General features: G+C 41.0%; 2 protein-coding genes across 6 annotated transcripts; both read left to right on the top strand.

Annotated features, from left to right (window-relative positions):
* Positions 1-58,842: 58,842 nt before the first annotated feature.
* On the top strand, positions 58,843-84,093 carry LOC309963639 (inactive Rho GTPase-activating protein 11B-like; the record flags this gene model as incomplete). Of its 2 annotated transcripts, XM_082842109.1 has the most annotated exons (12): positions 58,843-58,971; positions 62,692-62,762; positions 64,550-64,646; positions 65,179-65,432; positions 66,110-66,273; positions 66,440-66,586; positions 74,945-75,019; positions 75,817-75,981; positions 78,568-78,697; positions 79,173-79,281; positions 81,966-82,104; positions 82,508-84,093. In XM_082842109.1, the coding sequence occupies 12 exons, from the start codon at positions 58,843-58,845 to the stop codon at positions 84,091-84,093; spliced, it is 3,066 nt and encodes a 1,021-aa protein (XP_082698235.1). The 2 variants fall into 2 exon arrangements, with proteins under 2 accessions (XP_082698235.1, XP_082698236.1); XM_082842110.1 differs by lacking the exons at positions 74,945-75,019; positions 75,817-75,981; positions 78,568-78,697; ... (1 more) ...; positions 81,966-82,104; positions 82,508-84,093 and having other exon boundaries at positions 66,110-66,239; positions 66,464-66,517.
* Positions 84,094-89,290: 5,197 nt separating this feature from the next.
* LOC309963649 (neuroendocrine protein 7B2) lies at positions 89,291-141,405 on the top strand (the record flags this gene model as incomplete). Of its 4 annotated transcripts, none has more annotated exons than XM_082842139.1 (5): positions 89,291-89,516; positions 126,975-127,124; positions 130,817-130,926; positions 137,393-137,446; positions 141,310-141,405. In XM_082842139.1, the coding sequence occupies 5 exons, from the start codon at positions 89,291-89,293 to the stop codon at positions 141,403-141,405; spliced, it is 636 nt and encodes a 211-aa protein (XP_082698265.1). The 4 variants fall into 4 exon arrangements, with proteins under 4 accessions (XP_082698265.1, XP_082698264.1, XP_082698267.1 ...); XM_082842138.1 differs by having other exon boundaries at positions 130,814-130,926; XM_082842141.1 differs by lacking the exon at positions 137,393-137,446.
* Between the last annotated feature and the right edge of the window lie 2,774 nt (positions 141,406-144,179).

Below are 144,179 nucleotides of genomic sequence, written 5' to 3'. Positions count from 1 at the left end.
GATATTTAATGGAATGAGCCATAGCATGCATTAAAACAATATATATATAATATTTTAAAAAATTAATTTTTGTATATATACACTTTCCCCCTAGTATACAGCCCATAACTTCTGAGAATAGAGAGTATCTGAAAACTGAAAGGCCCTATAGGAATGCCGACAATGTCTCAGAACTCTTCAACCCAAATAAAAGATGAAAAAGTGAAGTTGATGATAAGTGTAAGTGGCTTCCCATACTCAGGGTCCCTACTGTTTAATTCATGATTCTCTCTGGGAAAGCTTCTGATTCTGACCTAATTACCTCCCCATGGAACTCACTGGCTCAGTGATAGGCTAAATCAGCAGCTTCAGTGGAGCCCTCAGCCCTCAAATTAGAAGGTGGGGTTGTACCCCTGGTTCATAAGAGGATTCTATAAGGTGTTTGCCCTGCTGAAGTAGAGAGAACTTTAATAGGCATCTTATCAAACTAAGCACAGAAGGTACTGGCTTAACTCTTCACAGCCTTTCAGCACTTTCCATCTCTCTAAGTAGGAAAATTCTGCACTTCTTGGTCTGGTGGGATTGCTGATTCTGTTTTAGTCCCCATATATTATACATGATAAATATAAAAGGAATTCATTTTTTTCTGATGAAAGAGGCTTTTATTCCTACATAAGAGAATCATAACTTTTAGTAAAAAATGGAAATTCACCCTGTTTTCATTAAATGTTTTGGATTTGTTTTGTTTAAGTGGAAGAAGCCATGAAGAAAAGTGGGCACAATTCTACCCTAGCACCTAGTGGTAACTGAACTGTGTGATTAGAAAAAGCATCCTCTTCAGACACACAAATTGTAGAAAGGCGCCTCCACCGGACATGGCAGTTAGACCAGAGCTTGTGGCCTTGCCCCAAGAGCAGAGGTGGAATTCAGCCCCCACTGCTTCCTTCTTACCTACTGGAAGGGGCCCAAACAGCACAATGTAGCCCTCTATGCTGAACAGTCTATTTCTTAACATTCAACCTTCTTAGAAAGTCAAGAATGGGAGAGGGAGGGCTGTATAACTAAAGCATATCTTTTCTTCCTATCTCAACGCTATGACTAGCACAACTGTAAATGCTGAATAATAATAACAAGGATGATGAGAGTGTACCCTGAAGAGGAGGGACAGGTGAGGGATGTGTCAGAGGGCTGGAGGATGAGTAAACCTCATGGGGACAGGGATGTGGGCTTTGAAATGAGTTCTAGTGAAGGGAGTCAGCAGGAAGAGAGAGGTTGTTCTATGAACAGTTTGGACAAACCTCAGAAGTTATGAAGAGAGGAAAGTCGGATTCACTGGGAAGGAGTAGAGTTGAAGCTAACAATGGAGAGGTGTAAGCTAGACAGTGAGTTCTTTGAAAAGATGGCTGGGTCGTCTTCAGTCTAATATCCGCATTGTTTAGCATGGAGCCTGGTTCAATTTATTTACTTAATAGATTGATTAATTAATAGATTTTAGGCAATGTCAGATTGACCTAGAGTCAGTCAGTGCAGCAGCAGGTGAAGTCATCCCCTACTCTTTGTTGATGACCCAGCCAGTCCCTTCTGCCTTCACACTGCAGCACTCACATCTGCCCGTGACAGCTGCACTTCCAGAACTCCCCGATTGGCTCAGTCATTTCAACCAGGGATTGCAAAAACTGAGTAACCACTGAAACACTCAGGGCACATTTAAACACAGCTCCTGGGTCCCCAGATGCTTCTGGTCATCAGCCAAGTGGAGCAACCATTCAGTTAACCAATAGCAGGAAAGAGGAGAAATTAGAGGCCTTAAGCTGAGGGAATGTGGGGAGTGGGAGCTTGCTGACTTCAGGCTCTGGGAGCATTCCCTTCTTATGCCCTCTCCCTGCACATCTCGGTTTCCTGTATCACCTAATGTTGACGCTACAGCAGCATCTGGGCTACTTCAGGTTCACAACCTTCGGGGCCACAGCATCATGTCAGCTGTCACTTTGAATTCAACCTAGGTCGTCAAAGTAATTGTGCAGAAAGGCAGCAGAATGCTCAGGACCCAGCCCCTCATATGGTTCCATCTTCCAACCTTTCCTATTCAAAATACACCTTCTGAGCTGAATCACTATTTTTTCCCAGCTCCCACCTCCATCCCCTGTCTTCAACCCCACTCTTCGAAAATCCTCCTTTCTAAACTACACAATTGTTATAGGATATTTCTAAGGTATAAGGGATTATACATATTCCAAAAATTTCTTTGTTGGAATTCCTTTGGAACTCAAAGCACATTTCCCAGAAAAATGATGTCAGACAGATTCTTAGGTCACCCATAAAGTTCTATTTAACATATGATTAAATTAATTCATGACATCTTACTCTCTCTAGTTGCTACTCATTTAACTGATGAGTAAACCAAGGCCCAGTGAAAGTGAGTTGCCCAACCCAAGGTTCTCAAGAAGGTTGGAGTGAGGACAGGGAATGCTTGGTGGTTGTGTGACAGGTGGCTTTGATGGGCTGGAGCTCAGGCAGTGGAGAACAGCTGGAGACAGGGTTATGTGGACACAGTTTGAAAGGCATCAGAGGAAAAGGGCTGGGTGGCCACCTGGATTCAATAACCAACAGAGTGCTACTTGCAGTGTGGGGACTACCCATCTTCCCCCATGGGCCCTCCGTGACTGAACATAACCCTCTTCTTTTAGGAAGGAGGTGGTGTCTCCCATTCTTACCCTGACTCATGCCTAGTGTGTAGGTGTCGAGAAAGCGGGGAGGCCCTTGAGTTTGTAGACACACCGTGGTTCTCAGGAGGACTTCAACACTGGAGAAGAGGGAGGCTGGGGAATGCCTTCACTTGCACCCAGGAAGAAGTGGTGTGGTGAACGCGGAGTGGGAGCTGCCACGGTGGTCCTTTCATTTAGGTGAATATTCAACACGTAATGAGCACCTACCATGGTGTGACGTATTTGCATATATTGTCCTTGAAGTTTGCTTTAAGTTGATTCTACCTATATAAAAGTAACTAAATGGGGGCAGGGGTGGTGCAGGAAGGCTACTCTCCCACTCCTGCTTTTATAAGTGGATATATATTTTACAGTTTTCGTGTCATAAGCATATGAAGAAGGCCTGCTTTGTGTAAAACCTTGTGATCAACTGTATGTTGTGGCAGGAAGCAGGAAAGTTTGCAAATATAAAAACAGTCCTTCAAAAGACTTTGCAATTTATATGGGGAAGCAAATGTGCCTCAGTTATATGGGAACGTCAGGGAGAGGAATGCTGACTGTGCCAGGGATGTACAGAGGGTCAGCCTTGATATCGCAAATTGGGATTCTGCTCCTAAGAATGCACTTTTTCATAGTTTATTTCTTATGTATAAGTAAAGCATGCACAGAACACGAACTCCAGTAGGGACAAAACGATATTCAATGAAAAGTCTATCTCTCCTTCATCCTAGTCTTCTTTCTGTCCCCAGATGCAACCATATTTACAGGTTCTTATACAGTCTTCCAGGGTATTCTCTGTATTTACATGCATCAGTTATGTTTTTCCTGTTTGGTTTACTTTACTTAACAACATATCTTAGAATTTTTTCCAGAGTAGTATATAGAGAGACTTCCCTCATTTCTTTAAATTTTCTTTAAACTACAGCCCACAGGTCAAATCTGGGCTCTATCTGTTTTTGTAAATATAATTTTATTGGAACAAAATCACCTCCATTCATTCACACATTGTCAGTGGCTGCTGTTGCACTACAATGGCAGGGCTGAGAAACTGCAACAGAGAATGTATGATCTGCAAAACCTAACATATTTTCTATATCCCCTTTGCAGAATAAGATTGTTGACCCCTGCTTTAAATGACTACATAATGTTCTGTGTATGAACTGTTATAATTTATTTTAAGAGTCCCCTATTAAAGGATACTTAAGTTATTTCTAATCCTTTGTTATAATTAACATAGCTGTAATGAACATATTAATATTTGTGTTATTCTCAAATATGTGAGTATATCTGTATAAGAACCCAGGAGTGGGATCACTGGGCAAAAAATATCATAGGTTTTTCATTAATTTATGCATTAATGATGTAAAGGAAGTCTAAGGCCAGAAGATGGACCAATAGCGAGAATGAATTGAGAACTCTGGGCTGCTAGGAGATGAAATGAAGAACACTATTGCAAAGGAGAGTAAAAGGTAGTTGCTTTCAGCCACATGCCTTGAATGGGACTGTAGGAATCTGATGAATGGAAAGTATGTATCTCCATTCAAATAAATCTACTGATGTATCAGGACTGTGGAAACCAATGCAAGAGCATTCACTCCTGTTAAGGTCACTCTTTTTTTTTTTTTTTTTTTTGACGTCTTTATTGGAGTATAATTGCTTTCCATTGTTGTGTTAGTTTCTGCTGTATAACAAAGTGAATCAGCTATATACATACCTATATCCCCATATCCTCTCCCTCTTGCATCTCCCTCCCACCCTCCCTATCCCACCTCTCTAGGTGGTCACAAAGCATGAGCTGATCTCCCTGTGCTATGCAGCTGCTTCCCACTAGCTATCTGTTTCACTCTTTGTCCTAATTGCAAACTCCTCTCCACATCCCTCCCTGTTCTCATTCCCCAAAAAGAGCTGCGTCAGAGCCTTGGAGGCAAACACATTTGACTGTCAGAGCTGCTGCTTTTGGGGACAGCTGCATAGATCACTGGGGTCAGGGAGTTTGACTTTGTGTGGACAGGTTTGCTTGACTTTGCCTTTGCTAGACTGAACAGGTCTTGGCGATGGGGCTGTGGGTTCCCCAGCCCTGGGAGACCAGTTTGAGCTCATTCTTAGAAAAGGGGATCTGGAATCAACAAGCTTTGGGAAGAAAATCACCCCAGGAGGCGCAGAAGAGTTCAGATCTTCTCTGTAGAGAACAAGAGGTGGGTCTGAGAACCAGGAGCAATTCAGGCCTCTCCTTTCACCCACTAATGCCCTGCTATGTGCCAGGCCATATGCTAAGGGGGAGTGTATAGGGATAAAGAAGACAAGTTGGCTGACTGTCAAAGGGCTCACAGCCTAGTGGAGGAAAATAGAGAGACCTGCAGTCCCCAAACTGTGTATACCTTATAAATTTTCAAGAAAAACACATCCATGCTTGACATCTGTCAGACCTGGCACAAACAGCTAACTCAAAGTAGTCCACAGCTTCAACATTAGGATGAAACACTCCTTTCAATGATGCCATGTCTTTGCAAAGCTAGGTTTTTGGAAGTTATTATGCTAAAAAAGAAGTAACACATAAAACTCAACATGGAAGAGAAAATGAGGGTGGTGGTATCCAGTTTGACACCAGGTTTGGGAAGCTATGCATGCCAAACATGTACACACATCCCATTAGTAAGTGAGTGTGGTTAAGAATTAAATAAAACATGGTATTTTTTTCTCCCAATTTATATGTATTGTTTTTTGAAATGACTACTAAGTTGTCAGGACAGAAATATTTATAAATAAATGGAACTGTTAGTTATTTCTTTTGGCCTTTGTGCACTGGAAAAAAATCAATGAAACACTAGGGCACAGAGAACTGAAAAAGTTTGGGAACTCTGAGATGGACGTGTAATGCTACTTCCAGCATTGTGGCCTTGAGAAAGTTAACACTCCAAGCTCAGCTACCAGTTCCTCAAATAGGGATAGGATAATAAGGAAAATAGGGATAATAAGACTAAATACTTTTGGGAGCTGTTGTAAAAGTTAAATGAGATAGTGCAAGTAAAGAATTTAGCACAGGGCTTGGCACATAGTAAATGACCAAAAAACACTGGCAAGTATAAATCCACAGAACCTTGGAAACTGTAAGTTTAGCCCTAACTACCCTAACAACGTCAGCTTCAAATTCATTTTCAAGCCTTCTGTTTCTCAAATCAAGTGCTGTTGCCATGGTAACTGTTATAATGTCCGTAATATCTGGTGTCAACCAATTCATTCTGAAACCAGGAAATTAACAATCCCCCAGGAAATTAACAATCCCCCTGAGATTTGTCATGGTACTATGTGAATGATTTCACTGTCAGTCTTCCATTAGGGCTTTCCTCCTTATATTAGTTCACAGATTGCTTATTCTGTTTGATAAATCTAAGGATCCTTTAAGAAGCAAATTTAAGATAAATTGCATCAAAATTACTTTCTGGTGTCTCTGAAATATTTCTGTTTCAAAAACTCAATAGGCTTGACTATGGTACGGTTTTATCATGGTTTATATTTTTTTAAAACTAATTTTGTATGTAAGATCTTATTTCCCTCCCAAAGACAAATTTATAGTAAGATCCATGAGTCCTCATTAAAAAAAAGAAATCCTGGGCTTCCCTGGTGGTGCAGTGGTTGAGAGTCCGCCTGCCGATGCAGGGGACACGGGTTCGTGCCCCGGTCCGGGAAGGTCCAGGAAGATCCCACATGCCGCGGAGCGGCTGGACCCATGAGCCATGGCTGCTGGGCCTGCGCGTCCGGAGCCTGTGCTCCGCAATGGGAGAGGCCACAACAGTGAGAGGCCCGCTTACAGCAAAAAAAAAAAAAGAAATCCTTCCATTTTGGACGCTACCTTAATTCCAAAACATCCATGAAGATGGCTACTTCTATTATCAAACAGAGCCTTCCAGGCCTTTCAGCAAAGCTGGTAACTTTTCTGCTAGTTCCAGATGGGTTTTAAGAATTTATTAGACATGTTAACTTTAGGACAGTTGATCATTAGATAAAAGAAGAGAGAAAACCCGCACTCTAATTGTCTAAATCATTGGTTCTCAAATGGGATCGGGGAGGGCGTTTACGCACCAGGAGACATTTGGCAATGGCTGGAGACATTTTTGGTTGTCAGAATTTGGTGGGGGGAGTGTAGGGAGGCGGCACTGCTACTGACGTAGAAACCAAGGATGCTGTTAAATTTCTTACAGTACACGCAGGGCAGCACCCACAACAATTATCTGACCCCAAATGTTAAGATTACTGAGGTTGAGAAACCCAGGCTGGTGTTGATATTATTCCTTTTCTTCATTGAATCACACTTTTTGGTTCTTCATTCTAATACCTCTTCTCCTGACCTTATGGATTCCTTTGAATAATTAGCTTCTGAAATTAGGTTACAGTAACTGCAGAAAAGTATCAGGCTTGTCTCCAAGTCAGTGGTCCTCAACATTTCTGCACATTAGTATCACCTGGGGAACTTTCAAACTGTGTCAGTGTCTGGACTGCATCCTTGACCAATTTAATCCAAATATCCAGAATTAGGACCTAATTGCAGTATGTTTCAGAATTTTCCCAAATCACCCTAATGGGCCACCAGGGTTGAGCACCATGATCTAAATAAATAGAAAGGTTATTTACTGTACTAATCATGCACACACAAAGAGAGAACTCAGTTGCAGGAGGGGGGGATAGTGATGTTTCTGTCAATGTAGAAATGCTTTTTTTTCCCCCTAAGCGTCAGGTTGACTATTTGAATCAAGGACTATTTGAGATTTTCACTCATGTGGCTTGATCACCTGCGATATTTCACTTTTGGTGGCTGATCTATGCATGACCCCAATTTTATATACCTATAAGTTCTCAAGGGTTTTCTTAATCTTTTTCAAAAAATTATAAGTTAAAGAGAATTATGTAGCGCTCCTCTGGTGCCCCAAAACTTGACTTTCACCTTTACTTGAGTCTAAAGAAGACAGGAATATTTCTTCTTTGGATCTCATGCACCAGTGGAACCCAGAGGCCTCTTAGCATCCTGAAAGGCCAAAGGACGGTTTTCCAATTCACCCTTTCTCTGTCCCTTTTGCCCTCACTCCCAATCGCCCTAGAAAATACCGCTTGAGCAGATGGTTTTGGTGTGATGCCCCAGAGGTTAACAGATGTGAATTCTGATGGAATAACAAGAGGACAGAACTTTTCCACTGCCATATTCAAACTAAACTCATGGTTTTCCCCCCAGCAAACAAAAGGTGCTTCAAACAAAAGGCTGACTTTAAACATCTAAGCCAGGGTCAAAGACTTCTCAGAACAAGGGGAGAAGTAGAAGCCAATAAGAGAGAGCTGATTTCATCATCACAAGAAATGAACACTTGTTAGTACGCAGCCTACTTCTCATTTTCCAAGGGTTGCCACCTTCTGGCCCTGCCCAGTGCCCTCCTTGAAGGACACCAGATGTTTAGGGAAATAGGCCTCTTTCTCTTGATGGACTGTGATAAACGAAAAGTGTTTTATCAAAATGGGGCACAGGACCATAGTTGTATCCTCAAGAGTCCAAGAGTTTTAATGAATATTTTTAATATTATGCTGTCATGTCATTCTAAACAGTATGTTAGCACAATTCTGATCATCTGAATAATTACCTTAAAATTAAGATGCCACTTGCTATAGGTACCTGAAATTGTGTTTATGTTCTAACCCTGCAAAGGGTCGGTGATGTTGCTGAGTGCTGCCCTAAAACTTTGGTAGTTGACTACAGAAAGATGGGACAATGGAGTCATCACATTTTCACAGCATAGCAGTCCTACAATATTTGCTTTGTGAATGGATACGCCACACGGATACCAGTCGTGAATATACCACCTTGAGACAACAGGTGATTGACAGTGAGCAGAGTGACAAATAGACAATAAAGCATTCTTTTATTCAATTCTATAAAAATATTTTTATTATTACTACTAATACCATTTTATAATAGCTACTTATGAAAACCAGCATTCACTGCTTTAATGCTTTTATTTTGAAATATAAAAATGACTAAATTTAGAATTGTACCAGAGGCTACTTCTTTCTAGCATTAAACCCAAAATCATGTTTTGCTTCTGCAAATCATTATTTATCATATTTAATTGGTATTTTAAATTTAATTTTCATTAGTCTTGTATTTTGTTTGTATTTAATATACAAATTTGGGTTTTGTATTTACATAAGAGCCATAAATATATGCATGTTTGTATTTAGGTAACATTAAACATGTTAGTTCATGCTGGGATTCTGTGCGCACTTATTTTTTCCTTTAAGAAAGATTCACACATTGGTCAATTTTGAGAAATTCAGGACTAAAAGATTTCTTTTGAAACCAAGGCTGGTTGAAACCTCAGATTTGGACTAGGTCTGAGCCTGGAGACTGACTGAGCCAACTTAGGATGTTAAGGCAGATTTGACCCAATTTCCCCTGCCTTCACCAGAAGGCGAATAGCCGTATTTTCTTCCTTCCTAGGTATACTTGCTGAATACTTGTTCAATGATAAAGAGAAGGAAGAAAGAAGTTTAAAAATAGACAAAAATAAGTAAATCTGAAAATAAGATTACAAACAGGAAGAATACAGATTGTGAACTTTACTTCCTATTGGTATAATTTCAAAACTAACACCCATAATCCTTTTATCTAAAGTCTACTGTAACCTATTTCACTGCATGATCTCAGCCCCCTGCAAAGTCCTTCTAACCAAATATTTCAGAGTGTTCTAGTCTCACAGATGCTCGTGAAGGCATCTAGTCAGATACCATGAGCTGTTCACTTCTTTCCCGACCCCTCCTGGTAGCCCTATAGCAACCGGTCCTCCTGTCACAGTTACCACTTTGCTGGACACTGCTCCTGGTGCCCCGTGCTCTTGAGTTCAAAGCATTGGGAATGGCCCCCATCTCTCTTTTTTTGGGGGGGGCACACCCCCTGGCACGTGGGATCTTAGTTTCCTGACCAGGGATCGAACCCACGTCCCTTGCAGTGGAAGAGTGGAATCTTAACCACTGAACCGCCAGGGAAGTCCCACCCCCTCACCTCTTTTTTATGTAACATTTTGTTACCAGGATACCAAAGGCTTTGTGCTTTAGTGTCTTACAGATTTTCTATTTAAAGGAAAAGAAAAAAACAGTTTTTACCTTCAACTCTCCTTCCCTAGGATCAAGAAGTAGAATTACTAGCACAGAGGTAGAAGGGAGAAGACAGTCATGTACAAGGCAAGGAGAGAGTTCTCAAAAGATGCTAACCCAACCCTGCTGACACCTTGGTCTTAGATTACTAGCCTCCAGAACTGTGAGAAATAGATTTCTGTTTAAGCTACCTTGTCTGTGGTACTTTGTTGTGGCAGCCCTAGCAAACTAGTTCAGGGAGAAAGAGCTCGGAACTTTCAGAAATCCACAAGTATTATGGAGGGGCCCATTATGTGGTGTCAGTCTTAACTTTTCTTCAAAATTCTCTGTGTAATTTAGTGACTTGTCAATAGATTTACTTAGTACATAGTGAAACATTAGTCTCACCATTTCCATCCCAAATTCTTAGTTGTACCTTTATTATAAAACTATATCCTGGGCTTCCCTGGTGGCGCAGTGGTTGAGAGTCCGCCTGCTGATGCAGGGGACATGGGTTCGTGCCCCAGTCCGGGAAGATCCCACATGCCACAGAGCAGCTAGGCCCGTGAACCATGGCCGCTGAGCCTGCACGTCCAGAGCCTGTGCTCCGCAACGGGAGAGGCCACAACAGTGAGAGGCCCGCGTACCGAAAAAAAAAAAACAAAAAAACTATATCCTATGTTTAAACTGTTTCAACCATTATCTGTTTCTCCACAAGACCATGAGCCCCTGAAAAACAGGGACTGTGGTTGTATTTCAGTCTTCTTTGTATGCCTGGTACCTAGTATATAGTAGGTGCTCTACAAATGTTTATGGAACAAATGAGTTAATAAATGAATACATTTAAAAAAAAGCCACCTTTATCCAAAAGATAACTTGAAGGAGTTTTTTTTTCTGGGAGATTTAGACACAAGCAGCTAAAATTATTTATGCAGCCCTTAAGTCAAAATTGTGGTGGCAGCTGGGCACCAGAGCAGTATCACTTTTTGGAAGCCACCCAAAAGCCACTGCACATTTGCCCAGCCATGGGTGAGATCATCTGCACCCTGTCTTAGCAAGTATTTTGGAGGGAAGATACCCCAAGGTACACTGCCCTGGGAAGTGTTCTATGGCCTCCTAACCCTGGGAGGAACCTATGTTATTGTTTTGTTTTGTCTTTCGTCTTTTCTGTTACATATTATTTTTATTTTTTTCTTAAACATCTTTATTGGAGTATAATTGTTTTACAATGGTATGTTAGTTTCTGCTTTATAACAAAGTGAATCAGCTATACATATATATATGTCCCCATATCTCCTCCCTCTTGCATCTCCCTCCCACCCTCCCTATCCCATCCCTCTAGGTGGTCACAAAGCACTGAGCTGATCTCCCTGTGCTATGCGGCTGCTTCCCACTAGCTATCTGTTTCACATTTGGTAGTGTATATACGTCCATGCCACTCTCTCACTTTGTCCCAGCTTACCCTTCTGCCTCCCCGTGTCCTCAAGTCCATTCTCTACGTCTGCATCTTTATTCCTGTCCTGCCCCTAGGTTCTTCATAACCTTTTTTTTTTTTTGATTCCGTATATATGTGTTAGCATATGGTATTTGTCTTTCTCTTTCTGACTTACTTCACTATGTATGACTCTAGGTCCATCCACCTCACTACAAATAACTCAATTTCGTTCCTTTTTATGGCTGAGTAATATTTCATTGTATATATGTGCCACATCTTCTTTATCCATTCATCTGTTGATGGACACTTAGGTTGCTTCCACGTCCTGGCTATTGTAAATAGAGCTGCAATGAACATTGTGGTACATGACTCTTTTTGAATTATGGTTTTCTCAGGGTATATGCCCAGTAGTGGGATTGCTGGGTTGTATGGTAGTTCTATTTTTAGTTTTTTAAGGAACCTCCATACTGTTCTCCATAGTGGCTGTACTAACTTACATTCCCACCAACAGTGCAAGAGGGTTCCCTTTTCTCCACACCCTCTCCAGCATTTGTTTGTATATTTTTTGAGGATGGCCATTCTGACTGGTGTGAGGTGATACCTCATTGTAGTTTTGATTTGCATTTCTCTAATGACTAGTGACGTTGAGCATCCTTTCATGTGTTTGTTGGCAATCTGTATATCTTCTTTGGAGAAATGTCTGTTCAGGTCTTCTGCCCATTTTTGGATTGGGTTGTTTGTTTTTTTGATATTGAGCTGCTTGTAAATCTTGGAGATTAATCCTTTGTCAGTTGCTTCATTTGCAAATATTTTCTCCCATTCTGAGGGTTGTCTTTTCGTCTTGCTTATGGTTTCCTTTGCTGTGCAAAAGCTTTTAAGTTTCATTAGGTCCCATTTGTTTATTTTTGTTTTTATTTCCATTTCTCTAGGAGGTGGGTCAAAAAGGATCTTGCTGTGATTTATGTCATAGAGTGGAACCTATGTTTAATGCTAGCAAGGGAGAAGCTAACTGAAGGAAAAGCTTTGCTCACTCAGACACAGTTGTTGAAAGCGTATATCGTTCCCCTTGCGAACTGCTTCCTTCTTGGGAACTGTTTGCTTGCCGCTCAGCGTCTACCTAGAGACGGCAGCAAACATTTTCTGTAAAGGGCCAGATAGTAAGTGCTTTAGGCTGTGTGGGCCATGCAAATATGCACATGTGAATATTTCTAGAAAGTCATGGACCCGCTCCTCAGTCATTTCCAGCTCCCTGGGAATGAGTAAATAGCCAAGGCCTTTCCTCAAAGGCTGGAAGAAAATGAAGGTCAAGGATACTTGAAAGAAAATAAGATAAAGCCAAATTTAACCCAGCAAAGCCTTGCCTGGCACCTGCAAAACAGCTTGCTTTGGTTACAGCTCAAGTCAGGTTGATTTTTCATTGAAAAAGAATGAGCTTATTTCTCTCATCAGAGGGAATGCTCTCATTTCAGATAAAGCAAGGAAACTGTTGACTCGCTGACCTCAAATTCAGTGAATGCCTGTGAGCGGTTGGTCTGGGCCTCGGTGTGAAGGAAGGAGGACTCACAGCTGATATGACTTGGTGTTGTGCCAGTCTGTGCAAAATTAGAAGATGGATTATTGTGGATTTGTTTTCCTTTAGGAATTAGGGCTGGCACTGGCTTAGCTTCAGTGCAGCCGAGCTATTAACTGAAATGCGTTTTTATCTTAACAGCCACTTCCCATTTAGCCATAGTGACTTTGGGGTGACTTCCAAAGCAGTCTCATCAGAATGAGTCGGCAGATTAAGGCTAACCTTCATGTCAGAACTGTAGGCAAGAAGAAATGAAATGCACTGCATTGATCCTACTCCCGCTGCAAAAAATGAAACTGAACTGTGTGAGGTGGGCTAATGAATATTGGTTGAACTTTCAAAGAGATCTCCTTTAGTCAGCTAGCTTCAGGAAGATTCAAAGCAGTATAAAGCACTCACGACAAGGTAAAAATGTGCTACTGTGTCTGGCCACGCACCATGCTGGAGGGCTCTTTTGATTCCGTGTCAGGTCTGATTTGAAGTCTTTCCCTTGTCTCCTTACCTGTTTGGTAAATTCACTCAGCTCAGTCGGAGCATGTATGTGCATGTGCACGGAGCATGACTCCCTCTAGATGGCCCTCCCCTTCGCTGAGAAGTCAGCTAACTCTGGGAGCCTCAGCTTTCTCATCTGCAAAATGGGGCTTAGCGTCTACATCTCAGGACTGATATAAGGATTACATGAGATAACACATGTGAGGATGGCTTATAAACTCTACAAATATTGGCTTTTGTTTTACCCTCTCTCCTTGCCTAGAGCCCAAACAGAATGTATTCTCTTCAGCTGCCTGCAAACTGGGGAATGGACAGCTGAGTCAGCAACCCAAAGAACTGTGCTCTTGTGGTCTTCTTGCCTTTTGCCTCCATCAATCAGCACTTATCAAAAGTATGTATGCATTAGAGCAGGAGACATTTGATTTACAGAAGCATGGATTTCTTCAAGGATGCAGTTCAATTTGTTGGTAGCCTCTAATTTTTACCTGCCCACCCCTGCCAAGCCAGTTCTGCACAGATCTATCCTTTAAACACACATAGAAAATTCCCAACACCGTACCATGCAAATAAGCACTACATACGTGCAGAATCAGTCTTACAAATAGACAGCTGGGTGATCACCCCTATTCTGTAGTATAGGAATGCCACTGTGGTTCCTCTGCTATAAAATACCTCCCTACTGACTTGGATTGTATATGCAAAATGCCACCATTATGGAGTTGTTCACTTAAGCTATAGAATTGCCCCTTTTCAAAAGCAAATATTTCTTAGAAAGGTAATATTTTGCTACCACCAGATATTAACAAATTCATGTAAATGTCTTTATTATATCTTCTCTAGAGTACGAAGCCAAGGGCTTCCTTTAATCTAGTAGAATGGGTAGGGAAACTGGGGGCACAGAGATGGAGGAAGGACATATCAAAGAAAGGAAAATTTCCATTCCATTCTGTTTGCTGTTCTGCAAAATTTTCCAGTGAATTCTTGGCTGTCTCTTCCGCTTTGTGTCAAAGGCACCCTGGGGAGCATTCCTTTGATTGGTCAACCCCAGGCCCCATGCCTATGCCCTATCTACAGAGCTGGGGATATAAAACTGCCAAGGTTTTCACTTCTTAGTGGGAGGTGTACTCTGTCTTAAACTGTTAAGAAACAAAATCCCATTGAGTAAATTTTAAAGATCTTACTGGCTCTATTCAGTAATTCCTGAATCAGGCAGCATCCAATCTAGCAGAGAGAAAGGAGCTCTGAAGACCTGAATAAGGCAAGAGAATTTTATAGGCCAAAGTGAGCAGGAACAAAGGAGATATGCTGGGCATTTGCTGATTGGTTAAAGCAGGGTTTGTTTCCTTATATGGAACAAAGGGAAGTCTTAGAGCCAGGTCAGGTAACTAAGCAAAAGCCGATTGGCTGACCTAGGACTGCCTTTTCTGGAAGAGTTAAGCGTAGAATCGTAATTAAATCTGGGCTTGCTGATGTGGGGCTTAGCATGAGTGACTCCATCTTGGGCCCAATCTGGTTACTTTAATAGCATCGAGACTCATAAAGTGAATAATTCCCTCAAATATAGAAAGGGAGCAAAATGGTGAGCAGTTCCCCAAATGATAAATACCTTTTACTGGCCTGTTATGTGTCAAGCACTGTGTTTGATTCCAAAAATAAGACACAGCCACTGTCCTCAAGTAACTGATAGTGAAATGGGAGAGACAGGCAGGTCAGGGGACAGTTACACTGCAGTGCCCATTGTAGCAGCATTTAATATAGTGCAGAAAGTGCTATTGGATCCCACTGCAGGGAGTGACTAAACCCCAGGAAATAAGAAAAGGCCACAGAGAGGAAATACCATTTGAAATGTGTCTTGAAGGATCAGTGGGAGTTGCGTCCTGGAGAAGAGAGGGAGGTAGCCACCTTTCTTGTGTGTGGGGAGGAAAGCTTATACAAAGGTATGTAATCATGAAAAGTGAACAACTGAGAATTCTTCGATATAATCAGCTTCCACTGATTCTGGCCAACTTAATTTGAAAAGGAATTCATGAGATGCATGGCTGATAGCTCAGAGTCAACAGAAAGGCTAGGAACTAGGGCTGGAAAACTGGCAGGAATCAAGGGATTGTTGCTAAAGGGCTGGATCTTAACCTAGGAGCAGCCTGTCAGGACCCCAGTCACTGCACGAGGACCCCACCACTGTCCTTGCACACAGAATGCTGCTGCCACTGCCACCAGCAGAATGGATTATCAATGGCCTTTGCATCTTTCAAAGTCCTGGGCCAGAACACTCAAGTGACCAAACCAGACGATACACCCATACTCTCAGTGCTCCCCGGTGAGAATACCCTTGGACTCCCACCCAAACTCACACCTTGAGATTCTCCCCAGATAGGAAAGGGGTTCATAAACTGAGTAGCCAGAAAATAAATAAAACTGACAGATGTCCTTGGCAAAGGGTATGGCCTAATCTAAGAATATTCAGAAACTCTGCTTGTTAGTTCCTAGAATGTGTGGAGCAAAGTAATGCTAGAGGAGGTTGAAGAGGGATGAAACCGAATTTTTGAAGACTTGCATGACCACCTCATTAATTTGAACTTACTCCTATAGGCAGTGAGAGTCAGCAGAGGTAGTAACAGCCAAATGACTGTGTGTGGGTTCTTCTTTTTCCAGAAAGATAACGTTGGTGGCAATGTGGACAGTGAACAAGAGTGGAGAGAGATTGGTATCTGGGTATCTGGAGAGTCAGTCAGGGCTTGTTGCTATATTACAAATGATAGACTTGGAGAGTTTGGGCTATGACGGTGCTCGGGCTGGAACTGAAATGCAGTCAATGGGATTTGATCAACTTGAGGTTGCACAGATTTTATCACCTTCACTTAACCTGCTCAGTGACTTCAGTGTGGAGAGAAGTGGAGGGCCAGGAAGCAGCTGGGGATAAAGAAGCCTTATGTTCCCCCCTTGTCTGTTCCAACCCCAGGAATGAGATCCTTTGTGTTTCCCTCATCAAGGCAGGAGCCTGTATGCTGAGGCTCCTTAAACAATCTCAGCTGCTGGCAAGAACTGAGGGTGTGGTGCTGCCCTGGTACCCTGCTGAGAACTACGTACCTGCTCCACAGCTAGCTCCTTTTAGACGAGTGAACCTTTGGTTCTTACCAATTTCCATCTGTCTCCAGCTTCCCATCATGGCGGAAGCTAAAAAGGTGAGGCAGATGGGTCTTATAAGCCCCCGGAAGCCAGGGGGTGGAGGAGGCTCTAGGACCTCAGGGTCCAGCTATTTCCCTTGTCCTTTATGCATTCATTTTCAAGGTTAATGAAGTTCCCACTACTAGCAGAGCCCTGCACTAGGTTCTATGGGGTGTCAGAAGCAATATAAGACACAAGCGTCACTCTAAAGGAAATTACAGTTGAATGGAGAAGACAAGGCATGAAGCCAAGTCAACAAGTGTCTATTAACGGTGTGTTGTGTTCCTGGCACACTAGAGAAAAATTACAAGGCTCCATATGTCATGCATGCTAGCAGTGCTTGGCTAAATGCTAAGGATGCAAAATATAAAGAAATGAAAAGTATTGGGCAAGATAAATTGGAGAAGACTCCTTGGAGAAACTGATTCTTACTCTGGGCCTCAAAAGAAATGCAGCATATAGGTTCCTCAGTAGAGAAGAAAGGAGGAGTATTCCAAGGTGGGGGACCCTCAGGAACAAAGGCACTGAGGAGAAGTGAACAGGCAGTGCACAAGGGACAGTTCAGAGGCCGGCATCACTCTAACCAGGTGGCTGTGCAATAGAGTAGAGAGAGATGAGGATGGAGAGTAAAGTGGACCCAGCCATGAAGAACTTCAAATATCTGGCTAGGCGATTTCTGATGCACTGCCACTGAGAGTTGCTGTGTGGGTGAACCACATGTCAGATGATATTCAAAGGGGGTTAATCATGGGGTTGGTCGGCATCATGGCCCAGGACAAGAAAAATTCAAGATCTAGCCCCTTGGGGAATAGTGTAGTAGTTTGGGTGTGGGTAACCAAGGGTCTGGAAAAGAGTATTGGGTATAGAATGAAGAGAAAAAAGTCAAATCTGGAAAACACATTGAAGCATTGAAGAAAGAGTGCATATTCCTGATAGGATCAGGATTTGGAGGTAGAATCAAAAAAATCCCAAGGCCTCCAGGAGCCTTGGAGAATGGTAGTATCAATAATAGAGAAAAACAAACATTGACCTGGGTGGGGAGGGAAGACTGGGCAGGTCAGATTTTGAAATGTCCTACATGGAAATAATAAATACCTCTTCTGTCTGACCTGGTCATATCACCTCTGAAGACTGTAAGTGGTTCTAGTCTAACTGTGGAGACAGAGAGGAAGTATTATGGAGAAAAAATAACATATCATTTTCAAGCTTACACATTCGAAGGTGAAACCCTGAAATATTTTGACTACATGCTTCAGACTGTATACTAACTCATCATTTCATATTAATCTCTTGCATTTGTGACCCACTTTATATTTTTTAAAAGATTCCCCCATATTTTTTCCTGTGAGTTCATAATAACTGTAAAATAAACAGGGCAGGAACCACTGTTGGGACTGAGGTACAGGAAAGTGAAGTGATTGGTCCAAAATCACATAGCTAAAAATCATTGGAATGTTGATTTCTGGTGTTGTGTTTTTACCATTAACCCAGGTTGCCTTCCTCATATGGCATGGTGACACTAACCATTATCTTTGATACAGTATTACTGAGTCTCGTATGGACTAGCTGCAATGCTAAGCCCTTTAAATACACTACCTCATTTCATTCTCCCACCATCTCTGCAAAGGTTTGATGATGGGCTAGCAGCACTGTGCTAGTTGTTTTAGATACATCATTCCATTTAATCTTTACAACAACCCTATGAGGAAGATACTGTTATACTCATTTTATAGGTGCGGAAAACAAGGCTCATAGGAATTCAATCACATGTACAATGTCATGAAGCTAAAAAGAGGCAGAGCTGGGATTTGAACTAGGACATTCTGGTTTCCAAGCTCATAGTTTTCCATTATTTTACACCACTTCTAAATTAGCAGCTAAGAGATGATTTTTTAAAATAGTCTGCATTACTTAGTGTTACATTGTCAAATGGAGCTGGATTCTGGAGGCTATGCTTAGTGTACTCTGTAACCAAAGTGCTCGTGATATTGGGGTTCTTTTTTTGTGATAGGGAGAATGATTTTAATTTTCCTCTTTCACTGCTGAAGCCTACAGATCAGTCCAGGATACTCCCTGTTGTTTTTTTTCATTCACTCTTTCCTTCTCTTTCTACTCCCTTTCCCAAGCTAAAGCAAAAATGCTCACCTGCAATGATTCTATCCTGTAAATTAAGAAAGGAATTAGAAATGTCATAGATGACGTCTTTGGTCACGTGTACCTGGCATCCGAGGTTCACGTTTCAAGAGATCATCCTGAAAGGATATGAAGGTCTTCATAAGCTTGGAGGCTTTTCAAATACTATAGATCTTATGGCAATAATTACACGCCTCCAGAATCTCCATTTCAAGAATCACAGTCCATCACCGTCACATCCTGTCCTTTGAGTGAGCGCCCTCACAGTGCCCACACCCTTTACTCTGTTGTCTCTGACACAAAAGCATAACTAGCCTATAGAACTGACTATGAGCCTTCCTGCCACAGTATGGTGGCCTCTCAGGTTCTGCTCCTTACTGGATAAATCGCCTGACCTCAATGAGCTTCCACATGGGTATCACAATAGAACCTACATCATAGGTCCATTGTGTGGGTTAAAGAAATGTTTAGCACAATGCCAACCACTAGAAAACACTCATTAAATGATTCTTATCATAAGAAAACTTCAAAAAAATTAGTCCCTGAGACATGGGACAACTGACTTTGGGGAATTATCTGGCCCAGTGCAGAGCCTGTTGCATGTAGGCTTCTAGGAGTCAGTACCAGCTAGATCTGCAGTGAACAGTCCCCACTTAAGTGCTGCTATCCTGGGGGGCTGAGTTCACATGCATACCCCAGCCTCACACCCTTTTCTTGAAGCACAGCACGTTGGGCACTTCCAGAGGAAGCCCAATGCTGGACCTGAGCACGAAGACCAAGGGTGCAGCAGCTCTGCAGCTCAGGAAGCTGGGGCTGCCTCAGTGTACACAGAGGCTGACCCCAAGCCTGCACGTCCATCCTGACATCTGCTGAAATGAATGGATTGAAGCCTAAGGGTGAATGGAGGCAGCAGGGAAGCATTTGATTTTTCAGTCAGGTTTAGAGAAACCCCAGAGCAGAAGTGGATTTTTTAAAAAGTAATTTTGAAATGTCTTGTGTCATGAATGAAATTAATAGGGCCTCCATCCCTGCCTCAAAGGGGGGAGTTTGACAGACAAACTGCCCCAGGAGGAGCTTGGTGCCTCTACATAAGGCCTGACTCAGCCCTGGGAAGCAATCCCAGTGCTTCCCTAGGCCTCATGAGGAGACACTGCAAGGCAGGGTGGAGTGGGGTGTGATAGCCATCCTCTAATGTTTGGAAGGCTGTCACATGAGAGACAGAGTAGACTATGTGGTTCCAACAGGCAAAACAAGGACCATTTGTTAAAATTACAGGACAGACGTTTTTCACTTAACCAAATAAAGATCTTTGTAAATCTACTACAGTCAAACAATTGACAGGCAGTATTGTGATAGAAAGAACACCTGTATAATGCTTTCCAGTTCTAGTCTTCCATAAGTCAATATGGACGTGGCTGTCTTGAAGGGATAAGAAGGATTCTGCACACCAAAGGATCAGAAGTCAAATGCATGTTTCATGCTTTTTAATGTCCAAAGTGTTCTGCTGTGAGAACAGGGCACACCTCAGGAAGCCAGGATAGCCATGGATGGAAGACCTAGGAAACACAGCCTCTGCTGGAGCCCCATATGCAGTGTCCCCTGATGCGTAACTGCCGTGGCTCAGGCATACTCACTAGCCCTTCTGGCTGTCACCTGTGTGAGCTGCCTATCTCTGCTACATCTGGAACTTATCTGGTGCCTGCCTAGCTCTGCGTTCTACAGTTTCTAACCTGACTCTTCAAATAGCCCCTTCCTAGTTCCCTAAGCTCCCAACCTAATCCAGAATAGTGGCTGGATCCGGTCTAAAATGAGTGGGGACGGGGGCGCGAGAAGGGATAGCCCGTGACGTTCAGAGGTGGCTGGTACTCACAGCTGAGCCGTGTGGCTCTCCTCTTAGATATGAAAATCTCACAGAACTCCAGCTTCAGACAAGGTCACTCTGAGATCATGATAAACAAGGCCATGTCATAGTTTTGCCTAAGCACAGACAAAAACAAGGTCACCATGCCAACTACAAAATACCAAATACCTTTCTCTCAGCCAAAATGAGCAACTGTTACCTCTTTACCAATTACAACTTTATACTTATTCTAGTCTTCCTTCTCTGAGATACCCAATTAAAGAATTGCCCCCACTGACAGCATCCAAGCTAGAGCAAATCTTTTACTGGCTTAGACCATCCCCTGAGTAACCCAACAAAAACCCAAATCTCATAACTGGTTCTTTCTGTACCCTCTTACTGAGATGCCCTAAGGCTCTCTGTGGTGTGTGTTGCCTCTCACTGCAATGAGTAATAAGCCCAACTTGTTCAACTGCAAGTGTTTTCCTGGTGTTCTCTGGCTGGAGTGTATTGACAGCCTACCCTTTGTCTAGAGAATGAGCACCAAACCTCCTAGCCACCACTACATTTTGCTTTAAATTTAGAGGTAACTTCATTGGACTGCCTCACCACCCAGTGGATTTAAAACCATCATATTCACACTCATGGGTCTCCTCCAGGTGCTCATTTCCACAGCTAGCCTTTCTCTAGTTACGATGCCTCCAAGCTACCCTACATACATTTGATGCACCAGATCCCCTCAAGTCCCTCTGCCATCAGGACTTGCAGTAGTTGATGACACTCTCACAGAGTTATCTTTTAGCCATGATGAAGAGGATCAGAACCAATATTTCCAAATTCTTGACTACTATCTCATTATCTACCACGCTTATCACTTCACCCCCATTGACTCTCCAAGTACTGATTTGGGGATTTTTTTCTGTTTCCTACAGCTGGTCGGCATGGCTTCTTAGGGTCCTGGGGTAACGTAAGGAAGACAAAAACATGTTAAGCTTCCAAATCTTAATCTTGCTGATTCCTGTTGGTATGGAAACAAAGCATGAATGTCTCCCTCCTTGCTCAAAGGTGACTATTTTGACTCAGGTTTATATAAATCACCAAAGCCCTTCTCTGATTGCAAATATTCCTAATTCCTTCCCAGTTTCAATGCTTTTTCATTACCCTAACTGCCTATTTACCAAGTAGAGCAGCAGGGGAAATAGCAAATGAAAATGAAAGAGTCAGCCTAGCAATACAATCTTTGCCACCAATTTGGAGATGTCTGTCTTCACAAATCCTTCTCCTTGGGAACCCTCAGCATCTTATGACATTGTTTTATGCATTTTTCAGCCTAACTCATCTTCTGGCATCAAGGTTATCTCTTCTGTCCTCCCCAGTGCCCAGCTCCAGCAGATCAGAGAAATGCAGACTTTACCTAAATGCTGAGTATTAACTAGACAATACCTAGCAAACTATTCTAAGGAAAAAGAGACAAAACCAGACAGTTTGCTTTGTTGAGCAGATAAGGAAATGCAGGATGATGTACAGATGTGCTTAATGCTGGAGAACAAAAGAGAAGAAACATTTAGGTTTTTTTTAGAACTTAGATTCTTTCTTAGTTTCTGCCATTTTAGTTCCAGTCTTGTCAGCTTAATTGAGTCCAGTGTAGACTCCCCACTTCTATTTGAAACACATTCAACATAAGCTAATGCCCACTGTTTGTTATAGATCAGCGGTTTGGCTCCAAATTCCTGCAAACTCATGAAGGCTCCTTTTGTCTAGAACAGAGGAAATTCAAGTGGCTTGTTCCTTGACTCCTTTCCTCTGAGTCTATAGTAAGTCTGTTTTCTTGATCTCTGTACTTTATGGGCTTCAGGTATAGAAACTAGAGTCTTCCCCTTAAGAACTGACCACAAAGGCTCCCTTTCCCTCGGACCCCACCCTGGCCCTGCTAGACCTTCCAGGATGGAGGGCAGGACTCCCCCAAAGGGGTACAGTTGAACCTCTGCAACAGTTGACATGGAATACTTATCATATGCCAGGCCCTATTCTTGAGAGCTTTATTTCCTGAATTAATTTAACTCTCTCATCCATTCTATGGGCTAAATGCTATTATAATCCACATTTTACACATTAGCAAGCTGAAACACAAAATTATGTAACCTGTGCAAAGAAAACTGACAAGTAGGAAAATCAGGACTTAAACCCTGGAATCTGACTTCAGAGGCCACGTTCAGCTGCCCCTCAAGAAAGGAAAAGGAAAGAAGGAAGTGATCCAAAAATGCTTTGCCTATTAGCGCCACCGTCCATATGGGTATGTCTGAGTACATCATGGTGTCCATGTCTTGGAGTAAAACTTCTCTTCCCCAAGGTCAGCAGTGGTCTTCACACCTGGGAATGAGTGCCCCTAGGCATATGCAGAGGCTTTCCAGGGTAATGTGGGTGCAGTCAGTTTTAAGGGGACTGATTTCCATGTCCCCACCTTCCATGTGTTCTTTCCTAAAATGGATCTTCTTCAGAACTTACCAGCATGGACAGGCAGGCTCTCCCTCCCATCTCCCCTCCATAGTAGCCCTTCTTCCAATTAACAGAAGAGCACACCTCTCAACCTTCCCAAATATTGATACGGTTCATTGTCCCAGGTTGTAAACATCTAGGGCCTCAATTCTGGAGCTGAGAAAGTGAATAACTCTAATGATTGGATAACATATTCTTTAGAAAATCAGTGTTTCAACAAAACTGAAACACTACCTAATAGAGATGATGGATCATTAAAAATAATTGTTGATGCTAGAGTACCACTTGACTTTAGCATATGATTCAGGAGTCTGAGAACTGAATGACATTGCTATAAAAAAAAAACTCTTCAGATGTGTATGTGAACAAGATTATTTAGTGCTTACATCTGTTAAAATGGAACTAGGATTATAATTGTACCTTCATTTGTAATATTCATCCATGGATATATAATACTGTTTACCCACAGATATATGGCTAATTGGGGGGCTGGGGGTGACACCCACTAGAGATGTATTTCCAAAATTTTTTACTTTTATGTTTTTTTATTGAGGTATATTTGATTTACAATATCATGTTAGTTTCAGGTGTACAGCACAGTGATTCAGTTATACACACACACACACACACACACATATATTCTTTTTCAGATTCTTTCCCCATATAAGTTATTACAGTGTATTGAGTAGAGTTCCCTGTGCTGTACAGTAGGTCCTTGTTATCTATTTTATATATAGTACTGTGTATATGTTAATCCCAATCTCCTAATTTATTCCCCACTCCCTTCCCCATTTGGTAACCGTAAGTTTGTTTTCTATGTCTGTGAGTCTCTTTCTGTTTTGGAAATAAACTCATCGAATCTTTTTTTTTTTTTTTTTTTTTTTAAGTAAGCCAGACAGAGAAAGACAAATGTCATATGATATCGCTTATATGTGGAATCTACTTTTATCTTTAATAATCATCAAAGGTTATAATATAATTATATTGTTTTGATATATTACATACCAATAGTCATTTTGATAACATCTCAACCCAGAAGACTGTTTTTAAAACTTAGACCAAAGGTTCTCAAACTTTCTTGTTTCACGGCACCCTTAATGAGCCAGCAATATTTCCAGTGTCCCCAGACTAAAAGAATTACCTATCGGTTCCATTTATTAACTGCTTAGATCCCAACAACGTAATAAGTATTTATATCCTAACAACATAGTAGCCATTGGCAACAATAAAACACGTAAAGTGGAAGAAAAATTAATATTTTTTAATTTCATTCTTAAACAATCACAGTTACTTAATGAGATGTGTGCACCTGTTGTACTCTGCACAGCTTCTCAAACCTGGGGATCAGATTGGGCACCACACCGTCATTTCCTGTCCCACGCCATCTTTCGCGCTGACATGCTTTTGAATCACAGCAACTGCCGAAAAACCAGCTTTGCAAAAATATAACCTCATCAAAGGAGTGTAGTTCAATCTAACGGAGAAGCTATAAACTACTTCTAAACTGTTGACACCGTGTTTCCCTTGCAAATTTAAAGTACCCCACAGTTCCCCTGCGGATTCACTGAAGAGCCCCTGGCACACCTGGGTAAATAGTTGGGGAGTAGCAGACTTAGAGTCTCAGGTTCACAGGAAATAATTTTTTAAATCTCAATTTATTTATTTTGTTGTAGAGAAAATGGTTGTGTCATAAGTCTTACAAGCATAAACTATATTATGTTGCAATAATATTCCACAGAGGAAGTGGAATGGAAATACCCTTTTTTATGTATCTTTTAAAAAAGATGATGTTAGATATCAATTTGATATGGTGCTTAAATATCATTGGATTATCTTTAAGACAATGATATAACTTGTATTGTTAAATATTTATTTTTAAATATCAGACTTAATAATATACCAACCATTACAATCCTTTGCCACTGTTTAAACTTATGATGAAATATTTACATGTCAGCCTATGTGTAAAAGGGTCATATTTTTCAAAATTCTTTTAGGGCAGGGCTTCTCAACTTTAGCACCATTGGCATTTGTGGCTGTATAGGTCTTTGCTCTGAAGGGCTACCCTATATGGTAAGATGCTTATTAGCAACAGCCCTGGCCTCTTTCCACTAATGCCAGTACTATTTTCCCCACATTGTGACAACCAGAAGTGTTTCTAGATATTGCCAAATGTGTTGGGGGGGGGTGGTTGGCAAAACACCCCAAGTTGAGAACCATTGTTTTCAGGGTATTTAAGCAAAAAGTTATAAAAACCACAAGCTAGACTTATATGAGACGCAATAAAGAATGATCGTTAGGAACTCAGGTTTTAGAACTTCTGGTCCTACTGTTCCTCACCTTGGGCAAGATAGCTAATTTCTCTAAACCCATCTCTACAACTGTAACTGAGAATAAACTTTATTACCGCTCCAGAGAGTTGTTGTGAGCCTTAGATAAGAATATTCATGTGAGAGCCTTAGGAGAACCTGACACACAGTAATCTGTTAATAAGTCTTAGACATTATTAAATAGTTATTCCCAGCACCTCTTCAGTATGTACTTCCCTACAGAGGCTGCTCGTCTACAGCATCATCTGCCTGAACTCCTCTGGCTGATAGTCATGCCTTTTATAATCTGTCCCCACACTAGCTAGCTAGCCTTATGCCCTAGTGAGGAAAGCATTGCACATCAGACTCAACATGATGCAGTCTGATTTCTTGTTTGAGTCTAGTTCCCGGTTCTGTCACTAAAGACCTGTGTGAGCCTGCCTGTGTATATGTGTGTGTCAGTGTGTGTTGGGAGGTGTGTAGCAAGACTTGGTAATCTCAAATTGTCTCTTTAAACTTCAGAAAGAGGAGGGGGAAAGGAAAAGAAGAGGAAGATGAAGAAAGAAGGAGAATGCTGTACACTGTGGCAGGAAATTCTTTTCCTAAGGCAGGACTCTATTCTCTTAACAGGCCAGACTCCCTGCCTTTATTCGTGTTATCCCTGCTCCTCTCTGCTCTTCTGATTCCCTCAGGGCAGCTTACATTCCACCTCTTCTAACCCTGCCCTGCTCACCCAGCTCACACAGCTGTCTCTCACTTCTCTAAACTCCTGTAGCACTTGTGGTCTGTAAACTAATTAAGTGTAGCACTTAATTATATACCATCAATTCTCAATGGTCTCCCTTTATGTCTTGTGTCTGTCAAATGACCCCATTGAGATGACTTACTTAGGGCAAAGAGTGCCTCACATCCTTTTTAATCTTTTCTTTTTTTAACATCTTTATTGGAATATATTGCTTAACATTGTTGTGTTAGTTTCTGCTGTATAACAAAGTGAACCACTATTCATATACATATATCCCCATATCCTCTCCCTCTTGCATCTCCCTCCCACCCTCCCTATCCCACCCGTCTAGGTGGTCACAAAGCACCGAGCTTATCTCCGTGCTATGCGGCTGCTTCCCACTAGCTATCTATTTTACATTTGGTAGTGTATATATGTCCATGCCACTCTCACTTCGTCCCAGCTTACCCTTCCCCCTCCCCGTGTCCTCAAGTCCATTCTCTCCATCTGCGTCTTTATTCCTGTCTGCCCCTACGTTCTTCAGAAACTTTTTTTTTTTAGATTCCACATATATGTGTTCGCATACGGTATTTGTTTTTCTCTTTCTGACTTACTTCACTCTGTATGACAGACTCTAGGTCCATCCACCTCACTACAAATACCTCAATTTCGTTTCTTTTTATGGCTGAGTAATATTCCATTGTATATATGTGCCACATCTTTATCCATTAGTCTCCTGATGGACACTTATGTTGCTTCCATGTCCTAGCTATTGTAAATAGTGCTGCAATGAACATTGTGTACCTGACTGTTTTTGAATTATGGTTTTCTCAGGGTATATGCCCAGTAGTGGGATTGCTGGGTTGTATGGTAGTTCTATTTTTAGTTTTATAAGGAACCTCAATACTGTTCTCCATAGTGGCTGTATCAATTTACATTCCCACCAACAGTGCAAGAGGGTTCCTTCTTCTCCACACCCGCATTTATTGTTTGTAGATGTTTTGATGATGGCCATTCTGACTGGTGTGAGGTGATACCTCATTGTAGTTCTGATTTGCATTTCTCTAATGATTAGTGACGTTGAGCATCCTTTCATGTGTTTGCTGGCAATCTGTATATCTTCTTTGGAGAAATGTCTATTTAGGTCTTCTGCCCATTTTTGGATTGGGTTGTTTGTTTTTTTGACATTGAGCTACATGAGATGCTTGTAAATTTTGGAGATTAATCCTTTGTCAGTTGCTTCATTTGCAAATATTTTCTCCCATTCTGAGGGTTGTCTTTTGGTCTTGTTTATGGTTTCCTTTGCTGTGCAAAAGCTTTCCAGTTTCATTAGGTCCCATTTGTTTATTTTTGTGTTTATTTTCATTTCTCTAGGAGATGGGTCAAAAAGGATCTTGCTGTGATTTATGTCATAGAGTGTTCTGCCTATGTTTTCCTCTAAGAATTTTATAGTGTGTGGCCTTACATTTAGGTATTTAATCCTTTTTGAGTTTTAGTGTATGCTTTAAGGAGTGTTCTAATTTCATTCTTTTACATGTAGCTGTCCAGTTTCCCCAGCACCACTTATTGAAGAGGCTGTATTTTCTCCATTGTATATTCTTCCCTCCTTTATCAAAGATAAGGTGACCATATGTGTGTGGGTTTATCTCTGTGCTTTCTATCCTGTTCCATTGATCTGTATTTTGGTTTTTCTGCCAGTACCATGCTGTCTTGATTACTGTAGCTTTGTACTATAGTCTGAATTCAGGAAGCCTGATTCCTCCAGCTCCATATTTCTTTCTCAAGATTGCTTTGGCTATTCGGGGTCTTTTGTGTTTCCATACAAATTGTGAAGGTTTTTGATCTACTTCTGTGAAAAATGCCATTGGTAGTTTGATAGGGATTGCACTGAATCTGTAGATTGCTTTGGGTAGTATAGTCATTTGCACAGTGTTGATTCTTCCAATCCAAGAACATGGTGTATCTCTCCCTCTCTTTGTATCATCTTTAATTTCTTTCATCAGTTCTTATAGTTTTCTGTATACAGGTCTTTTGTCACCTTAGGTAGGTTTATTCCTAGGTATTTTATTCTTTTTGTTGCAGTGGTAAATGGGAGTGTTTCCTTAATTATTCATCATTAGTGTGTAGGAATGCAAGAGATTTCTGTGCATTAATTTTGTATCCTGCTACTCTACCAAATTCATTGATTAGCTCCAGTAGTTTTCTTGTAGCATCTTTAGGATTCTGTATGTATAGTATCATGTCATCTGCAAACAGTGACAGTTTTACTTCTTCTTTTCCGATTTGGCTTCCTTTTATTTCTTTTTCTTCTCTGATTTCTGTGGCTAAAACTTCCAACACTATGTTGAATAATAGTGGTGAGAGTGAACAACCTTGTCTTGTTCCTCATCTTAGGGTAACAGTTTTACCTCTTCTTTTCCGATTTGGATTCCTTTTACTTCTTTTTCTTCTCTGATTTCTGTGGCTAAAACTTCCAACATTATGTTGAATAATAGTGGTGAGAGTGGGCAACCTTGTCTTCTTCCTGATCTTAGAGGAAATGGTTTCAGTTTTTCACCATTGAGAATGATGTTGGCTGTGGGTTTGTCATATATGGACTTTATTATCTTGAGGTAAGTTCCCTCTATGCCTACTTTCTGGAGGGTTTTTATCATAAACTGGTGTTGAATTTTGTCAAAAGCTTTTTCTGCATCTATTGAGATGATCATATGGTTTTACTCTTCGGTTTGTTAATATGGTTTATCACATTGATTGATTTGCGTATATTGAAGAATCCTTGCATTCCCTGGATAAACCTCACTTGATCATGGTTTATGATCCTTTTAATGTGTTGTTGGATTCTGTTTGCTAGTATTTTGTTGAGGATTTTTGCATCTATGTTCATCAGTGATATTGGCTTGTAGTTTTCTTTCTTTGTGACATCTTTTTCTGGTTTTGGTATCAGGGTGATGGTGGCCTCATAGAATGAGTTTGAGAGTGTTCCTCCCTCTGCTATATTTTGGAAGAGTTTGAGAAGCATAGGTGTTAGCTCTTCTCTAAATGTTTGATAGAATTTGCCTGTGAAGCTATCTGGCCCTGGGCTTTTATTTGTAGGAAGATTTTTTAAAAAATAAATTTATTTACTTATTTATTTTTGGCTGCATTGGATCTTCGTTGCTGTACACAGACTTTCTCTAGTTGCAGCAAGTGGGGGCTACTCTTCATTGCGGTACATAGGCTTCTCATTGAGGGTGGCTTCTCTTGTTGCAGAGCACGGACTCTAGGTGTACAGGCTTCAACAGTTGCAGCATGCAGGCTCAGGAGTTGTGGCTCACAAGCTCTAGAGCACAGGCTCAGTAGTTGTGGTACATGGGCTTAGTTGTTTCATGGCAAGTGGGATCTTCCCGGACCAGGGCTCGAACCCATGTCCGCTGCACTGGCAGGCAGATTCTTAACTGCTGCACCACCAAGGAAGCCCCGCTTGGAAGACTTTTAATCACAGTTTCAATTTCAGTGCTTGTGATTGGTCTGTTTATATTTTCTATTTCTTCCTGGTTCAGTCTCAGAAGGTTTTGCTTTTCTAAGAATTTGTCCATTTCTTCCAGGTTGTCCATTTTATTGGCATATAGTTGCTTGTAGTAATCTCTCATGATCCTTTGTATTTCTACAGTGTCAGTTGTTACTTCTCCTTTTTCATTTCTAATTCTGTTGATTTGAGTCTTCTCCCTTTTTTTCTTGATGAGTCTGGCTAATGGTTTATCAATTTTGTTTATCTTCTCAAAGAACCAGCTTTTAGTTTTATTGATCTTTGCTATCATTTTCTTCATTTCTTTTTCATTTATTTCTGACCTGATCTTTATGATTCCTTTCCTTCTGCTAACTTTGGGGTTTTTTTTTCTTCTTTCTCTAATTGCTTTAGGTGTAAGTTTAGCTTGTTTATTTGAGCTTTTTCTTGTTTCTTGAGGTAAGATTGTATTGCTATAAACTTCCCTCTTAGAACTGCATTTGGGGTATTCCATAGGTTTTGGGTCATTGTGTTTTAATTGTCATCTGGTTCTAGATATCTTTTGATTTCCTCTTTCAGTTCTTCAGTGATCCCTTGGTTATTTGTCAGTTTGTTATTTATTGTTTAGCCTCCATGTGTTTGTATTTTTTAGTTTTTTTCCTGTAACTGATATCTAGTCTCATAGCGTTGTGTTCAGAAAAGATACTTGATACGATTTCAATGTTCTTAAATGTACCAAGGCTTGATTTGTGACCCAAGGTGTGATCTCTCCTGGAGAATGTTCCATGAGCACTTGAGAAGAAAGTGTATTCTGTTGTTTTTGGATGGAATGTCCTGTAAATATCAATTAAGTCCATCTTGTTTAATGTGTTATTTAAAGCTTGTGTTTCCAGCACTGAAATTGAGACTGTGATTAAAAATCTTCCAACAAACAAAAGCCCAGGACCAGATGGCTTCACAGGCGAATTCTATCAAACATTTAGAGAAGAGCTAACACCTATGCTTCTTAAACTCTTCCAAAATATAGCAGAGGGAGGAACACTCCCAAACTCATTCTACAAGGCCACGATTATCCTGATACCAAAACCAGAAAAAGAAGTCACAAAGAAAGAAAACTACAAGCCAATATCACTGATGAACATAGATGCAAAAATCCTCAACAAAATACTAGCAAACAGAATCCAACAACACATTAAAAGGATCATAAACCATGATCAAGTGAGGTTTATCCAGGGAATGCAAGGATTCTTCAGTATACACAGGTCAATCAGTGTGATATACCGTATTAACAAACTGAAGGATAAAAACCAAATGATCATCTCAATAGATGCAGAAAAAGCTTTTGACAAAATTCAACACCCATTTATGGAAAAAAACCCTCCAGAAAGTAGGCATAGAGGGAACTTACCTCAAGATAATAAAGTCCATATATGACAAACCCACAGCCAACATCGTTCTCAATGGTGAAAAACTGAAACCATTTCCTCTAAGATCAGGAACAACACAAGGTTGTCCACTCTCACCACTGTTATTCAACATAATTTTGGGATTTTTAGCCATAGAAATCAGAGAAGCAAAAGAAATAAAAGGAATCCAGATCGGAAAAGAAGTAAAGTCTTCACTCTTTGCAGATGACATGATACTATACATACAGAATCCTAAAGATGCTACCAGAAAACTACTAGAGCAAACCAGTGAATTTGGTAAAGTAGCAAGATACAGAATTAATGCACAGAAATCTCTTGCATTCCTATACACTAATGATGAAAAATCTGAAAGAGAAATGAAGGAAGCACTCCCATTTACCATTGCAACAAAAAGAATAAAATACCTAGGAATAAACCTACCTAATGAGACAAATGACCTGTATGCAGAAAACTCTAAGACACTGATGAAAGAAATTAAAGATGATACAGAGAGAGGGAGAGATACACCATGTTCTTGGATTGGAAGAATCAACATTGTGCAAATGACTATACTACCCAAAGCAATCTACAGATTCAGTGCAATCCCTGTCAAACTACCAATGGCATTTTTCACAGAACTAGAACAAAAAATTTCACAATTTGTATGGAAACACAAAAGACCCCGAATAGCCAAAGCAATCTTGAGAAAGAAAAATGGAGCTGGAGGAATCAGGCTCCCAGACTTCAGATTCTACTACAAAGCTACAGTAGTCAAGACAGTATGGTACCAGCACAAAAACAGAAATATAGATCAATGGAACAGGATAGAAAGCACAGAGATAAACCATGCACATATGGTCACCTTATCTTTGATAAACGAGGCAAGAATATACAATTGAGAAAAGACAGCCTCTTCAATAAGTGGTGCTGGGAAAACTAGACAGCTACATGTAAAAGAATGAAGTTAGAACACTGCCTACCACCATACACAAAAATAAACTCAAAATGGATTAAAGACCTAAATGTAAGGTCACACACTATAAAATTCTTAGAGGAAAACATAGGCAGAACACTCTATGACATAAATCACAGCAAGATCCTTTTTGACCCACGTCCTAGAGAATAAACAAGACCAAAAGACAACCCTCAGAATGGGAGAAAATATTTGCAAATGAAGCAACTGACAAAGGATTAATCTCCAAAATTTACAAGCATCTCATGCAGCTCAATATCAAAAAAAATCAAACAACCCAATCCAAAAATGGGCAGAAGACCTAAATAGACATTTCTCCAAAGAAGATATACAGATTGCCAACAAACACATGAAAGGATGCTCAACATCACTAATCATTTGAAAAATGCAGATCAGAACTACAATGAGGTATCACCTCACACCAGTCAGAATGGCCATCATCAAAACATCTACAAACAATAAATGCTAGAGAGGGTGCTGGAGAAGAGGGAACCCTCTTGCACTGTTGGTGGGAATGTAACTTGATACAGCCACTATGGAGAACAGTATGGAGGTTCCTTATAAAACTAAAAACAGAACTACCATATGACCCAGCAATCCCACTACTGGGCATATACCCTGAGAAAACCGTATTTCAGAAAGGGTCATGTACCACAGTGTTCTTTGCAGCTCTATTTACAATAGTCAGGACATGGAAGCAACCTAAGTGTCCATCGACAGATGAACGGCTAAAGATGTGGCACATATATACAATGGAATATTTCTCAGCCATAAAAAGAAACAAAATTGGGGCATTCATATTGAGGTGGATGGACCTAGAGTCTGTCATACAGAGTGAAGTAAGTCAGAAAGAGAAAAACAAATACCATATATTAACGCATATATGTGGAACCTAGAAAAATGATACAGATGAACCGGTTTGCAGGGCAGAAATAGAGACGCAGATGTAGAGAACAAACATATGGACACCAAGCGGGGTAAGTGACGGAGGGGTGGTGGTGGTGGTGTGATGAATTGGGAGATTAGGATTGACATGTATACACTTATGTGTATAAAATTGATGACTAATAAGAACCTGCTGTATAAAGAAATAAATAAAATTAAATTTAAAAGAAAAAAAGACGAGATAAGTGTTGGTAAGGATGTGGAGAAAAGGGAACCCTTGTGGACAGTTGGTTGGAAAGTAAATTTGTATAGTTACTGTGGAAAACAGTATGGAGTTTCCTCAAAAAATTAAAAGTAGAACTACCAAATGATCCAGCAATTCTACTTCTGGGTATATATCTGAAGGAAACAAAATCACTATCTCAAAGAGATATCTGCACCCTCATGTTCACTGCAGAATTACTGACAATAGCCAAGATATGGAAACAGCCTAAGTGTCTGTCAACAAATTAATGGATAAAGAATCATGGTGTGTATGTATATATGTGTGTGTGTATATATATATGTATATATATATACACACACACAAATGACATATGAGTTATATATATGTATATATGTGAATGACACATATACAATGGAATATTACTGAGCCATGAGAAAGAAGGAAATCCTGCCATTTGCAAGAACATGGATGGACCTTGAGGGCATTATGCTAAGTGAAATAAGTCATACAGAGAAAGACAAATATTGTATTATCCCTATGATCTCACTTATATGTGGAATCTAAAAAACCAAAAAAAAAGAAAAAAAGATGTGGCATATATATACAATGGAATATTACTCAGCCATAAAAAGAAACAAAATTGAGTTATTTGTAGTGAGGTGGATGGACCTAGAGTCTGTCATATAGAGTGAAGTAAGTCAGAAAGAGAAAAACAAATACTGTATGCTAACACATATATATGGAATCTAAAAAAAAAAAAAGTTTCTGAAGAACCTAGGGGCAGGACAGAAACTAAGACGCAGAGGTAGAGAATCGACTTGAGGACATGGGGAGGGGGAAGGGTAAGCTGGGACAAAGTGAGAGAGTGGCTTGGACCTATATATACTACCAAATATAAAATAGATAGCTAGTCGAAGCAGTGCGTAGCACAGGGAGATCAGCTCAGTGCTTTGTGACCACCTAGAGGGGTGGGATAGGGAGGGTTGGTGGGAGACGCAAGAGGGAGGAGATACAGGGATATATGTATATGTATAGCTGATTCACTTTGTTATAAAGCAGAAACTAACACATCATTGTAAAGTAATTATACTCCAATAGCGATCTTAAAAATATATAAATAAATAAATAAAAAGCTTGTGTTTCTTTATTTATTTTCATTTTGGATGATCTGTCCATTGGTGAAAGTGGGGTGTTAAAGTCCCCCACTATTGTGTTACTGTCGATTTCCTCTTTTCTGTCTGTTAGCATTTGCCTTATGTATTGAAGTGCTCCTCTGTTGGGTGCATAAATATTTACAATTGTTATATCTTCTTCTTGGATTGATCCCTTGATCCTTATGTAGTTTCCTTCTTTGTCTCTTGTAATAGTCTTTGTTTTAAAGTCTATTTTGTCTGATATGAGAATTACTACTCCAGCTTGCTTTTGTTTTCCATTTGCTTGGAATATCTTTTTCCATCCCCTAACTTTCAGTCTGTATGTGTCCCTAGGTCTGAAGTGGGTCTCTTGTAGATAGCATATATACGGGTCTTGTTTTTATATCCATTCAGCCAGCCTATGTCTTTTGGTTGGAGCATTTAATCCATTTACATTTAAGGCAATTATCGATATGTATGTTCCTATTGCCATTATCTTAATTGTTTTAGGTTTGTTATTGTAGGTCTTTTCCTTCTCTTGTGTTTCCTGCCTAGAGAAGTTCCTTTAGCATTTATTGTAAAGCTGGTTTGGTGGTGCTGAATTCACGTAGCTTTTGTTTCTCTGTACAGGTTTTAATTTCTCCATCCAATCTGAATGAGATCCCTGCTGGGTAGAGTATCTTGGTTGCAGGTTTTTCCCTTTCATCACTTTAAATATGTCCTGCCACTCCCTTCTGGCCTGGATAGTTTCCGCTGAAAGATCAGCTGTTAATCTTATGGGGATTCCCTTGTGTTATTTGTTGCTTTTCCCTTGCTGCTTTCAACATTTTTTCTTTGAATTTAATTTTTGATAGTTCGATTAATGTGTCTTGGTATGTTTCTCCTTAGATTTATCCTGTATGGGACTCTCTGTGCTTCCTGGACTTGATTGACTATTTCTTTTCCCATATTAGGGAAGTTTTCAACTATAATCTCTTCAAATATTTTCTCAGTCCCTTTCGTTTTCTCTTCTTCTTCTGGGACCCCTACAATTCGAAGGTTGGTGTGTTTAATGTTGTCCCAGAGGTCTCTGAGACTGTCCTCAATTCTTTCATTCTTTTTTCTTTATTCTGCTCTGTGGTAGTTATTTCTACTGTTTTATCTTCCGGGTCACTTCTGTTCTTCTGCCTCAGTTATTCTGCTATTGATTCCTTCTAGAGAATTTTTAATTTCATTTATTGTGGTGTTCATCATTGTTTGTTTGCTCTTTAGTTCTTCTAGGTTCTTGTTAAATGATTCTTGTATTTTCTCCATTCTATTTCCAAGATTTTGGATCATCGTTACTATAATTACTCTGAATTCTTTTTCAGGTAGGCTGCCTATTTCCTCTTCATTTGTTTGGTCTGGTGGGTTTTTACCTTGCTCCTTCATCTGCTGCGTATTTCTCTGTCTTCTCATTTTGCTTAACTTACTGTGTTTGGGGTCTCCTTTTCACAAGCTGCATGTTCATAGTTCCTGTTGTTTTTGGTGTCTGCCCCAATGGCTAAGGTTGGTTCAGTGGGTTGTGTAGGCTTCCTGGTGGAGGGGACTGGTGCCTGTGTTCTGATGGATGAGGCTGGATCTTGTCTTTCTGGTGGGCAGAACCACATCCGGTGGTGTGTTTGGGGGTGTCTGTGAACTTACTGTGATTTTAGGCAGCCTATCTGCTAATGGGTGGGGTTGTGTTCCTGTCTTGCTAGTTGTTTGGCATATGGTGTCCAGCACTGTAGCTTGCTGGTCGTTGAGTGGAGCTGGGTCTTAGTGCTGAGACGGAGATCTCTGGAAGAAGTCTCACCGATTGATATTACATGGGGCCGGGTGATCTCTGGTGGTCCAATGTCCTGAACTCAGCTCTCCCACCTCAGAGGCTCAGGCCTGACACCTGGCCGGAGCACCAAGACCCTCTCAGCCACATGGCTCAGAAGAAAAGGGAGGAAAGAAAAGAAAGAAAGAAAAATAAATAAAATAAAGTTATTAAAATAAAATTTTTTAATTATTAAAGTATAAAAAGTAATATACACACACATACATATATATAAAGTAATAAAAAAAGAAGAGAGCAACCAAACCAATAAACAAGTCTGCCAATGATAAGCGCTAAAAACCAAACAGATAGGGGGCTTCCCTGGTGGCGCAGTGGTTGAGAGTCCGCCTGCCGATGTAGGGGACACGGGTTTGTGCCCCGGTCCGGGAAGATCCCACATGCCGCGGAGCAGCTGGGCCCGTGAGCCATGGCCGCTGAGCCTGCGCGTCCGGAGCCTGTGCTCCGCAACGGGAGAGGCCACAGCAGTGAGAGGCCTGCGTACCGCAAAAAAAAAAAAAAAAATTAAAAACTAAACAGAGATAAACATAAAAATCAGAAACTGGTCAGTCACATACAGCAAACCCCAAGTCCACAGTTGCTCCCAAAGTCTACTGCCTCAATTTTGGGCTGATTTGTTGTCTATTCATGTATTCCACAGATGCAGGTACATCAAGTTGATTGTGGAGCTTTAATCCGCTGCTTCTGAGGCTTCTGGGAGAGATTTCCCTTTCTCTTCTTTGTTCTCACAGCTCCCAGGGGCTCAGCTTTGGATTTGGCCCCGCCTCTGCGTGTAGGTCGCCGGAGGGCGTCTGTTCTTTGCTCAGACAGGACGGGGTTAAAGGAGCCGCTGCTTCCGGGGCTCTGGCTCACTCAGGCGGGGCGGAGGGAGGGGCACGGAGTGCGGGGCGGGCCTGCGGTGGCAGAGGCCGGCGTGACGTTGCACCAGCCTGAGGCGCGCAGTGCGTTCTCCCGGAGGAGTTGACCCTGGATCCCGGGACCCTGGCAGTGGCGGGCTGCACAGGCTCCCCGGAAAGGGGGTGTGGATAGTGACCGGTGCTCGCACACAGGCTTCTTGGTGGCGGCAGCAGCAGCCTTAGCGTCTCATGCTTGTCTCTGGGGTCCGCGCTGATAGCCGTGGCTCGCGCCCGTCTGTGGAGCTCCTTTAAGCAGCGCTCTTAATCCCCTCCTCGCGCACCAGGAAACAAAGAGGGAAGAAAAAGTCTCTTGTCTCTTCGGCAGGTCCAGACTTTTCCCCGGACTCCCTCCCGCCTAGCCGTGGCGCACTAACCCCCTGCAGGCTGTGTTCACGCCGCCAACCCCAGTCCCCTCCCGGCGCTCCGACCGAAGCCCGAGCCTCAGCTCCCAGCCCCGCCCGCCCCGGCGGGTGAGCAGACAAGCCTCTCGGCTGGTGAGTGCTGGCCGGCACCAATACTCTGTGCGGGAATCTCTCCGCTTTGCCCTCCGCACCCCTGTGGCTGTGCTCTCCTCCGCGGCTCCGAAGCTTCCCCGCTCTGCCACCCGCAGTCTCTGCCCGCGAAGGGGCTCCCTAGTGTGTGGAAACCTTTCCTCCTTCACAGCTCCCTCCCACTGGTGCAGGTCCCGTCCCTATTCTTTGTCTCTGGTTTTCCTTTTTTCATTTGCCCTACCCTGCAGGTACGTGGGGAGTTTCTTGCCTTTTGGGAGGTCTGAGGTCTTCTGCCAGCGTTCAGTAGGTGCTCTGTAGGAGTTGTTCCACATGCAGAGGTATTTCTGATGTATTTGTGGGGAGGAAGGTCATCTCCACGTTTTACTCCTCCGCCATCTTGAAGGTCCTCCCCTCACATCCTTTTTAATATGTGTGTGTGATGCTCAAATCATATCACACAGCAGTGAATCAGTACGGGTTAATCAGTTAATTGTCTGTGTCATTATATTTTGGTGTGTGCTACACATGACGTGTGCGTCCTAGAAAAGTTTATTCAGAAATTATCATGGGGTTTGAAAATAAATAGCCACTCAAAATTGTACAAGCACAATCAGACAGGGCTATGTTGTGGAAATTCCCCAGTTGTTTCACATTTATTATGTCCTTCCATGACTGAACAGTGATGGGAAGGACGGAGAACATTAGACACCCAAGCTACTCTTGTTCATGTACTTTTATAGTCTCTAAGAGTGCTCTCCTAAGTAATTCCCTCAACTGTGGTTCATTAACGACCGTTAACAATCCCCTTCTGGCCCTAATTAATTACCTTGCTTTGGAGTTAAAGAGGGAGAATTGTTGTCAAGGGCATTATTTGCTCAATTACCCAAAAACCATAGATAATGTGTGGTAATGAATTGGAAGATGGAACACCCAGCCCTTCTCCAAACCCACAACTGTAAAACCTTGTTCTGCCCTTTAAGGTGTGTAACATCAGCCCTTAGAAAGAGCTTGTATTCAGGGCGACGCTAAATGGAATTAGAGGATGTAATATCTTCATTTTCCTTCCAGCAGAAACACTAAAATTCCACATTAATGTGGAAAGGCTCAGCTTTTTAGATGATTCATGGACCAATTACCAAGGCTTCTTGTTTTTCTTTCGTTGTCTACTCCTCCTCGCGGTCTGCTTTTTGGCCCTTTCACGGCTATTTCATAGCTGACTTCATCCCTAGGCTAATTATATCTTGTATGGTATAATTAGACCTCTGCTTGCAGGGTCTTCTGTTATAAAACTACATTTTACTTTTGTTTGCTTTTTAAAAAGCATGTTCTATTAGGCTTGGGTTTTAAACTATAAAAGGAATGCTTTTCTTCTTTTTTAAAGAAAGAAGTAATCTTCATCAGACAAGAGTTATATCTGATCCTATTTGAGATAGTTGCTAAGGAGATACTTGGTGTCATGTTGAAAATAACAAAGTTTCAGGGGTAAAGAGCTAAGGTGAAGAGAAGTAAATCAGAAGCCAAGCACCTCTTCTCTAACAGGAAAGTGAAATCATGGCATTTTCCTTCTCTAAGAAGAAAATGATATGCTTTTTTTCATGTGCTTGAGATCTTTCTCTTTTTACTTGAACCAAGGGAATTTGAAAGCAAATTTTTCTGATTAAATCATGAGCTGTCAGTACTTTGTGGCTTCCTTCTACCCATCTATAACAGATTTTGAACTGACATCGGCTTAGGGTCCTAAAACTATTACAGTTCTAGGGTAGTCGGGGTGGGGGGTTGGGGTAGGATTAAGCAGTGGTTGCAAACCACTTTGGAATTCATAACACTTGAAATGCTCTAATTGTTTTAAAATATAATCATAAGGAAATTATTGTTTAAAATGTACGATATGTTTAACAATAGGGGTATGTCAACTTGCACTGCTAGCACTGAGGAAAGGGTGTCTAGCTTTGCGATGGTGGTGGGGCTGTGTGAGGTGTGTGTATGTGGGTGTGTGTTTGAGTGTGTGATTGGTGCATGAGTGTGTGGTATGTGTAAGTGTTCATGTGTGTGGTAGGTGTGACATGTGTGTGTGCATGTGTGTGTGAAGGCTTCACTCAGAAGGTAACTCCTGAGCTGAGTCTTGAGGGATGAGTTTTCCAGGTGGATAAGAAGGGTGAGGACGTTTAAATCAGAATAAACAGCACTTCAGCAGTAGAGAGGCCCTGAGGAAAAAGAAGCTAGATCCTGCTAAAGCAGAGACTGCAGGCTGGGAGATGAGGCTGTCGTCAATGAGTGGCTGCAGACCAGCTCACAGATGCCTTGTCTACCCATACCTGGGCAAAACATGACACATGAGGAGAAGGCAGCTAGTCTGATCATTGATCAGATAACTGTTAAACTGGCAGCATGGAGCTTACCCTTCTGTACTGAGGCTTGGCCTGTCTGTTCCCTGGCCATCTCCTTGGGTTCCCTGGTCCTCTGGAGCTAATCTAAGCCAATTTGTGTAGACTCACTGGATTCAAACTTTGGTCCATTCCCCCAGTGTGCCTGTTACCGCCTATTTGGCAGACACTTTAGGCTTTGTTTCCAGCTTGCCAACTCTGAATCTGCTTCTTTTCAGCTAAAAGGCACATCCAGATCCCTCCTTAAAATGGAGATTTTCAGATGATTCCTTTTGTGCATACCTCATGTCTGTACCTTTCATATCCACTTCTCCAACCAAGCTTTTATTTTGGACATTCTTTTCAGCCCATGACACAAACTACAAATGCCTTTGCTTACCTATTTGAATAAAAGATTTTTTTTGTTTTGCTTTGTTGTGTCTTAAAACACGATTGACTGAAAAACTATGTGCCATCCTTTCCCCACTGTGGTACAGTAAGAAATATATTTGGTCTTTGTCCCCAGTCCCTGGCACAAAGGTGCCAAAACCCTCGGGATTTCCTGAGTGATAGGAGCCCCTTTTGAGCCCACCTGATTTTATGCTAATGAGGTGACTTAGAGACCCATAGGGAGCCTCAGGAAGGGACTGGTCACCAGAAAGCCTAGGCGATTAGAGGACTGGAATTTTTAGCCCCACCCGCTGACCTCTGGGAATTAGAAGCGGGTGGCTGCAGATTAAGCCCTATAAAAACTCTTGAACCACAACAGTTGATGGGCCTCCACATTGGTGAATGTATCCACGTGCTGGTAGGGTGATGGACCGCAATTTCATGGGGACAGAAACTCCTGTGCTCAGGGTCCTTCTGAGCTTTACCCTATGCACCTCTTCATCTGGCTGTTCATCTTTATCTTCTATCATATCCTTTATAATAAACTGATAAAAGTAAGTAAATGTTTGACTTCTGTAAGCTGCTCTAGTAAAATACTTGAACCTGAGGAGGGAATCACAGGAACCGCCAGTTTATAGCCGGTAGGTCAGAAGCACAGGTAACAGCTTGCCCTTGTGAATGCCATCTGAAGTGGGACAGTCTTGTAGGACTGAGACCTCAGCCTGTGGGATCTGACAATCTCCAGGTACGTAGTGTCAGAGTTGAGTTAAATTTTCAGGACACCCAGTCAGTGTCCACTGAGAATTGGAGAATTGCTTGGTGATGTTAGAAAACATACATCAAACCCACTAATCAGTCACATTTGGCCATTTAGGCCAAAAGGTCTCATTATCAGCCACTCCCCCATCCTTCATCAGTCGTGGTTTGGTATAGTCCTTCTTGAAGACAGGAAAACACATTTGGAATCTATCAGAGTTCTTCCAGTTCTCATGACTTCATGGTTTTATCCCTAGATTTAATTATTTGTAGCCCATAAATGCCAACAATGAAAGCTAAACAATACTTTTTGAATGATTTCTTTTCAAATTTCTGATCCCCATAGAATCACTTTTCTGTGTCAGAGGAGACCATGTTTACAATCTCTCTCATAGAAAGAATGAAATGTCACCAGGAGCTCCCCTGCTGCCACCCCCTGAGGATAATAAATGCTGTTACACTGACTAGTATCAAGGCATCATCAGCCTGGAATGCTTGCATGGGGCTCCCTCATTCTGGGTTATAACGAAAACAGACTTTCTGATTTCAGTAGGCACCTGACATCCAAGAAACTTGACTGTAGTATTTTGAGATGATTTTCGTCCCGCAGTTCACATTTTATCGTATTGCAGCACCTGGCTCAGTTTTGGTAGTGTCACCACTGTCACTGGAGGCCTGTCACCTGTCACAGCACCTTGGCACCTCATCCGTATTTCTCGGTAAATCCACGTATTTGCAGTTTGCAAAATGATCAGATTGTGTCTTAGCTGTTTGGACTACTATAACAGAAATACTATAGACTTGGGGGACCTAAACAACCAACATTTATTTCTCACAGTCTGGAGGCTGAGAAGTCCAAGACCAAGGTGCCAGCAGATTTGGGGACTGGTGCATCCTCTTCCTGGTTTGTAAATGAATGCCTTACTGCTGTGTCCTCACGTGTTGGAGAGCTAGATTGAGAAGAGACAGTATTATGGACTGAATTGTGTCCCCCCTCCCAAGATTCATATGTTGAAGCCCTTACCCCGCTGCCCCACGTACCTCAGAATGACTGTGTTTGGAGATAGGGTCTTTAAAGAGTGTTTAAGTTGAGGACTTTAGGGTCAGCCCTAATCCAATCTGATTGATGTCCTTATGAGAAGAGGAGATTAGGACACACAGAGAGACACTAGGGATGCACATGGAATGACCGTGTGAGGACACAGAGAGAAGGTAGCCGTCTGCAAAAAACAGGCCTCAGAAGAAACATCCTGCCAACATCTTGATTTTGGACTTCTAGCTTCCAGAAATGTGAGGAAATTAATTTCTGTGTTTTAAGCCACCCAGTCTGTGGTATTTTGTTATGGCAGCCCGGATGGTCAGGCCATTCAAGATGGCTGTTCTCTTGCTCTCTGTGCATCCCCTGCTCGACTAGTCCCTTCACTCACATGACATCCAATCCACTTAATTATGCAGCTTAATCAGTAACTGCCTACGTGCTTGCTCCCTGCCCCAGCCACTGGTTTCCCTGGTAACCGATGAGCCTACCTGACATTAATTCCCCCTGAGTAGTAAAGATTGCTGACTGTCCTGCCTGCTGTCTGCTGTTCACAGTGGGGTGTTGCTCCAGGACCTTTTGCTTCAGACTTGTAAGATTCCCTATTCAACAAACCATTGATGTCTCCTATTGCTGTCTCTGGGCTCTTTCTTTGGTCTTGCAGCTGGGCAATTGGAAGGCTTGAAGGCCTGTGGGGTGCACCCCAATACAGCCCTAGCAAATTAATACATATATTAATAATTATTAATAAGCATTTAAACAAATAAGAGACTTCTTTTTGAGGCTACAGGGTGAAGCAGAAATAAAATGACCCAATGATCCTACAGTTTCACCCTTGTTTTAGGGTGTTTGGAGGAAGACAGTATCACCCATAAGCCCTCTTAGAGACTGAATTGGGCTGATTCTGGATCTGGATTACTGCCACTACCCAGGCGCCTAGTGGTAAACAACTGACCATATGTTTTCACCTATTGTAGATCAGTTACTGTCTTTTCATTCTTTTTAGTGCCCACTTTAACTTTGAAATGTGTCCTGACTTATATGCGAAGTGATATAGTCATCTTTATAGGTAAGTTGGGGTAACGTGCATCTCTACAAGAAACCTCTTCGAGCTGGGATCAGAAAATCAAGCAACAGTTTCCCTGGATGATTTGCTGAAGGAGAAAAGGAGCCAGGCGTCCGCGGCAGTGTGGCAAGCGCATACCACACAACAAATGAGCACGCTAACAAATAAAAAGCAAGATTTAGTACATTGTTATAGGTCTCTGTACCACACGCAAACACACAGCATCAGCCTAGAAAACGTCCACCATCCCTGGGTCCAAGTGCCTGGGGTTGTATCACACCTGACCTCTCTTCCTCCATGTTCTTTCAAAGGGTTTCTAAAGGATTTTAGCTTTGGTGATTTCTCCCATTAAACCTGCTTTTTAAAGGAATTGAATTTTACTTGCTCCGTCTGCATAAATATATGTGAGACTGTAGAGGAGATCCCACAGTGTAGTGGCCCGGCATCCCCCTCCACTTCCTGCCTCTGCACAGAGAGAGGAAGGATACTTCCCCTTCTCCCAAGTAAATTTACTTACAGGCAGAATTGGATGCAAATGAAATTTTAAAAGAGTAGCTGCAAAGAAAGTAGATCATAAATGTTCTCAATGCACACACACACAATTGCAATTATGGATGTGTTAATTAACCTTAGTCTGGTAATCATTTCATAATATATACTTGTATCAAATCGTCCCCTTGTACATCTTAAATTTACACAATGTTATATGTCAATTATATCTCAATAAAGCTGGAAAAATAAAAGAGTAGCTATAAAGGAAGATAGCAAGCAACAGTAGCTTAGGAAAAATAAAACCTTTATATGAAATAATAGGAATCTAGGGAAGTGGCCTCCTAGACGCTATTTTTATTTTCAGCATTTCAGGTTAACACAGATTGAGTTAATGATGTTTTCCTATAGCTCCCAGGCAACTCAGAAATGGCAGGGCTCAGACTAGCAGAGATGCACTTCGTGCAGATTTGGAAGGGGTGAGAAGCCAGGCCTGGGGGTTTTGCTGAGTCTCCAGTCAGTAGATATAGAGGAAAGTAGTATTATATCAGGGATTTTCTACTGCACCCTAGACACATGGCAATTTTCACAGATCTTCTCCTTGTCAGTTTAACCAGTTTGAATCAGCTACCCAATTTCAGTGGCTAACAGGCTTTTTTATTAAAGTAACCCCAGAGGTTCAATGATGGAAAATGAGCCATATTAGAGTAGAGGACCATTTAAGAATCCTAAATTCCATTTCACCCCTGGTGTTTATGTTTTCCATGGGAGAGATTAAAATGTGTATGTTCACAAAAAGGAAATTTCTGAAACCCTAATGGGAAAGTTTGAGATGTTTCCTGCTGCTAATGGATTGTTAAAGACTAAAGAATCAGCTCAAACTGAGGTCCACCTTTTGGATGACTGGTGATTGCTACTTAGAGACTTTATGTCAACCTGTTTAAGTCAATGAAGATTGGTAGAGACATTTTGAAGTTCCAGCTCTACTTTCTTCTTTGGAAACATTTTCGCAACATCTGCCTTTTATGGAATTCTTTAATTAGTTTCTCAACATTATTTAATTATTCAAAACCCTGACTCATGAATGCTTCATGAGCTACAGCCAGCAAGTGGTGTGGTGTGTGTGTGCACGCACGTGCATGCATGCTCATGTGCACGTGTGTATATTTTCATGTGCTCTCTTTGGACAACTCTCTTAAGTTTTCTAGATAATTGTCTGCATTGGGATCATATTCTTTGAATCATATGCTCTAAGAGGACTACTTCTAGGTCTGTGAGTATTGAATTATATTATTAGATGGTGCTTAAAACATAAGCATAATAGAGATAGTGTAAGACAGAGGACCTTTCCTGAAAAGGGAATAGGAATTTTTGGGTTATTCATATCATATTATAATTCATATTAGCAATGCACATTGTCATATTTTATTATTGTATTAAAATATTATGTTTTTTTAGTATTGCCTTTTTTGCCAAAAAAAAAATGCATTCAGGATAGATAAGATAAAGACAGTCAGCCTGATGTGACCTATAAAAACAGAAGTCAATGAATGTTTGGTCTTCCTATCAAACACTTGGCCTCCAGGCAGCATCTATTTCATGTCAGATGCACTGTCTATTGTGTTTTTATTGATTTGTTTTATTGTGGCAAAAACCACAAAACATAAAATTTACCATGTTAACCATTTTTAAGTGTACAGTTTAGTTGGGTTAAGTATATTCCCATTGTTGTGCAAAGGATCTGAAGAACTTTTTCATCTTGTAGAATTGAAATTCTATACCCATTAAACAACAATCCCCCTTTCCCCTTTTCCTCAGCCCCTGGTAACTACCATTCTACTTTCTATTTCTAAGAATTTGACTATTTTAGATATATAAGTGGAATAATACAATATTTGTCTTTTTTGTGGCCGGCTTATTTCATTTAGCATAATGTTCTCAAATGTCACAGCATCTGACAGGATTTCTTTCCTTTTCTTTTTTTTTTTTTTGCGGTACGCAGGCCTCTCACTGTTGTGGCTCTCCCGTTGTGGAGCACAGGCTCCGGACACGCAGGCTCAGTGGCCATGGCTCACGGGGCCAGCCGCTCCGTGGCATGTTGGATCTTCCCAGACTGGGGCACGAACCTGTGTCCCCTGTATCGGTAGGCGGACTCTCAACCACTGCGCCACCAGGGAAGCCCTCCTTCCTTTTTTAAGGCTGAATAATATTCCATTCGATGTATATATCACATTTTGTTTATCCATTCATTCATCATGGACATTTGAATGCTTCTACTCTTGGCTGTTATAAATAGCGCTTCTATGAACATAGGCATGCAGATATCTCTTTGAGATCCTGATATCAATTCTTTTGGATACATACCTAGAAGAGAGAATGCTGGATCATACTGTAGTTGTATTTTTAATTTTTTGAGGAACCACCATACTGTTTTCTGTAGTGATTGAACCTTTTTACAGTACTACCCAACAGTGCACAAGGGTTCCAGTTTCTCCACATCCTCATCAACACTCATTTTTTCCTGTTTTTCTGATAGTAGCCATCCTAATGGGTATGAGTCTTACTGACTTTTGACTAACAGGTTCCATAACTTCTATTAGAGCCTATTTCAGTGTCATGTAATCTTCACTATTGAAATACCTTGGTTTACAATTGTTCACTCAGCCTTTATTTAGTGCCTACTTTGTGCTAGGGATAGGGGATACAAAGACTTTTTAAAAAGACATCTTGCATGCCATCAGAGAGCTGACAGTCTCATCAGGGACAGACCTGTAGATAATCATGTATTTACATGTGATACAACATGTTATATTTATATCACATAAGCAATGTGGTAAGTGTCAAAATACACTCAGGTACAATGTTTCAAGACAGTACTAAGGAGTGAGTACTTAACTACTTGGAAGAGAACCCCAAGGAAATGACGGTTGAGCTGATTCTTGAAGCATTAGACAGAGAACGAGAAAGGAAAGGCTTAGGGAGTTTGCATTTTCAGAGGTACAAAGCAATGGAAGAATATTCAAGGTTAGGAAACCACCAGTTGTTTCTCTGGATATGGTAAGAGCATAGGATATGTTGTGGAATGTGACAAAGGCACAAAGGAGTGTGACAAAGGAAATGGCAGAGTTGGTGCTAAAATGTAGGCAAGAGCCAGATGTGAAGAGTCTTGTGTGTCATGCTCTAGAAGAGGATGTCACTTCCACGAGCAGGGAAGTGACATGGATGCAAAATGTAATGGAGTTGGAGGACCAGTGGGGAGGATAAGACTGAAGATAAGGAAGACAATTTAGAAACTTCAATTGTCCTATACAGGTTAAATTAAGTAGAGATGTTAATGTTGGACCAGATTCAAAAGATACTTATTGGCTGAATATATGGGCTCTGATGAGTCTCTTGATGTGGTACATAATGGAAGGTGAGGAATCTAGGATGGCTCATATTTCTGATTTGGGTGGATGGTGATGGCATTAACTGAGATGAGAATATAGGAAGAAGGCCAAGCAGGTTGTTTGATGTTTGTTGGGGTGGGACTCTAGGAAGATGACAAGGAGATAGAGAGGTAAGAAACACCTGTAGGATACAGATAGAGAGATGTTTAAAGGGGTAATTGGAAAAATGAGCCTGGAGTCCCAGAGTGAGGTCTGAGCCAGAATAGCATACATTTGGAAGTCACCACTGATAAATTAGTAAAGCCATGGGAAGGGATGCCATTATTCAGGCAGACCACGCAGAACAGGAGAAGGTTGAGTACAAAACTCTGGGGAGCCCAGTCTTCACAGGGTGAGAGACATGGGAGGACTTTAGAAGAGCCAGAAGAAAAGGGTTCTCTGGTTGGCCAGAGAAGTGACATAATGACTGAAAATTGTCCAGTGAATTTGGCAACCAGGTTATTGTCACCTTGGCAAGAGCATTTTCAGTGGATTAATAGCCATAGAACTCAGATTACAGTGACCTGAGGGACGTGAGGACTGAAAGCCATAAATGTAGAATACTCTTTCAAGGTTTTTGTAAAAAGAAGAGGAGAGGGTAGGAGGCATAGCTGGAGAACTGAAAGAAAGTTTTTATTTTTCACTTTTTTTGTTGTTTTTCTGAGATGAATATGTTTTTAGGCTGGGAGAAAGGAACCAGTGGAGAAAGAAAAATTGGCAATGGAAGAGAAGGGGGGAAACTGATGGAACAAGATGCTAAAGTTAAAAGTTGGTTGGGCTCAAAAGTGCAAGTGAAGACATTAGCATTGGACAAAAGAAGGGTCCCTTCTTTACAAGAAAATGAAAAAAGATGTTCTGGGGTACACACCTCTATATGTAAGTGAGATCATTCCTTATTCTTTACAGCAAGTCTCTTAATTCTCAGCAAAGATGGAAAATGGATCAATACCTTTCTCCATTATAATTTCTACTCCTCTCTTAGTCATTTGAACTATAGTTAAATCTTTTGTAAAAATCACCTTTGGTTTGAGTGATCCAAAAACAATAGAAGGACTCTCCTAGGCATTACTCTTTAGGAATTCCCAGCAAAGAGGGATCCCAAGTTCATTGATGTCAAGGTTGCTAAGCAACCGTGTCACTATCTAATATTATCTACCACAATGGCCTGACACAGAAAATAACCTGACTTTAAGTGTGAATGTAACTCCCTACTTCATTCTCCTGTCTCCCCCTCCCCCATAAATTTGGTGGTCTTTATTGAAAGGGAATATTTGCCATAAAACACAAAGGGTATTTGTTTTCTTAACTGGAATTTCAGCATTCATTTAGCCCACGATGCAAAAATAGTGCCTATGTCCATTCCAGAACAGAAATCAGGGAAATCCTTAAGAGTTGTTAGTGACTTCATTTAGAAACACTCCCATCCATGGTACAGTTGCATCATGTTTGCTGCTAGGGAAAAATAGAAAAGATCTGCCATAAAGAATTATAGATAGGATTTAAGTATGAACATTTTTTATGAGCTTCAAGGTACTATTTTCTTGAGCATAGAGCACAAGAAGGTGGTAGAGGAATACAATATTTCTCATTTATGCTTATATTTATTATTAAAATTCTTGATAATGTATTTTGTGTAATACTGAGATAACATTTAATGCTTACCCACTGTCATTTTTTGAGGAGAATTGTATTTCTAAGATGAATTCTGGTGACTGGGAGAATGGAAAGGGAGCTAATATTGATTAGGTCCCACTCGTATGCTGGGAACCTTGGGCACATAATCTCATTTATCTCCCAAACCTGTGAAATAGTTATTATCCTTATCTACTTATCTACTTGAGGAACCGCCATCTACTGGAGTTGCTCTCAGGTTTATGTGTTAGATCCAGGACAGTCTCCTCTCTCTTTTCCAGGTAGGGCGTCTCTTAAACTCCAGAAGACTAAGTGACCTCTACTACTTGAAACCTCTCAGACTCATCATTTTTGTAACTCACCTGATATATGACTGCTTTCTTACTTACCAAGTACTCTCCCCCCTGGACTGAGTGTTTTATTCCCCCTTTAATGCTCTTTATTCTTACCTTATCTTTGAAGCCTGCTATCATTCCATCTTCTTATCAGGACCTCCCCAACAGTCCCAGAACTCTTTGATTGTCTGGTGTGCTGACTTAGGCCCTCACTAAGGCCACTAACAAATCAAGCCTATCTTATCAACTGACAACACATGCTGGAACTATGATGGATCATTAGATATCAAGTCTTCTATCAAGACCTCTATCAATACTTGATGTTCTGGGACTGGAAAACATCAATATGAATAGAAGAACTTCAAAGCTGCTAAACAGGTAAATGGTGAATAATACCTTGGTTTGCTTTTGCAATTCTAACCTATTGGTGATTGGTCTTCTCTTTCCTTCAAGGGATATCTCACTGCAAAATATACTCTGGTCTGCCTCCTCAACTAGATATTCCCTCTCAAGGTAATGGCCTCTTCAATGTTGCTGTGTCTCTAATGCCTAGCACGGGAATCGTTCAGTGTATATGTCGGGTTGCTGACAATGATCCCTGAGATCTCTTCCCTCTAGGAAAGGGTTCAAACCTTCTAATCTATAGTCAACCTTCCTTCAAGATGCAGAGAAAGAGATTTTGGAACATTAACTACCATCCATCTAGAGGTAAATAACTGGCTTCTTAAAGGTGTGTCTGCGTATGTGCTTCTGATACATTTTGAACAGGCATCAGATTGTGTTCCCACATCCCCTCTTCATCTGAATAAAGACTGTATATGTCTGAGATACAGTCTGTGAGAGTCAGATTTCCACCCACAATAACACAAAGCTGCCTTGAAAAGTGCATTTCACTGGAATTTCATTCTAAATGAGTATTCAAAACTAGGCATGCAAAATTAAGAAAAGAAATTGGTTTTAATACAGTAAAATTGATTTCACCATAGTTCTAAGAAACTTGGAAAATAAAACTTCACACTTGGCAAACTTGGCCATAAAAATGCACTAAAGTAGCTCATTCTTCTCATCAACCATAACTTTTGATCAAAAGTCAATGCCTTTGTGGCCTACAGATCTGTTTGTCAAAGACTGGGCTGTTCATAAAATTTAATGTGTTCATGTGGATCCACTGGCTAATAAGAGAAAAGCATGGATTTGAGGACTTTTCTGCCCAGTTTATGCACAAAAATTAGCCTAAAACTGAAAGGTGTTTTGTGTTCCTTTACTCCCCTCTGCTGGTGAGTTCTAATATAGTGCTTAATTTTTAAAAAGTTGATAGAAACATTGTGTTTTTAAAACTGTAAGAGAAAATAATGTTGAAAATCATGAAAAGATTTTCTACAATGCAATTCTTTCAGTTTGAATTTCATGCTGGAGATTTCTCTCTGGATGATGCTCCACAGTTGCGTAGACCAGTTGAAGTTCATAGCGATCAAATTGAGACATTCATTGAGAACAATCAGTGTTATACCACGCGGGAGATAGCTGACATATTCAAAATATCCCAATCAAGCATTGAAAATCATTTGCACCAGCTTGGTTATGTAAATCGCTTTGACGTTTGGGTTCCACATAAGTTAAGTGAAGAAAACCTTCTTGACCGTATTTCCACATGCGATTCTCTACTTAAACATAACGAAAATGTTCCATGTTTAAAACAAATTGTGATGGGCGATGAAAAGTGGATATTGTACAACGGTGTAGAATGGAAGAGATCGTGGGGCAAGCGAAATGAAACACCACCAACCACACCAAAGGCCGGTCTTCATCCAAAGAAGGTGATGTTGTGTATATGGTGGGATTAGAAGGGAGTTCTCTATTATGAGCTCCTTCTGGAAAACCAAACGATTAATTCCAACAAGTAGTGCTCCCAATTAGACCAACTGAAATCAGCGATCAATGAAAAGCATCCAGAATTAGTCAACAGAAAACACATCACCTTCCTTCAGGAAAACGCAAGACCGCATGTTTCTTTGATGACCAGGCAAAAACTGTTAACAGCTTGGCTGGGAAGTTCTGATTCATCTGCCGTACTCACCAAACATTGCACCTTCGGATTTCCATTTATTTCAGTCTTTAATGGAAAAAATTCTCTTAATGGAAAAAATTTCAATTCCCTGGAAGACCGTAAAAGGCACCTGGAACAGTTCTTTGCTCAAAAAGATAAAAAGTTTTGGGAAGATAGAATTATGAAGTTGCCTGAAAAATGGCAGAAGGTAGTGGAACAAAAGGATGAATACGTTGTTCAATAAAGTTCTTGGTGAAAATGAAAAATGTGTCTTTCATTTTTGTTTAAAAACCAAAGGCACTGGCTTCCCTGGTGGTACAGTGGTTAGGAATCCATCTGCCAATGCAGGGGACATGGTCCGGGAAGATCCCACATGCCGCGGAGCGGCTGGGCCCATGAGCCATGGCCACTGAGCCTGCGCGGCCGGAGCCTGTGCTCCACAACGGGAGAGGCCACAACAATGAGAGGCCCGCGTACCGCAAAAAAGAAAAAAAAAAGAATTGCCAGGGATATTTAGATTGATGGAACATCTGTGTTTGAAAGGCTTTTGATGATTTCAAACTGTTACTTTCCTCATACCCACTCTATTTTCTCCTTCCTTTAATGGGAAACGTATATGATCTACAACTATGTCCAAACTTCTTAGATCTGAGAGACGACATAAACATTTGACTAAAGCTTGCAGACCCAGTGTGGGTATAGAGATAGGAAAGCCCACCAATAATGAGAAGAGCATTGCTGAAGGGTGTCTCAGTGGGTTTACATGAACACGGTGCACAGGGCACCAAAGCTCACTCCTCAAACACTAACCACCAAGTGCTTTGAAATAATGAGAAAAAGAATAATTTAACAGTGAAATACTAGGAAGTGCAGTCCAACTCCCTCCTCTCATTGGAAAGTCCCAGTGCACAATGGTGTATTAAAGGCCTCTAGAGACCCTATGGTAAGGAAGCTGGTTTAAATCCCCATGCTTATTTGACAGGAGATCTTTTTAACATTCCACACAACTAGGAATCTGGAGTCTGTGCCCATAGACATGTTGGTTCCCCTGCCTTCCTCTCTTCCCAAATCTAGAGTCTTTCAATTTTCATCCTTTAGGTGTTTTGTTGCTTTTGTTTGTTTGTTTATCCTACTCTGTAAGAGTGGGAGGGAAAGCTTTTCTTGCTAATAGGAATTCCTCATTCAATAATTCAAAAAGCATTCACTGAGATCTTTATTCAAAATTCAGGGCGACACTTCATGGGAAGTGAACATGAACCTGGCCCCTGCCCACTTGTGGGACTTAGACCTGGAGGAGGAAATGTAAGGCGTGCAAATAGCTGCTCCCGACAAGGACTCTAGTGTTGCCCTCTGAACTGTCAGGGAAGGTTTTGTGAGAGAAGTCACCTTTGTGCTGGCTGACAAGTGTCATCTTCCTTCACGTCAATTATAGCTCCATTAAATTTTCAAAATGGCAGTGACTTTACTTTTTAATGATTATCAAGTAACATGTGTATTAGTCACTTAGGGCTACCTTAACGAGGTACCACAAGCTGGGTGCCTTCAAACAACAGTTTATTTTCTCACAATTCTGGAAACTAGAAGTCAAGGTTGGTAGGGCAGTGCTCCCTCTGCAACTCGTAGGGGAGAACCCTTCTTCACCTCCTCCTAGCTTCTGGCGATGCCCACCAATCTTTGGTGTTTCTTGGTGTGCAGATGCAGCACTTTAGTCTCTCTCTCCGTCATCAAATGCGTTCTCACCTCACATGGCTGTGTCTCTCCTCTTCTTATAAGGATATTAGTTATATTGGATTAAGGGGCCACCCTACTTTGGTGTGACCTCAACTAAGTACATCTGCTAATAAGGTCACATTTTGAGATACTGGGGGTTAAGAAATCAACACATCTTTTGGGGGGACACAATTCAACCCCTAACAATAAACCCATTATGAAATATTCAAATGATAATAGCAGAAAAGCACAAAGAAGAATGCAAAAAAAAAAAGTCACTTGCAAAGTTACCACTCAGACATAACTGCTGTTAATATCTTTCCATTTTTCTTTGCATATACACATATAAAGCACAGCAGTCATATTATACACACAACTTTGTGACTTCCTTTTCTCAAATTATATCCTGGATACCCTCTAAATCAATAAATATAAATATATCTATGTAATTGGTGCACAATAACTTATCTAATCAAGCCTGTACTGTGGTTGGTGGCACTATTAAACTGTCCATTTCGTAGTTTTGTCAAAGACAGAAAAATTCTTAAGCTCTTCTGTACTTACAGTTTTTATTTAATCATTTTGGCTTATCTATCATTATCTTTTTCCATCTCATTTTTCCTCCCTTCCCCCATGCTCCCCATTCCCCCCCAAAAAAGCAGCTTGAATTTCTTGCTCTAGCACAGAACAGAAATTTGTATGTGTCCCTTCCACTCACAAGTCTCAGAAGGCTATTATTCTCTGTTTGACATTTTTTGTCAGTCGTTTCAGAGTTGGCACAAGTCCTGGACTATTCTTTTGGATATTGGGACACCACACAAGGCAACCTTAAAGGCAAGAGAAAACCCTGTGACCTGAGACTAAAAGACCTAAAATTGACTAGTCAGGTGACGACATTTACTCTCTGGGTGCCCCCCACTTTTATTTGTTTAATTTGTGTAATATAAAATACAACAAAACATTTTGTTTGGTTTTCCCACCTAACAACCCAGAGTAAGAAACATTTTTGAACTTAGACCATTGTCCTCTGAACCTGGTCCACAGGTTCTTAAAATTTAGTATACAGACAAATCATCTGGGAACCTTATCAAACGGCAGATTCTGATTCAGTAGGTCTGAGTGAGACCTGAGTTACTCCTTTTCTAACTTCTCCGTGCTGACAACAATGCTGCTGGTCCATGGACCACATTTTGGTAGCAAGACTCTAGTTGAGAGCACTGGTTAGGGAAAACCATCAACCCTGTATCTTAAGTTGGGCTGCCTGAATAACAGGCACTGAGGTGGAGATTCGTGAGCAGGAGTCTTGCTGGGTCAAACTCTTGGAATAACAAGAGTAAAGGAGTGAAGATAGTAGGATTGGACAGATGGGAAGGCTGAGCTGTGGTACGATTGCCACATAGGCCTCAGCCCATCCCACAGGAAGCTCTGGAGCCGGGAGGCCCTTCAGTTGCCCTGAATTGAGGCAAGGGGCCAAGCCTATGGACCCCCATATAAACCAGACACGGTAAGCACACTGCAGACCGCCCCCAGGAGGCATCATCTGGGGTGGGGCAGCTCCCTTCTGTGAGAGCAGTTCTCACTTCTCACAGGGGACTTGGCTGTGAGCCATCTGTAGCCAAAATTCCTGCGAGCAGGGAAAGCAAGCACCTCAGCCCCGGAGGGGGATCTAGGTGAAGCATCGCTGTGTCCATTATTCTGGTGAGAGCTCCAGTGACCTGAGAAAATCATTGTATTACTTTCTATTTTAGTCGAGTCTGAATTTTAGACATTTCCCCAAATGTTTTGGTTTTTGAAATTGTGTCTGTGCAATGTGCCAGGCCTTGGAGGCAGTGATTTCAAGGACAATCACTTTAGATTTACAGAGAAACGCTCTGTATCTGACTTGAAAAGCTACCTGAGTCACCTTTTCCCAAGCAGGGGTGCAAGAAGAAAATCTAGGGAAGCCCTTTGGCAGATACGTGATCTATGTCACGGTAAAGAGAGCTAAGTGAAATATCTAAAGAAAAAGATGTGTGTCATCTAGTGGCACCAACTAAAAGCAAAGTCTAGGTAATTCCCTGGTGGTCCAGTAGTTAGGCCTCCATCCTGCCACTGCTGGGGGCCCAGGTTCGATACCTTGTAGGGGAACTAAGATCCTGTAAGCCACGCAGCACAGCCAAAAATAAAAATGAAAATAAAATAATAAAAGCATGATCTAATGTTCAAGTGAAAGCAATTTCCCCTTACCCAGTCAAGGTACTCTATGGGTATTCAGTAGTAGTGTTCTGCTACTTTCAGAGGCAGGTGTCAGGGGTTGCTGAAGTGAGATAAAATTAAAATGTCTAGGACTGGGCAGCCATATGGAAAATGATAAAATTTGATCCATTCTTTATTCTACACTGGATAAATTCCAAGTGGATCAGAGATCTAAATATTTTAAAAGAAAGAAACAAACAAACCTGGCATTTAAAAACTGGCATTTTTTTAAAAAGAATAAATTATTTTGTAACTTGGGAGTAGAGAAAACATTCCTATCATTCAGAGTCTCAGGGACAAGGTTGATTATCTTAACTATAATTTAAACAAACAAGCAAAGCAGAAAGTCCAATAAAGGTTAGTTTTTAAAAGTGCAACCCATATCACATAGGGCTAATATATAAAAAGTTTCTAAATTTTTTTTTAAAAAAGAAGGCCATCTTGATGGAAAATAGGGAATGGATTGACAAGTCAAATAAAAAGAAATAAAATTCAGATAAAAAGAAACAGATGAAAAGATTGATTCACATATTTCAGTTTGTTTTCCACTCAGTGGTTGCTTTTAAACTTTATTTTGTATTTTAAACATGTTAACCATTTACATGACTCCAAGGTCAAACTATAAAACAAGATATATTCAGAAATCTAGCTTCCATTCCTGCTCTCTCCCTCCCCTTGCTCTTCCCCTATTGGTTCCCATTTTTATTAGATTTTGATTTACGTTTCCATTTTTTTAATCCTTTTTTTTTTTTTTCTGGCTGCACCATGCAGCATGTGGGATCATGTGGGATCTTAGTTCCCTGACCAGGGATCAAACCTGTGGCCCCTGCAGTGGAAGCGTGGAGTCTTAATCACTGGACTGCTGGGGAAGTCCCGTCCATTGTTTATTTTTAAAAATGTAAGCAAGTTTACATTTGTGTATGTATTCCTACCCCTTCTTACGTACATACTGCACACGGTCGTCCGTGCCTTGCTTTTTCCACTTCATAGCTGTATATCTTCCATATTCCTTAACAGATTCATCCTTGCATTTCATTATATGTATTCATTTTATTCATACACCATTCAGAAAGATGCTCCATATCACTCATAAAAAGATAAATGCAAAACTATACTGAGATACCATTTCTCACCTATCATAGTAGCAAAAATCTAGGAGTTTGACAATCCATTCTATGGGAGAGGATGTGGGGAAATAGGAACTCATATATTACTGGTATGAATACAAAATCACCACTTCTATGAAGGTGAATTTGGGAATAATAAAGAAAATAACATTCTTTTACTTTCTAAACTAGTAATCCCATTTGTCCCAATCTATGCTAAAGATCCATTAGCAAGTAACTTTTTGTGATAGCAAAGACTGGAAATAGCCCATGTATCCATCAATATAGGTCTGGTTGATTAAACTACGGTACATCCATAATAACCAAAGAGAAGATGTACGTCCAGTTCATTTAAAACACAATATTTTGTCTGTACATTTCCAATGGGATATAATGTGAAGGGAAAAAAAACAAACACAAATTTAAACTTCATTCAGCAGCCTTACGTTAGCAATATTGCTATTCCTATTCTGTTTTATATATATGTATGTATATATTTATATACATGGATAAAGCAAATTTAAGTAATTATGTTAATATCATTAAGAACTAATATTTTCATCTTAAAGGACAAAACACAAAATCAAAGAGCTCAGCTTTAAAAAAGCATTAATACATAGTTAGAAAAATTAATATTAAGAGACAGAGGGGGTCCTAAAGCCCAAAACAATGTGAAGTTTGGGGACGGGAGGAGGCTAAAGATAACATAAGTAATTATTTATAGTTATGTCTGAAGGAAAAGAGGAGAAATGGGTTCAGCATAGCCTCCGATGTACTGGCTCCTGTTAAAACTGATGGCTTTTTCTGCAGTGCCTTTTGTCTCCTAAATGCTGGTCCCAGTCCACCATCCCACCTTCACGTTTTACTAAGTTAATTTCTGCTGATTCTTCAGATCAGTCAATTGGTACACTGCCCCTCCCCCATCAAGGATCTTTCATTGTACCCTGTCATGGAATAATATTCCTTTCCTAGTGCACGCCTCTCAGTTAATAATTATGCCCCCATTCGTAAGTTACTTGGTTGATATTCTTCCCCGCTCCCTTCGAGGGCCAAAATTGTGTCTGGTTTTGCTCATCATCCTATACCAAACTGCATGATAGGGGCTCAACAAACAACTGTTAAGATAAAGCAAAATGTTTAACTTCCATTTTGTTCCCACTTCTTCAGAGAATCCTCTTTAGATTGGGAAGGGTAGCACACCTAAAGACCTGAACTCCAAAAGGAGCAAAATGGTTCTAGGAAAACTGTTTCCCACTTAAATCCGTTCACGTCCGCAAATATGCATTTAGCCCCTGGCACAGTTAGGTAATAGGCACACAAGTGGATAATGCAGATAAAGTTCTGTTGATACTCTTACCAAGTTTACATGGGAGTGAGGCAAGGGTGGTAGTAAATGTATGCTGTATTGTCTGCAGTATTTGAGTCCAAGTCTCCAGCCCTTAACAGATTACATCCCCAAAAAACAGAAAACACCCTGATGGGATTGCTGATGTTTGAGAATGGAAAAGCAGCCCGGGAACTAGGGCCTAGTATGTGTAATCTTGTCTGTCAACAAGATAAGCAAGGTTTCTGCATTGTGTGGGCCCGGAGCCAGGCTCCTTCCTGGTGTCCTAAATCCATATTCCACCAAATGAAGCTTCTGCAGCTGCCGCCTTCCGCGGACTTCGCATTCCTCCCGCACTCTATACTCTCTCATGACGGGTTTTCTTTGTTGTATTTAACTACCTAAGAGCTAAGATTTGGGCGTCACCATCAGCCCCCACGCCAAGTATGGACCAGTTCCCATAGCCGAAGTTCCCACCAAACGCCCCAGCTGAGGGTTACTAAGATCAGCGTTTGTGAATTCTGACCCAAATTGTCTCCCCTCCGGTTCCGTAGAACAGGTTTCTCTGTAAAAGGGCCTTCAGCCTCGGCCAAGTTCTGAAAAAAATGAGAATGAGGTGTCTATTACATATCCCCGAATATATTGTCTCAGGCGCAGGCCGGGTGTTTTAAAATACACGATAAAAAGTATTTTCCTCCAAAATATGGCTAAGAAGGAGCAAGTGTAACTCGTCTTTTCGTGTTTCTTAGTTTTGCCCGCCACACCCTTCGTGGTCCCGCCCCTTTGCCCTTAACTCACTAGACAGGCAGTTTCTGGCCACCTTCCGGGGTCCTGATTTTGAAAAGAGGAGCGGGCCAATCAGAGTGTGGAACGTTTTTTGGCGCTGCCGTTTGAGGCTGAACTGGAACAGAAGGTGGGCCGGCCGAGGTGGCTCCGGTTGTCTGTCGTGGCGGTGGGGCGGAGGCATGAGGAGGGACACTTGACTTTCAGTGAGCGCACCCGGATGTGCTGGCCGGGGGCGGCAGGCAGGTTGATGGAGGAGGGAGGGAGCAGCCTGTGAAACGGTGACGGCGGCCACCAGCCCGGGCGGGGACCGGGACTGGAAGAGGCCCCTGAACAGCCGGCTGGTCCGGCGACTGGGCTAGGGTGGGGGACTCGGGGCCGCAGGGACTAACGCCCAGCTGAGTCTGCGGGGGGTGGGGCAGGAGGGGCGAGGAGAAGGGTTGTCTTTACAGTTCGGAGAGAGACGAGGGCAAAGGGAGGTTTGGAGGAAGGTGGCCTGAAATAGTGAGAAGCTGGTAACGGGCGTGGTACAAGGAACCGAAAGGATATGGAAGAAAGGAGGGAGGTCTGTGTAAGTAGCCGAAAGGATTAAGTGACTAGAAAGAATGCCGGTGTAAGTGAAGGAAACGTGAGGTGTGGCTAGGTCAAAGGGCTAAGAGAAGACGGTCGGTGGAGCAAGGAAAAAGCCGTGGAAGTGGCTGGGGTCCGGGGCCGGAAGAGTGCCAGACGTGGCCGGAAGGCAGCGGAGCTGAGCGCAAAACTGAGAGTGTTCGGAAATTGGAAGACTTGGTGGCGAAAGAGGGTCAGGACTCAGATCCCACCTCGGAGAGTGGGCGACGTGTCCGGGATGTGGGATCAGAGGCTGGTGCGGTTGGCCGTTGTACAGCAGCTTCGGGCTGTTTATGGCGTTAAGGTCAAGGGTGGCCGTGGGCAGTGCGATCGCAGGAGACAGGAGACAGCAGCCACGGAAATCGTGGTAAGTTCTGGGGAAAGAGATTTAGGTTAAAAAAGGAGGGGGGCGTATTCCCTACCATCACTTATTACCGGGTCATGCTAAAATGTTCATTCTGTATGGATCCAAAAGAGAATATGTTTAAGTGTGTCAACTTCAGCAACACTGACATTTTGAACTAGATAATTCTTTGGGGGGCATTGGGGTTAGCTGTTCTGTGCATTATAGGATGTTTAGCAGCATCTCTGGGTTCTATGCTCTAGATGCGCGTAGCGTGTCCCAATTGTGACAAATAAAAATGTCTCCAGATACTGCTAAGTTATTGTATTTTGAACAAGTTGCACGTGGGAAGGGAGACAAACACTACCCCACCACCACTGTTTGAGTAATATTTGGAGAGGAACAAGGGGTACCAGTATCTTTTTTAAATGAATCAGTAGATGAGGTGTGACAGTATTAGAAATAGGCTTTAGATAATAACTTCATATTCACGTATTTGAAAAGAACATGCTTGCTGCTTGGCTATATCATATTTTTGAGACATAAAGGTTTTTTTTTTTAATTAATGAGTAAATTGAGAAACCACAGTGGAATGATTCAGAAGCTGTTGAATTTTGGGTGGTTGAGGTTAGGGGATTTCGAATGAGATTTTAATATCTCTACAGAATCGTCAAGAATTTCATTGTGAAAAATAAGTTGAATATAAAGCATTTTGTTTTAGATTTACTTGCCTAATTATATGGTGCTTTCTAAATACAGATGAAAACTAAAAATTAATTTTCATAACTCTTAATAGTTTATAGTTTCTGAAAGAAAATAAGTACTTGGAGAAGAAAACTGACAAATAATGTATATTCCTCTTAACAGCTTATAAATTCTGGAGAAATTATTTTTGTTGTTTGCAACTTATTGGCAACATATTTGCTTATATTTAAAAACTAAGTGGTTTCTTCTGATTGTAAAACTGGCTTTCCAAGATCTCAAATATAGTAGGTTTTGTACGTATATGAAAGAATTTGTATGCAGATTTTTTTCTTACCCCTCAAGAAAAACTGACACTTGGCCTTTAGAGTCAGATAGACCTGAGTTTGATTCCTGCTCTACCCCTACCTGGGGTGTGATCTTGGGCTGCTTGTCCTAAGCTTTAGTTTCCTACTCTATAAAATGGGAATGGTATCTCTCGTTGAGTTGTTTAGGGGATTTAAAAAAATTATAAGATCTGTAGATGAGACTAGCACACAATGCCTGTCACATGCCACTAGTTGTTATGATAATCAGAGGTCCTCATCCTAATTGGTAATCATGCTAGAAACCCTAATAAAAATATTCTAATAGAGAAATACAGAAGATCATTGTGTTAACACGAACGAGATCTAACATGTTACGTAATTATTTGAATACTAGATTTCTTTGGCTCTTTGGTGTTTGTTATCTAATGGTAGTTTTGAGCTCTTTAAGAAACTTGCTAGACATCTTTTTAAAGATGATATTGTAAGTGATGTTCTAATACATAAAATTTTAAAAGCATGTTATTAGTTTTATTTTATGAGATTAAATTATAGCACTTACTTGTGAAGCCAGTTATTGAGCGTAATGAGACTTGGAAAAAAAAACCCCTGAATTCTGGTTATGTAAGACATTTGTAAACTTACAGTCAGCTTCAGCATCTGATTTATTTTTGCATTTTGTTTGGTTGCACAGTATCAAGAAAATTCTGATTTACCCAAATAAGGGGTTGCCCATACTAAGTTTTTTTTTTATTTAATTTTTTTTTTTGGCTGCACCATGCAGCATGCGGGATCTTAGTTCCCCAACCTGGGATGGAACCCGTGCCCCCTGCAATGAAAGCACGGAGTCTTAACTACTGGACCACCAGGGAAGTCCCCCTAACTTTTTTTTTTTAATAGCTCACCTTGAAATAATTGTAACAGCAACAAATATTCTTTGAATGTTTGCTTTGTCAGACACTGATGTTTTACATCTTTTAATTCATTTAATTCTCTCTGCAACTCTATGACTTAGGACCTATATAAGGATACTGAGGCACAGAGAATGACCATTTAATCCAGGTCACTCAGCTAATAAGTGGAAGAGCCAGGATTTAAAACTTGGCAGTCCTGCCTCTAGGAGGCTGCTCACTTAAGCACTATGCTACACAGTCTTTTCTATATTCGTCAGTTAAATTGAGCCAGCTACTTGAAAAAGGACTAGTAAGATTTTGTCAGATCATTAAGAATACTGAATGATTTTGGCTGCACCGTGGTTTGCGGGATCTTAGTTCCCCGACCAGGGATGGAACCCAGGCTCACAGCAGTGAAAGCGTGGAGTCCTAACCAGTGGACCACCAGAGAATTCCCTGAATGATTTCTTATTATAAATAACAGGTTAAATAAGGTACTCTTACAACACAAGTGCTTCAAGAGCATTCATGGAGAGCAGATGTATCTAAACTAAATTAAATCACATATGATCTAAACTAAATCACATATGAGTGATTAGGTATGCCCACTTAATCTAATTTCATATAAGCAGACATATACAGGCTTGAATTTTTTTTTTAATTAATTAATTTATTTTTGGCTGCATTGGGTCTTTGTTGCTGGGCACGTGCTTTCTCTAGTTGCGGCAAGAAGGGGCTACTCTTCGCTGCGGTGCGCAGGCTTCTCATTGCGGTGGCTTCTCTTGTCGCAGAGCACGGGCTCTAGGCGCTCGGGCTTCAGTAGTTGTGGCACACGGGGTCAGTAGTTGTGGCTCGCGGGTTCTAGAACACAGGCTCAGTAGCTGTGGCGCACAGGCTTAGTTGCTCCAATTGCGGGCATGCGGGATCTTCCCGGACCAGGGCTCGAACCTGTGTCCTCTGCATTGGCAGGCGGATTCTTAACCATTGAGCCACCAGGGAAATCCCTTGAATTTACGTTTAAGTCCAAGGCAAAGCTACAACCTTCTTAATCAGTGACTCGTTTTTAAGAAGTTTGAATATATGCCCAAAGATAGTGGCAGATTCTTTATTCAGAGGTGTGCACAAACACTCAAGTTAACCAACATACAAATGTGCTCTTGGGATCTTCAAATGTATTAAAATTTGAATGCGAGTAATACATTCCACTCTGACTTTTTAAAATTGGTTTTGAAAGTACGACGTGAAATTTAAATTGTTTGCAGAATCCCTTCCTTGGATACCTCAGAACAGTTTGATTAGTACTCTCCCATAGAGTGTGGAAAAGATAATCAGGTATAAAAGGAACCACCCTGATATAATTTTAGGAAGTACTGAGTGACAGGAATTACTGTTATAGGCCAATTTGGCCTTTTGTTCAAGTTAGTATTTATAAGGTGACCAACGGAAAGTTTAAGGTCAGTATTTATATAGTTACTAAAGGAGCTTGTAGTATTTTCCAGAAATGTTAGCATATTGGGCCAAATTCTGTTTAAGAATTTCCTTACTGAACACTAAATGGATTGATTTTCTGTTGTGGGATTGGAAACTGAGGGAATTTGCTGCGTTGCTTAAGGGCAATGACTCTACCTTGACCATTTTTGTACTCCCAGCATCTAGCATAATATCTAGTATAAAGTAGTTATTTTTTAACAAATATACTTGATGTAATTGTTTTCTGTGTCTCGACCAATAGTTTATTTCTGCTATCTTGTTTTATTTTGTGAGGTTTTTAATTTGCCTAATGTTTAAGAAAACTTATATTGAGCCTAATATTTGTGTTAGGGTAACTGACTTTGTCATTTTAGGGTAAAATATTTGGAGTACCTTTTAATGCATTGCCCCAGTCTGTTGTTCCAGAATATGGACATATTCCAAGGTGAGCAAACTTTGAAATGAAGAGTAAATATTTCAAACTGGTATTGGAATGTTTAACAATAAATAGTTGAATGGCGCACAAAATTAGTTGGAACTAGCAAATGATTTTATTTCTCAACTAATGTAAAAAGTTGTTTTTTAAACTTTTGCATATTTTAACTTTTTAATTTGTACTCATTTTCAGGATTGAATTTTAAGGTTTAGTAATGAATAAATGTTAGAAAGCAAATTATTTTTGTTCTAAGGCAGAGTTTTCCGTTCTGTACCGATGTTTTCGTTGCTGTTTTGATGATACTCAGTAATATACTAAACTGCCAATTCATTTATAATTTTAATATTTTTTATCTTAGAAATGTTGGACAAAAGAATATTTAACTGTCGGAGTATTTGTGAATATAAATTATTTAACACTTGAGCTTTTCTGTGTCACTATTTGTAAATAACCTTTTGGACTAACTGCATCAGAAGTTGCTAGGGAAGTTTACGGCTTAAGAAAATAGTTTAAAAATGCGTAGTAGAAAGATACTACCTTAGCTCTTACTAATTCATTTCCCCTCTATCCAAAGTAAGGTTCATTCTGGCTGCTCTAGTCTAATAACTTAGGTTTTTAATTGGTGCGTTGTCCAAAAGTATTTGTTGAACACCTTGCTGCCTTAGAACAATTTTCCCTCACTCACCCTATAGATACAGATTCACAATCTTCATGAGGTAACCACTTACTATTTTGCTTTTTAAATGGCCTATGAAAGGTTTTTTTTAATGATGATTTTCAGCGTTTAGAATTGCAGTCATATCTCTAGTAATAATGACTAAATCTTTGTTGTAGTTTCTTTGTCTGCTTTTTTAAAAAGAAAGTTTTTCTGTCAGTTACTCTGCAACATTCAGCCACTATGCACCAGTACAATGCTTTCGTTTACTTGCAGCTGACATCCATTCAAATTTTTTGTTACCAGCTGTTACCTAAGCATCTAAAGCCAGTATTGTTAAAAATTATTCAGTATAAAGAAATTGAGCACACACCTCTAAATGTGTGAAGGATTGTAAGGACTGGGATGGATATATCTGACTTTCTGACAGGTAATGTTGGTGAGAAAAAAAAAAGCCTTGCTTTATTTTTGGGCAAATGTAGTTGATGGTAGGTTTTTTAAGCTATGTGCGCTGTGCAAGATCACCTGTGGAGAGAGAATAGGTAAAGAAATGGAGAAGGCCTTAGAGCCCTGGTTGATCCTAGGATGGAGAAGTCTGGCAGAAAAAGAGGAGCCAGAAAAAGTTTGAGAAAGAGCAGTCAGGGAGACAGCAGAAATTCCAAAAGTGTAGTGAAGAAGAGTATTTTCAGGGCCATCACAGAGTGGTCGAGTGTATCAACTGCTGGTAGGACAAGCAAGATAAAGACAGTGAACTGACCATGGATTTGGCAAGGCAGAGGCCATTAGTGATCTTGATGGAGTAATGGGGATGAGTCTGATTGCAGAGGGTTGAGCAAAGACTGGGATATGAAGAAGTGAAGGCAGTAAAAAAAAGACAAATCTTGTGCTCTGAGCTGAAGCAGAGAAATGGATTAAGATTGGCAAGGATCGGGGATGAGCAGGCTCACTGAAGTTGTCATGGGTAAAAAGATGGGCTTTAGAGAAGAATTTAGGAAGCAAGAAGGGAAACTAAAAGTAACCTTCTATCACAGAGATTAAAGGGATTTGTAGCATCAGAGCTGAAAGGGGTGTAGTCTCTGGCAGGAGAATAGGATTTAGTGAGATGTGTGTCTTACCACCTAAAAAGAGTTCTCTCTTTCAGTTTTCTTGTTGATGCTTGCACATCTTTAGAAGAGCATATTCATACAGAAGGGCTTTTTAGGAAATCAGGATCTGTTATTCGTCTAAAAGCACTAAAGGTAAGCATATTCTTGAACTATAATTTTTCATTTGTACCACTTTTTAATTTGGTTTTTAGGATTGAAATATTTAGAACTATTACATGAATTATGGACAGAAATTGAGTTTGCAGAAAGCTTTTTTTCATGGCAGAAGAACCTTTTTCTTTTTTCCAAAATGTATATCATTTATATAATGCTTTTTTTAAAAATTGAGGTATAATTGACAAATACATTTAAGGTGTACAACCTGATGTTTTGATATATGTATATGTTGTGAAATGATTGTCATAATCAAGCTATTTATATTTTATAATGCTTTAAAAGTTTACAGAGTACTTTCAGATTCATGGTCCTTGTTCCTATAATGTACTATATGAAATGAAAATTTTTTTAAATTTTGTTTTTAGCCTTCTAAAGAGAAGTGATAAATACTAAAACAAGAGTTAAGAGAAATTTATTAAAGAAAGCTCTTTAGAGTATAAGAAAGGATACTTTATTTGCATTAAACCCTTAAGCCCCCGAACGCTCAAGATTGTTGTATTTATTTCAGAATAAACTGGATCATGGTGAAAGATGCCTGTCTTCTGCACCTGCTTGTGATATTGCAGGGCTTCTTAAGCAGTTTTTTAGGGAATTGCCAGAGCCCATTCTCCCAGCTGATTTGCATGAAGCACTTTTCAAAGCTCAACAATTAAGAACAGAGGAGAAGAATAAAGCTACATTGTTGCTTTCCTGTCTTATGGCTGACCACACAATTGATATATTAAGATACTTCTTTAACTTTCTCAGGAAAGTTTCTCTTAGGTGAGTAGTAATTAAAAGTTTTGGGAGATGGTAGTTTAATTTCTCAACTAGCTAGATTTACCCTTATGATAAGAAATTAAATTTCATTTGGCATGGAAATTTTTCTTAAAAATATTATATTTTTCCTTACTATAAGAGGTATACCCTGTATCATTTAAAAAAACAATATACCAAATATAATATTTCCTTGCTGTCTTAGGGTTGTCATGGTGGATGCCTTAATGGCTTATTGGTGTTTATAGGCTTCTTAGTCCATTGAATGGCTTCAGATTATTGTGTTTCTAAAATATTTGCGATTTGCTTTTCAAATTTTTCCCTTCTCCCTGCTGTCATTGAGACTGCTGGTTTTAGACATACTTGGCTGCCTTCAGTACTTTGAATTTTCTGTGTGTGGGTTTGAAAAATCAAAGAAATGTGTTCAATTTGTGTGGAAAAACAAAGCGTGAGCTCTATGGGTAGCAATGTTTTTATGACATATATTTAAGCACAGAGAGGCTGTGTATTTCTGGTTCTGTCTTATTTCAAGCCAGTCATGTAGATGGGTAGATGAAGGATAACTGTGTCTTGATTTGTGTTTAACTGATAAAATAAGAGGTCTGCAAAATGTGCCCAATATGTTATTTTAACTCTGTATTTTTATCTTTAGCTCCATCTCATAAAACCTTTTTTCCTTTAAGGTGCAGTGAGAATAAGATGGATAGCAGCAATCTTGCTGTGATATTTGCACCAAATCTTCTTCAGACAAGTGAAGGGCCTGAGAAGATGTCTGCTAACACAGAAAAAAAGCTACGATTACAGGCTGCAGTAGTACAAACTCTTATTGATTATGCATCAGATATTGGTAAGGTATAGTTGCATTATTAAATAATGGGATTTGTTTAAATGAGGGAGATCCCAGCTTTTTCTAAGTGAACTATGAAGACAACTGTTAGAAAGTGGCTACATACTATTGAAATGTTTTGAGGGGGAGTAGAGGAACCATCTTAATTGTGAACATTTTCGTTTAGGACATGTTCCAGATTTTATCCTAGAAAAGATACCAGCTATGTTGGGTATTGATGAACTCTGTGCTACTCCATCACTAGAAGGCTTTGAAGAAGGTGATTATGAAACTCCTGGTGACTGTAAGAGAAAGCGAAGACAAAGTGTAGGAGGTAAGCGGTCATGGCAGTCCTGTTTGTGGATGTACAGCAATTTGCTTTTGCCTGAAATGTGTTTGAACATAAAAAAGCATAAGCTATGGTGTATGCCTTTTTGGTGCTTACAGCATAGTTGGAGAGGCATGACATATGCATGTGAAAAATAAAAATGACAATATAATCTAATATTTATGTGCTCGATGTTTAACACAAATATAAACTGCATTCCAGGGAGAAAAGTTCCCTGGTTGTAATGACCAGGGACACTATAAAAAGAAAGTTAAACTGAACCTTCTTGAAGAATGGGTAGAATCTAGGAGAACTGGGTGGAGGGTCAGAATATTTGTATCCTATTCGAGGATGCTATGAAGAAAGATTTGTGTAACTAGAAGTAATCTATGTCTGTGTCCGTAAGGTAGAAGTAATCTATGTCTGCATGACTTGAGTGGCTCAACCTAGGGATTAGGATGGTATTGTGATAAGCTTGAACTCACACTAAAGAATTAGAACATTAAACTGGGTATTGGAGAACCATTGAAGGTTTGGAGAGAGGCATAACATGATTACACTATTTTAGAAAATCATCTGGTTTGGAGAATTGAGACTTGGAGGTAGGGAGAATAGTCAAAAATGTGTGGCAGTAGTCCATGTGTGAGCTCATGACTTGAAACAATAATATAAATTAGCAGTATGAACTAAATAATGAAGGAAACATTACCAAGGAAGAATCAAAAAGAACCAAAGTTTCCTCTTGGTGGAATCAATCATGAGACTTCTTAATCTTCTTGATTGGGAAGACAGACTATTCCTCCAGTTGCCTTAGGAAATTTCTTATCTTTTGCGTATCAGAACCAATTTCTGTTAACTGTCCGATGCCTTTTTGAATCTTTTGGCTGATATGGTTTTGCCTCCTCCTTGGTTTTTTTTTTGCCTCCTTTGTAGATTTCCCTTATGCCTTCTTTGTTCTGTAACAAAGTACTGTACTGTACAGTACAGTACTGTAACAAAGTACCACAAAGTACCACAAACTGGGTGGCTTAAAACAACCAAAATTTATTGTCTCACAGTTCTGGAAGCTAGAAGTCTGAAATCAAGGTGTTGTCTGGGCCATGTTCCCTCTGAAACCTTTAAGGGAGAATCTTTTCATGCCTCTTCAGGCTTCTGGTGGTGGCTATCGATTCTTGCCATTCTTTGATTTGCAGCTGCATCACTTCAATCTCTGCCTGTGTTGTCATATGGCGAACTCCCTAGGTGTTTCTCTGTGACACCAATCACATTGAATTAGGGCCTACCCTAATGACCTCATCTTTATTTTTTTCTTTTTTTTAAGTGAAAGCAGGTTTATTTTAGAGATACACACTCCACAGACAGAGTGTGGGCCATCTCAGAAGGCAATAGGTAGACTGTCTTGAAGGGCGAGCGGCCCTGAGGTGTGAGGGTCTTAGTTTTTATGGGCTGGTAATTTCATAGGCTAACAAGTGGGAGGAGTAGTCTAACTATCTTGGAGGAGGGGTGGGGATTTCCAGGAGTTGGAGTACCACCCACTTTTTTGGCCTCTTATGATCGGCCTCTGAACTGTCATGGCACCAGTGGGTGTACTAATGACCTCATCTTAACTTGAGTTCATCTGCATAGACCCTAATTCTAAATGAGGTCACATTCACAAGTACTGGGAGTTAGGACTTAAACATATCTTTTTGGAGCACACAATTCAACCCACAAAACTTCCTACCCCAAATTCAGATATTCTTGGGTACAGATCATCTTATTACCCTTTTCCCTTTGTGATTTCATTCACTCCTGTAAGTTTCACTTATTGCATCTAAATAGATGAACACTTAAATCTCTACCACTGTTATCTCACAAATGTCAAACCACTTTAGTAAAAGTCTCTACTAGGCAGACATCACACTTCTGCTTTTCCTTGGTGCTTGAGCTCAGCATTTTGAAATGATCATCTTCACCTTCTTTAAACTGGTTCTTCTCGAATTCTTTTTTCTATTAATGGTACCACCATTCTCTAGTCACAGCTTTAAGCCATAGGTGCCCAACTATTACTTTACCGTCTGTATTCACAGAGTTTTCAGGTTCTGTAAGATTCTATCTGCAGTGTTTACTGCATGTTTACTGTAAGAATTTCCTTCTTGGTCTTTGTGCCTCCTCCTTGAATCTGCCCTGCTTATTGCTGTCAAGGCAATATTCTTAATATATAATTCTAATCATGTATCTCACATGCATACCCTTCAGAAACTTTCATTAATACTGATATCTGTAGCCTGACATTAAAGATCTTTCATAGGATTGCTTTACCATGCCTTTCTACTGTATCCTATCTCTCCTTTATGCAGTCTATACTTTAGTCAAACTGCTTTCTTTATTCATTATTTTTAGACACTTTGTTCTTTTGCTTATACTTTTTGATATAATGTTTTACTTCCATCTACCTCTACTGTTCAAATAATATCCACTTGTCAAAACCCAGCCTAAATGTCTTATCCAGCAAGCTTCCCCCCTCCCTTTTAAAAATTTACTGTTTATGTATTTTTATTGATCTGACATTGGTCTATAACATTATTGTAAGTTTCATGTGGACATTAAATTTCGACTTACCTATACACTATGGTGTGCTCACCACCAAAAGTTTCATTTCTATCCATCACCATACAGTTGACCCCCTTTACCCATTTCGCCCTTCCCACACCTCTCTTTCCCTCTGGTAACCATAACTCAGTTCTCTGTATCTGTGTGTTTATTTTGGTTTATTTGGTTTGTTCATTTATTTTGGTTGTTTTAGTTTGTTTGGGATTTTTATTCCACATATGAGTGGAAGCATGCGGTGTTTGTCTTTGTCTGACTTATTTCACTTAGCATTATACCCTCAAGGTCCACCCATATTGTCACAAATGGCAAGATTTTGTCCTTTTTTATGGCTGAGTAGTATTCATTGTGTATATATATACCACATCTTCTTTATCTATTCATCCATTGATGGACACTTAGGTTGTTTCCTCCCCCTGCCCCATTTTATTTATTTATTTATTTTTACATCTTTATTGGAGCATAATTGCTTTACAATAGTGTGTTAGTTTCTGCTGTATAACAAAGTGAATCAGTTATACATATACATATATCCCCATATCTCTTCCCTCTTGCGTCTCCCTCCCTCCCACCCTCCCTATCCCACCCCTCCAGGCAGTCACCAAGCACTGAGCTGACCTCCCTGTGCTATGCGGCTGCTTCCCACTAGCTATCTACCTTACATTTGGTAGTGTACATATGTCCATGCCTCTCCTTCGCTTTGTCACAGCTTACCCTTCCCCCTCCCCATATCCTCAAGTCCATTCTCTAGTAGGTTTGTGTCTTTATTCCTGTCTTACCCCTAGGTTCTTCATGACATTTTTTTTTTCTTAAATTCCATATATATGTGTTAACATACGGTATTTGTCTTTCTCTTTCTGACTTACTTCACTCTGTATGACAGACTCTAGGTCTATCCACCTCATTACAAACAGCTCAATTTCGTTTCTTTTTATGGCTGAGTAATATTCCATTGTATATATGTGCCACATCTTCTTTATCCATTCATCCAATGATGGACACTTAGGTTGTTTCCTTATCGTGGCTATTGAAAATAATTCTGCGGTGAACATAGGGATGCGTGTGTCTTCTCAAATTAGTGTTTTCATACTCTTTGAATAAATACCCTCATATGGAATGGTTGGATCATAAGGTGGTTCTAGTCTGAAATTTTCGAGGAATCTCCATAATGTTTTCCACAGTGGCTGCACCAATTTACATTCCCACCAACAGTGTATGGGGGTTCCATTTTCTCCACACCCTCTCCAACACTTGTTATTTCTTGCCTTTTTGATAATAGCCATTCTAACAGGTGTAAGATGGTATCTCATTGTGGTTTGGATTTGCATTTCCCTAATAATTAGTAATGTTGGACATCTTTTCATGTGCCTGTTGGCCATCTTTGTCATAAATTAATTGTCCATATATGTATGGATTTATTTCTGGGCTTTGAATTTTGTTCCATTGATATGTGTCTGTTTTTCTGCCAATACCAGGCTGTTTTGAATACTATATAGCTTTGTAATATAATTTGAAATCTGGGAGTGTGATACCTTCAGCTTTGTTCTTTTTTCTCAGGATTGCTTTGGCTTTTCAGGAATTTTTGTGTTTCCATATAAAGTTTAGGATTTTTAATTCTGTTGACATGAAAAATGTCATTGGGATTTTGACAGGGATTGCATTGAGTCTTTAGGTTGCTTTAGGTACTATGGACATTTTAATAGTGTTAATTCTAATAATGTATGAACACAGAGTATCTTTCCATTTCTTTGTGTCTTCTTCAGTTTCTTTCAACAGTGCCTTAGCATTTTCAATGTACAGGTCTTTTACTTCCTTGGTTAAATTTGCTCCTAGGTACTTTCTTCCTTTTGTTGTGATTGTAAAATGGGATTGTTTTCTTATTATTTCAAATAGGTTTTTAGTGGAGTCTTCAGGGTTTTTTTTTTATATATATATATATATATATATATATATATAAACTATGTCCTCTGCAAATAGTGACAGTTTTACTTCTTCCTTTCAATTTGGATATCTTTTATTTATTTATTTTTTCCTTTTCTGTTTGCTCTGGTTAGGACTTTCCATACTGTATTGAATAAGAGGGGTGAGAGTGGGCATCCTTATCTTCTTCCTGATATTAGAGGGAAAGCGTTCACCTTTTTGCTATTGAGTATAAGGTTGACTGTGGGTTTATCATATATGGCCTTTATTATGTTGAGGTACTTCCCTTTTATACCCATTTTATTGAAAGTTTTTGTCACAGATGGGTGTTGAATCTTGTCAAATGCTTTTTACATCTATTGAGATGATCATATGATTTTTATCTTTCATTTTATTAATGCAGTGTATCATGTTGATTGATTTGTGGGTATTTGATCCTTTTAATGTAGTGTTGTATTCAGTTTGTCAATATTTTGTTGAGGATTTTTGCATCTATGTTCATCAGAGATACTGGCCTATAATTTTCTTTTTTTGCATTGTCTTGCCTGGTTTTGGTGTCAGGGAAATTTGGCCTCATAAAATGAGTTAGCACGTGCTCCCTCCTCTTCAGTCTTTCGGAAGCATTCGAGAAGGATAGGTATTAAATCTGTTTTGAATGTTTGGTAGGATTCACCTGTTTTGTTTTGTTTTTCGCCTTTGATTTCTTGATTGACCCAGTAGTTCAGTAGCATGTTGTTTAGTCTTCACGTACTTCTGATTTTTCAAGCTTTCTTCCTGTAGTTGATTTCTAGTTTCATACCATTATGATCGGAAAAGATGCTTGATATGATATCGGTCTTCTTAAACTTATTGAGACTTGTGTTGCAAGTTATGGTCAGTCCATGAGAATGTTCCATGTGCTCTTGAGAAGAATGTGTGCTGCTGTATTTGGACGGAATGTTCTGTATAAATCTATTGAGTTCATCTGGTCTGATGTTTCATTTAAAACTGCTACTTCCTTGTTGACTTTCTTTCTGGATGAACTATCCATTGATGTAAGTGGGGTGTTAAAGTCCGTACTGTTATCGTGTTGTCAGTTTCTCCCTTTAGGTCTGTTAATACTTGCTTTATATATTTGGGCACTCATATATTAGGTGCATATATATTAACTGTTGTTTCTTCTTGGTGAATTGTCCCCTTTATCATTATATAATGTCCACCTTTGTCTCTTGTTAACTTTTTTAGCTTGAAGTCATTTTTGTCTAATATGAGTATGGCTATACCCATTTTCTTTTGGCTGCCATTTGCTTGGAGTATCATCTTCCATCCCTTTGCTTTGAGCCTATGTTTGTCTTTAGATCTGAAGTAAGTCTCCTGGAGGCAGCATATAGTTGGGTCTTGTTTTTAATCCATCCAGCCACTCTGTCTTTCGATTGGTGAATTCAGTCCATTTACATTTAGGATGATTATTGATAGATGAAGACTTAGTACTGCCATTTTATCTTTTGTTTTCTGACTGTTCTGTATCTCCATTGTTTCTTTTTCTTTGTGTTTCTGTCTGCCATTTTGGTTCGATGGTTTTCTATGATGTTTTTCTCAGTTTTCTGTTTTATGTTCTGTGTCTCTGCTCTAGATTTATATATATATATATATATATTTTAAATAAATTTATTTATTTTGTTTGTTGATTTTTGGCTGCGTTGGGTCTTCATTGTTGCACAAGGGCTTTCTCTAGTTGTAGCAAGCAGGGGCTACTCTTCGTTGTGGTGCGCAGGCTTCTCATTGCGGTGGCGTCTCTTGTTGCAGAGCACAGGCTCTAGGCATGCAGGCTTCAGTAGTGTGGCATGTGGGCTCTAGAGCGCAGCCTCAGTAGTTGTGGTGCACAGGCTTAGTTACTCTGCAGCATGTGGGATCTTCCCAGACCAGGGCTCGAACCCATGTACCCTTCATTGGCAGGCAGATTCTTAACCACTGCACCACCAGGGAAGTCCCTCTAGATTTATATTTTCTGATTACTATGAGGTTTGTGTAAATTGTCTTACAGATAAAAGTCCTTTTTCTGCCAATAGCATCTTACTACCTTCATTTGCCTATATGAGTTTCATCCTTTTCCTTTTACCTTTCTGTTGCCTGAAATTGTCTCTTTATGTTTTGTGTTCTCTACCAAATTGAAGTAGCTATAGTTTTACTGCTTTTTTCCCTTTAACCTTTATTATAGAATTGTTTGACAGCTTATTTTGATATAGAGTTGCAATTTTCTGATTCTGTTTATCATCTTACTCAAAATTTTGTTTACTTTTGCCTTTTTGTTTTCTGGTAGAAGAGTTCCTTCCAACATTTCTTGTAAGGCAGGTCTAGCACTGATGAAGTCTGTCAGCTTCTGTTCATCTGGGAAACCCTGTATTTCTCCTTCATATCTGAATGATATAGCTGACAGTTTTTATCTTTAAATATATTGAGTATGTCATTCCATTCTTTCCTGGCCTGTTGAGTTTTTTTGGATGGCGCCATTGTCTACTCAGTCATCAAAGTCAGAATTCTAGACGTCCTTATCTGCTCTTTCCTCATTCGCATATCCGACTATCACTTTGATCTCTTAAATACCTTTAATAATGCCTCCATTTCCATAGCTGCTACCTCAGTTAAGACCTTCTTCTCTTGCCTGGCTAATTCCCACTCTTCCTTCAGGTCTCAGCTTAAATACCAGTTCCTCAAGGATACCTCCTCTAACTCCACAGTCTAAATCCATTGTTATATTTGTACTTCACACTATTTACCCATTTGTCAATAGGTATTTATTTCCTTAGTGTATTTAATGTTTGTTTCCTCCAATAGAGTAAGTTTTGTAAAGGTCACTGTTTCATATTTTGGCCACTGTTGTATCTTCATTGTGTCTGACACATAATAGGTACAAAATAGATATTCGTTGAATGACTGAATAGCATACTTAGAAGAAACTTTAGCTAGTTTGCCTGTCTCCATCCAAGGAGGCTTACCCCCCAATAAATCTGTCATACTGCTGCAGATTTAGTGATTTTCCTAAAGTGCAGAAATGATGACTTTGTTCCTTTTTGCCTTTGGAGAAGTTCAAGTTCTTCAAAATGATACACAGCCCTGTTCTGCCTAATACACAAGACTTATCTCTTACCGTATCCACTGTTCACTGTTTGCTCTAGCAGTATCAAACTCCTGGTTTCTAGTATACATAAATTCTCTTTTTTCTTACATACCTTTGCATATACTAGTCACCTTGCCTGAATTCTACCTTCCACCCTAATCAACACCTACAAATCCTTCAGAACACTGTCCAGGTTTTATTTCCCTTGCAAAGATTCCTCTCTTAATGCCTTTTCTTTCCTTCCTCAAAAGGTAATGATTTCCTCTTCCATACTCTTTCTATACATTATAGATACTTGTTTTACAGTTCATTCTGTATTTATTTATTTGTATGTTTTTTGTTTTTGATGTGGACCATTTTTAAAGTTATGTTTTTAGTTTTTTGACTGTGAGACATGTGGGATCTTAGCTCCCCGACCTGGGATCGAACCCACACCCCCTGCATTGGAAGGCAAAGTCTTAACCACTGGACCACCAGGGAAGTCTCTCATTCTGTATTTAATGTCTTCCTATTTATCTATTTTTTTTTTTGAGAGATATGGGAGTATAAGAGGGGAATGAAATACAAATATATCCTTTAGTATTTTTCCCCTATTTTGAAATAATTCCTTTTACATGACCTTAAGTGACTTTAAAACATATAAGCTGATATAAACTTAGATGCTAAAAGACCACAAATAGCAATATGAATTATTGATAAAAGTTAGGTAAATGTTGTTATAATTGATTATATGATTATAAATATGCCTTGCATTTCAGATTTTGTTAGTGGAGCATTAAATAAACTTAAATCTAACAGGACACCCTCTATTACACCTCAACAGGAAAGAACTGGTAGGTATTATATATATTTATTTAAGTGGACATTTATATATATTATACAAAAATTAATTACGATAATGATTACCTAACTTATTTTGTTTAATCAATTCCAAATGTAATTTTTAGTGGAGATATTGTACTATAATATTATGACATTGGATATATATATGTAATACATAATATATAATTACATTGGATATAATGAACGTAAAATTGTAGGTATGAATTTATTTTAGTCTATTGTTATATCTTTGATCTTCTGAATCATGTTCTTCCATTTGTAAGTTGGATGATATTGAACATGTGAAAATAAATCTCATTTTTATTTTAGAACCAGAAGTTTATTAATATTTGTTCCAATTTTTTTTTTTTTTGGTTTGCTTGTGGCTGAAATTATTCAACCCAGTAATAGAAAATTTGATCACTTGTTTTGTTTTCTAGATTGAAGACATTAACTGGTTAATACTCAGTTATGATGAAAATCAAAAATATTTAGATCAGTTTTTGTTTCAACACCTTGATTATAATTTTTCTTGCCTATTTAATACTCTTTAATGTGAATTATATGCATCTTTTAGTCTATTTGGTGTTGAAGTTACTAAGAGTCTGGCCTCTTTGCAACTTCACTGTTTTTATTTTAAGTAATTGCATAGTGTTAATTTAGTTTTATAATATATATTTGATAATGTTAATGTAAACATATCCCCCCCATTTTTGGTTATAAGAAATAGCTTTATAAGAAGAAATTATATAAAGTGTTTGTATTTTATCAACTTTGTGGGAGAAAAAACAAGTTTTCTTTTTTTCAGCCCAGCTATCCATTTCACCAATGATTCTTACACCAAATGCTAAGCGTAAACTACCGGTAGATTCCCATGGTTTCTCAAGTAAGAAAAGGAAGTCCATCAAGCACAATTGTAACTTTGAGTTGTTGCCAGGTAATCTCTTCAGTAGCACTTCTACACCAGTATCAGGTAACAAATAGAATTTATATAATTGGGTTATAAACATTAACATGAGTGCCTATTCTGGGCAAAGTGCTATTTCATATTAATATGACCCTTTAGGAGCCAGAGTTTTATTCTCTGTTTTATCAGATCTCTGAATTTTATAAAGTCCCCTAACTTTTAAAATAGACAGTGGTTCAGTATAATTTGTGTGTGTGTGTGTGTGTGTGTGTGTGTGTGTGTGTGTGTGTGTGTGTGTGTTTTACTGCCATGCCTATTGAAAGTTATGGGTCACTGTGGATAGGATAGCACTTGTGCTCAGGTTTTACGTGATTGAACATCCTAAATTCTACTTTAGTTACTTCTGGATCTGTAGCTGTGGCTGGATTGCTGTCTTTTGTTGAGTTGAGGTCACCAGCGTTTGAGCATCTCTGAATCCAGAGTAGGGGTGTTACCATTGAAGTACCATTGTGGGTTAATTTGGGGGGCAGTATTTTTAAAGTTTTATACTCAAGTGGCTTTTATAAAAAGCCATCCTTATGGCATGGTTTCCACATCCCTTACCAGCCCAGCCATTTTATTCCAAATGAAATACAAGTTCCTAATGTGGCCAACCAGAGCCTTCAGAGAAAAATATAATCATGCTAATTTGAATACCAAATTTTTGTTAGTGTGATCTTGGATTGAGTCGGCTCCTTTAGCATGTGTAGAATACAAGTTGGCTCGTATTAACCTGTGGTCAACCCAAAATGAATTGAAACTCTAAGCCCAGAGTCTTCCATCTCATATTTGTGTCACATTTAGACAAAATGTGAGTAGCCTCTGATTCTTTTAGATTTTCTTTGGTTTCAGACAATGTTAAGAGTTTCAATTTGAATTTGTTAGCTGGGTTATGAGGTTTTCTTCCCAAAAGCCTCTCTTTCGCTTTTGTTATCCGAAAGGTTTACATTTTCCTTGTTTGTTGTATTAAAAAGGTGAACAGAATAGCAACTTGTTCTCTATGGTTCTTCAGGTTCTCTGTGGTTCATTAAAGTGTAATGATAAGAACTCTGAAGCTATGTTTGTAGTTCTATCTGTATTCACAGGCTGGAGACTTAAACTCCTTTAAAGTAACTTAGTGTGTTTTTAGTATTTAAAGGCTTTCTGCTTTGGAGGACTACTTCCAAGTGACAGATGTGAATCATAGTTCTACCTGCCTTTGTTTATTAGCAATACATCATCTTCCCCAAGAAATGAACCTGCAGATTCCTTCTCTCCAAGTTCCCCAAAAATAGATTAAACATTATGTTACTGTAACATTAGCGAAACTTCTTTTATAAAAAAATTAACAAGTTCAGCATCAGTAATTCTATTATTTTAACTCACCATTTTTCTTTGACCCTTTCTCAGCCACAATTCAGTAAATTGCATCTGCAAAATTGAAAATGAGTTGGTTTCTAAGTTTGGATTATAACAGATATGATGCTTTTCTTTAATATATGTAGGCAACAAGATTAATCTACAATCCATAGTGTACTTATTTTTAATTTTTTTCTAATATGTGTTGTAACTGTGTGTTATTCCATCTATTCTGACTGTGCCTCCTTGTCACCACTGATATATTTTCAAGATAACTAGACTGCAGCCCTAGAATAAAGCTACCTATGTCACATTGGATATATCATATTGCCTCCAAGCTTTCTTTTTAGCCAAATGCACCCAAAAAGTCACTGTAATGGTTGTATTATTTTCTGGTTTTGTAATTGAAAAAACATGGATATTTCTGTTTGGGGACCTGTGAATTCTTTATCGATACCAATGATAAGTTGAGAGGGTTCATGTTTGTTGAGTGTATCCTGGGCAATATTCAAATACAAATCAAATGTATATGGAGCCTTTGCTCATAACTATTATACTTTTCCCTAATTTTTTATTATAGTTGGTTTCATGGTATAGTGTTAAATAACTTAATCAAAATGAGCTGTTGTAACCTCCAGTTGTTATCATGGAACATGGCAGTAGCCAAGTGGTTAGGTGTATGTTATAGATCATCAATTTTTGTTTGTTTGCCAAAACTTTTGGACAAATTGCACTCCAGAGTCAGGTAGACAGCAAGTTGGCTAGCAGGTGCATACTGGATACTCAGATACTAAATTGTTTTTCAGTAGTTTATTTTTGATAAGAGCATTAATTAATCTTATGTACCAGGTACTGTGCTAGACATCTTATATACGTTACAGTAATATTTATATTCACCATAGAAGTCCAGTTTTAGAGCCTAAAGCCATTTAGTAAGTGGTGGACAAACTCAAGTCTGTCTCGAAAGCTTGCTCCTTCTCCAGTCTGCAACAGTGCCAACCCCTCCCTTGTAGTATTACAAGAGTTTAAAGCAAAACTCTAATATAAAAATAATGTTTAATCTGACCTTTAATTGGTAACTAAAAAGTAAGAAATAGATTTTTTTTTTCAGTTGACTTGGGTTATTTGACCCCTGAAGATTCTAACCAGAAATTATGTGATTTTGTGGTTGTTTAGGGGTGGAAATTAAGACTTCAAATCTAATTGCTATTAATATTTTATACTTTGAAAAGAAAATGAGTATGTGTGGTCTATCACGTGTGGTTATTTTTATAGTTCACTTTGATACAAGCCCAGAAGGGTCATCTCAGAGTTCACTCTCTCCTGTCGCCGTCAATGGAAACCATTTGATCAGTACAGGTGTGCTAAGGCGAAGTAAAAGGCTTGCAAGCAAAAAAGTTTGCAGGTAATTTATCCAGGTTGGATAAAAATTTGGTATATACAGTTAATAAAATATTTTGTGTCTTTCTACTGAGAATCATAATTTTTAAAAATGCCCTTTGCCTTTATAGTCTTATTAATCAAGTGCATATCCTCTAGAGAAAGATTCCTAATTTGAATCCATTTTACTTGCTTAAAGTCCTATTTTATGTTGATGTGTGTAATTTTTAAATTTCCTTTTAATATAAAAAGCTAGTCTACCCTAATGATTCTGGTTTATAAGTGACTAAACTCTGGTGATAAACAGGAAAGTTTATTTTATAAAATACTTGTATTTTTTATGCAAATACAATGTGCTCCTATATGGTATCTTAAACCTAAAAAATTATTACTCTATTCAATTACTAACAATGTGATTTGCTCTGGACTTTCAAACTTTATTTCGTAGGAATTCCAGTTCTTATGCTATAAACTGATGTTTTTAATTTGACTCTTTCTAGGGTGGAATCAGGAAAAGCAGACTGCTTCTCTCCTAAAATCAGCCGTAAAGAAAAGGTTCGAAGATCTCTTCGTTTGAAATTTAATCTAGGGAAAAGCAGCAAAGATGGAGTAAGTGTCTTTCACCATTTCATTGAAGTTTATATTAGGATAAAGCTGAAGACTTGATGCTAAAAGACTCTCTCAACCCTGCCTCTCTTCCATCTACTGTCCCATTCTCTGCTCTTCTTTATACCAGCCCTTACACTTGAGTTGTTATCTCCAGTTCCTCCTTTTCTATTCTGCTGAAATCAATTCCAGTGAAGCTTTCATCCCCAACGCTCACTGAAACAGCTCTCATAAGATCACTCATGAATTGAGCATTGCTCAGACCAGTCCTTGTTAGCCTTGATATGTCAGCAGCATGTAACCTGGCTGATGACTTGCTCCTCTCTGGCATACTTTCTTTCCTTGCTTCAAGGACATATAGTCTCATGATTTTCTTCCTTCTTCGTCAGTTAATTTTCTAATTCCTTTACATTGGAGTGCCCAAAACTTTGCCCTTGGGTTTTTCTTTTCTCACTCCACTCACTCAGGGTGATCATCAGCTCTAAACATCATGTATATACTTACGACTTATATACTTACGACTTCAAGTTTATATACTTACGACTTGAAGTTTATATCTCTAGCCCCAAATGCTCTCCTGAACAACTTGACTGTTTAACTGACCTACCTACTTGACCTCCCTACTTGGGTGTTGATCCCAAGTAGGGAGGTGTTGACATCTCAAGTGTAACCTGCCCCAAATAGAGCTCCCAAGATGCACTTCTCCACTGTTGGTATTTCTCCACTCCTCCCCGTCTCCTCCACCCACACTTCTGTTCTACCTGTAGTCTTCACCATCTCACTTATGGCAACTCATTCTTCTAATCACTTAGGCCAAAAACCATGCAGGCATTCTTTTTTTTTTTTTAACATCTTTATTGGAGTATAATTGCTTTACATTGTTGTGTTAGTTGCTGCTATATAACCAAGTGAATCAGCTATACGTATACATGTATCCCCATATCCCCTCCCTCTTGCGTCTCCCTCCCACCCTCCCTATCCCACCCCTCTAGGTGGTCACAAAGCACTGAGCTGATCTCCCTGTGCTATGCGGCTGCTTCCCACTAGCTATCTATTTTACATTTGGTAGTGTGTATATGTCCATGCCATGTATATGTCCATGCTCTCTCACTTCGTCCCAGCTTACACTTTCCTCTCCCCAAGGAGAGGAAACGGTCCTCAAGTCCGTTCTCTACATCTGCATCTTTATTCCTGTCTTGCCCCTAGGTTCTTCAGAACCACTTTTTTTTTAGATTCCATATGTATATGTTAGCATATGGTATTTGTTTTTCTCTTTCTTACTTCACTCTGTATGACAGACTCTAGGTCCATCCACCTCACTACAAATAACTCAATTTCGTTTCTTTTTATGGCTGAGTAATACTCCATGGTATATATGTACCACATCTTCTTTATCTATTCACCTGTCCATGGATACTTAGGTGGCTTCCATGTCCTGGCTATTGTAAATAGTGCTGCAGTGAACATTGTGGTACCTGTCTTTTTTTGAATAATGGTTTTCTCTGGGTATATGCCCAGTAGTGGGATTGCTGGACCATATGGTAGTTCTATTTTTAGTTTTTTAAGGAACAACCATACTGTTCTCCATAGTGGCTGTATCAATTTACATTCCCATCAACAGCATGCAGACATTCTTGACCCCTCACTTTCTCTCACATGTACCGTCAAAACCATTAGGGAATCCTGTCTAACTTCTGCTTTCAGTCTATCCAGGCTGACTATTTCTCACCAGTACTACATTTCTAACCTTCTCTAAGTTATGTCATCTGGAACTTGGATTACTACAAGTTCCTACTAGTAGGTCTACCTGCTTCTACCTTGCTGCAGTACTAGAGCCAAAATTATCCTCTAAAAACCAGAGTTAAATCATGTCACTCATGTCACTCCTCAGCTCAGAACCCTTCAGTGACTCCTTGCTTCACTCTGAGGGGAAAAAAAGAGAAGCCAAAGTTCTTACACTGATCTGCAGTGCCCCGCATGATCTGTTCCTGGCCTCCCTCTTGGAGCTCTCCTCCTGCCACCCTCCCTTGCTCTCTCGGCTTCATTCACTTTTGCCTCCTGCAGTTTCTCAAGTGTGCCAGACCTTGCTTCAGCCTTAGAGGCTGCACTGGCATTTTCCTGTTCTGGAATGTTCTTCCCCCTCATACCTTCATGACTGTCGCTCTCATTTTTCTTTACTCACAAATCATCTTCTGTTCACTGTGTTTAAAATTATACCCCACCCTTCACCACTCCGTATCCTCCTTACCCTGCTTTGCTTTTGTCCTTAGCACTTTTCACCTTATATATTGTATATTATACTTTATAGTTTATTGTCTGTCTTCTGGTCTAAATCTGCCCATCAAGAATGTAAATTCCATGAGGTAAGATTTTGTTCTGTTTTTCTGTTTTCTTTCACTCTTGTGAACAGGTACTGGCACAGTCATCACACACACAAAAAGTTTTTTAAGTTAATTTGTGAGGCTGTTTTTATTTTAGATCATAAAATATCCACTAATAGCCAAGTCAAATGCTTATAATTTTCATCAGCATGCATGCAAGTATATTGTGTTTGCTATAAAATTGTTCCTCAATTATATACACACCTTTTAAAATCAGCTGTAGAGGATTTTGATAACTACAAAGTAATATTTTGAATTAACTAGGTTTATTTCTTAACCAAAACTTTTTCAATTTGTTCTGTACAGAATGTGTGTTCTGGTGTCGATAGATCTGAAAATGTTGGTCGACGACTTGCAAATCAACAAAGTTTAAAAAATAGGATTGAATCTGTAAAAACAGGTCTGCTTTTTAGCCCATATATTGATGAAAGATTAACAAAAAAAGGTATATTTACATGATATTGTTAGAGTTTTATCCCAAAAGCCTACTTTCGTTGTTTTTTAAAAAATTTTCTTCCCATTTTAGTGAGATATAATTGACATATAACCTTTAGTTGTTTTTAATGATAAAATATATTAAGTAATTTACTATTCTAGAAATTGAAAATTCGTGTTTGAATAATGAAAATATTGGAATTGCAATGTATTTGTCTATGAATAATTGGAGGATCTTTAAAAATGTAAATATAAAGATGTTTGACATATTTATAGGTAAAAATTATCTCTTTTAACACAAATCTAGTTTATCGGAATTAAATGCTTAGTATTTAATTTGTCATGTATTTGAATAACATTTCAAAACTAGGTCAGATATAAATGATTAAAAACACTGAACTGCTTTATTTTAGGTTCAAAAAAGATCAGTAAGTCTGAGGAAAACTTATTAACTCCAGAGCGACTAGGTGGAAGAAATTACCGGATGTCTTGGACAGGACCTAGTAATTCAAGTTTTCAAGAAATAGATGGAAATGAAGCTTCTCCAATAGATGCAGTTCTTGAGGTGGAAAACTCTTCCTTGGAGACCGATATGATGGTTGAAAAGTCACCTGTTAGGTCATATGAGCTTACCCCTTCTAATGTACACAGTAGGCATAATAACAACGTAACTGGCAGCTCTCTTAGTGGGGATGAAAATAACCTGACCACAGAGACTGTGGTGAAAATTCAGAAAGCATTTTCTGAATCTGGAAGTAATCTTCATGCATTGATAAATCACAGGCAGTCATCATTAACTAATGTAGGGAAAGTAAAATTTAATGAAACATCTTCTATCAAATGTAGCACAGAAAAAAATCTATTTGAAATTAATAATTTCACTGTGATAGAATCCAATGAACACCACACTAGTAAAGATGAAATTAGTTTTTCAGAAAGAGACTTCTCACTACATCAAACTCAAAAATTGGGTAGAGAAGCCCCTATAAAATGTTACTCAACTCAGATGAAGATAGAACTAGAAGACAACATTCATTCGAATATACCAAAAGATTATTTAAGCAAGCAGGAATTGTCCAGTGATGAACAAATAAAGAAACAAGAGTCCCCAAGGGATACACTAAATACTATATTAAAGGAGAATGAAAATATGATTGAAGAGAACTTACTGAAATGTGCAGCTTCTAGAGAGGACGTGGCTAGCGCCTCTTCCTCAGAGCAGATTACGTGTAATAGTGCAAACCTGTCAAAACCTAGGCCTGTGAGAATTGTTAAACAGCAGTCACTGGTGGAAACATGTGATAAAACGGTTTCTGAACATTTACAAATGACAGAGCATGGAAAGGTTTCAGACCACATACAGTGGTTTAACAATCTTTCTTTAAATGAACCAAATAGGACAAAAGTTAAGTCACCTCTTAAGTTTCAGCGTATGCCTGTCCGTCAGTCTGTCAGAAGAATTAATTCTTTGTTGTTGTATGGTGGACAACCTCCAAGACATAAACTAGCAAGTCTTGGTGATGCTGCTTCTCCTCTGGTTAAATCAGTGAGCTGTGATAGTGCTCTTCCCTCTCATGTAGAATGTACATCAAAAGATTCCTCTATTCCATGTACCAGATCAAGTCCTAAAGAACAGAAGTCTACATCATGCAAACAGTCGAATGTTGATGCGATTTCAAAATCAAGCATGGAGGTAACTTCTACATCTTTCTCACAAATGAAGAGGCACCCAAACTCTGGAAATGCTTCTCTTGGGTCCACCAGAGTTTGTAAGCAGGAAGTGATATCTAATGGCCAAATTAAGGTTCCCTTGGACGATCTGACAAATCATGATATAGTAAAATCTGTTGTAAATAATGATATGGGCTTTTCTCGTGGCATAAATAACAGGGTCCTTAGAAGACCATCAGATAAAGAGAGGGTCTGGTATAAAGGTTCTCCAAAAAATCCTATTGGAAAAGCTCAACTACTACCAACAAGTAGACCTGTAGACTTGTAATTGGTAAATGTTATACTACTTGTCATTAATGTAAATAAAATTAGCAATTGGTGATATGACTTGCAAGGTAATCTACGTGTTAGTTTGTAGCTCAGAATGATTGGTGTGTGATCAATTTTAATTTCATTGCACAAGCAACTTGAATTCTTAAGCTTGTATAAATGATGACTTTGTTTTTCTTAATTATGGCAATATTTAAACTTATTAATTTTATTGTCATCTCTCAAAGCAGAGGTTACACTTTACTTTTTTAAAGAAATTGTTGACTGGGTTTATAAGAAATTAATTTTTGAAAATTGCATGAATTTTATTTTTTAACATGCGATAGAAGAATGGAATGAGTTGTGCCTATTTCCTGTTACTCCTAAATCAGATGAGGTTTCTCTAAGAAATGTCTAACACAGAGAGAGAGAGAGAGATAAGCCCTGCAAATCTTATTTCCCAAATTCCGTTAATGTTTATTGTCTTTATCAAAGTCCCTAGAAATTAATTTGTTTCAATAGCATCTTAATCCTTTATTCCTTTTGGGTGCAGAGTAATTCGACATATATTGTCTATAGATGTGACAGTGTGTTCACTTGAACTAAGAATAATGGCTAATGCAGAATGACGACTCAAGTGTGCTCATATAGTATGATGCTGCAGAAGTAACTGTGACTTTAAAGCCATACTATGTTTTTTAAAGTTAATTTGCACAAGTACATTTATATCTGTTTTGTCCAATATAGAATTTAAAATGTTTTAAGAGGGAGTAATTAAGCTTGGAAGATTTTAATCAAAGTGATTGCTTATATACAGATGCTTGATTTTAGACTTTGAAATAGTTGATGCACCTCTGTACATTTACCTTGGATTCTTACACTTTGGATTCCTACAGGAGCCTGTGATGGTTTTGTCGTGTGTGTAAATGTTATTTATTTAGCAAAGACATTAAAGATAACTTTCTGGAAAATGACTTGCCTGAGACTCTAATGAAATTCAAAATAACCTTTTAGAATTTGACCCAAATTGTCAAGCAAATCTATCTAAATTTATATTTTAAATTATTAGAAATAACAAATCTTTAAGGAAAGAATAATATCAACAGTAGAGGGTATTCTCTGAGTTTTGGAGGAAGGAATATGCATGCAGACTCAACCACTAAAGACAGTTTTGCAGGTCAGTTGTTAGGGTGCCACATTCAAGCTTGGGGCAGAATAGAACCACACTGCACACCATTCGGAGCAACCAGGCAGCATGAATTTGTGTGAGGAATTTAAAGTCATCAGAGGTTTGCTTTACCAGGTTCTCCCTAATAGCAGTACATCTGTTTTATTTCAAAGCTATTTCCTGTTTCTATATTCACTACCTAGGAATCGACCCTTTCTCAGAATTAGTAAGTATTTACTTATATAAAGACTAAAAATCTGTAGATATAAACATCATGTTTATCTGACATGAAAACAGGTTTTTAATGTAGACTGGGTATGCATTTCAGATGTTTATGGTATAAGAGTAAGTGGATATAGAAAATATTTATAAATTCTGAGATGTTTGTTGCCTGGTTCAAAGCAGTTTTTTTAAACTTTGCTTTTAAAAGTTTTAAAAATACAGCAGTGTCCTTTTATATCCATGGGGGTAGGTGAAATGTTGAATTGGAAGACTAATTCAGTAAGAAGTCATAGGAAATTAACTGTACAAATCACCTGAATTAGTGGATTTTCTGAGAGATTAATCATTAATCAATAATGAAAGATATTTATTTAAAAAAGAAAACTACCCATATATATCACTCCCATTTTTTGTTAGCTGAAAGCTGCAATACAGATTAAAGGATTATGAAGGTGCAAACCTTGGAGATGAGGTAATTGGAGAGTCGTGAAAGCTGAGTTTTAGACTTGATTTAATATTCCTGCTTTTATTTTTTTCTTATAAAAAATAGAGATAATGTTACCAATCTCATGGGGATATTTGATCAGATGATATACAAACATACTTAACAAAGTTAAAGTGTCTGGACATGTGTAGTAGCTCCAAAAACTATTTTTACTTTGTTCTTACAAGTAAATAAATTAATATTAATTTGATTATTATGAGCAACAGACAATACAGTTATACATAGAACTTAATAGGCTGCTTGGCAATATTCTAAAATCACTAAAAACTTGATATAGGATTTTGAAAATCATCAAGCCCAGGACATATAATAGATGTTTTTAGAAAATCAAATTTCATATGAAGCATAAACAATTTAGTGTATTTCAGTCAAATTTCCATTCAGCACGAAGGCGGTAAATTGTAATAACGGCTTCTCCATTTTTCCAAGCACAAAATGAAGATAACAGTGAAACAACATCAATGTAAAATTCAGAACTGAATAAAACCTCAGTATGTGTGAATAATAAATATTAAACCCCAGCATGGTCTTTTGAGCCTAGAACCAACAGACAATATTTGTCCAGCTGATTTAGCATGCACTGAAACAAAAAGCTGGAAACCGAAGAGCATCCGTGGAAGAAAAGGTGCCAGGAAGGAGGTTGGCTTCAAACCAAAAGGCCATGGATGGATTTTGCAGGCCCCCTCTTCATTGCATAAAATTGCTGTAGATGATAACGGATCCGGGGAACAGAGCTAGGGTATGTACAGAGTTCTGGATTCTAACCTCCTCAAGGTACTTATTCTTGGACCTCCAGGTACTTTACTCATCCCCAGTCTTTTTTTTTTTTTTAAAGATTTTTTCTTTGATGTGGACCATTTTTAAAGTCTTTTGTTGAATTTGTTACAATATTGCTTCTGTTTTATGTTTTGGTTTTTTGGCCACAGAGACGTGTGGGATCTTGGCTCCCCAACCAGGGGTTGAACCCCGCAGCCTCTGCATTGGAAGGGGGAGTCTTAACCGCTGGACCGCCAGGGAAGTCCCTCAATCCCGTCTTGACGGAAGAAATTTAAGTACTTATATTCATTGTATGGTTTTCCATTTCAATTCTTGTGTTTGAACAAAATTCAAATGTTCAAAGTTGCCCTATAAATCTTTTACAGAAGGTATTCTGGATCTACCTGGATACCTTTCCGCAATGTGCAGGGAGTATGGTTTCTCTTCCGGCAAAAGGAATCTTACTTGATAGTTGGTGTGGAAGTTTAGAAGTAGCTCTCAGAACTAATATTCCTAGCGGTTTTCACGTGGTTTTGGTTTATCACTTTAACAGAAATTTCTATCAGCTTGTATTAAACATCCCCATAGGTTTCCTGCTCAATGAAGAGGCTTCTGAAAGCACTCATGATTTACCTAATCAGTGCCATCATTAAAAGCTCTTAAGGCCTCTTCAACTTTTGTCTCTTCTATTGCCCCAGTGCTGCTTTTCTCTTCAAGCTAAAACACTTCTAAAAAGCTGGAAGGTGTGCTATTGAGAACGAAAGACAGAAATGGCGAGGCGATCTGGCACACTGTTTGGATAATTGCTTGAGGAAAGGTTAATTACTTACACAGGGGTCGATAGAGGAAGAGGGTCTCTGTGAGATGTGTATGTGGAATGCGTGGACGGAAGGCCCCAGCATCTGAGTTTGAGTTCTGGGGAGTCCTGGCCAGGCGACCTCCACCTGCTGGAGGAGGGACGGGGCGGGGCTAAGACGAGGAGGGAGGTGACGCACCAGAGACCCAGATCTCCCCGCTTCGCGCCCGACCCCCACCGAGGCCCAGACCGCAGCAGGCTCCTCCGGCTGCCGCTCGGTGAGTGCTGCGCTGAGGCCGGCTCGACCTCCTGACGCCCACCCAGACCAACGGGCTCTTCACGATCGGGAGTGGGGGAGGGCGTCGGGCTGAAATCCTTGAGCTGGAGGCTGGGGGCAGACAAAGGATGGGTGTGGGAACCGGAGGTTCGGCTCTAAATAAGAGGGAAAGAGTACCGAGGAAGGAGATCAAATCAGAACGCTGTTGGCTGGGGGTGTAAACGAAACAAAGACATCCTGCATTCAGAGCGGAGGAGGGAAAGATGGAGATGGCCGGAGAGGCTGGTGTCTGCCTCTGGCCTTTTTCGTCAGATTTTGCGGGCTTTGCTGTCTCAGCTCTTTGTAGTACAGGGTTTTACATCTGAGTGGCTTTTTAAAAAGACTTTCCTTTACAGAGGTAGATATTGGGGATAATGAATATTTCAGTTTCAGAGAAGAAATGCATGCCGCCACCACCTTCTTCCCCCGCCCCCCCCCTCCGCGCGCTCCCATAGAAGGATGGTCAAAAGAGGGTTTGCATGGCCACTGCCTGCAGTCTCCACCCTAACGTTCAGCAGCTGCAGAGGGAATTTGCGTGAATATTTGTTCTCTTGTTCTGCAGGCTTCTGGTTGCGTGGAAGCCAACATTCAGGACAGGTTGACTCCCCAGACTAGGTTTCTCCAGTCTCCTTCACCTGTTCTGTTTTCTCTCTCATCACCCTTCGATTCCCCAAATTCGAACCTCCGGAACAGTAAGGCAATATTGCCAACATAATAATAGCAATCTGGGGGGCTGTGTGTCTGGCATTGTTTTCAGTCCTCTTACATGTGCCCTCACACTTAACCTCAGAGTAACCCTATAAGACGGATGCTTTTCTCATCCCTTTTTGCAGAGAAGGAAGTTGAGGCATTTGCCCAGGTTCGCCCTGCTAGCATGTGGTGCAGCAAGAATCCTTCCCAGGTTAGAGGGCAGGCCTGAGCTGTGTGTATTGATGTTCCCTTGTACCACTCCTAAGCTTTCTATGCTTCTTTACCATTTGTGTCTTCCAACTCCTTCCCCTGAGCCTTTTCTTCACCACGACTAGAAAAGTCAAGATGTCACTCTCCCTCTCCCTCTCTCAAAATTGAGGCAAATTTTTTTGTTGTTTGTTTTTGTTGGTTTAAGGGAGGGAGAGAGTGGTGGGGTAGGCATAATGCAGAGCTTCCAGGGAGCTGTAAGGACAATAAAAAATGAGTGAGAAGTGCCATTATAGTCTAGTCTTCCTAAGAATGTGAGGACAGAGGGAATTGGCTATCTCAGACAGACTGTTCTGTTTCTTTAATACCTTCTCACAGCTGATGTCCTGGCTAGGGTGGACACATAAGGCCTAAGCAAATCCTTAAGAATTTTTCATTGCAGTCCCTTCCTGGGAGGTCCTTGAATCACTCCCTGGAGTGATTACATGATTGCATCATCACAATTGCCAGTTGTGGCCAGTCAATATATGTTTGGTCTTTTTTCTGCAGGTTAAAAATGGTTGCCAGGATGGTTTCTACCATGCTGTCTGGCCTAGTGTTTTGGCTGACATTTGGATGGACTGCAACAGCTGCTTATAGCCCGAGAACCCCTGACCGGGTCTCAGAAACAGATATCCAGAGGCTGCTCCATGGTGTGATGGAGCAGCTGGGCATTGCCAGGCCACGGGTAGAGTATCCAGCTCACCAGGCCATGAACCTTGTGGGCCCACAGAGCATCGAAGGTATTTACTGTGTTCTGCCAGTTTGCAGTTTCCATTAGCAGTAAAATAATTAATGCATATTGAAGAAACTCTACTTCCTCCTTCTGTTTTCCCTTTCTTCTTATGCTACACAGTATATAGATACATATATACACATGAGAATATAAGTCCTGTGAGGGCAGGGACCTTATCTAATTCACAGCTGTAGCCCTAGCATCTAGCACAAAATCTGGTACATTAATATTTAGTAAGTGAATGAAGGAGCATCTAGCATTATCACTAAAATAGATTAGAACCCAGACCCCATGTCTTCTCCCAAACTGATCTTTGGGAAATTGTATCCCCAGCTGGCTGCCTCTGAGCCACTGCCAGCCAGTATTTGTAAAAGATCTTCAAAATATAGGACCTAAAAGATCTGATTTGATTCTTAGGGATGATGTCAGATAAGCCCAAGGGAGCCAAAAGAGGTACTGATGTTAAGAGTTTATGTCAATAACTTTAAAAAAAGTTTTTTAATATAACAGATGTTAATTTAACTGTTTTAGGGTGATAAGACCATTTCCCCCCTGAATTCCTCTAAGTTTCTGGCAATATGATTGTAATACTTTTATTAGAAAGTGATACTTTTTTTGTTTAGTGATTTACTTATAGAGAGAATTGGAATCTCGCTCTTATGAGGTGGTGATGAGCAGCTCTTAAGAGCAGGTGCCTTATTTCCATGCCTTGCTTTGTATCCCTCTGATTCTGAATGCTCTCTTTCTCCACCGAGGTGGAGCCCTAAAGCAGTAGCATGGTCAATTTAGTCTGAACACAAAAGAGCACTTCAAGTGTTTGCCCACAGGAGTGGGTCCTAAGGAAAAACATGAGTTCTTTCTCTGAGTTTTGTCAAAACACACACCCAGAAAATACTATTTCCTGTGCAATGATTTTGTATAATTTTGTCTGCGTCTATAATTTCCTAAAACAGCTATCTGCTTTGGGGGTCCTGGGAATGCCATGGATATTGCTGATATACGATTCTCATTTCTGTCTTGTTACCCATAGTTTTAAACCATTGAGTAAAACTAACTCTGTGGAGTTGTTGTCTATTTAGGCTGACATTTGATTTCAGGAATGGATTAACACAGATGATTTGAATCAGAAGCATGCAAATCTAGCACAGGGCTTGAGGCAGAACAAATCAGACAGAGCTTCGCACCACCCCTTCTGGGGTGAATCTAAATCCTTTCCAGCGTCTGCTACCAACTCTGGCTTCAAGTACACCTACCCATTTCAGACCAGCTCTTTCAAGACAGTAAATATCTGCCCTTTTGACCAGTAAAAGTGCTTGATTAGTCACCCAGCTGTTGTCATGGAGACGGCTTTCTAGGTTTCCATTAATACTGGAGGCCTGATCATCTGTGTGGAAAAGAAACAGCAACTCCCTGGGCATCAACAGCCTATGTGTATCCACAGCCTCCTTTCCTTTACTCAGTAGCCAGCTATTCAGCACCGGCTCTGTGCCGGCCACCGTGCAGGAGACTGAGGCAACTCTGCCCTAAAAGTTTCTCAGTCTTGCGGGGTGGGAGCTGGGAGAAGTTATTACAGTGTATCATGGCCAGTGTTTTGATAGATGGACAGGCAAGCTGCTGCCATGGAAGTAAAGAACACAGTAATTTATTCTGCTTGGGAGTGGATGGGGGTGTCTGTAAGGAAATGCTGTTTTGAAGAAGCAACATTTGACCTGGGTTTTGTAGTTTGAATAGGAATTCATCAGGGAATGTCAAGTGAAAAGGCATTGGAGGTGTGAAAGAGCATGGATTAGAACAATTCAGAATTAAAAACTGCTTTCATTATTACCCTTGGGGTAATGTGACGTCATAACCGTGCTGGTTCTCCTCAGTGTCTGTGGAAGGGATGAATATCGGCTTGTGTTTTGGTTTTCTATTACCACACGTTTAGCAGCTTAACACAATACCCATTGATCAGCTCACAGTTTCCTTTGGTCAGGAGTCAGGCATGGGTTAGCTGGGCCCTCTGCTCAGTCTCATCAGGCTGAAATCACAGTGTTGACAGGAGATGCGGTCTTGGCTGGAGCTTGGGGTCCTCTTCCAAACTCATCTAGGTTGTTGGCAGAATTCAGTTTTTTGCTGTTGTGGGATCAAAGTCCCCTTTTTCTTGCTGGCTGTCAGCAGGGTCCCTTTCAGCTCTCAGAGACCACTCTCAGGTTGGTTGTAAGCCACTGACCCTCTCACAACATGGCAGCTTACTTCCTCAAATCTGGAGGGAGAATATCCCTTTAGTCTGCTAATCATAATACAATATAATTATAGGAGTGACTATCTCATTACTTTTGTCATTTATCAAGGAAGTGATAGCCCACAGGTCCTACCCACACTCAAAGGCAGAGGATTATGCAGGGCATGTACACCGGTAGGTGGGAATCTTGGGGGTCATCTTAGAATTCTGCCAGCTGGGTGCAAGCTAACAGGGAACCAAAATAAGCCTGGGATTTTTCCCTGTCCTGGACTTTGGCATTTAATTTATTGGGTGGTCTAATATTTTCTCATGTGAGTGTAGGATTGTTTCAACTCATCCGTTTATTTGCATTGTCTCTGCTGACATTCATTCATGCTAATTCCCAGGTGTCTGACAGATACATGGGGTATCTTCCATATCCCTTCAACATTTATTGTAGTATTTTGTTATGAAGGACCAAGTTAGAAAGTTTTTCTTTCTAATTTTTATAGAAAGAATACGATATATATATATATACACACACATACATACATATATTCTGGTGTGAATTTTAATGCACATTTAACATAAACTGTTCCCAAAGATATCTGGATTTAACCGGCAGCTCCATCATTTATCAGTAACGTGACCTTGAGTGAATTACTTCTTGAAGCTTCCATTTAGCTTGGGGGTAGGATTTAAATTTATTCACCTGCAAGCAGGTAATATTCCAGTTCAGAGAAACAAAAGTAAAGTTTTAGCATACTCCAACTATTCTACCATGAAATCATTTCTAAATGAATCATCATTGTCATTTTAGGTGACAATTACTGGACTCTTCAATTCTTTGCATGCAGCACTGTTCATTGTCTAATAAGTGGCACATGGAAGACAATCTCCTCTTATTGTGTCTACTCTGATTAATTAGTTATATAATCCTTAGATTAATCTCACTATTGAAGATGTATATAAGCTCTCAAACATAGCATAATAAACTCTCCTTTTAAAATAGGATGTAGTATCAGTGTAAATTACTATTAGGACACTGGGGTCATATATCCCACTAAAAAAATATTTCCTCCTTTGATCCCATATCCCTTTGAGTTACTCTACCATTTTCTTCCACAGCAACCTTTCCACACATGCTAATGTACTTCCTCACCTCCTGTCCTCTCCTAGTCCATTGTAGTCCACTGTTCTCACCACTCATTTGTCAAGTCAACAAGCATTTTTTGAATGCTAGGCACTGTTTTAGGTACTGAAGAAATGAACATGAACCTGAAAGATTGGCAGGACAGGGGAGATAGAGTCATTACATAAAGAAATAAGTAAAATATGTAACAAGTCAAATGGTCATAAGTGCTATAAAAATATAAAGCAGAAGAGGGGGATGGAGGAAACAAAATAGGGGCAGGGGACTCCTCACTGGGAAGACAGGCAAAAATAAGAGTTGAGAGAGTCAGCCGTGTGATCCATGACCTTCTAGGTGGAGAGGGCTGCAAATGCGAAAGCCATAAGGTTATCTAATGGTTAGAGCAAGGAGGCTAGTATGGCTGTAGCCCAGGACTCAGGAGCGCAGGAAGAGATGAGACTGGGTAAGGGCAGGAAGGGGAGGTGGGAGGTGGTGTGTGGGGACAGATCGTGTCATAGGGTCTTACAGTCCTACAGCGACTTTGGCTTTTCCTTTGAGCTTGTATCTGAAGCCGCTGGAGACTTTGGACAGTGATGTGATCAGCCTTCCTTTGAAAAGGACCACTCCAACTGCTGTCTTGAAAATACTCTGTAGGGAGGGAGGACTGCAATGGGGGAGATGAGTTAGGAGACTAAGGTAATAATCCAGGTGAAGGGTGTACTAGCATGGCAGCTAGAGAAGTGGCGAGGCATGGTCGGAGGATGGATATATTTGAAGTTGGAGCCAATAGGATTTGCCAGTGGGTTAGAGGTAGGAACTGAAAAACAGAGGAGCCAGGGGTGACGCCAGGATATTGGCATGATATCCTGGAAAGGAACTTTCTTTGTTTTTTTTGTTTCTTATTTTTGGCTGTGTTGGGTCTTCATTGTGTGCACGGGCTTTCTCTAGTTGCGGCGAGCAGGGGCTACTCTTCATTGCGGTGCGCGGGCTTCTCATTGCGGTGGCTTCTCTTGTTGTGGAGCACAGCCTCTAGGTGCGTGGGCTTCATTAGTTGTGGCACACAGGCTCAGTAGTTGTGGCTTGCGGGCTCTAGAGAACAGGCTCAGTAGTTGTGGTGCACGGGCTTAGTTGCTTCGCGGCATGTGGGATCTTCCTGGACCAGGGATTGAACCCGTGTTCCCTGCATTGGCAGGCGGATTCTTAACCACTGCACCACCAGGGAAGCCCTGCACAGGTTAATGTTGAGATGCCTTTTAGGCTGTGCTTGTGAAGGCCAACAACTTCCTTGCCCGTTTCACCTGCACTCTGCCTTCATCCCTCCCAACCTCCCTGCAGCCCCACACACACACCAGTGTCTTCCCTCCTCCAGGCTCTCACCTGTTCTTTCCACTCTGCGTATACCTGTCCTCCTCTGCAGGGCTCGGCTTCAAAGTCATCCGCTCAGAGAGGCCTACCCGGCTTCTCTGAGTGGCCCCCCTTCTCTGCCACAGAGCCCTTTTGTTTTTTTAAAACTTTATAGCATTTTAAAAATTTATAATGAATGTTTGTTTCCTTGCTTATTTATTGTCTGTCTCCCCACTGGAACGGCAGTTCCATGAGGCAATAGCTATTTTATTTACTGCTTTATACCCAGACACATAGTAGGCACTTGGTAAATATTTGAAGAATGAATGTATATTTGAATAAATATTTTAAAAATAAGTATATCTGGCAGCAATAAGTACATAAATTCTATTTGACTTCTGGATCTTTTGAGACTCTATTCCTTTCAGTTCAAGGCAAATATTCCATTTCTGTTCTGTGTTTCAAAAAATCTACCTAGAGGTTTTTGCCAGGAACTCAGTGATAATGTGCTTGGCAAAAGGTCTATTTACTTTGACTATGACTGATCACCAGGGTGCAAGGTTTGAACCTTCTGTACAGGGGCCTATTGAGAAATGGGAAAGGCTTTTTGCAGTTATGGAATGAAACCAGCAGGGGGCCAACTAGACTTGAGGCAATAGATAGAGGATTCCTGAAACCTGGTACGCAGCCTCCTGGTTGTTAAGTCACTCGTTGTTAAGCCAGACTTCTGGTTGACCTGCTCTAAGTGGTCCCTGGGGAGGAAGCATTTGCCCAAAACATCCTAGAGGTTGGAGGTTATTTTTCACTTCTCCGTAGGTATGTTAAACATGACTTGGTAAGGAGCATCTTTCAAATGTGTAAATTCTTTTTTTTTTCTTCTTTTGAAACTTCATAAATAAATGTATTCCTTTAATTACAATTGTAAAGATTTTTGATGATGTTATAAACATTGTGAGGATTAATCATACTTTGCCCCCAAATTAACTGATTTTACATAGCTTTGCATATAGTGTAGAGAAAATAATCATGGAGTTTAAAAGTTTGTATGAGAAACATCTTCTAGCATGAGAATTGCTAACCATTAAGTAATTAATGGAGAGTTGTGGTTTGTGCTCATCTTCTGTCTGGGGGAAAAAGAGAGACTATAGGGCTTCCCTGGTGGCGCAGTGGTTGAGAGTCCGCCTGCCAATGCAGGGGACACGGGTTCGTGCCCTGGTCCGGGAGGATCCTGCATGCCGCGGAGCGGCTGGGCCCGTGAGCCGTGGCCTCAGAGCCTGTGCTCCGCAACGGGAGAGGCCACAACAGTGAGAGGCCCGTGTACCGCAAAAAAAAAAAAGAGAGAGACTATATTATTAAAGGATGGTCATCAAATGTGTAAATTCTTAACCCAAAGCAAAACAAAAATATAAAGTAAAGACAAACAGGCACCAACTTGTTTTATAGAGAAGAAAACACGCTTTGATGGTAAGGAAAAGCGCGGTTGAGTCTTTTTTTTTTTTAAATACATCTTTATTGGAGTATAATTGCTTTACAATGGTGTGTTAGTTTCTGCTTTATAACAAAGTGAATTAGCTATACATATACATATATCCCCATGTCTCCTCCCTCTTGCGTCTCCCTCTCACCCTCCCTACCCCACCCCTCTAGGTGGTCACGGGTTGAATCTTAACCATACTATTTATTAGCTGTGTGTGATCTCAGCGACTGTTCTGAAACCTGGTTTTCTCATAGTGGGGCTTCAGCCCGCTCTCACAGTGGGTTCCGTTAGTAACTGAATGTAGGCCTGCCTCCTCTCACTCTGTGGATATCAGGAACACGCTTCCAGTCTTTAATGGCTTTCCCTGATATTATTTTGGATGACTCCCCCAGTGAGCAGTACAGTTCAACTGTGTTTCAGTGCACCTTATATCTCAGCAGTGCCCACCTCCCTCCAAGCTCAAAGTGGCTCATTGGTCCCTATGACATAGCTAAATGGCTACTGCTGTTATATTATCCCCAGAAACAAATAAAGCCACCAGCTGTCTAAGGGATTGATTCAGAGAGCCATTAGCTATGGGATAGAGATGCGTGGGAATCAGAAGTGGCTCTGCCAGCTGACACTAATATTAGCTTTTGATGAATCCAACCGGAAAATGTGCTTCAGTCTTCAGAATAGCAGCCTCAGGTAAAAGAGGGTCTCCTCAATGCCACTGGTTCATTTTCCCCACCATTCTAGACCACATGATAACCCCAGATACCAAGCCACTTGATGGATCCCGATTAAATTTAAACCAGTATTGCCAAACCTAAAAATATCAAAATTCCTTTTTATAACACTAAATTTTGGGCTTCATCTCCTAAGGAGTCTCTACTTGGCCAACCTTTGGCCTCGTAAAGGAGCCGTAGTGCCTCCACTTGGCCACAGGGTGGCAATAGTTGCTTCCCATTTGAAGGTTGGAGGGAAGAGTTGTTAACATTGAACAACCGACCTGGGCCTCTCAAAGTTTCAGGCTAGCCTCTCTCGGCATTTGGAGGAAGGGGTGGGGCTGACTCTTGACCCAGGTATCCTGACTAAAATCTCTTTCTAGGTTATCCTCATCCTGGGAGAGCCAGTGAGAGCAATGGGCTTGAAGGGTTGTCTTTCAGTGGACCAGGGCCTCCAGTTTGGCCCATGTCCTTTGGGGTTCCGTTGAGACCACCCTGAACTCAAATCCTTAAAATTTCCCTGGATGATTTCCAGTGTTTTGTCTTAGGCAATTGCATGGATAGTGATAAGAAATTGAAAAGGAATAGGAGGAGGTCTGCGTTTTTTTTCTGGTGGAGCGGGGAGGATAAGGAGATGAAAATGATGACTTTGTTGTTGTGTTTAAGGTGCCCTGGGACATCCAGGTGCAGGTGTGCAGAAAGCACACTCAGATGTATCTGACACAGGAGAGCTGTCTGGGTAAAGGAAGGAGTTTGGGAGTCATCCCCATATTAGTGGCAGCTCATGCCATAGAAATGGATGAGATTAACTGGGTGGGTATCAGGTAAGAAGAGCAGGGGCTTCCCTGGTGGCACAGTGGTTGAGAGTCCGCCTGCCGATGCAGGGGACGCAGGTTTGTGCCCCGGTCCGGGAAGATCCCACATGCCGTGAAGTGGCTGGGCCTGTGAGCCGTGGCCGCTGGGCCTGCGCGTCCGGAGCCTGTGCTCTGCAACGGGAGAGCCACAACAGTGAGAGACCCACGTACCGCAAAAAAAAATAAATTAATTAAAGAAGAGCAGACACCTGAGAAAAGGCCCGGACTACTCAGTCTACAGGGCCAGGTAGAAGGATCTGTGAAGGAAACCAAGAAAGATTGGGCATTAGGGAGGACCAGTAAGGTGCGGTGTAAACAAGGAAAGAGTGTTTCAGGAAGGGGCAGTGGTCACCTTTGTCAAAATCAGCAGAGAGGTCATGTGAAATAAGGACCACTGGGTGTAAAGTGTATACTGTGTGTAGCAACACTGAAGTTCCCGGGGGTCTTTGGGCAGAACAGGTTCTGCGGAGTAGTGGGGCCAGAAACCACAGTGCAGGAAACAGGAGAGAAGACACGATGTAAACATCTGTTCCAGAATGTCGGGTACTGGGGAGAAGACTGAGTAACAGTTGTGGAAGGATGGGGGGCTGGTGATGTAGAGATGAGGAAGGTTTTTGTGTAGGTGGTTGTTTTAGAGATTTGCACTTGTTGAAGTGCTAATTGGCAAGACCCAACAGAGAGTTAAAGATGTGGGATGAAGAGCAGATGACTGAGGGGTGAACCTTCCTGGGGAGGTGGGAGATGAAACCGGGAGCTCAGATGGAGGCCTGGATTTAGGTCTTTCCTCAGCTGGGAAAAAAGGGAAGAGGCAGAAGTATGTCGGGATGCTGTGAAGTTCATGCTTGCAAGCAAGTTCACACTTGCTTCCTTGATTCAGGCAAGGAGGGCAGATATTCTTTGCCACATTTTACAGTTGTGGAAGCAGAAGGTCAGAGAAGTGACTTGTCCAGGGTTGCAGCTAGTATTTGAATGTGTTTCAGAGCCTGAGCTGGACCCTGGCGTACCCTTCTTACGCTAGTTGATTAATGGTGTGGTTGAGGACAGGCTTGATCTTGGACCAAACTGGGGAAGTAGGTTTATCTTTAAGGATGATCCTTGTTCCTGGGCTCATTATTGATCTTTCTTTGAATTTGCTGCTCTATATAGACTGCCTGTGAATTGGCATTTATGATGAGGTTGCTGCTTGCCTTCTTCACCAGACTGTAAGATCTGCAGGAGCAGACACAATGTCTGCCCTGCTTTTTGTATCTGCAGAGCCTAGACAGGGCCAGGCACATAATAGATGCTCACAAAATATCTTTTGAAAGAACCTCTCACTGTATTTGCTCTTTGGAAACAACATTGACCTCTGAGATGCCAGCAGGTGAAACTAGTGTTAGATCAGTCAAGATCATCCAGCCTGTAACTATATTTCAAGCATTTTATTTTTATTTTTTATTTCTTTGGCCGCACCACGCGGCTTGTGGGATCTTAGTTCCCCAGCCAGAGATTGAACCCCTGCCCTCTGCAGTGGATGCACGGGACCGCCAGGAACTCCCTATTTCGAGCATTTTAACCCTAAAATTCAAAATTCACTGGCTCTTCTTCCACCTACTCACTTAGGACCTCAGCTCCTGCAAAGTGCGCTAAATCCACGTATGATTCTGAACACAGAGCATTGAGCTGTTACAACCTCAGGGAGCCTGTCGTAAAGTGTTGGGTGGCGAGGGCATGGGGAGCCCCATCAGTGTACCCCGTCAGGGTGCCCCTAAACCCTGGAGAGTTTTAGGAAAACAGAGCTTTCCATTTTATTTCTCACTGTTCCCAGCAACACCCAGCCCCCCACCTTGCTCTCCGTAGATCACAGGAGAGGTTGCACAGGGAGAGAAACCTAACTAGGCATCAGGCACCGTAGGGGTTAACAATCCCTCCCCCCCCCCCCCCTGCCCACTAACCACAAAGGCTGGACTTATCCCTGCCTCAGGGTCTGCCCGCCAGACTCCTCCTTCCTTTGGTTTGAGCTTCTCCCCAGGAGGCATCTCAGTTCCTCATGCAAATAGCTTCTGGCTGGTGTCCTCCCAGACACAGCTGTCCTATCTGAAGCCCAGAGCAGGTTCAAGCTGGGACCTCGTCACCTGAGACTTGCCATCTGGAGACAGGGCACAGCAACAGCAGCGTTCTGAGTCACCACAGGACATGATTTCCACAGATAATGGACAAAGCAGATCACACACATGTGGGAAATGGAATAGTGGTAACAAAATCTTATATAATACTTTATGGTTTGCAAAACTGCTTTCCCAAACCCTGTCTCGTTTGATATAACCTTTCTAACAGTGAAAAAAAAGTGTCAAGTTGCCCACAATCACACAGCTTGAGCTTTCGATCTAGCTGGCAAGCCAGCTGTGTTAGGTTTGACTGAATTTCTCCAACCAGCTGTCTTCCATCCCCGTAGACTTGGCTAATCCTGTGATATTTAGCTGAGAAGCTGTAATGATGCTGGGAGTCGTGGTAAACCACAGGCGGGTTGGGGCAGATGGTGTTTCAGGGACGTGAAGCTTCAGAAAGCAAATTTCCCGACAAACTGCCCTCTTGGAACAAATTGGTGCAAATACCTTGGGCACCACGGTTCATAAAGAAAGCTGTGAAAGCCGGCTGGGAGGGTTTAGCAGACCACAGCTTGGCACCACGATTAAAACTAAGTGTGACTTTTACCCGTGGTGTGCCATGGGACTAGAGTGGCAGAAGGGGCATGTGGTGTGGATGGTGGGGGAGGTGATCATCACGTGGCATAGCAGGAAAAGCACCGAGGCTCGAAGCCCAGGGGTTTGAGTCCTGGCTCAGACCCGCCATTGTGGCACTAAGCAAGTCTCTTAAACTCTATGAAGTTTAGTTTCCCACTCTGAAGATGGAGGTAAGCTACCCAGGCCATCTCGCAGGGTTGATATAGCAGTCAGGTTAAATGATACATATAAAAGTGTTTGGGACAATATGAGATATTACTCATATGGGAAGCATTGTTGTCATGGTCATTACCTGTTTCATTCTACCATATGTATTTCTAGGTATAAATGGCTTCAGGGCTGGAAGATGGTCATGTCTACGGTCATATCCTATGTTCCCTGTTCCCTGTGTCCTCCTAGGCTTGGCCTGGGGAAACTGCCCACCATAGCTGCATGTAAGACTTTGGAGGAACCAGTACTGTACCCATCCCCCCCAATCCCCCCACCCCCAGTCCTATGAAGTGCTCTACTAGTGTTGACCTTAAGAGTTAGGAACATGTGACTATAGTGAAGAGAGATGCTTCCTGAAAACCAGTAAATAGCAATTTTTCCATACCCAACCATGCTCTGTTCTATTTCTTATCCTTATGACTATATGTCCTGTGTTTGGCCATGACATGGGTTATAGAAACATCTTTTAAAAGTCAGGAAGACTGACTGTTTAGTCAGCTGTGGAGCCAAGAGCGAAGCATGCTCATGTGCATGTAGGAGATGCTGGTGTGAGAATGGTGTGCAGATGGGTTGGAAAGCGTGTTCTCAGTCGCTTGAGAGCAGACTGTCCACGTGCTGGCGTGACTAGCAGGCCATGATCAGTATGCTTCCCCTGAACCATGCATCCTATCAAAATATCATCTAACACATTTCCATTTTTACTGACTCCATAAGTAATTACTGGGTGCCTACCGCATGCCAGGTGCTGTAACCTTGATACATTTTCAAACCAACCAACACACATCTAATTTTTTTACATAGGATCTTTGTGAAATAAGAGTCAGTCATTATCTTCTCTTGGCCTGTTAGTAAAAGTTAAACTCTGACCCAAGGAATTGGGTAGTTTTCCTGAGGATCGGGGACAGAACAGGACTGGACTGCCTTTCCCCTCACCCCATCCCCGGATGCGTTTTCCATCGGTGCTCCAGAGGGGTGAGAATGAGAAAACACACGCAAGATCAGGAATGATAAACTGTATTTTCATACACCCACTCGCTCCAGTGGAGTGGGTCAGTGAAATGGGTGATATAGACTGGTATCCGCGGAGCTGCAGGGGAGCGGCCGGGCCCGTGTTCTCTTAACTGTGACTGTAGCAGCCCTTGTCTGAGGAGCTTGAAGTCTAGGTGAGGGAAAGGGACATAAAAATAGAAATGCACACTTTCCACACGCTGGGATAGGAGCTGAGAGTCCAGAATGTGGCTCTCACAGTCACCACGCAGGAGCTCTGAGGGGAGGTAAGGCGTTGCCCTACGCACCCCGCCACCCCGCAAAAAAAAAAAAAACAAAAACGCTGCAGGTCAGTTGAACTTGAGCCGGGCTTCCTTGAGGAAGGATCTTGTGGATCATGGGGACTCAGGTTCAGGCAGGAGGAGGCGGGAAGAAATAGACATTGTATCCAGAATGTGTTGAGTGCAGGGTGGTTAGGGGTGGAGGGGAGGTGACAGGAAAGCTGGTCACTTTGAGGGTTGTCACCGAGTTTTTCTACTTAAGAGCATCCGGGGACAGGGGTACATGGTGCGTGTGACTCTGCCTCTCCCCCTTCTCTGCAGAGTGTCCTGCACCCTCCTCTGTCTCCTTGCAGATAAAAAGGCTGCCCCAAGCCTGGCTGGCAACGGCGGCGGTGGTGGTTTTAGGTGGGAGGTGGGTGGGGTATTTCTTTGTGTCTTGGTCAGATACGTGCGCATTAGGCACCAACACCATTGGGATCTCGGGGGACGGAGGTGGGTGTTGCTTCAGTCACTCAGCGCGTGTGGACGTCAGAGAGAGAATCGAGGGAGCGTGCCTCCCGCCGTGCTCAGCACAGGCTGGATGGTCTGTGGACCAGCTCTTTCCTCTAGCTGCTCCACCTGTTCTGTGTTGGACACACTGGATCGTAAGCTCTCGGGGGCCAGAGGCTGACCCCTCCCAGCACTTCAGAGGACGCTGGTGCCCAGTGGGTGTGGCACACCGTGCAGTGAGAACTTTGGCATGGTGTTTGGCCTGAGCAAAGCAGGGTGATACTCCCCCCAGGGCTGGAAACAACCAAGGTGACAGGCTCGGGGCACTACTGGCCATCTCCCCCGGAGGCCTGTCCGAGTTTATCTGCATGAGACAGATTGTGGCTGGGGAGATGGTCAGTCCAGTAGAGTGGCCTGCCCTGTAGAGGCCCAGGGGACCTTCCTGGTCCGAGAGCTCAGCAGGCCTGTGTCAACAAGCCCGGCACGGTTTGGACGAGATGTGAGTGACTCACGTTCTCCACCTGAGCAGCAAGATTGGATGGGCCTGCTGGGAGGAGTCCCTTTGCTGTAAACTACCGCAGACACCCATCTCCTGAACTGAACCAGCAGGTCACTTCTCCTGTCTCTTGCTTGCCTGCCTTCTTTTTTTAATCCTTCAGCATTTGACGGGAAGGACCACTTGTTGAGTTTGTCCAGACTCTGAATAGCCCTTGGTCGCTGGAGTGTGCAAAAATATGGCAACAGTGCAGGTGCTATTGCCTGAAAATGTTTCCGAAGGGACGGGTAAAAGAGCAGTTCTTCTGACGGTAAATGATGCATTTTACTAATATCAGAAGGATTCTTTGTTTTCGCATGGGGTCAGTGAAGAGGATTTTTGGCAGTTGGTTCTCATTGAACTGGGTCTGTATACAGCACTCTGGAGCCAGGTCAGCGCCTCTGGCTTCTTTTTACAGGCAGAGTTGTGGAGCCTGGGGGTCTGGGCTGTGCAAGACGTGCCTGCAGGCAGGGAGTGGTCAGCTCCTCCCAGCTCTCCAGATCCAGGCCTTGAGCAGAGTAAGCGATCGGTACCTGGTACCCACGCAACTCTCTCTGCAGCCCGCCTACCCACCCAGGCCTCCCCACCCTGCTTCAGAGCCTTCATCTGTGGTCCAAGACGAGTCAGATCTCATCCCTCACCCCCACTTACAGCACCGAGGAGAGCACGTGATGACCGTCAGCCTCCCTCCGATTTAAGCAGAGATGCACACACAACACCTGTGTGTCCTTTGGTGCCCTGTGTCCCCCTCCAGACCCCAGGGTGGACCCAGTGGGCAGTGTCAGGACAGAAGATCAGCTTTTCACCTACATTAGCCCCAGTACTTAGAACGTTTGCCTCCATGAGTTTTTGGTAGATTCAAGAATTCACTTTTTTTCATCCTATCAACCTGATATTAAAGCTCTAGAATCTGGGGAGAGCACATCAAAGCTGACTTGACTCCAAATGTACGTTTGAAAAAGGTAATTGAGGTTAGTTAAAAGGTTAAGAAGCTGTCTTTTTATAATACCTAACAAAAGGAAACACAAAATTGAATACGTAATAGTATTTTTCCTTTAAATGTGGTTCTAGGGGAAGAGAACTAATGTTTATTTTGCATCTACTATGTGCCAGACACCATATAAAAATATATATATATATATATATATATATATATATATATATATATATATATATATATATATGCTTACTTTTGCCCTCAGAAATCCTATGGTTACTTTTGCCCTCAGGAATCCTATGCAGATGCTGCTCTCTCACAAGGGCAAGTTGATGTGCAGAGTTGGTGAGTAATTGGCCAGGACTGACCAGCTGAGGGGGATACAGATACAGGTCTGGATTCAAATCGTGTGAGTTTGACTTGAGAGCAGGGTTTTCACTCTCAGCACCCGTGACATTGGGCCAGAGACTTCTCTGCTGTGAGGGCTCCATCTCTGGCACCTGCCCTCTACATGCCGGCAGAACCCCCCGACTTGTGACAACCAGAACTAATGTCATCTGTGGGTCAACATCGCCCCCTGTGGAGAACCACTTCTCTGCAGGCTTTATTTTTCCTTGTGCAACACATTTCAGAAGGAAATTTGGGGTACCTTTAAAGACTCTCTAGGTGGTATGGACTACTTATATTTATAGTAATTTTTCTTATTATAAAAGTAATTTTAAAAAGTAATAAAGGCCACTGTGGATGATTTGGAAAATAAATTATTTACAGTCTTACCACGGAGAGATACCTACTTTCAACATTTATTGTGCTTCTTTCCAGTCTCTTTTTCTATGCATATAAATGTAATTTAAAAAAAATCATACTGTAAATATTTTTTTATTGAAGTATAGTTGATTTACAATGTCGTGTTAGTTTCAGGTGTACAGCACAGTGATTCAGTTATACATACATATATATATATTTTTCCAGATTCTTTTCCCTTATAGGTTATTACAAAATACTGAGTATAGTTCCCTGTGCTGTACAGCAGGTACTTGTTGGTTATCTATTTAATATGTAATAGTGTGTATGCATTAATTCTAACCTCCTAATTTATCCCTCCCCCCCATACTGTAAATATTTTAATCTGGATTTTTATACTTAATATGATGTCAAGAGCCTTTTTGCTTATCATTTTTAAAAATCACTGTAATTATTCTTAGTAACTGAATTATACTCTATTATATGTTTATCCCACGTTCAGTTAAGTATTCCCCAAATACAGGACATTTAGAGTTGTTCCAGTTTGTCCCCATCAAAAACATTGCTTCAGTGATCATATTTGCATATGAATCTTTGTGTAGACTCCTGATAAATTCTCTAGGGTATATATTTCTATGAAAAGAAAAATTGGGTCAAGCTCCATGCATATTTTTAGGCTCCATTTCCTACCTACTGTGAGATTGATTTCTGTAAATGTTGGAGTAATAGGGCTGCTCTCCCTCTGTTTGTGGGAATCTTGTCTCCCTTGTTAACTATTAGTATTACCTTTTTAAATCTTTTGACAGGCAAAAATGACACTCATTGTTTCAGCTTGTATTTATTTGATTACCAGCAAAACTGACCATCTTTCCATCTATTATGTAGCTATTTGCTTTTCATATTCTCCAAAATATTTGTTAATAAGGTGCGTTGTTCTTTATTAGATCGGATTGTGACTAACCACTTTCAGATTTTGCCTTCTTCACAGTGCAGGCTTATAACTGAAGTTCCTTAAGCTTTTTAGCAGCAGTTGAAGGGTTGGACTCTGGGAAAGGATTGGGAGAAGAGATGGAAGGGAATGCTTGTGTATAAATTGGAGATTACCTAAATGAGAACTGAACCCTGAAGTTGGCAGAAGAAAACGAGAGAATGGCTTATGCCTGAGGTCCTCAGACAATGAGAGGAGGTAGCGCAGAAATACCTAGTCAGAGATTTCCTGGGTTGGCCACCAGGTGGTGCCATTGTCCTGGGACAATTTGGGATCTGGTCTGGGAGGGTGGGAGGAGGGTCATAACAAGTGGTCACAGGTGAGTGAGGTGATAAGGAGGCTGAATGCCAAACACGGAGGACATTCACCTGTTGGGTGTTTGTGATTAACCTGCCAGTGATCACAAGTTGGCATGGTACGTGTGTGGGTGTGTGTTTATGTGTGTGTGCAGAGGAGGAAGGGAAGGTTAGGGCTGGTTATTTTATTTTATTTTATTTTAAATGTTGAGCCTTCTTTTAATTAATTAATTTATTTTATTATTTTTGGCTGTGTTGGGTCTTCGTTTCCGTGCAAGGGCTTTCTCTAGTCGTGGCAAGCGGGGGCCACTCTTCATCGCGGTGCGTGGGGCTCTCACTGTCGTGGCCTCTCTTGTTGCGGAGCACAGGCTGCAGACGCGCAGGCTCAGTAGTTGTGGTTCATGGGCCTAGTTGCTCCGCAGCATGTGGGATCGTCCCAGACCAGGGCTCAAACCCGTGTCCCCTGCATTAGCAGGCAGATTCTCCACCACTGCGCCACCAGGGAAGCCCAGGGCTGGTTATTTACTTATATATTTATTGAGATATAATTCACATACCATACAATTCACCCATTTATGGCATACATTTTAATGGTTTTCAGCATATTCACATCACCACAGTCAACTTTAGACCATTTTTATCATCCCCAGAAGAAACCCCATTCCCCTTAGCCATCACCACTCCTTCCATCTCTGCCCGCCTCGTCCCCTCCCTTTACTTCCTATTCCCCTTTCCCAACCCCTGGCAACCACTGATCTACTCTATGGAGTTATCTACTCTGGACACTTCATATAACGGGATGGTACAATGCGTGGTCTTTTGTGATAGGGGTGTTCTCTGGCTGCTATTACTTGTCCCAGCCAACACTGCCCCAGCTGACTTTGTAACAAGAGGCATCAGAGTAGCGGGATAGACGGTTTCAAGTGCTGTGGCATTTCCAGGCCTGTTAAGATAGAGAAAACTACCGAGAACAGCGATATTCTCACCCGCTGGGTAATCAGAATCAGCTGGGAAGCTTTTAGAATTAAAGATCTCTGGCCCCCAATATCTCCAGGAATGTAAATTTGGGAGTTCTGGGGAGTTGGGGCTGCTGAGGATTGGTTTTTTTTTTGGGGTGCCCCAGGTGATTCCAATGATTGTCCAGCTGTCAGCAATGGACAGTCAAGTAATGGAGAAAAGGAAACTTGGTTTGGAATGGAGGCATGAGGGAAAAAAAATGACGTTTCCCTGCAGACCAGCTGTACCAGCTGCAGCTTCAAATCCACTGCCTCTCGTGGGAAGGGAGCTGCACGCTCGTGATCACCACGTCCACACGCTACAAGGCTGGTTCATGTCAGAGCGTCATCTTTGACTCGGCATGACAACAGCGCATTTTTTGAAGGCCATCAAAGCCGGTGACATCAGCCTTATTTACTGTTCGGCTGGCAAATGTCTGCAGTGGGGTGTAGCAGAAAGAACACTGAATTAGAAGCCAGAAGCTCACCAGAATACCCCGCTGAATACTCCCTGGGGCTCTTGTGAGCATCTGGTGAGAGTAGGTGAGAGGTGTGGCCTACGGCATAAATTAGGGTATTGGAAGCACAGGACGAGATGGGGCTTCAGAGAGCATCTTGTCCACCTGCCGTGTTTCACAGTAGAGAAAATTGTGGTCTGGAGAGGTGAAGTTCCTCACTGAAGGTCACATACCAGCTGTTAGCAGTGCAGCCGGGACTGGGGCTGGGGGCTCAGGTCCTTTGCTGCTTTCTTTTCCCACTGTATCTTCTCCACATCTCTCTCTTTTGGGACTTGAGGAATCCTATGCAGTTGCTTGTCATTTTCAGAAGCGAGGAAACCCAGGCCTAATTTGTCCGTGGTTCCAGAGCTAATTGATTTATATTTGCTTTGGATAAGTAGGAGTTAAAATAATGGCAGATAAAAACTCCACAATGGTATTCATGGAAGGCTTTTAAGAACAGCTCAGAGCAGATCCAAGCTTTGTGAGGCCTGAAGCTTATGTAATTTGGAAACCTCTTTAAGGCAAATAACACCAAATTACAAAATTAGGTCCAGGGCCTTGGAAGCAGTGTGTGAAAATGTGAGGTTCTGAATCTTCAGCTTCATTCACTTCACTGTAAATCCACCTCTAGGAGCAGTTATAGCAACTAGTCATGTGTGTTCTGCTAGAATTTTTTGTTTGTATAAATAACACATAACCTGCTGAGAACCATTTAGTTACCTCCAGTCTCACAGAACGGAGGCCATTCCATCAACGAAAATGTCTTGAATAGCTGCTGTACGTAAAGAATACTGAAGCGGGGAGTTCCCTGGTGGCTTAGTGGTTAGGATTCTGGGCTTTCACTGCTATGGCCTGGGTTCAAACCCTGGTCAGGGAACTGAGATCCCACAAGCTGTACGGCCAAAAAAAAAAAAAGAAAATACTGAAGGGGACAGAGAGAGGTCAGGAGGCTACAGTCTCACTTAGGAGATGAGGCTCCAAAGCATAATAATAAATCCATAATAATTTCTTCACAACTGTGGGCTGGGCCAGGGATGCCTAAGGAAACGCAACCTCTATCTGTGCCTCCAATTTGGGTCTCAGAGACCCTTCTTCCTCTCATAATCATTCTTCTGCCTCTCTCAGGTGGGGAATAGACATCAACATAAGTAAAACCCTTGGGATTTCTGGATGAAAAACTTTTCATGGTTTAAATGACATTTCTGTGGTTGCACAACCCTCCCCAACTCACCCCAAAGTCCCTTAAATCTCAAATCACTGCCTTTAAATGAATTAAAAGTACATCTATTCATCAGGGCCCCTTTTCCCTAAAACTCTGCCTGATGCCACTGAAGTAGTTGGAATACCATGAGTATCCTGAATAACCTCTATGCAGATTCTCAGGATATTTATTTCCATTTTGGTAAGGCATCTGTCTGTGCCCAATTCTGTTTTATTTAATGGATCATATCAGCATTAACTCCTGTATTTAAAAAAAAAAGAGTGGTTTTTGCCACTTTCTGAAAGATGTAACATGGCTACAGAGATAAATCTAGGGTCACGAGAGGACCTAGTTTAGTGGAGGGTGCTTTTGTGATGTTTGTTTTATTTCATTTTTTATTGTTACACTTAGTTTTATTGAATCCCTTGGAGAAGTAAGGAGTCAGAGCTGTGATTCCCATTAGGTAAAATAAAGTACTGTTCGTGTCTTATCGAAATTTCCCTTTCCATTGGTGGGAGGAATGGCTGAGCCCTTGGTATCATCCAAAGCTCACTTTGTTTTTCGTGGCAGTTTTATTATTATTCAGAAATGAGCCTTCTGGAATGTTAAAGCACGAAGGGGCATTAAAACCTTGGGAGGGTTTACAACATCTCCTTGAAGTGCAGGGTGGAGTGTTCTGAGCCCCTGGTTTGAGGAATGGCTGGATCCTTCTGGTGTCATAACCAATCCCATCACTCTTGTGACCTTCCCTGTTTTGAATCATGGATTTCAAACATCCTCAAAAGCTCTTCTCCGGTAATTCCAAAACTCTTAACAAATCAATCCTAAGAAAAAATAAACAAATATGCAGAGGAGCAGAAGGATATTTAGGATATGGTTCTAATTAAAATTTTTAAGTTTTCCTTCTCAAAATCTTGTATAAGACATTAAATATGAAAAAAACAAGCCTCGGAGTAGGAAAGCAGTCAAGGCCATTACCAATAGAGATTTTGAATTATATAGTAACTAAATAGTTTATTTGTTTTTCTTCTTATTAACACCAAGAGAACCAAGTCATGGCTGTAGCTTTAAAATATCGAATGGCTGTCTATTGAATTGGGCATACATAGCGACGTATCATATAAGATGCAAATCCATCCTCCATCAGCCTATGAAACAGTGAGCCTGCTTGTTGTTAGATGGCTTCTAGTACAGGGACTACAAAAGAAGCACATCTCGTGGGCACTCCCAAACTGCCCGAGGTAGGTTGGAACCATCTAGATGCTTGCCTGTCGCACAGTTACCTTGTGACGATCAGTTTGCCAATTCCCAGGCCCATTTACCTCTGTTCCAACTGTGCTGGCCCTTTGGCTATTTCTCTGTTTGTTGACACCTGAATCCAAGGGGAAAGAAAGGAACATTTATTAAGTGCTATGTTTGTACAAGTTAATCTTCTTAATGAAGTATTATTATCACCTCTGTTTTACAGAAAAGGAAAATGAATATTTAAAGGGGTAAGGTAACTTGTCCAGGATCACATTAAGTTTTTAAGTATGCAGCACATGTATTGTAAAATTACAACAACTTAATATTTGCCAAGATCCATGCAAAAAACCTCACAAGGTCTATTTTATTTTATTTTTTTAGTTTTTATATTTTTATTATTTGTTTTATTTTTTATTTTTAAATTAAATTTGTTAAATTATTTTATTATTTTAAAATTTATTTGATTGATTGATTTATATTATTTTTTTTTTTAATTTTATCCTCATACCAACCCCTTCAAATTGGCATTATTTGTATTCTCATTTTACAGGTGAGGTCATACAGTAGTGTGATGGAGCCAAGATTCAAACTCAAGCATTCAGACTGCAGAGCCTCCACTTTTGCCTAGCATGCCTCACCTCCTCTGTGAACTTGAGCTGTCCACACAGACCCCAGCCATGGGTGACTACTACACACTTGACATATGGCTGGTTGGAATTGCGATGTACTCTAAACTACAACCCAGATTTTGAAGGCAGTACCAAAAAAAAAAAAAGAAAGAAAGAAAGAATGCAAAATATATAAGTCATTTTTTATATTGATCACATGTTGATATAGCAATTTGCATCGTTTGGAATACATTTTTCTAGTTATTAAATTTAACTTCATCTGTTCCTCTTTAGTTTTTTGAAATGAGACTACTAGACAATTTTAAATTACCTATGTAGCTTTCATTATATTTCTATAGGACAGAGCTGCTATCTACTATTGCAAGTAAAGAGAGACTATGAAATTTAATTGTTTCTCATCAGTAGTTCTAGTTAAAATTTTGGTTGGTAAGGTGGGTGGGGAGGCTGAAGCCATTTAAAAATCTTTTAAATTATTTTTTAAGGCTATTTTAAAATGTAAGTCTGGATTTATGAATGAATTTGAATTCTGCTTTCTTCACTCCCATTACCATTTGTGGGTAAGCAAGATTGCCATTTTTAAGGTTCAGAAGAAACGCGTGAGTTATGACTTCAGTGTCGCATGGCGTATACCCTTCTTCTGTCCTCCCTGGTGGGAGCTGCTTCCACTTTCCACACAGCTTTGTGACAACCAACTTTGTGTCTCCTCCAGCATGCCATGAGCCCCTAGCTCCAGGTGTGGTGCCTGGCACTTATTTTATACTCAGTAAGTAGCTAAGCATTTTTTGTTGGTTTTGACATTGTCTTATTCCTTTTTAAAATTGATGGACATTTAGTTTATTTCCACTTTTTGGCTATGATGGATAATGTTGCTATGAACATTGAGTATGAGTTTTGGATGGGTATATGTTTTAATTTCTCTTGGGTATATACCTAGACCTGGAATTGCTGGGTCATATGATAGCTCTGTTGAACCGTTTGAAGAGCTGCCAGATTGTGTCCTGAAGCAGCTGTATCCTAGTACATTCCCATCCACAGTGTGTGACGATGTTGTTTTATTCTTAATAACGTCGCCAGGCAGGGATTACATGGCTGCAAAAGGAAGAAGTTGGGGATATGTGTGTGAGATGGGAAAACTACAGGCCAGAAAAACTATACCAAATGTTTGTGGAGGATTTAGTCCCGGTGTCCCACCCTGCCCACCAACCCTCCTACACACACACCACCTGCCCTCTCCTCCCAAGGCTGCAATTCAAAAACAAAAAAGAAAGAAAGAAAAAAGGTAATAACTGCTAGAAACTCAGAAAAGAATGTCCTATAAGGAGATCACTGTTTGTCCAAAACAAATGTTTATGCTAGCTCTTTATAAGATGCTTAGTTACTTATAGCAGCTTTGGATGGAGAAAGGGAAACAGGGGATCGATAATGCAGATACCAATTGGTAAGACCAGGTGGGATCGTTCTTTGTCATGGCCCAGAGGCCTTCCCTGACCGGAATTGAGTCCCTTTGTCTTAATCTACAGACAAGGGGACTGCCATAGGAAATGATTGCATTCCTGGGCATGCAACCTTCTGGGCTAGGTTGCTGCTCCTCTGGCCAGTACAGAACCTCACAAAGGAGACTCTTGACACCAAGCACATGACTGCCAAGCCCTGTCACCTCCCATCTCCATCCCATCCAGAATGGACCCGCCATGGCCTCTGCTACCCCTTATTCACGCCTCCTTCTCAGCTCTGTGTTCCTAGTGACCTGCTGCCCCTGTAACACTCAAGCTGGTGGGAAAGAAATTATCAAAGAGCTTTAAGTCTGGAGCAGGGGACCACCTCCACGATCCCAAATGGCTTGTCGTTGACGTCACCTGTCGGCTCACGCAGTCATTTTTCCCCTATTTTCTACACTTCTGCAGCCCTACTTTTTTTTCCTTTGTGTTGGAAGCTATTTCCTTGGATGCTTAATCACTAATCATGAACCTTGCAGCCATTTACTTGGCTCCGGTTTGGCCTCTGATGTCCTCCTTACGTTGATTTCTGCCTGCCTATCAGGATCGTCACTGCCATTGTCCTTTCTCCTGACCTGAGAACCTGACATAGCCTGCTTGTCTCTTTAGCTGGTACACCAGGGGGACTGGAACTCCTGTTAGTGGAGTCATGACTTTAAGTTAAAATAATTATCCCAAGAATTCTCTAAGGTGCAAATATATTATACAGGAGCAGAGTACCACGGGTTAATTCATACTTCTTAGTAGAGGAATGACAGCCAGGATTTGTGTCAGGAATGACGCCCAGGCTCTGGACAGAGGATGTCATCAGTAAGTGAAGTTTCAGAAAGGAAGATGCGGTTGGGGGCTTTGAATAGTTGGAGACAGCAGGACTCCTGGATGGAACCAGGTGCTAGGGGGTCCAAGTTCATAGTTTGACTTTTTTACCAATATCCTCACCTAATACCAATCCCCCCCACAATTTTGTCCGTAGTCCCATTTTTTCAACATTAGTTGATACCTCAACTTAAGCTCCACTGCCTCCCAGTTAAGTCATATAATTTCAGCAAGAATCATAGACTACAGGTTTTAAAGGACCCTAAATGGGTCTTAACCTCAGTACAAAAACATACCTGGCCTCCATACAAATTGCCAAATAGAGACTTCATTTCAGGCAGCAAATGAAGTTACATGAAGGGGCTGAAAATGCTACTGTAAATTACCTGTTAAAATGATGTTTTCAAAACCCACAAAATTCACAGCTACCCTAAAAATGCCTTATTTTCAAATTAATGTATTTTGCTTTAATTTGGAGTTTTGGGGTGTATGTGTTGGGCAGGGGCGGGGCTTGTGGCTGCAGGAAAATGAGTTAAATTCACAAAATAGAATCTGAACTTTTGCAAATGAGTAAACAGCCAAAACAAACACCACTTTGGAAAAAAATACACATTTTCTCCTTTTGAAAAGCAAGCAATGCCTAAGCAAAATACCTTAAAAGTGAACTAAAAAGCTTTTCTAAAATAAACAACTCTGCTTGTGATCCTAAATTGGGACCATATGGAGATGTGAAAGCTACAAACGCAGTACACTTCAACCCCGACTTTCTGCCTTCACTGTTTGCGTGCCTCCGAGTAGAAGCTGATAATGTTGCCTTTGGTCCCAAAGGAGCCTGAGTCTTTTAGATCCTAGGATGAGGGAGGAAGCAAAAGAAGAAAGAAAAGCCATGAAAACAAATGCCTTTCAAGACAAAATATCAACAGTGAGTTTCATTTTTGCTTCCCTGCCAACAGGCGCAACTCAATTCAGATCTGTCCGGTATGTATAGGATGATGCCGCTGAAATGGGGTGCATTGGCCAGTGATGCAGGCTACGTGGGTAAGTCCCTGTTGAGGGACCAGGCTCGCGCTCAGAGCATTAGGATAGCTTTAGCAAGCTGCCTGGACCAGCCCCCTGCCCTGGGGCAAATCGATGAATAAGCCAGTTAGTTCAGCATAGATAGAATCATTCCTTTGTTTTTCTCAATTACCAAACGTTGTGTGCTTTGGGGTCACTTGTCATGAGTTTAGAGAATGTGAATGTTGCAACATAAGTCCTCACCGTTCTAAACAGCCTAAACTACATTCTGTTACTAGGGAGGAGAGTTGAGGACATAACATCCATCTCTAATTGTACGTGATCAGATGCTCATTTTCTCATTCTAGGATACATGTTTCTTTTCCCCCACTGTGCTCATGGTCTGTTTCATGAAATTGGCACTTATATGTGTTTATGTGGATGTGTTTTGTCCCCTGTAAGTAGATGGCAAAGCGTTGAGAAAGAGATTATGCTGCCTGGTTGAGGCAGAGGGGTGCTTGCCCTGAAAAAAATGAGTAGAATGAGTTCAAGCATTAATTTTTTAGTTTTTAGTGGATGAGGAGGCGCTGCTGTAAGTAAAAAGTTCAACTGTTTTTGAGCCCCTGTTTCTCACTGCCCCAAATACAGAACTGTAGGCATCAGAATGAAAACTAAGTAGGATAGTGAATTTGGCCTCTGTTAATTGTGCTGTTAGGAAACATGGATTGGATAATGAAAGCAGTTAACATCTATTGAGTTCTTACTACATTTCAGGCACTTAGCTATGCAATTAGCAAATTATGCCCAAGTGAAAAAGGGTTTGGGATGTCATCAGATGTGCGAGAGCATGTGGGTTTGAACCCAGGGCCCGAAAAAAGGGAGGCTATAAAGGTTCTTTATATAAAAGGTGCTCTCTTGTCTGTGGGTCTTAGTAAATGAAAATTAGTTGCTTTTCATAACTATGTTTGAATTTTAGGACTCTCATTTCTCACCAGGAATCAAAGCAAAAAAGGCCTTAATGCACAGAGTTAGTTTTGAGAATGGACATGTACAGAAAGCTACTTTTAAAAGAAAATTTTATTGAAGTATAGCTGATTTACTATGTTGTGTTAATTTCCTCTATACAGCAAAGTGATTCAGTTATACATATACATATATATTCTTTTTCCTATTCTTTTCCATTATGGTTTATCATTGGATATTGAATATAGTTCCCTGTGCTATACAGTAGGACCTTGTTGTTTATCCATCCTATGTATAATAGTTTGCATCTGCTAACCCCAAACTCCCAGTTCTTCCCTCCCCCACCCCACCTCCTCCTTGGCAACCACAAGTCTGTTCTCTATGTCTGTGAATCTGCAGAAACTACTCTTAATTGTTTTCATTTCTTCCTTTTATCCCACTTAAATTATTGGGCTTGAAGGAAGAAGAAACAAATGTCAGACATCAAAAATTTAAAAATCTCACCCATTAAGTGGGCCATTTCTTTCAGGTATTTTTCCCCCGTTAATAAGGGCTAAGTTGTTTGTCTCTTTCCAGCCCTTTCTCCTTGCTTCTGTCTTTGCTCCAGTGCAGACAGTCGTGTGCTTGCCTGAAACTTGCCTGAACGCTGCGCTAAGGAGAAACCCATGGCTGTACGGGAGGTGACAAGTTACAGTCATATCTCATTTTATTGCACTGCACAGATGTTGCGTTTTTGACAAATTGAAGGTCTGTGGCAACCCTGTGATAAGCAAGTCTATCGGTGCCATTTTCCCAACAGCATTTGCTCACTTTGTGTCTGTGTCACATTTTGGTAATTCTCTCAATAAGTCAGACTTTTTCATTGTTATTGTATTTGTTATGGTGATCTGTGATCAGTGATCTTTGATGTTACTACTACGCCTTGCTGAAGGCTCGGAGGATGGTTAGCACTTTTTAGCTAGACGTTTTTTTGTTTGTTTGTTTTGTTTTTTGCGGTACGCGGGCCTCTCACTGTTGCGGCCTCTCCCGTTGCGGAGCACAGGCTCCGGACGCAAAGGCTCAGCGGCCACGGCTCACGGGCCCAGCCGCTCCGCGGCATGTGGGATCTTCCCGGACCGGGGCACGAACCCGTGTCCCCTGCATCGGCAGGCGGACTCTCAACCACTGCGCCACCAGGGAAACCCAAGATGGTATTTTTTAATGAAGGTATGTGCATTTTGTTTTAGGCATGATGCTATTGCACACCTAACAGACTACAGTATAGTGGGAACATAACTTTTATATGCGCTGGGAAACCCACACATTTGTGGGACTGGCTTTATTGTGATATTTGCTTGATTGTGGTGGTCTGAAACTGAACCCGCCACATCCCCAAGGCCCGCTTGTTGTCCTCCAAGCTGAGAAGTGACGGCACTTTTTGTAAAAGTGTGTTTATAGGTTGTGGGGAAAAACCCGCAAGCTTTTGGGGCCAGCCAGCCCTTCCTCCTTAAGCCCCCTCTGTCCCCTCATGTCTAGCCGGGGCTGCCTGATCACAGCACCCACACCTGCCCTGTGGCCTCGGAAACCAATATGAGGGGCCCCGCCTGCTTCACTTTTCTTTCCTCCTCAGCCCCCGCCGGGGGCCTTTGCTGTCTTTCGGCTTTCTTTCCCCTTTCTCAGCTGCCCCCTCCTTTGCCCCTTCAAAGGGACAAACCAAAAGAGGGCAGCATTAGTTGGGACCACCTCTCTGGCTGCTTCAGTCTCCCAGACCGTGAACAAAAGGAAAGCTGGACATCGCTTTATAAATGATGTATGGAGACACGCGGTTGGAATGAAGGCCCAGACCGCAGTGTATTTTTAGCATCTGCTGTTTGTGGTAACATAAGTGAAAACTGCTGGATCCGTTCCCTTCAGCCGAATGGCTGGTATTCAGGCGAGTGTGCCCGCTGCCTGCCAAACTCTCCTCACGGAATTCCTTCTTTAGGAGGAAGGTGACCGGCTCCCTGGCACCGGGCTGCCCCGTCGCACGGTCCCCCCGGCGGCCCCAGCGCGGGGCTGCGGGTGAGACTCCTGGCTGCGAGCTTGGCAGGGTGTTGCCGGATTGTGAAGCCGAGTCTGCAGGGCAGGGGCTGTGCCTGGCCACTCTCAGCCTTCTGGCGTGAGGCTGGCGCTCAGACACGCGGGACCCACGGTGGGGAGACAGGCTGCAGCCCTGTCTTAGAGTCACCCCGCTGGTGCCTGGCTCGAGGGGGGCCGTCGACCCCCGCCCTGGTCGCTGACACTCTGGAGCCTCGGAGTGAGCTAGAAAATACGAGAGAGGCCCCTTTCATGCGGATAGGCCGTGCTACCAACTATTGCTCGGGAGCACGAGCTGATCTGTGGATGATGGACGGCAGGAGGCCCCGGGAGGGCTCTCCTGGTGCCTGGAAACAGCGCTGGGATCCCAGGCTCCCAAAAGCACTGACTCGCTGAGCGGCTTTAGGCAAGCAACGATCTCCTAGGACTCCCTTTCTCACAGTTATGAGTAGTAACTCTCGTCCCACTGACCTCACGAAAATGGTTTTAATAAGGAGATGAAAGTACTTTGAAAGTACTTTGAAATTGTTGAAATCAGAGCGTTACAAAAAGGCGGGGGAGTGGTGCAGCCCCTGTTCATTTTTTTCTTTTCTGACCAACCTTGACTTCTACCAAAACTAGCCCCCTCAGCCCCGGGCTCTTGCATTGTGGCGCGAAGCAATGGGCTCCGCGGAGGACGTCGCTTATTCCCTGAGAACATAACCTTCGTGCTTCATGAGCAGGTCTTTACCTCCAGTGCCCACAGAATTAATTAGAATGGGAAAGGGTGCAGTGGGCTCCTTTTCTTGTGAAATGTGTGCGAGTGCCTCTATAATTAAAATACAACCTTAAATAAAGGGACTTCAGCTGTAGCTAGAGCTCCCTTATCTGAAACCTCAAGTGACTTTTAAAAAGCCTCTCAGCAGCCGTGCTGAATGTCACAAACTCCATGAACCAAGGTGGTCACTCCAAGGTCTCTCTCAGTGCTGACTCTTATTTTGCATATAATTCGAATAAGTCTGGCCCTCTGGTTTCGAGCCCTCGCGGCTGAAGGTGTGGTTAATGGAGCAATAGCATCGGCATCACCTGGGGGCTCGTAAGAAATGCAGAGGCAGGTCCACCCCATCTTTTGATCAGACTCTGCATTTTGACGAGATCCTCGTGTGATGCATATGTGTGTGGTGAAGCAAATTTGAAGACAGGACTTACAGGGCCTTGACCCACTCCGTTTATTTATTTATGCACTGAGCTTTATTATGAAAAGCACTGGGGATGACTGGGATTAATAGCTTACAAAGAGGGAGGAGACAAAGAACTTTAAAAGCCCTAGCAGCTGGGACCGCTTAATACAGTTGTATTGCTGTATGCATTTTAATGCTCTGAGAACACACTGCTACAAAACTACACAGTCACGGATATTCCCAATACTAGGCCCAAGTTATCAAGAAGAGGTAAAGCCATATTTCAAAGCTGCTGTGTAGAGTATTTACCTAAAATTCATGGTGAAAATTTTCCCTTAAAGTGGTTAAATACATGAATATTCATGTTAATGGGGATGTTTCAGTTATCTGGATACTATGTGGAAAACCACATTCTCCAGTAAAGAGATAAGTGAGACGTTACTATAATTGGAAACCCCAGTTCGCTCAGATTTTATTGTTTTTGTTTTGAATTTTATTTATTTTTTTATACAGCAGGTTCTTATTCAGATTTTGTTTTTTATGCACTACATTTAGGAGAGTTAGATGACATCAAGATAAGGTGCGATACAGAAGATTTACTGCATAACTAAACAGCTAAAAAATTCAACTGTTATAACAAAAAAAAACCCATGACTGTCCAGAGCCGGGTAAAATTTTAGGGGTCAGTAAGTAGTATTCAGTTTTCATATTTACATTTGCTAGATAATGACAACTGATCTTCAGAATCACTAAGGCAGGAAAATGGATTTGAAACTGAATGGAGTTTTTAATTAACTAGAAGAGTGAGTGCCTTTTTCTGGATAAGTGATTATTGGTAGTGCTGGCTCCCGGCTGGTGGTCCTCTGGAGTCTTGCTGGGAGCTGCCATGTTGAGACCAGCCAAGGCTACAGGTGGCAAAGCATGGAGCTGAGGCTGACCAGATAGCTGTCTGAAACCAACAAATCAACCACCCATTAGAATTGCCAAACTAAAAGGACACGCAGAGGAGGGAGAATCCCAGCACAAAGCAGGGATGGGAGTGCGGGAAAGAGCTGAGAGATGTTGGAGAAATTCCCCAAGATGTGGAAACAGCCTTGGCAGATTTTTATGGAGGGCTCCAGTGCAGGCCAAGAAGGAGATTTAAGGGCCTTGGCCTAGGTCAGACCAACCCAGGTCCCTTTCCCTTCTTCCCCTTCCCTGCTCTCCCTTGCCTCTGAACATCACAACTGACTGGCATTTTATTGCCACAACAATGCAGAGAAAACCTACCAATGATTTGATATCTAGAATTTGAAAATAAACAGCTGGGTGGTCCCAGTTTTATTGTATAAAGCAAGGTTTATATAAGCAAAAGGGCTTATAACTTATTTGGCAAGAATTAAATATTTTCTGTCTATTCTAGAAACATGTGGGTGTGACGGAAACAAACAAAGTATCATCACAGGATAGAAATAATTAATTGCCTGAAATAATTTAAAAGCTGTAATGAAAGATCCTGTCTTTGCCAATGGCATTATTTTCCCAAATCAAGGGGGCTCTAGACTTTGGAAACCTCATGGACTCTTGACTCATCTCTCCCTTGTGCACTGTTTGAAATTTCTCTTATTTCTACTCATGCTGTGGCCACCCCAACCCCAATCCTTATCGCTTCTCCCCTGAGTTGTTAGCAATAGCCTTTTATTAGGTCTTCTTAACTTCCTTCCAATTTACCTATGTACAGTAGTCTTCAGGAGGATGCTTGGGTGCAGTGGATCTGGAGTAGAGGGCATTGGAATTTTGAAAAACTCCACAAGTGATACTGATGTGCACCCCGAGGTAGGAAAGGGGGCTTTAAACTGTTGATAAATTAATGTTCTATACAACATCCAATTATTATATCACTCTCCTGCCCAGAAAGCTTTGGTTGCTATTTGTTATTATATCAATTCATACTTTTCGGTTTGGCATTGGCCTTCTCCTATCCCATCCAGCTTCTCCCTTCCCCAGCAGTGCTCATCGCTGGTGCTCAAATATCCCATGCTCACACCTACCTCTGTGCCCTCGCGTGTGGTTTTTTCGTTGCCACCTGTAAGGATGGATCCTGCCTTTCATGATTCAACTTAAGTGTCACCTCTTCCATGGAAGTTTTCCTGGAAGGTTCCCTATTTCCTGAATGTCTACATCATTTATAGTCTATGCCATAATGAATTATATCAGGGAATGTATCTTATCACGTACCACTGGCTTATTGTGTTGGTGTTAAACAACCAACTAGAATGAAGAACCAAGTAGAGAGCAGGAATCGTGTCTTTTATGTTTGTGTCTTCTACAGTACAGCACATAATCATTGGTACATTGCTTCTTGCAGGCAATCCTCCACATCTTAGATCTGGGTTAGATGTTTCTTCTGTGACATCTCACTGTATCCCAGTTACACTATAAGTGCATCACAACTCTGCATCTTAAATCTGTGCTTCTTTTTTTTATTGAGTTATAGTTAATTTACAATGTTGTGTTAATTTCAAGTGTATAGCAAAGTGACTCAGTTATATACCTATATATATATATAATATATATATATTCTTTTTCAGATTCTTTTCCATTATAGGTTATTACAAAATATCGAGTATAGTTCCCTGTGCTATAGAGTAGCCTATTTTATATATATTAGTGTGTATATGTTAATCCCAAACTCCTAATTTATCCCTCCCCCCTTTAACCCTTTCCCCTTTGGTAACTATAAGTTTGTTTTCTATGTCTGTGAGTCTATTTCTGTTTTGTAAATAAGTTCATCTGTATCATTAAATATGTGTTTCATTATGTATCTCTTACAGACTGTAAGCTCTGTGAGAGCAGGGCCCATGTTTACCTGGTTCATCACTGACCCTCTAGTCCACGTCTTGATGTGTAGTATGTACTCAGTACATATTTTTTTAAGCTGACTGAATAATGATTTAAAAATATGTTTGGTTGAGTATGAGACGAATGGACCAAATAGCATCCATGGTATCCTAACAGTTTGGTTGCCTTGGTTTCAGGTGCAATAGATCAGCATAATCTAAACATTATACTGAACCAGATAACTAGCATTTGATTGTATACTCAATTATATCTTTTTCTAATTATTTTCTATATGTGGCTACTTGTCTATAAAATTCAAGCTCTTGGAGAGCAAAGGATAGCATTTTTTTTTTACTTCCATCTATCTCCCATAGTTCCTCAGTATTTCTTGATTTGATGTCATTAAATATAGTTTTAAAAGAGCCTGTGTTATAATGTATCTGCCTGGTGCTAAACATCTGTTGCTTCCTAACAAGAGTACCATTCATTCTAATGGCACTGGTACACAGAGGTAAACAGAGCCTTGGCAGGTCTTCCATAAAGGAAACTGTGTTTGCTTCTTTCATTAATTACTAATGGAGCATTAAGACATGCACTCTTTCTGAAGCCAAGTTGGATAATTCCTGGCACTTAAGGCTAGGGTGCTTTCAAAAGTTGAGACATGTATTGACACACCAGAAGGCATGCCCTATAGCAAGCACAGTGGTGGCTCTAATGCCAAGATTGTACAGAACTTCGAATATATCAATACCAAGTGTACTGATCTGTCTCTCTAACGTTTTGCAGGTCTTGGGTTAATGTGAGTTAATAAATGTGAATTTCTAGAATGTCTCTGAAGGCAGGCACCTCAGTGTGAATTGGAAAAGTCATCAGAGAGATAAAGAAAGGTTAAAAATAAAAGAATGATCAAAGATTCACCAGACAAAACAACAGAATGAGAGTGGCAAAGCTAATAGAAGAAATATGTATCAAGATATGATTTGTCACAGAGCTGGAGGAATCAGGCTCCCAGACTTCAGACTATACTAAAAAGCTACAGTAATCAGGACAGTATGGTACTGGCACAAAAACAGAAATATAGATCAATGGAACAGGATAGAAAGCCCAGAGGTAAACCCGCGCACATATGGTCACCTTAGTTTTGATAAAGGAGACAAGAATATAAATGCAGAAAAGACAGCCTCTTCAATAAGTGGTGCTGGGAAAACTGGACAGCTACATGTAAAAGAATGAAATTAGAACACTCCCTAACACCATACACAAAAATAAACTCAAAATGGATTAAAGACCTAAATGTAAGGCCACACACTATAAAATTCTTAGAGCAAAACATAGGCAGAACACTATGACATAAATCACAGCAAGATCCTTTTTGACCCACCTCCTAGAGAAATGGAAATAAAAACAAAAATAAACAAATGGGACCTAATGAAACTTAAAAGCTTTTGCACAGCAAAGGAAACCATAAACAAGACCAAAAGACAACCCTCAGAATGGGAGAAAATATTTGCAAATGAAGCAGCTGACAAAGGATTAATCTCCAAAATTTACAAGCAGCTCATGCAGCTCAATAACAAAAAAGCAAACAACCCAATCCAAAAATGGGCAGAAGACCTAAATAGACACTTCTCCAAAGAAGATATACAGATTGCCAACAAACACATGAAAGGATGCTCAACATCACTAGTCATTAGAGAAATGCAAATCAAAACTACAATGAGGTATCACCTCACACCAGTCAGAATGGCCATCATCAAAAAATCTACAAACAATAAATGCTGGAGAGGGTGTGGAGAAAAGGGAACCCTCTTGCACTGTTGGTGGGAATGTAAACTAATACAGCCACTATGGAGAACAGTATGGAGGTTCCTTAAGAAACTAAAAATAGAACTACCATACGACCCATAAATCCCACTACTGGGCATAAACCCTGAGAAAACCATAATTCAAGAAGAGTCATATACCACAATGTTCATTGTAGCTCTATTTACAATAGCCAGGACATGGAAGAAACCTAAGTGTCCATCGACAGATGAATGGATAAAGAAGATGTGGCACATATATACATTGGAATTGTACTCAGCCATAAAAAGAAATGAAATTGAGTTATTTGTATTGAGGGGGATGGACCTATAGACTGTCATACAGAGTGAAGTAAGTCAGAAAGAGAAAAACAAATACCATATGCTAACACATATATATGGAATCTAAATATCAATAAATTAATTAAATGATTATGAAGAACCTAGGGGCAGGACAGGAATAAAGACACGGATGCAGAGAATGGACTCGAGGACACAGGGAGCGGGGAGGGTAAGCTGGGATGAAGTGAGAGAGTAGCATGGACATATATACACTACCAAATGTAAAATAGATAGCTAGTGGGAAGCAGCCACATAGCACAGGGAGATCAGCTCGGTGCTTTGTGACCACCTAGAGGGGTGGGAGAGGGAGGGTGGGAGGGAGACCCAAGAGGGAGGAGATATGGAGATATATGTATATGTATAGCTGATTCACTTTGTTATAAAGCAGAAACTAACACACCATTGTATACCAATTATACTCCAATAAAGATGTTTTAAAAAAAGATATGATTTGTCCATTAATTTTTTACTTTGCCAATTAATAACACAATTAAAATGAAGAATTTATACTCTTGGACATGCCAATTAGCATAGCATCAAAATGCTAAAGTAAAAATGGTGAGAAATAAAAGATACTGACAGACACTTATTGGTAGTAATAGATTTTAACACAGCCATCAGATTATGATAAAGAGATAAAATATGAATAAGGACATAAAAGAATATGATTAAGAATGTTAAATAATTGGCTATATATTTTTTAACATATTTACTTTATATATTTATTTTTGGCTGTGTTGGGTCTTCGTTGCTGTGCGCAGGCTTTCTGTAGTTGCAGCTAGTGAGGGCTACTCTTTGTTGCACTGTGCAGGCTTCTCATTGTGGTGGCTTCTCTCTTGCAGAGCACAGGCTCTAGGTGCGTGGGCTTCAGTAGTTGTGGCTCACAGGCTCAGTAGTTGTGGCGCACGGATTTAGTTGCTCCGCGGCATGTGGGATCTTCCCAGACCAGGGCTTGAACCCATGTACCCTGCATTGGCAGGCAGATTCTTAACTACTGCGCCACCAGGGAAGCCCTTGGCTGTATTTAGATGTTTATGGATTATATAAAAATACATCTTAAATACTCACAAGGAAAATTTATAAAAATAATATCTTTTTCTTTAAATGTAGAAATTTTGCAGGCTTGCTCACAAAACAACCCAGTTACTTTACAGTGTCTATATTTGGAAGATAGAGGAATTTGGAAATAAAGGAGGTACAATTATCCTTTTAAGAATAAATGTTAATCTGGACTTCCCCGGTGATCCAGTGGTTAAGACTCCGCACTTCCACTGCAGGGGACGCAGGTTCGATCCCTGGTTGGGGAGCTAAGATCCCACGTGCCATGCTGTGAGGTCAAAAAAACAAAGAAACAAACAAAAAAGAATAAATGTTAATCAAACATAATAAATTAAGACAAAAAGATGCAATGTCACTTCAAAGAGACCATATGATTCCCAGGACACTAAGAGCTAGCCATGATCCTACTGAATATATTAATATTTCCAAAGAAAAATTGTGTTGATCCAAAGGGGAGCTAGTTCAACCAAAAAAGAGAAAAATATAAAGCAAGTGTCAGAGGGCACACCTTGGCTCAGCTCATCCAGGGGAAAATAGAGCCTCACCCAGCTAGACTTAGGTAATATAAACTATTGGCAAGACCATTCTTCTCATGAAGGTGCAAGTATGGTTACCTTAGCCTGATTTTGTTCTAATTTCATGCACATCAAACAAGAACCTTTTGATATGGCCCTTTGTGTATAGGTCTATTTACAGGGTGATTGTGCGTCAAGGGAGCTGTGTCACAATAAGGTTAATAAATAGGAATTCATTCCTGAAATGGCTGCTCTAGGGTTGGAAAAGTAAGGTTCCTGAACCTTATAGGATATTAAGGCTACAAGAGGAGAGTCCGGAAGTTGATATGCATTATATTTAAGTAAAGCAAGTTATACAACATAAGTTGCTCTTATTCACTGCTGTGCCTTGGTATTCAGAGCAGGTTTTGGTATCTATGGGGCACCTAAATATTTGCTGAAGGAATGAAATATGTGGGGAAGAACAGAATCACTTAACAAATGGGAAAATGGTTAATTATTTTACATGCACTAAAACACATAGCGTATAGATTATAGAGTTAATTCTTTCTTTTCTTTTTTTTGAAGTATAGTTGACTTGCAATATTATATTAGTTCCAGGTGCACAGCATAGTGATTCGATGTTTTTTAAAAATATTTATTTATTTTCCTTTTGTTTTTGGCTGCGTTGGGTCTTAGTTGCGGCACACGGAAATTTTGTTGAGGCATGTATGATCTTTTTCATTACAGCATGCAGTCTGCTTGAGTTTCTCTCTAGTTGTGGCATGGGCTCCAGAACACATGGGCTCTGTTGTTTGCACATGGGCTTAGTTGCCCTGCGGCATATGGGATCTTAGTTCCCCGACCAGGGATCGAAACCGCATCCCCTGCATTGGAAGGGAGATTCTTTACCACTGGACCACGAGGGGAGTCCCAGTGATTCAATATTTTTATAGATTATGCAATGTACAAATTTATTATAATATCATTGAGTATATTCCCTATGCTGCCCGTTACATCACTGTGACTTTTTTATTTTATAACCTCAAGCTTGTGCCTCTTAATCCCCTTCATTTATTTCACCCAACCCCCTGCCACCCCCATTCCTTTCTGGCAACTACTAGTTTATTCTCTGTATCTGCAAATCTGTTTCTGTTTTGTTATATTTGTTCATTTGTTTTGTTTTTTAGATGCCATATATAAGTGAAAACATACAGTATTTCACTTAGCTTAATACCCTCCAGGTCCATCCATGTTGTCATAAGTGGCAAGATTTCATTCTTTTTTATGGCTGAGTAATATTCCACTGACTCTCTCAATAGATAGATAGATATAGATAGATAGATATATTCTTTATATATATATATGTATATATATACACATAAAGATATATATATCTTCTTTATCCATTCATCTTTTGATGGACACTTAGGTTGCTTTCATATCTTGGCTGTTGTAAATAAAGGTGCAATGAATATTGGGCTGCATATATATTTTTGAATTCGTGTTTTCAGTTTCTTTGGATAAATACCCAGGAGTGGAATTGTTGGATCATATGATAGTTCTATTTTTCATTTTTTGAGGAACCTTCACCCTGTTTTCATAGTGGCTGTACCAAAGGGTTAATTTTAAAAATAGAAAAACTGAAAGAAATATCTAAATGTTGATAGTACTTTTGAAGTGGCAATAGTTTTGTAAGTTTAGAAGGTGAGGAGAAATCACAAAGGATAACAACAAGTCTGAGTGAATAAATATTAAAAACTTATGTTAGCAAACTATCGATATTACAAATTTAATAACCAGAATTCAGTCAGACAACATGGGGAAGTGTTTGCAGGAAATGTAATGGCCAAAGGCTTGACATCTTTATTATGTAAACTGTTCATGCAAATTGATAAGAGAAACACTAAAATTCCAAGAGCATAAACAGACAACTCACAGAAAAGAAATTAAAGCTAGTAAATAAACACATGGAAAAATATTTGAGCTAGTAATCAAAGACATTCAAAATAAAGCAGTAATTTTTCTAAAAGATTTTAAATTAGCAAAGACAACATAAAAATTTATTTTTGTAGAACCCAATGCTGGTTAAGATGTTATAAAAATGGTATTCTCAGATTTTGTTGATGATATTTATTAATTGATACCTCCTTTTTGGAAAACAGTTTGGCAATATAAAGAGCCATAAAATATTTATAGCCTTTGACCCAGTAATTTGACTTCTGGGAGTCTCTCCTGAGGAAAACGAATCCAAAATATGGAAAAAATTAAATGCCCAAGAGTAAATTGGGAAACACTAAACATCCCACAAAGTGGGAATGATTAAAATGTTGTGGTAGAGACACTGGATAGAAGACTACATATTCATTTATAATCAAGGGCATAGAGACCATGCAGCCACATGCTTAAATAGGAAGTGGAAAACCAATAAACACTTAGATATAAAAAGATGTGCAGAGAAGAAAATTGAAGCAAATGCACCCAGTTTTAAGTGGTTGATCTAGAATGGCAGGAGGACAAAGACCTTTTCCTTCATCTCCCTTTTTTGTGGTCTTTGGTTGTCATTCAGCCTGTTCTTTTACCTGGATGCCAGTTGCATCCTCTTCTCTTCCCTGAGCTCCATGCCCAGCTTCCAAACCCCAGCCCATCTGTGTCAGTGCCACTCAAGCTCCAACTCGTTCAAGAAGCCCTCCCCATCCTATCAGCCAAATGAAACACTCCCTTTACTCTGCTCCCAATGCTATATTTTAACATGTCTATTATAGCACATATACAGTGTGCCCTGTGTGGAAATGATATATGTGCAGTATGTGTCTGTTTCCACAACTAAAATTTTAACCCCCTAGAGGGTAGAAATTGTTGGATTTCCTTTTTTCTCTCCACAGCATAGGGCACAGTGCCTTTGTCTGTATGGTATGCCCGAATAAATATTAGTTGAAATGAATGTCATTGCACTGAAATGAACTACTTCTGATTCCCTGGCAGGTGGAGCTCATGAAGGTCTTCAGCACTTGGGTCCCTTTGGCAACATCCCAAACATTGTGGCAGAGTTGACCGGTGACAACATTCCCAAGGACTTCAGTGAAGATCAGGGCTACCCAGACCCTCCAAATCCCTGTCCAGTTGGAAAAACAGGTAGTGGGCATGCCCTTGGGTTCTCATGAAAGGTAGAGCCTTTGGGAGGAAATTAAAAATTCTAACATTGGCTGCACACGTTCAGAGAAATAGTATTTCTATTCCGATGAGCCCCTGTGTATCTGTATGTGGGTTGGAAAGGGAAGTTGGTTCTAGAACCCTTGGTGAGTTCTGGTGTTCCGATACACCCACAGAGGACTCCCCTAGCCAAGGCTTTATCTTCTGTCTCTCTCCCTCTTTGGGAGTTGATGCTCTTTTCTGCACTGGCTCCAATTTTAATAAAAAGGGAGAGGGATTTTCTCTTTTTTTGCCTCTTCTATGATACAATCGCTGCCCACTTTTAGTGTCTTTGGAACTTTTTAGTATGTGGATGATCCATGCTCCTTTGTTTTCCTTACCTTCTCTTGACAATCGATATCTCAACTATGTTGTAACCAGTGAGCATCTATCCTGAAATATTTCTTTGGGGGCTGGGAGGCGGCATGAGAGAGGGGGGGCCCTGGAAGGGAAGAAGTTGGTTAAGGGAGAAGGTTGAAACTTTCCTTGCTCCTCATATATCGCTCCTACTTTCCTACCACCCAATTCCAAAGAGAATGAATGGTGAGTGTGCTACACTTATGCTGGGCTTTGAGCGGTTTACCTTGGTGGTTCAGAGTAGTGGCTCTAGACTGACGACTACTGGAATTCAAACCCAAGGTCAAGATATGTGACCTCGAACAAGTTAGTGAACCACTTGCACCTCAGTTTCCTTATTTGCAAAATGGGGGTTATTGGGGAATTACATGAAATTATCCATGTTAAACACTTGGTACAGCACCCAGCACAGAGTAAGGACTCATTAAATGTCATCCTGATTATAAATAGCTTTGCCACTAGTAAGAAATGAATCTCTTTCCTTGGGCTTGTACTCGCTTCCAGCAACAGAGTAGTCTTTTCCCCACAACCTAATAATAATACTAGGTAGTATTTATTATCCCTACTTTACATATAAGGAAACTTAGAAAGTAACTTCACCAAGGTTATCCATGTAGCAAGTAGTTGAGCCAAGGCTCAAACCCGGATCTACCTGATTCAGGACCGTGCATGCAACCACCATGTCATGATGTCTTGCTCTGAAAATTCTGTCAGTATTGGCCCCTCAGCTTTTCTAAAACACAATACAGGCTCTCTGAAAGATATTCCTCTTTTCATTTAGGGCGAGATCTCTGTTTTCCATGGGGGACAGAGGCTTCATCCTGGGATGGAACAACCAGAGTATTTGGATGTGGCCAAGCTAGTGCAGGGACGCTGGCCCAGGACCACAGGAAAATCTGAATCAGCCACCTTTTACTTGCTTGTGGGACTTTGGATGGGAAGGAAGGAAGGCCAGTTCAGGCTCCATGGGGATTTGGTTAAATTGATTCCATATCATATGATACAGTGGTCCTTAATATATAGTCCCAGCAATATCAGCATTACCTGAAACTTACTGGAAATGCAGATTTTCAGGCCCTACTCCAGACATATTGAATCAAAAGCTCCGGGGATAGGACCCAGAAATTCATATTCTAACCTGCCTTTCATGTGATTCTGGAGCATACCAAAGTTCTGAGAACTGTTGTTGGAGAATGGAAAGAGAACCAGAGGTTGAGCCAAGAGATCTGAGTTTTTGTCCTAATCATAGTATGTCAGTTTACTTCCCTGGACCTCAGTTTCTTCATCTGTAAAATGAAGACATAGTCAGTGCCTTAAAAAAAAATTCAGTGTAGTCCTAGCTTATCCTGAAAGAAAAGCAATATATAGATCTATGTGATCAAGCAATAATTAGGAGCACTTAGGAGCTCCGAGATGGAGCAGTCAGGGCGGTTTGATAGAGTTGGATAAAAGGACCCAGCTCCCAGGACCTTTCTTGTCTGAGATTACCTGCCATTTCCTTCCCTGTCGTTTCATTAAGCTAACATACGCTGCCATATGCAGACTGCCTGACCTCTCTTGCTTTGCTATCCCTTTCCTCCATGTTAATTGCTCTAGATGAAGTTAGATAAATAGTTCAGTGAGAAGTGGGGAGCCACGTCAGAGCCACACTAGGGATTTGTTCCAAATGCTAGTGCCTTCCTCAGGAGCTTCATGCTGTTAAGGGCTGAGAGACTGGATGCTTAAAGCTGCTGGAAGGTGTCAGAGCAGTCTCAAGAGACCAGACTACCTGACTGATTGTATTAGACCCCCTTTAGTACTGACTTTGATGCCTCCCTATCCCTTCGAAAGGAAGTCTCTTTCATTCTAGTCCTGCACAAAATTCACATCCCTCTCCAGCGCCACCCCCCCTTTTTATTTTTTGCGGTACGCGGGCCTCTCACTGTTGTGGCCTCTCCCGCTGCGTAGCACAGGCTCTGGACGCGCAGGCTCAGCGGCCATGGCTCACGGGCCCAGCTGCTCCGTGGCATGTGGGATCTTCCCGGACCAGGGCACGAACCCGCGTCCCCTGCATCGACAGGTGGACTCTCAACCACTGCGCCACCAGGGAAGCCCCCCAGCCCCCCTTTTTAAAGCTGTTGTCTAAAACACATTAGAGACAGAAAAAAAAATGGCTTATTTTCAGAGTATTGTGTCTATTAATGATAGGGCTTAGGTAAAAGCAGCAGCCAAGAGGGATAACCTTTCTTGGGTTTGAACGGAAGACATGCTTTATTTCAAAGAGCATTGATAATATGAACTGTCATTTAAAGAAAAATGGTGAGGAGGGAACTAAAACATGGAGGAAACCTATTATGTGCCAGATGCTCTATATATGATCATCTCTATTCCTCATAGCTACCCTATAAGGTAAGGATTTGATTATTCCCATCTCATAGATGAATAAATGGACTTAGACTAAGTTAACTTTCCCAAGAAACTAAACCCAACTATCACTCATGAGTTAGGATTTGAACCCTGAGCTCGGGTCTAGCTTTCTGACTCCAAGCTTACCCTGTTACCACTACAACACACAACATCAAGTACTGTCTAATAATTATTGTTCTTATATAATGGACTTTTACCAAGAAGCCAGAATCATTTCTAAAGAGCCCACCCAAGAGAAAATAGAGTGAGTCATGTGGAATGGAAGTATACCAGTGAAGGAAATACTTGCCGTTATGACAGATAAAAAATAATAGTGGCTTAACACAATAGAAGTTTATTTCTCGTTTGTGTGAAGTCCTGCCAAAGGTGGGTGAGGGTGTGGTAGGGGTGGATGGTTCAGCAACGCAGACTGCCATCTTTCATCTTTGCACTTGACATCTACAGTTACCCTGGTCGGCAACATGTAGCAAGCAGACCGACAGAAGATGGGGGGTTGGGGAGAGGAGGAGAGGGGGTCATATAGAAGGTTTCTATGGACCAGGCCTGGAGGTGGAGTACATCACTTCTGCCCACATTCCATTGGCCCAAACCCAGGCATATGACTCCACCTGATTGCATAGCAAGGCTGGGAAATTAGCCATGTGCCGACGGGGAATAGGAAGTGGGTTTGGGGAGCAGCCGACCAGTCTCTGCCATGGGTAGGAGAGGAGTGGGAGTCTGGGATGAGCAAATCCCAGAAGGAAAGTGACTTAGAGTGACTGATGTGAATAGATTCTGACCTTTGGGTGCCTAGTTGTTTTTAATAAATTAACTCTTAGAATAACAATAGATGTTGTGGCTGTTCCTCAAAAACCTTTTGTTGTTTGCAGTAGATGATGGATGTCTAGAAAACACCCCTGACACAGCAGAGTTCAGTCGAGAATTCCAGTTACACCAGCACCTTTTTGATCCAGAACATGACTATCCAGGCTTGGGCAAGTGGGTAAGTCCAATCTTAATTGCTAATAAGTCTTATACTCTGGTACTCTGAAGGTACTGATGGCAGAGATGAGCAACATGGGTGGGGAGAGAGAAGGAAAATTGCTTAGAAGCTGATTTTTTCCAGAAATCTCTGGTTGAGAGGGACTTTAATTCCAAACCACACTCACTGTCTAGGGCTCAATACACCAATCCATCCGAAGAGTCAGGGACCTGAACCAGTCTCATCGGCTGTAGTCCCAGAGGCTTCTACTCTGGTCTACTCCATAGCCTGTGTCACAACACGTCCTAAAGTCTCATCAGTGTTTCATGCAGCTCTTATAGGAAGTATATGATATTTTTGTTTTTAAAAAAAAGGATACTAAGAAAATTTGCAAGTTTTATCTCTAGACTGAGGGAGGTGATCTCTGCAGAAATAAGGGAAGACTATGCCAGAAGCTGAGAAACAGACATGTAATCCTGCTCTATGGAAAGAGAAGATAAATTCCAAAATGTGTAGCAGTGAACTTGCTGTCAATACCAGGCAAGAATCTGTAACTGTCAGTTAAGGAAATTGTTTATAAGCACTTAGAAGAGAAATCATGACCATTTGGAGTAGGTTTGCTAAAAAACAAGGTTTGTCAATCTAATTGTATTCTTCTACTTGCCAGCATTATTCATTTACTTGCCAGCTTGATGAGGGAAATGAAGTGAGCATGGTGCAATTGGACTTCAGCAAAGTGTTTGATCAGCTCTTTCATGATCTCCCGTTTGAAGAAGTGGAGGGATACAACCTAGGCAGGAGAACATTATCAGAAGGGGGTTTCTTAAAGAGTCTGTGTCAAGAGGGAGAGCGATTTCACATGGTATCCTGTGTGTCTTAGCGCTATCCCACTCCACATTTTTATAAATGTTTGTAATAAAAACTATAGAACATGAACTTATCAGACTCTTCAGAAAGACACGAAGTTGGAAGGGAGAGCACTGAATGACAGAGTTGGGATTCAAGAAGATCCTAACAAGCTGGAACAATGAATTGAACAAGATCACAATTAAGTGGAGAGAGATCTATCTTCCTGTGGCTTGGATGATGTAATCAAATGCTGAAGCCATGTGAGCAAAGTGGAAAAATACTAAGAAGTGTTAGTTCACATATACATAGGTGGTCATTACGTCTGTGGAAGGAGTGAGTGAATGAGGAAGGAGGAGATACTCCTAATTGCCTAAGCCCCTCTAAAATTATAGGTCTCTTCTCAGCTCATTACTGGCAGCCGGCTTGCTGCCTACTTTACTAGGAATACTGTGATCTCAGGACTAAATTCTCTCACTTTCTTTTACATTATTTCAGAGAGAGAGGTCCTTCCTCATTAATAACCACTTTCATTTTTCCATCATCCAAGCAGTTTGATTCCCTCTCCTGTCAACATGCACATGTTTCCTGTCTTAAAGCAACAAAGCAACAATACGCTCTAAGTTAATTTTGCTTTTTCCATTATGCATTATTCTATTTCTCTTCTTTTTCATAAGCAGTTCTGTTAGGGAGAATTTGTAGAGCCATCCTGAAGCTTACTAGCAGTGTTTAAATATGTTGAGTTACATAGGCAATCATCTATAGGTTCTTGAATAGGAGACTGAAATCATGAAAGTCTTCTATAAAAGTTATTAGGGTGGCATAGAGAATGATGAAGTATATAGAGAAGAGACTAAAGGCAGGAAAAAATAGAAAAGGTAATTCTAGTTATGAAGGCTGTGAACATAGAGAATTTAAGTGAATCTCACCAACACAATGAGAATCCAAGACATTTCAAAGGGGGCCAGGGAACTGACTAGAATTGGTATATGGCATATACATAGCATGAGGAGGAAAAAAGAGCTATATCAGGTTTATAAGAAATGGAAGGTATGAACTTTTCCTCTGAGGGAACTAAAAAAAAAAAAAAAGAAAGGAAGAAGAGAGGGAGGTAGCAGAGAAAGAAGGAAGCAGAGACAGGGTAGGAAAAAGTAGAAGACTACAGCAGAGCACTGGGAAGCAATCCATAAGAAATGAGCAGAAGTATTGCCAAACTGAAGCAAGGGCCAGGATGGAGCCTGCTTTGTTCCAGGCACTGTGGTAGGTGCTTGATACACAGTAGTCATCAACATGGTAGTGGTCTTCAATGAGCTTACCATCTTGTGATGAATTGCATGAAAATAAAATGAACCCAACTTAGCACTGTTCAGCTTCCTGATCCAGCTATACCATGAGTATACCAGGTTAAATTACTGGGGGAAAATGGAAGAGAAGGGTAGAGGAAGACCCAGGACTGAGGACTCACGTGGTCAATTGTATGATAACAATTGAGGACGTCAAAGACACTAAAAAAGGGCAGCACTGAATTCTAGGGTGACATGTCTACCTCTCATGACTGATAGGCTGGAAATGAGGGAAAAGATGCAAGGGGGAAATGGAGAACAGTCTGAGTGAGGGCAGAGAGCCCAACTGAGGAAGTGGGAGAGATGGAAACTTCTCTGTTGCCAACTTTCCTCATCTCTTCTTGAAAACCTTTACAGATTTCCCTCATCACGTTCCACTCACTCCCAGCACTCCAGTACAAGGCCAGCCACCATCTCTCATTCTTTTCTTGCTTCCTTCTCTAAATACTGATTTGTTTTCTCTCAGTCACTCCCATTCTTTGTCTACATCAGAGCTAAAGACTAGAAGTTAGGACTATTACAGATCAATGACCAGGAACAATGTTTACACACCTTTCTCATCTGTAATTATGTGTCTGTTTAAACTTAAGTTTCCTTCATTTATTTTCTCATTACCACCCAGCAGTCAAACATGATTTGCTTGATCTTCGCATGGAAGTGTGAATTGAGTATGTCTTGCTTTTGCAAGCTGGGGTCCTGAAGCTTTCCTTAGTGTTTATAAAGAATGATGGTCTCAAGCTTGTCTTAAGCTCCACTACCCTTTAAGTTAACAAAGGAATTATCTTTCACAAGAGACCTGCACACTGCACACAAGACCCTGATTCCTTATTTGCTAGTAATGTTTCCCTGTCTTCGATATTAGCTGGAGCTCAGCTGGGTTTTGAGCAGTGATTCACATATTATAAATATCAGTGTCTGTCTAATTTCCTGCATTCCTCTCTCTTTGTTAATACATCAGGATACATTTATTAAATGCACATCATATGCCTTCCAGGCCCTGTGTTAGGTGATGGAAATACAAAGATGATGATAATAGTCTTGTATTTTATACTAAGATAGTAAGTAGTCCTATTTGTTGAGCACCATACTGTGAGGCAGACACTATGCTAAATACTTTACATGAATTATTTCATTCAGTCTGCCCTTCCCTATCATGCTCATTTTATAGATGAGAAAATACAGGCTTAGGGAGTTTGAATAGCCTGCCCAATACCAAACAGCTGATGATTGGCAGAGCTGGGATTTGAACCAAACCATTCAACTCTGAGAGTTCTGTAAAAACTGGATACATTCCTTATCTTTTCTTGGCTCATCGTTCATAGTGTGTCCTGTACAGCGGTCCTGTCGAGTCCTATCTAGGACTGGTTGTCTTTCAGATGACGTGTGTATCCACAGCATTGAGCGGCCATATCAAAGGCTGGCTACCATAGATGTCAGCCATCTCCCCCTCCACACATTCATTGCTGAGTGTTACTCACTTAGGCAAAAGTTGTCTCGAAAGCAAATGTTTCTCCTTTCCAAGTGCTTTCCACATCTTTTCATCAGCAGCTCAGGTCTTTAATCGGATGCAGTTGAACGGAGCCATGAACCTGAGCCATGGGAGAAATGAGACACAGGACCCTCTGCCTTTCTTTATCTTTCATGCCCTCAATGTGTCTGAAGAGTTGCCTGCTCTTCAGTTTGGGTTTCTCTCATGCCTCCGTGTCATTAGACATGAGCTATGCCTTTCTGATGTGTTCTTAGTGTTTCCCTCGGGAGGCCCATGAAGGCAGTTTGTCCCAGAATTGGTGGTGACTTGGGCAACGTGGTGTCTGTCAAGTTTCTTCAGTGTAAAATCAGTATCTTTCCCTTCGAAATTAATCGTTGATCTATGGGGATTTACTTCAAGACTGTATAAATATTCTGTACCCATTAAACTTTCAACTAACAATTTTAGAATCCATTGATGACGCTCACCAGAATCAATGATAACTATGGTAGTTGTAAATGGTGATTTTTTTAAAACTCTACTATTCTTTCGGCATTTCTTGGTTGGCATTCTCTTCTAAGCAAGATTTTTTCCCTGCTCCCCCATTTATTTATTTGTTTTAAAATTTATTATCAGTATAGATTCATTGTTTCCTATTACTATTTATTTTGCTGTGCAAACTGTCCTAGATTTAGCCAGTGGGAGTCTCTGCAGGCTGGCTTTCCGTTCCTTTCACTATGTCTCATCACTTTTTTGAGTACTTTCTGGCCCAATTAGATATCCCAACTTCATTTATCCTTGTACTTTCCCTGCCCTAGCCCTAGAATCAGACATTTCTCTAAGAAGCCTCTCTGGTTCCATTTAGGAATGGAATTTGAAGCCAAGATCTGGGCAGTTGTCCAAAATCTTGATGACACCATGGAAAGCTCTCTCCATGAACTCAAACCTGCTACTCACCTGGAAAACAGGCTCACTGCTCCCCCCTCCCCACCCCACCTATAGGGAATGGGTGTCAGGAGAGGGGCTGGTTTCTTCTCATTCGTTTTTGTATACTTCTTTCACCCACCTGCCAGTCCCTGCCTTTAAATCCATATGATAGCGGGGCTAATCGGGAATGCCAAGGCCACTGTCAGGCGGGGGTTGGAAAGCATCCTGCTAATCCTAACCTGTGCTCTTAGGGAATCACAGGGACCATCCTTGAGAGGAAGACTTGACAGACCTTTGCATTTCTTTTTGAATGGAGGCTCTTATGAGTATAACCTGTCCCACGACCTTCTAAAGGGGAGTAACTAAAATGCTGCTGTCTTTAACCCTGCTGGCGGCACAGTGGACCTCTGCCATGGCTGATTGTCTGTCCCACCCCATGGTACCAGCTCGTGGGCCCCGGTGCCCTCCCTCCTGCTCAGGCAGCTGATCCCGGTGCTACACATGAAGAAGCCTCTTTCCTGGCCCCCTATCTCCCAACCCCCTTCCCCAGCTTTAGCACGAACTCCCAGGACATTCTCTTGCATCAGGAATTGTTTCATCCACAGAAAGGCAAGTACAGACGATGGGAATGAGCTTCACAGCAATATCCCCATTCCTCGAGTGAATGATCTGCAAGTCCGTCTTTTCTCCCTTCTGAGATTAAACTGATCAGTTCTCCAAATGAGCATGAGATGGCGGCTGCGGCCAGGGCTGGCCTTTGGGGCTGTGGAGGCTCCTTGACGCCCTGGCACGGCCTCCGTGCATAGCTGAGGTTGGGCAAGAGATGCACGTTGTAAATTGTGGGTGGAGTAGATTTCAATGAACATGAAAACTATGAAGCTCATTCTTGGCGTTTGTCATTTTCATTTGCAAATCTATCATGAAAAAAAATTTGATATCCAGACAGCTCAGGAGATACTAGGATTGTAGAAACTTGTTCCTTACCAGAACTCTGTCGTCTCCTTTTTTTTTTTTTTCCAATCAATGTCAGGGTATTTTATTTAGAGTAAGATGAATCACCTCTTTTATACATTATCTCCCTTCTGATTAAAAAATCAAATAAAACAACCACCTAAGGAAGCCCCCAATTCCCCTTCTCCCGTTCTCCCTCAGGTTAAGTGTTCTGTCTCTTGTAATCCCAACAGAATGGAAATCTATTCAGCATGCGTCTGATATTCTAGAGCTCATGTAAGTCCACTACGTGTTTGAAATCTGGTAATATGAGGCAACACTTACACAAACTGTGGTAACGGAGCCTGTCCCCACCGCCCAGCCCCAACACAACTTTCCTTCGGCCAAGAAGTTTTTTGGCAGTTTTTAAAAGGTTCACTCTCTTACAAATGTTATAGAGCGAATGGTTTTCCGATTGCCTTGACTGGGGGCACTGACTCAAGCCACAAGAGGAAGGGTCACAGAAGTCAGGTGTCTCGTTTGCTTACACAGAGGATTGTTACTAATAGTCAGACCCTACTCTAGAGAACGATTTATGTGTACAGCTCATAAAAAGGGAGTTAGATACCAAAGTAAAATAAGATAAAATTGTTTGTTTTAAACAAAGCCTGTTCAAAGTGAGGAGATGGGTCTCCAGTGCCCCTTGTGTGTTAGAATGTCGTATTTTCTTGTTTATGTGACTGTTGATGACACTGGTGTGCCTCGGGGCATTGCAGAGCACTTTATTAAAAACTGTACAACCACTGGCTTCTCTCTTGTGGTCTATCTTTCTGCCACGACATTCCTTTCATCTGGCTTCGTTTCCAAAATATGTGTATGCAAACATCCACGGGGACACACCAGGTGTAAAATAGACATTGACCAAATGTGATCCATACTTCTGCATTTGTGTTTTCTTTTCTCCCCACTCTAGAACAAGAAGCTCCTTTATGAGAAGATGAAAGGAGGACAGAGACGCAAGCGGAGGGTAATGCCTGGCTGGCTGGCGGGCTGTGGGGATGCCTGGAGCTTTCTGAGCGGGGGCAGTTGACAGGCCGTTAGCCTCAGTGGTTGGAAGGTAGCAGAATCCTTTCACGTGCTGAACAGTGGTCCCAAGTGACAAGAGCCATTCCTAAAAAGTCTGCCCGTGGTTTCTGCGATGTCCTCCCCAAGCTTTAGCATGTGATTTTTAGTGGCATGCTAAGTTTTGTGGCAATTCTACCAGCTCCACTGCACTCACAAAATGTCAATTGCATCCCTACCATGGGTATAGGGACGCGGGGAGTACAGGAGGGTATGTCTTTCCTCAAAGGGTCTGTAGGCCACTGGGGGAAACTGCTCACACCTCTGCATCAATTATATAAAAACTCGAGACAGGAGCCAGGAAGTGTTGAACTGCCTGCTCCAGGCAGTAATTTTGAAGGAATGTAGGGGCAGAAAATGAGATGAACAAACCTCATTCCTTCTACATACTTTTTTCCCTTGCTCTAGCCAGATTGATGTAAAAATTCACTAGATCCATTATATTTGTTCGCTGACTGGTGAATTTACTGCAGGCTTAGTTATTAACCGTCTCTGAGCTGCCCAAGGTGCTGTGCATTTACCCACTACAGTGATGCCTCTTGTAAAGCTGATGTCAATTTGCTTTGGGTTTACGATGCATTTTATGGTGTTGAGACTGAACAAGTGGTCGGTGGTTGGTGCCTTACTAGACAAAACCACCTGCCATTTGTTTTGGATCAGATGGAGGAAAAAGTTAAAGTCCTGCTTATTACATAGCAAAGTGCTACCAGGGAGTAACCGTTTTAGTTAAAATATACAAACCAAACTGTATACCCAAGGCTACTGACTGTTTATGTAGAACAGCAAGTGCTTGGATCCTGGCAAAATTTGGGAATCTGGATAGTGGTAACTGTGGCCATTCTGAATAGTTTTGCTGAATCCAGGCAGAGAATGCTTTAAGAGGGGTGGATTTTCTGGACTCAACATTAATTCCTCAGGTCCCTGAAACAGAAAGTTCCAAGCCCCTGTGCTGCCTGACAAAATACAGAAGACCCCGTGGCCAGCTGTCTATTTGAGAAGCAAAGTTTTGCTTGTAAGCAGATCTTCAGAGAGTTAACGGTGTTATTAGGGGTTTTTCTTCAGTGATTACAGTTTCTAGTGGCAGATGATGGCAGGAAGGATCCAAAAGGTATAATGCGGTCTTGAGAGAACATCAAGAAATTCTATTCCAAGAGCTCAGGATACCCATAATTTACCAGTAAGATGGCTTGAGCATCTCCCCATGGCACAACAAGGATATTTCCAAATCAAACCAATGACCGTACCAAAATGAGTAACTTAGCATGAAGCTTTAATCGCCTCTCCTTCCTCGCTCACTATTCCTTCTGCCCTGACTCAGTTAATGACTTTGGGTCATGATTTAGATCATTTTTCCATGAGACCAGTGACTACCAAAACTCAGGACTCTGGCTAGAACACATGTTATAAAGGATTTTACTTTGGCTTCAACTTCCTCCACATAGGAAAGGCTTAGAGTTTATGAAAATAACGATCACTTTGACCCAGAGGTATCAAGTTCTTCCTACTCTCAGGCATCTATTGATACAAAGATCCATGCTCATGCCGTTAACCAGGGGCCTTTCAGGTCTGGTGGAGAAACAGAACTTGCCTCCCCTGTCATCAGGCCTCAGGTGGTGTTCCCACCTTGACTGAAGACTTGAAACGACTCCCTCAAGTGTGCGAATCAATATAAAGAAATTATGGGCTTTTGTGAAAAAATCAAGGCTTTCTCCAACTGAGCTCAGCATCTGCTGTGGTTTCCAGAGGTCACTAGAAGCAGGGGTCCCATCCTAATGGTTCTGCGGTTGTGAAGTGGCAATAATGTTCTCTGTGTAACCTAGACAGTCTCTCACCCAAGGGAGAAGGTAAATATCTAAGTGCCTTGTCATTATTATTACTCTTATGTGTAGGATTCAATACTCATAGACATTTATCAAGAAAGTTCAAGCCCCGTGTGCTGCAACGAAGACCCAGTGCAGCCAAATAAATAAATAAATATATAAATATTTTTTAAAAAAATACTACTGTAGTTTAAATTAAAAAAAAAAAAAAAGCTGAAGTGATTGCTCCTGTTACTTCCTCATTACTTCACTTTCCCCTGCCCTCTATCATTTGGCATGTTCCGGGTCTGGACCAAAGGACTTGCTGCCATGACAGTCCCTTGCCAGGAGGGATTCTCCCCAGAGTTACAACAGAGCCTCAGGTGGTTTTATGCAAATTTCTATACTTGCTCACATCTGGTTGAATTCCTAGTTGCTTCAAGAGTAAAAGGTCAATTCACCTTTTAAATGACTTTGCAAACTAACTCTTAAGATGTATCTTGTTGATATTTGAGATCTACTATTATTTAAAGAGTTTATCAACCCTTTATTCCCATATTTGATAACATGAATATCTCATATCCTTTTAAAATATATTAGAATTTTTAGTAAAATATATTTTTACTAAAAAACAATCAAAATATTCATAATCCTGAATACACTTTTTCAGTTCACACATGCTCCACCTAGCCAGAGATTCTGATACGATTCCCTGGGATAGGCCAGGCCATTCCAGTTGACAATTCCTGATATAAAAAGGTATTTTAGTTATTTAAAATATTTTAAAGATGCTTCCCAGCAAAGTACTGTTATTTGGTGACATATCACTTTTCAGATATATGAGGACATCGCATACTTTGTAATTCTCAGCTTGTTGGTGATGCATTTTTGCACGATGTGTGGGACCTTTCATCATTCATGCTTTTACCTGTCAGAATGTGGAAGGACATTCATTAAATACTACACTCCGATTCCAGGCCTTGTCTTTTGGAGAATGTCTGCTCACCCTTCGAGAGTTATGGCAGACAATGTCCCGTGGGCAAGAGAGAGCCCCTGCAAAATGCCTCCATGCATCCATGGGGACTAGAGGTGTGATGGGATTGCTGATTATTTGTAACTACAGCTCCTTTCTTATGTTTTTGTTCAGTTATTGGCAGGCAACTTCAATAAACAAATATCTTCCAAAACTTCTGAATTTTTTCTGCTTGCTAAATACTGTGTTGAAAAGCTCCAGTTACTAGTTCAAATCCAAACCTCAAAACATAGATATGGATTAGAGAAGGAATGGAAAAACCTTGACTGATTCAGAATACCAACAGCTGAAAAGGATTTCAGATGGTGGAGTCTTGAGTCAAAACTAAAGGAGCTTTCTATATAACTTCCTTCTTTTCTTCATGTTTTGAATTTGACTGAGGGAAGGTGAAAATGATTGCTAGAGCCCCTGATGCGTCCTCTTTAAGTAGAATACTGCTTTGAAAGAATCAGTCACAGCAACAGGTGATCTGTGACCACTCTGCAGATACTAATTCCCATCTGGCCCTGCTCTGTCATCGTCTTTAGAACATTCTTCTTGTAAAATGATTTAATGCAGTTCACATTCTCTCTCCCCTAAAATAAGGCCATAGGATAATAATTCTGTTTCGTGTGAGGCTTTGTATCTAAGTTAATAGTGAGGGTTTCTTAGCTGGTTCACTTCAAATCTTTATGCCAAAACAGGGGATGGAACCCAATTGTATGTGATACTTAGCTGTGTGAAATAGTTGTGTGAAAGACAGAGACACCTCTGTCAGCCAATGTTTCTCTGGCCACTGAGGTATTGATTAGTGTACCGGAGTAATCATCTGGTACGTAGTAGGCACCACTGTTACCTTGTTAACCCAATAGGCCAGAAACAATTCTTGTTCACTTCTTCTGTGCGATGTCTGTATCCGATGTCCACATATGACTCCAACCATGTATTTTTTTTCAGAGTGTCAATCCATATCTGCAAGGACAGAGACTGGACAATGTTGTGGCAAAGAAGTCAGTCCCTCATTTTTCAGGTGAGGATAAGGACCCAGAGTAAAGCGAAGATGTTGAGTGGAAACCCACACGACCTGACCCGTCAGACCTCCTTGGTGTTGCTTATGTGTGCTCGTTGTCAGAGCCCCTGTGAATGGCAGCATGTTTCTAATTTAGACAAGTATGGATGAAAAGCAGCTGTATTTTGATATCCTATTGTCCTTCACACTGATAGCTCTGCTTTCTGCTAAATTAGGATAAGAGCTTTTTTCCTTTAAATGTGGAGCTGCAGTGAGCATTAAAATTAAAATGTATGTGTCAATAACAATAAAAAGCAAATGAATGAAATGTCCTCCGATTTCTTACAGTTTAAAATGGTGTTTCGGGTGGCACTGTTTTGGCCAAGTCTGTAAAAGGCTGGCATTTGATTTTGATTATGTAGTTAATCCAGCCCTTGGGCATTATTACACACCAATAAAGAAGATTGTACCCAGGAGGAGCTGACACATTTCACTTGGCTGCATCTTAATAAATGTGTATGCAAGCGTGAGTATGTGCATTTCTTTTTCATTTAGAGCGTTCTAAAACCTCTTTGCTTACTAGAACAAACTCACAAATATGCTCTTATCTGATCTTAACAATAATACGGTGAAGTAGATGGCGGGGGGTGTTATTATTCCCATTTTACAGATGGTGGGACTGAGACTCAGCTTCCACGAAAAGCTGAAAATGGCACAGTCAGTATTCGGGGACTAAGGTCTGCTGACTCTGAGTTTTTATTCAGCAAACATTGTTTCTACCATGTGCCGGGCACAGGGCTGGGCTCTGGCGGGGGGCACACTGGGGACTCACACTGACACCAGCCAGGTCCTCAGGCAGCAAGGCATCCAATCCATGAGCTCTGAGTAGGTCAGTCAGCTCCATGCTGCTTTCAAAGCTCGGAATGGCAGATGCAGACGTGCTCTCCTGCATGCTTCTGAAGAGGCAGGCAATTTTCTTTCAGCCGAGTCCTCCCAAGTCAGAAAAATCAGTGAAAGGCTGGCAGGAATCGGTTCACTGGTGAGATTATTCTCGTGCTCTTTATACCTCCTCACTGTAAAAGAGATGATGGTTTCAGGCTTTGATATCATTGGCCTCAATTTCGTTGTCTGTAAGAGGGAGACAGCAGTGAGAAAGGACTCAGGGAAGAAAGACCATTCTTGATTTTAATTTTAATAACTGCATATTAAATCCAAATGTCAGTGACTTGTCTAATAGAAATAGCTTGTCCATATTTAGTTAGCATGTGAGTCTGTTATTACTTATACAAATCAAGAAAAGTATTGGCCCCTGTTTTACGGCAGGAGGCATGTTTCCTAGAGGGCTTCACCAGGCAATTTCTTCACAACCCGTAGTGTCATTTCAGAAGCATCATTATCACCTGATTTTAAGCGAGAGTTCCCTCACGTCCTAGAGACGTATAGAGCTGGGAGGGTCTCCTTTATGGATTCTGTGTTTTGTAGGCATTTTAATTACATTTTATACCAGTTCCAGTCCGCTTAGAAGAAGGACAAAGGACATCTCTTTCTCCAAGATTGGACAGAAGGAAGGAAAGTGGCTAAAGACATGCTTTGAGGTCATGAGGAAGGAAGTAGAAGTGAAGCAGGAGAAGGGGAGGTCATTGTGCCTGGGTTAGGCTTGTTCGCCATCCAATGCATTTTCTGCCCTCCCCTGTTTCACAGGCTGCCTTGTCAGCTGACTTCTGGCTGGGTTTAATGTGAGGTCCCTGAGGGCGGAGTAGAAGGTGAGAAAATGGGAGAAAACAAGATAATTCATTTTTGCTCCTGGTAGCTGCATCTTCTCTGAGGCTCCATCTCCTGCCAGGTAAGCCTGGCCCCTGGGCCCCAGTCATGTCACCTCTTCCACTGGTCCCTGCGGCCTAAGGAGGCCATGGCTTCTGTCATATTGTTCATTTCTGGGTTATTTCACCAACTCCTGTTTGGCTTCCTGGCCTTTCTATCACCTGTCTAAGCCATTTTCTACATTGAATTATTTCTGTTTGAAATCTTTAGAGTGTTTTCTGTTTTCCTGGTTGGTCCCTGACTGATGCAGCCACCCATAGGGGAAATCAGGAATAAGTTGAAGTATTCTGAGAAGAATTTAGAACAAGCATTGTGGAGAACAAAGAGGACAGTGATCCTCAATCATTAATGTAACAGGATTCACATGGGGGTATTGTTAAACATGCACGCTCTGATGCGGTAGTTCCAGGAAGGGCCTTAGATTTTGCATTTCTTATAAGTACATAGGTGATGCTGGTGATGCTGGTCCGTGGGCAACATCTTTTTTTTTTTTTTTTTTTTTTTTTGCCATACGCGGGCCTCTCACTGTTGCGGCCTCTCCCATTGCGGAGCACAGGCTCCGGACGCGCAGGCTCAGCGGCCATGGCTCACGGGCCCAGCCGCTCCACGGCATGTGGGATCTTCCCGGACCGGGGCACGAACCCGTGTGCCCTGCATCAGCAGGCAGACTCTCAACCACCGCGCCACCAGGGAAGCCCATGGGCAACATCTTGAGTTGCAGAGAAATAGGGAATTAGGAGATGATGAATGAAATTGCATGAACTGCTCTGAGAGCCCAGTTAATAACTTAGGGCAGATAGGGCAGACGTGAGAGTGGGCCCCACAGATTGGCACATGGTAGAACACCAAGGAGTCAAGATTCTAAAACATGAGGGAAAGCAACCCTGAGATGCCCCATTATAGACATGAGGCTCTGTAATGGGTCAGGTTGGATCAATGATCTGAGAAAGGTCAAAAGATTAGCGGAAATGATGTGGCTTGAAATAAGCTTCAATAG

This window comes from Leucopleurus acutus, assembly GCF_964270905.1.
Source record: "Leucopleurus acutus genome assembly, chromosome: 1".
Classification (NCBI taxonomy): Eukaryota; Metazoa; Chordata; class Mammalia; order Artiodactyla; family Delphinidae; genus Leucopleurus; species Leucopleurus acutus.
The sequence above is the reverse complement of the archived record's forward strand: the minus strand, read 5'-3'. Positions and strand labels throughout refer to the sequence as shown.